Source organism: Poromitra crassiceps (assembly GCF_964638095.1).
Source record: "Poromitra crassiceps genome assembly, chromosome: 27".
NCBI lineage: Eukaryota > Metazoa > Chordata > Actinopteri > Beryciformes > Melamphaidae > Poromitra > Poromitra crassiceps.
The window spans coordinates 3,511,251-3,655,429 of NC_139650.1; the positions used below are offsets into that span (position 1 = coordinate 3,511,251).

The window sequence follows — 144,179 nt, forward strand, 5'->3', positions numbered from 1 at the left end:
GGCCTTGAAATCCTTGGACGTTTGTGAATTTGAGAAAAATCAAGGCGTTGAACGTTTTTGAAAATAGACATTAATAGACATGGTTCATTCAAAGTACTTGGATGTATATATTTTGTGCAAGAATAGAAATTGAAGTTATTTGATTATTATTACTTTTTTATTTAACTTAACGTATCGTGTTACGTGTAGCCTACCACACTGCACGGTTGAGAAGTGTTCACACATTCAAGCCTCTCTCTCTCTTCTTAATTGTGAGCTTCTGTAAAGCCTGCTCATTCTCATTATAACAGTTCTCTTCTCCTTGATCCGTGTCTCAATGCCATGCTGGGTCCTTGAATGTGATGTTGATGAAGGTGTGGGAACCCTGTAGGCGTTCGAAGTTTTCCGGCTGCATACCATCCTGGACGTACAGTGCAAGTACCCGTGTGCATATGTCATCGTAACACTAAAACACTTCCAGTGTAGCTCGATTAAAACAAGTATACATCCCCAGTGTCAGGCAGGGTGAAGAATAATTGGCAATCATAATCAAACTGTCAAGACACGTGTCTAATGAGGGGCTCACGCCACAAACGTGCGAGTTCTTCTCCCCTGGGCGCTGATCCCTCACGTTATCCCAGCATTGTCTCTCTGCTAAGTGGCCAGGGGGAAAGGAACAGATGGGAGCGCGCTAACGAGTTGAAAAATACTCAGCGCCGTTCTCATTATCAACACTTTGCTACAGGGGAAGACTAAAAACAGCAGCCCTGTTGTGAATGAGTTGCGACGCAGAGGACCTAGCTACTGCCGCTCTCTGACCCATTTCTGTTGGAAGACTATCCCACTACTCTGTGTATCTAGGCTAAGGCTATCATAATTATTTCCATCAAAGGCATGTAGTCTACGCAAACAGGCAATGGATATTTTAAACTTTGTGCTTTATTATTACAAACACATTATTACTGTGCGATACATACAATGCTTTATACAGACTCGTGTAAATAGTGCGCTTTGCTATTGGTAAACTGTAGACCACATTAGTATTGACGTTATTTTTACATTCAGAAGTTCTTTCAGTGATTGAACCATCATTTTGTAATCATTCCCTGTGATATAATGCTTATTATGATACGCTTAATGCAGTCGTTTTCATGCTTTCTTCAACAGCATACGAAGGGAAAAGGGTCCTCTGTAGGAATTAAACCGTACATATTGCTCATGCTTTGTGAGAGGACACAACAACTTACGACTGTTTTCTTCTGACGCTCGCCACCGGGACACGCATTGGATGACATTATGACCACTTGTGAAACATGACAAAATGATAAACCACCAGTGCAAACATGCTGCTTGGGAAAGCTAAATGAATCTGGATAAGAAAGAATGCTATCGTAGCGAGGAGCTAGCCTAACGTCATGCACAGATCAATACTACTGTATTGTAGCAAGGTCAAATCAATAGAAGATCCATTGTCTCAAGTACTGTTTCACAAAAATAATCATGCATTTGTGATGAATGAGATTACTGTAAAGACCCAGGCCCACAGAGTCTTTCAACATTATGACAAAGCCTATGCAGATCATCAGTCATTCAGAAAAATATGCAATTCGTGACGACATTTCGAAAAGAAAAGAAAAGGTCACTCTCACAAGTAATACTATTGCTTACTTATTTCAGTTAAAGTTGCCCTCAATTCTATGTGATTTTACTTTATTTATCGCAGCACAGTAATCAATTCATATTTTTGCAAGTCAGATTACCTAATAGTAAGCTCATATGAATAAAAGACTACTACAATTCATGGTATCCCACATGGGTTATTGGCTGAATATGTTGCCAAATGAACCGGTGATGAGACCAATCATTATTGCTACAGTCTCTATAGCTCCCATGAGCTGCTGTCTGCCCACCAGTGTTGGGCAAGTTACTTTAAAAATGTAATATACTACATATTACTAGTTACTTTCATTTGAAAGTAATAAGTTACTTTACAATATTACTTTCTGTGTAGAGTAACTCGTTACTTATTACACTACTTTTGCATTACTTTTACCAAAACAACAGCAGCAGCAGAATGACATCGCTGCCCCAGAACCATCCCGAATTTTTTTTTCCAACCGCCTTGAAGTCAGTGTAAACAATCCAAAATTCTAAATTTTATTCTTTTCCTTTGTTATTGTCATCTGTAGTGGTTATTTGCATAAAAACACACAATTTGATTAGGAAATTATTGTATGTTTTTTTAAATATGTGCTTTGATTTAATCAAATGTAACTCAATTTGTAACTTGAGTTACTTGACAAAGTAACTGGTATAATATTACTGAAATCCTATAAGTAATAAGTTATATTACTGAGTTACTGCTAAAAGTAATATATTACATGTAATAAGTTACTTTTGTAATGAGTTACCCCCAACACTGCTGCCCACATAGTTCTCTGTTTCTTCTCTCTGCCGCTGTTGAAGCAGATCATTGGGGCTACTGTTGGAAGTTAGCAGTCGTGTTTGGTTTGGTTTGCTAGCACTATAATGAATTCATATCTAATTTTACAATGATTACATTAATAGGTACATCTTTAATTAAAATGCTATTTTAATATTCCAGCAATTGTATGGTTATTTTCTAAACAATTACTATTTGTGTGACATTTTTGCCCTTATAGTTTTTGCTATTGTGTATTATTTTTTACTTGATGTGAGAATAAAGCTATTCAGTATAAGTGATATTAGATTTTGTATTAAATACTGTATAGTATGATAATTCAGAGTTTTCAGACCTTCCCATGTAATCTGTGTGTGTGTGTGTATAGGACACATTGAGTTCTTGTAGCACTACTGTACTGTGAATGTGTGTATTTGGAATGTACTTACCAAGGCATGGGGTGAAGAGTGAAGCTCTGAGAGTGTGAGAGAGAGAGGGTCTGGAGAGCTGAAGGTGTGACGTGTGTGTGTCAGAGGGTCTGGAGAGCTGAAGGTGTGATGTGTGTGTGTCAGATGTCTTTTTTGGTGTCTTTATAGCAGCCGTGCTGAGTCGGGGACAGAGGGTCAAGTTTGATACAACTGGCTTGATTGTCACTTACACAAACATTCCCACAATTTGAAATAGCTTAAAGGGGCATTTCACCCATAGTACCTCCCAGACGTATTGTTACCTTTGGCGTAATTAATTCTCGCAGATACATTTTTGTTTTCGTATGCGGTCTTTAGGTTGTTCGATAATGATGCTGTTTCTACATGAATTATTTTCCTGACAGGATCATACTACTGTCACCTACATCATTTCATTTAGTGATTCATTCATTAAATGGCAAACTCAAACTTATTGACTCTTAATAACTCAAGTGGCGTGAGTTTCTTTAAGTGTTTATAGTTTTGCGCTAAGTGTGAGCTGAGATACGTAATAAGCGGCTATCATTTTTCAGTGAACTGCCCCTTTGAAAGTTTTTTCATAGTGTGATAATTGCATTACGATGGCTAGGCTGTGTTTCTACAAACTCGCTGGCGATTAACATCTGTGGCTTGGTGCGAACATACACTGTAGCTCTTAACTAACCATTGTGATACCATAACATGGCATGTTGCTATTGTAACCCAGAGAGTCTGACTGTAGAATTTGTGCTGATCAGACTTGTATTTGAAATCCCTAGAATAGATGGAGAGTTTATTTAAGTCTGCCTCGACTGATAAACTGGCAGAAATCTTATTTTGTCAAGCACTCCATTAGCTCGTATGCATAAGGAAAGATCGAGCTGAAGTAGCTGAGGATTTCAAACATTATTAGAAAATATCTATTGGCTTGCCACAGACATCTATGGCTCTGGGTTTAAATAATCTTTGCTAAAATATTCTGCCTAATTAAATCCTTGGCTTTAAGTTGCAACTGGGCTCAGGAAGACCCCCACCACCACCCCCACCTATGCTGAGGACCCAATGGGTCCAGCTATGATGATCAGCATGGCCAGCAGTGGAAGGGGCATGGCGGCCAGCGGCGGAGAGGAGCTGGGGCTGCACAGGTCGAACAGGCTCCCCTGGAAGCGGATCTTCCTGGAGTCTTCCCTCAGCGTCTCCCAGATGGAGCCCACCTCCTCCTGACAGTCGGACAGCGCTGTGAGGGCACACGTGTGGAAGGCCTCCCAGTGGCTGCATGTGGCAAAACAAGAGGATCAGCGGGTCAACACTGGCCCTCTGCCATTTCACAAGGCACTCCATCTACTCTGCAGACAGACACGCGCTGCCTGCTGCCCATTCATTTGCTCTCCAATAATCGATCACTGAGATGAGTATGGTGGCTTGAAGCAGTGTTGTAGTCGAGTTCGAGTCCTGGACACATTTTCAGGACCTGTGACTCGACTTGGACTTGAGCATCCATGCATTCGGACTCGGAGGTTGGAGACGAAGACTCGGACTTGTTAATTGATAAACTTGTTTTTTTTTGGTAATAGGCCCTAATAATTTGGCATAAGATATTGTTAGCTAAAGGGATAGTTCACTTTTTTTAAGTCTAGCCCTATTTGCTACTTACATTCGTTTTTGCCCAACTTCCCAGAGCTACTATGAGGAACAGCGTGGGTTGTGTTGAGAAAGAACTAGCAAATAGGGCTAGACTTGAAAAAAAAGTGAACTATCCCTTTAATACCGTGACATTATTCAATTTCGTGCAAGGGGCAGGCACAAGTGTTCCTCCACCTGCATGTGTGGATTCATGCCCAATTCAATAACTCTCTCGGACATGGACCCGGACTCCGGTAATGGGCACTCGACTTGGACTCCACTCGGACTCGTCCGTCTTTCATGACTCGGACCTGGACTCAGACTCACTCGAACACCGTGGACTCCAGACTCGACCCGGGCTCGAGACATACTGAATTAACTAGAACACTGGCTCCAACTGTGTCCAACTGAGCTTTAATTAGCTTGGTAACCGCATCAGAGGGTGATACAATATCAGAGATGATATACAGTGGGAGTGGACCAACATCATCTGATATTGTATCACCCGCAGACCAGATATGATATCAGAGATGATACTGGAGCTGGCCCATTTTCAACAGAAGGCCTATGTGTAATTTTGGTTTGACTTGACTATACTGTGCTGGGGTGGCAGTAACAATGACAAAAATGTCCTCCCAATTTCATTACTGCAGCAAGGTCATAAATTATTTAGCACAATGGCTCGGTGTTTCAGCGTCATTCATTCCTGTTTTCTCCCTCTGAGATTACGGCATCTGTTCTCTTCTCTCTCCAGTCTTCTGTCGTGAGATGCAGAGATGCAGACAGACACCACCACGCCTTCCCATAGCATTCCAGTCAACCATGCATTATTTCACGTGGACAGAATTAAGACCTGGATTTGATGCACGCAGCACTATAGATCAGTGGCATTGAGAACGAAGGGTACTATGCAGAACTGTGTTCCAACCGAACACTATCACAACTGATTTCGCTGTTTAGTTCTGTCCTCTCTGGTTGAAGTTGTGCTAATTAGTGAAATCAGATCCTGTAGTGTCGTGACTCTCAGCCCTAGGATGGTTGCCCATTACTGTTATAAGGACAATTGGGACGCTACGCACCAGTGGTTCTCAAAGTCAATCATGTCAAGAGGACCCCTGAACTGACACAAATTAGACCGCGGACCCCCATTTGATACGATTTTGTCCCTTGGTCCCCCATCTGTTAAGCTTTTTGCTTTTAGATGTTTCATCACAGAAAGTGTATGAAAACCATGAGCAAAATACTTCTACATTCTGTCATTGTGTTACTTATGGTGGATGGGATTATAGTGAAAATAAATTATCCCCGTTTTTGCTGGGGACCCCCTGGAACCCCCGCAAGGATCCCTGGGGGTCCCCAGACCCCACTCTGAGAACCACCGTATCACACTACAAACACTGATGATGTCCAGTGTGCACAAATGGATGGTGCGGCATGCCATTCACACACTCTCTCAAACTGATCCTAATAAATGCATTCTCATCACCTGCACACAGCCTCCACTCCCCTCTCACTGGTCACGTTCTCCTGATAGTTATCCATGCTCTCTCCCAGCTCCAGGACACAGTCGGAGAAGTCCTTATAAATGTTCTCACACTTCACATCTGTGGACTCTCCGGAGACGCCGAGGGACAGGAACACTGCAAAACACATACAGGTGACACACGGCTTATTTGACCAACCTACAGGCACCATGCGATGTCACACCCTTGTGGAACCACCAAGTCTCATACAGACAAATCAGTGGCATTGTCTCCCTCTGGTAAATGCCAGAACAAGGTTATCCAATGCCTTTGTTGCTTTTGGGAGTTCAAATTCAGAAACGGGTGCCATCGGCTCTCTAGAATCCTTCAGAGGATTTTGCAAGCGATTTGGTGTTTCTTTTCCTATCTGCCAAATATATCAGGGAACTGTCTCAATCGGTCTAGCTTTCGGCTTGCAGGATTTCTCCTGACAGGGCTTCCCCCACACTTACTGCTTATGATCATGGGAGGCTCATGCAAAATGCTCATGCAAACTGTGATCCAGCAATACATCTGACTTGGCTTGTGACCTTTTATTAAGCACCCAGCCTGTAGAGAAAAATAATGATTCTCTTACATTTTATTCCATGCCTCGCTGATTAGTATTTCAATGTTAAGTCCATGAACTCAGCAATAGCAAGTAGCCATTATCTTTTATGTGAAAGAAATGATTTTCAATTGCTGTAACCTGAACCACCTTTTTACGAATATCTGTCATTTTGGTAAGAGACAGCAATAGGAATTTAGACAGATGTAAGTGGAAGGTAGATGGCAGATGTGTCCGAGTGGTCACTGCAGATTGGAAGATATGGCAAGTATGCTGACATCTCATTCAGTTCCAATTTAAGTGCTAAAACACGTTAATATGACACTCTAGGTTTGTTTCAAAATGAGCAACAAAGAATCTTGATTGGTTTTCATTTTGAATGTTGCATGTCCCAAAAGCCTGTAGCCTATATACAGCAAGCATCACGCAAGCCTAATAATAGACACCCAATATCAAACGCCCAGGGAAAGGGTGTGCTACAATACTGGCCACGGCAGGTCTCATAACATGCAACATGATCAGATCAACTGACTCCCATCATACACAACAAGGGAAATAAATGAAAGATTGTATAATGGCAATGTTGAATAGGTGTGGGCTGCTCTATAAGCAGGGCAGATGTAGGCTACTTAGATTCCCTCTGAGTCTGACATCAAACCAAAGTGGACTACAGTAGTCCACATGAAAACATGGAGGTGCTGGAAATAGCCTACCTTACCTAAGGCAAACGCAAAAAATCTTCGTATCTTCGTCGACATATAAAATCCCATATCCCATTTCAAGCCAAGCGGAGGGCGCCTCGATCCATGCAGCCAGCCACCGGATCCGACCAAGGCAAGCCGTTCATTAACTGGTATTAGCTGCTTATCCTAAAGAGCTAATTAACAGGTCATTATTCATCTCTGCCAGTCCGCCAGTGATTAAGCAGCGATAAGCACTTAGCGTGTGTGCAGTCTTGCCTTTGATCCGGCCGGTTGCTGACGTCACGTTACCTGCCCCCCATTGCGCGCTGAGCTCATCCCCCCTTCAGCACCGGACAGCTCCGTGCACCTCCCTAATGAGCACGACGACAGTCCCACGACAGGCCTGCAGGCTGCGCTGTTCAAGGGTCACCTTATCGTACTACTGATATTGTTGATCTATTATTTATAGGTCGCGATTAATTTTGCGGTGACATTTGCAGGCAATAAGATCCGTCTACTCTACACTCCATTTGCTATGTGCTTTCAGTTTTTAAAGCGCTGTGATGCATTGACCTGTTCAGTAGGCTACTTTCCACGCCAGAAGAAGCAGATAAAAGAGCAGCTGTTAATCCTCCTTGATACCTACTTGGGAAGTGTGATGTGATTACAGCCACTCTTCCATTGAGTGTTGCATTTTGGTTTGCATGATGTAATAGCCTATTAAATATTAAAACGATTAAAACGTAGCCTATGAAACAAGTTGAAATGTGTAACAAAATAGACTGAATCCCAATTTAAAAAAATCTTTGCAAAATCTTTTGATGTTTTTCAAGGTTCTCCAAGTTCAAAAAATGTATCTCAGAACACCATGAGTATTTTTTCTTCTTATCATTTCCTTCAATGACCTCTGTTTCGAAGTTGTCGGTTTCTTGCAAATAAGTGGAATTATTTTTAATTGCAGTATTTATTATAGGCATATTTATCATTATTATTATTTTGCACCTGACTGCAGACTGTTTCAAAGCAGGAACTGCTGGACAATCAAAATGTGTGTCAAGCGCAGTTCAAGCGTCTACTCAATATCCTTCCCTGATGAGAGAATCATGATGCTGGCAAGAGAACAGCTAACTGGACAAAACGTCTGATTTGTTCAGCCTTTTATTCTGGTTGAAAAAACATTTGATCACAAATTATGGCATGCAATCTGACAGTATGGCCACAAGCCATAATTGATCCTGTTGCAGCATTTGAACAGAATACACGTTTAAGATGCTCCACTGAGCCTCTTATAACAGACAGGAGAACAAAACCGGTGCATCGTTAGTGTCCTGCAGAAACCTCTCCAACTTTCTCTTTGAATTTTCATTGTAATTGGCAGCTGCCATCACCCCCCATATATGTAGCAAATGTTCCATCATATTGAAACAAGTCTAAAACCTAGATAGAAAAAATATTGTTGAATGTAAAAAAAAAAAAAAGTAGCAGTGGAGAAAAACAAAAAATAATCCTATCTGCTTTTTGTTGATACAAGGTTTTTGCAGGACACTGCCAATGCAGTACTGATATGGCACAAAGGTGTTTCTATACCTGAGGGAAAGGAATTTGTTAGGATGGTTCATCTCATTTGAACACTAACACTGAAGTCATAATGCCCATTTCAGTCCATTTGACCCTATAAGGCAGATAACAAGGATCCAAATAAAATGGCAATGAACTTAAATGTAACCTTATGAGATCACAGCATGCATCAGGGCAAAGAGGTGGTGCCTCCAGCTCTCTCAGTGTCTCCCATGTCCACCCTGATTTTCACAGAGTTAACATGGTGTTTCCATTACCGAGTCTTCTCTTTTATTAAGTTTCACACAAAATCCCTTTACAAAGTGAACTCAAATTTAAGTTGTGTGTCAGTGTGCAGCAGGAGTGGTGTGTGTGTGTGTGTGTGTGTGTGTGTGTGTGTGTGTGTGTGTGTGTGTGTGTGTGTGTGTGTGTGTGTGTGTGTGTGTGTGTGTGTATGGCCTCGCTCTGACCGGCGCACTAGAGTCCTGGATGCTCCTGCAAGCCTTGGTGGTGCAGGCAGGCGAGAGTGCGGAGGTGAGAGTCTCGCTCAATACAAACATATTCAAGGCATCTCTTTGAGCTGGAAATTGGATTCCAGGATTGTTGAGCAGTTGTAAATGGGCGTCGGGTTACTGTGGCTAATGAGGAGATGAGCTTTGGAAGTCCGACAGACAGTATGATGATGGCCTGGTTATTGATCTGTTCCAGCTGCCCTCTTGGTTCGTTTCCGTGGAGATGTTTTAGGGGAGGCCTTGTCTGTAAGACAGGAAGTCATTATCAGCCATTTGTGTTGCCACTTTTGCAGAGAAAATGAAAGTACCATGAGCATTGCGTTTTATTTTGGTTGTTTTTCCCCCACTCTTGTTTTGGTTTATATTGTATGCTTTGATGAAATTGTTACTTAACTTAACTTTAATTTCTTAGGTAAGAGACCTCATATAAGCCCATTAGGGTTTCTTGTCTCTACTTACACAATCTTTTTATCTACTTATTTCCCGTTGTTGTTCTTGATTTTACAAATAAATAAAGTAAAACTAAACTAAAACCACCCAAACAAATAAAAATATGAAGAGAACGCAGTAATAATTACTGCTAGTTGCTGAAAAGGGTTCAGTCTATTGTGACACTTGGGGGTATTATAAATAAAACTTACTCATGACGTTGAGGGTTTCCTGAGGAATCCAGCTGATGTCCACATCACTCATCCCACCAGTGCCTTTCTCGATCTTCACCGAGAGCCTCTTCTTCTGCACAACACAATTCAAAAACAACACATCACATTTTCTCTATCGATAATCCATAATTCAGTCTCAATTTATCCATATTTAAAGGGCCGATATATATGCCTTGTTAACACAAGATACAGTATGTAATCCATCCCAACTCTTGTTGATTTTATGGAAACAAACAACCAGATTGGTGCCACTGTGTCAAGTGACAGCCTAAAGTAGGACTCAATCAATCTTATCAACCTTTCTTTGTATGATGTTGTTGGGAAAGTGCTATCTTTTAAATTGACCATGTCAGATAGCATCATGTAGACATTATGTGCTCGCTGCGTTCAAGAGTCAAACTTTTGTCAAACGTTTTTAATCATTTGCCAATCCTGGAATTGCTGTAGGACCCAAGATCACTACATGAAAGTCTGCTGCCCTATAGTGAGATAAAGCACCAGTGTGGTGGCTAGAGAAACTTTGAGGTGTTGTGTCTCTCTGTCCCGCTGCTCTATGTGGGGTGGGGTGGGGGGGGGGGGGGGGGGGGGGGGGGGGTTGATCTGATTGACCAATAGAGTCAGCTTCTGGTGGCAGCTAAATAAGTTAGGGAAATACAGTACATTTACATATACAAGAAAGAATCCAATTACCAATTACCAATTACTCACTGCTGTCTTCCAACTAGACATTTAAACTCATATTAGATCAGTACTTTTGAGGGAAATACAGCAAAGCGGATCAAACACAAACACATACCGTCCTCGTCTCCAGGACCTGGTAGACTCCAAAGAGCATCAGCGCCACCAGTCCAGTCAGGAAGATGTACAAGAACATTCTGTAGACAAAACAAAATCAATCCTCAAATCACTGAACAGAAATCAAGAATACTGGGTTCATGTGTATTTTTGCACATTATATTTCATGACCCTTACATGGCAGAATACAAACAAGTAGCATCTTTAGCTATGTTTATATATGTTTACATAATACAATACACAACATAGACTGTGGAGTAAATGCTTACGTCTCTCCATCCAGTCCCTCTTCTAGCTCGGTGATGGTGACCGTCTGGTTGTAAATGGCAGTCTGGAATGCATTGCCCTGGAGAACAATTATACACAACTAGTTAGCGACACATTTTTTTAAGTTTACTGAAGTGCTCCTTGAAAACCAATCAAATGACTGACTAAAGACGCATTTGACATTTTGACCACCAAAAATGCTTTGTTAAAATCATGGAAATTGTTCTTACCTCATTGTCAAGATAGTTGAGGAGGATGACAAGACCGAATGGACGACCAGCCATGGGCTGAGCTGGGATGAAGGAATACTCAAAGGTCGCCTGTTTCTGGGGCTGCACCACAATGTTCAGGGGCAACGCTGTGAACTGCACAACACAGCATGTTAGGCTACACCACAGTGTTCAGGGGCAATGCTGTGAACTGCACAACACAGCATGTTAGGCTACACCACAGTGTTCAGGGGCAATGCTGTGAACTGCACAACACAGCATGTTAGGCTGCACCACAGTGTTCAGGGGCAACGCTGTGAACTGCACAACACAGCATGTTAGGCTGCACCACAGTGTTCAGGGGCAATGCTGTGAACTGCACAACACAGCATGTTAGGCTACACCACAGTGTTCAGGGGCAACGCTGTGAACTGCATAACACAGCATGTTAGGCTACACCACAGTGTTCAGGGGCAATGCTGTGAACTGCACAACACAGCATGTTAGGCTACACCACAGTGTTCAGGGGCAATGCTGTGAACTGCACAACACAGCATGTTAGGCTGCACCACAGTGTTCAGGGGCAATGCGGTGAACTGCACAACACAGCATGTTAGGCTACACCACAGTGTTCAGGGGCAACGCTGTGAACTGCACAACACAGCATGTTAGGCTACACCACAGTGTTCAGGGGCAACGCTGTGAACTGCACAACACAGCATGTTAGGCTACACCACAGTGTTCAGGGGCAATGCTGTGAACTGCACAACACAGCATGTTAGGCTACACCAGTGTTCAGGGGAAAAGCTGTGAACTGCACAACACAGCATGTTAGGCTGCACCACAGTGTTCAGGGGAAAAGACAGCACGTTATTTCCAATGTTGTGGTCAAATGTGCGATACTATTGGGGGTACGGTGGTGCAGTGGTAAGCGCTGTCGCCTCACAGCTCGAAGGTCCTGGGTTCGATTCCCACCTGGGACGATGTGAACGCTGAAGGAATGCGTGCCCGTCCGCATGTCCTCGAGTGCCCACCGCCCGGGTGGGGTCGTCAAAAGGGCCTTTCTGTGTGGAGTTTGCATGTTCTCCGCGTGCCTCCCGGGGGTTTCCTTCATATAGGAACCCCCTTCACCAAAACATGCAATATCCTGGTTGCTAATGTGGTTCCTCCTCTGGGCGTTAAGGGCGCCTGTTCAGAGGGAGGGGAACTGGTTGGAATAGCGTGAACCTCCCACGTGCTATGTCCTACCGGTGAAGCTTCCTCTGTCAGGTGAAAAGAAGCGGCTGGCTAACTGCCCATGTCTCGGAGGAAGCATGGAGCCAGTTTCGGCTCTCCCCAGATCGGCAGAGGGTGGAGTAGCAACCAGGATAAATAAATTATGTTAGCACTAATGGGGGATAAAAATGGGATAAAAAATCGGGGGGGGGGGGAATATTAAATGTGCGATACTATAAAGTGCAAAAGTCACGCCCCCTTCTGGGTTAGACATGCGAACCAAGGGATTTTATCCACCATTCTTTTTTCGATAGACATTTCGTAGAATGTTATATGGTCTCTCCTGATTCTAAATCTAAATATATCTGAATCGCTTGGTTTGACCAAGTAAAACTATTTTCATAAGCATTCTAAGAAATGTCTATGGCGGATGAAATCCCTTGGTTCGTATACCTAACCCCATTTTTATATATTCATATATAAAAATGCAATATCTGTATAAACCTTGTTCACAAACGTTGTTGCACACCTACCGTACACTTTGACTGTACACTCCCTAATATATTCCTATTTAAAAATAGCCACTTTACTACATTGTATATAGCACAGTCACCACATTGTATATAGCAGTCACTGTAAAAAGAGTATTTTTACAAAGTATTTTTTACAAAGTATTCTTGCCTTGACTATGTGTAACCTTCTTTCTCCTTTTTTATTTTTCTCTATATGTGTGTACTTGTGTACTCTGTGTGTACTTGAGAGCAAAGCTAACCGGAGCCCAATTCCTTGTATGTGTTTGCATACTTGGCCAATAAAGCTGATTCTGATTCTGATTCTGAAGAGGATGTGACTGGCACTATACAGTAGAAGCCCTTGTTTTATTTTGTGCTTAATGGTGGCATATATTTGATCAACCCATATATCATGTTATTCAGTCTCAATATTTAGGTTACAGTTATGACATTGGACAAATATTTCCCATTCAAAATTGTTGTTCTTTTGCCTACAACGTGGATATTGGCCACCTTCAATGCTCCACAACAGGAGTTTTGGGTGTTGGGTGGACTGCCATTGATTATTATACTTCCATATAAATTCTGTTTTCTTTCTACTTTGAGAAGTGGAATACAGTAGTTTTTGTAGATCTCAAAAATTTAAAATTTAAAATTGAACCCCACGTCAAACTCAAAAGCGTGCACAAACGTTTTCAGAGACCGCTTACATTCTGAATGTAGAACTGGAAGTCCTGCGGGTAACGGAAGGAGGCCTCCAGTGATTGGACAGAGAAATCCTGACTCCCCTTGTTGGTAAAACCCACCAGGAACTTCACAATCTCATTGGCTGGAAACTCTGCATTGATGATGAAGACACATAATTCAAATTAATAAAGCATCGGTTCAACATCAGACACTGCATAAAACATAAGAGCATCTCAGGATGTCATATCCACTTTATGCTTTAATACGGTATTAGATTTAAAAAACGTGACTACATGTTTCTCTTTTCTCTCAATAGTTGTAGTGTGACTGTGTAGGTCAGGAGGTCAATGAATGACTGCAAAACCGACCTTCTCCAGTCACAAAGACGATGGTTGTGTCGGCATCAGGGTGAGAGGTTACATCAGCAGCTTCAGCATCTTCATCTAAGTCGCCGTCCGTTTCCTGAGGGTGAACGCAAAATGACATTGTAACCATCAGTCTGAATGCAAAATCTAAGCCAACAAGAAAGATTCAACTTGATTAATCCCTAAAAAGGGGAAATTGCATAATTATGTTCGAATGCAATTTGATTAAAGACACGTACCACATTTGGTATCTGATCTTCCTCTACGAGCACCTCATCCTCCTCTTCCTCTTCCTCCTCCTCATCAACTGCAGCATCTGGGCCGATGTCCTCAGCAGACTCCGAGTCGGCAGAAACGGAGCCTGGGTTGGAAAAGACCGACAGATTGTTAGGAACACTAATGGTGTTTGGAAGTTTCATTTTTCCCCAGGAAAAGGCTGGCTGCTGGATGTGGAGAGAGCCCCACACTGCATTCATTACTTATGCGAATGAGAAGCTGTGAAAAGTGTTGAAAAACTGTGGCAACGCTATAAAAATAACTTGCTGGCCTCTGCAGAATAGTATATCATCTGTTATGGAGTTGGAAGATCAAAACACTAGCCAGAAATGATCCTTCTGTGAATAGATATTGACGGCACAGGCGATACCAAGTAGTAAATGAAATGCTCTAAAACATGTTTGTTTATGGATCCTGGTAGTAGAGTTCAAATGCAATTTTAAATGAATCAATAAGCGAGTATTCCCAATTTCTTGTCTTCCTGGCAGCCAATTTGTGCTGAACAGCAGCAGATAGTCACGACCATTCTTCTCCTGAACTATCTGTGCCATAAATAAATGGAACCAACAATATGGACAATATTACTGATTTGAATAAATCCACTTCAAGCCAATCATTTATGAGCATCACTATTGGACAAACTTTTCTCTATGAAAGGTGGACACCAAACTACCCAGGGATACATGTTATGAATAATAACACTACTAAATTATGTGATATCTTTCTTTAACATAATGGTGTACATTTGGGTATTCCTGGCAAATGGAACATTTTCTATGCAATTTTATGCAAATCCAGCAGCACTTTTTGTAACCTTCAGTGAAGTGTCAGTGGCTTAAAGCAGGAGACTTTGCCCCATATGACCCAATTTGTTGCAGTTAGATATGACTTGGACGTCTTGAAGACAGAATTATAACAGAACTATATTATTGTAAACAACTAGACAATGTGTGGCAAAGAATATTCGAGTTTTCATTCCAACTAATACAGAGTAGCCTACAGGTAAACCTGCTGTTGGCCCTCGATCTGTGCTTTGACCCCCCTTAAGTTATACTTCGGTTATACTCATATAATAATACTCAATATAATGAATTCCCTAATTGTGCTAATTTCTAGTGAAGACAATGATAGTCTAATTACTACTGTTACTAGGGACGTCTGGAAGTCCTCGGACCCTCGTTTGTGACCCACTGGTGTCTAGGTGACGTGTCCCAGGAGCGGGGACCGCTTCACTGTGTGTGTTGTTGCATCCATAACGTTACTCAGTTTATAGTAGGCCATCTGTGAGGAAAACACATGTAAACTCCATAGAGAGCTGTTCAAATCTAGTTTTACACGGCATAACGTTACACGAGGTTAGACGATGTATAGCTTAATAATAGCTAGAAGACGACATTCATTTATTTAAGAGGAAACGTCATCATCTGATCTGTAAACGTTAACGTTATGGATACAGTAACTTTCAGACGCGTACAGTAAGTTTATAGCAGTGCATTCAGGGAGAATAGCGTTACTGGCTGAAAGAGTAATATGCCACGTCAATGTTAGGCTGATAACTTTTTGAAGTGTCGGACAAGTCGAGCTAAAGCATCAAGTTATACTTTGTCTCCTTCACACGCCTACACAGCAACAAATGACTTACCGATGGATATCAATCCACAGGGGAAGGCCAGCAGGAAAAGGACAAGCATTTTGGATCCGAAATGAAACATTTTGCAGGCTTCAAGGTTGCAGTTTGTAACACATCAGCACTCAGCAGTCCGGAGAAGAAGACAGCGGCGGGGGAAAAGGGGCGGGACGAGAGAGCGTAGACACGCCTAGACTGTACAGATGTGTGTTTTTTTTAAACAACTTTATTGCAGCAAGTATACATACAATAATGACAGCAAGTTTACAATGTGTAGGGCAGGCTATACAACTTCGTCACAATTTCACATTTATGATCAAACAAAGTCAAATGAATCAGACAGTAGCATTCCTACTCTGTGGTAGTCAATATTTATAATATAATTCACTGTGATCTTATTGTAGTAGGCTATGGCATCATCACCGTTAGCGCTAATATTTGTATAGTAGCCTATCTTCTTCGTAGGTAAAAATGGGCTAAGTGGGTGGTGTCTGTGTGTGTGTCTGATGACTATGTCATCAGTAGGACTTGTTCTTCGGTGCTTATTTATCCTTCCTTATTATTATATAAAAGTGAGCAAGTGGGCAATATCTGTCTGCTGTCTGTCTATCTGTCTGTTTAAATTTTTGTCCCACTGATGATGTCACAATGCCTATGACATCATCAGTGCCTATGTCATGACATCATCAGTGACCTCATAAGATGATTTTGGTCAATAATGATGTCACTGATGACATCACTGATTATGTCTATGTCTATGACATCATCAGTGATGTCAACGTGACATCATTATTGACCAAAATCATCTTATGACATCCCTGATGATCTCATAGGCACTGATGATGTCATAGGCATTGTGACATCATCAGTGACAGTGATGTCATCAGTGATGCAAAGATGTGCAATTGTGCGCTGCACATGCCAATAGAGCAGGCGATTGTGTGCTGCGCATGCCAATAGAGCAGGCGAGGCCACGCAGCAGCCGAGCTGCGAGGAGGGGGGGCAGCGGCTGAGCTGCGTGCGGGTTTCGGCCCACCCTAGAAAATGATATGTATATATATACATTTTATTTTTTCTGCCTCGAGCACATTGCAAATTGTGACATACTTTGGTTATGTACAGTGGAATACGCTTTTAGTGATCACGGTTATAGTACTGAGCGAAGCGGATAGAGACTGAGAACTGAGTCTACGGTTATAGTGATCAACCGCTTATATTGATCAAAAAGCTTGGTCCCGAATCATTCCTATACGCATGCTGTTTAAATAATCCATTACAGTGATCAATACTTCGCTTACAGTGATCATTTTCGGCCTTGTCCGACCTAAGAACAATGGATTTTTTTACTACAGTCATTTTATTGTTTTTTTTACTTACAAACTGCCAAAAATGAGCCCATGAGATACAGCAGTGATACTCGGTGCATGTCTGTCTGTATATGGAGAGATCGCGGCATCTCTGTCTGTGGAGAGATGGTGGCATCTCTGTCTATGTGAGACTGCTGTGTTTGAAACATCTGGAGACTGGAGTCCTAACTTACTGTATGGCTTTTTAAAGTCAATAACATTCCTTTACTTTATATGTACTCTATTCATGTAATACATTTTCAAATGTCAATTAGATGGCAATCTGCATGAGAAATAAAGAAAAGGAAAAAAATCAGTTATAATGATCAGCCGCTTAAAGTGATAAAGTTGATCCGTCCCAAGGTGATCACTATAAGAGGAGTGCACTGTACTTGTCTTTTTGATTGCTTGCTCTATTTTGTCACTGTACGGGTAACTAGACAATAATTATTATCATTTTGAATTCTGCTTATCTGCGCCTAGAATTCTTCCTTTTCCTTTTTGGATAGTGCAAGTCTCATTGTGTATGTATGTACCTTACTTTTGTCTTCTTTGAGACTAATTTAATTTATTGACATGGTATCAGTTGGATATCCTCGGTGTCTAATATGGGACCTTGACATTCGTTGGGATTGTTCCCCTTTTCAGTAATCACTGAATGTATCTACAGTAGGCTATATCACTGTTTGCTATTATATTTGCACTTGTTTTTTGTATGTTCACATTCTTTGGTATGTTTGTAAACCTATAACCCATGCTCTTTGGCGCCATCTTCTGGCCCCAAACACAACAGCTGGTATATTCCAGACTGATAATGTGTTGACCAGACCCTGATGAAGACCTAGCAGGTCGATACACGTTGGTGTGTTTATTCGCCTTGTGCTCGACTTTTACTTTAGTTTTATTCCATGGTAGTCTGCATCAAAACCTGGGGACTGACATCAAGCAAGACCTCCTGTTTGTTTAACACCATTACCTGCCCCACTAATGAGCACCTGTCGGCTGAACCATCAGATCCAGGCCAGTTGTTGTCTAGACTGTTATGTCTTTTATGGCAACAGACAGGAAGCAATATAAGCTATAGACGGTTTTCACCAGCTGCAACCCCACAGCACTTCCTTTTTCTCAGCTTCTTCTTCTGTGTTTTATGGCGGTTGGCATCCTTAAATGTTGCATTACCGCCACCTGAATTGTATCAGCTTCACAGTGCTAACTATTGACAGTGTCCACTTTCTCAGCTATTCGGGGAAAACACTGACATAGCCTACTTCTATTTCTATTTTTGCTATGTAAACGTTTAAATGTAAAGATAGGCCTATGCGTGCAATAACGTACTGATAGTCAGCTTACTCTGTAACATGTAGCTTTTATTAGCCTCTCAGGCTAGCTCCGGGACGCAATCTTTTTTTTCCCATGATGGCGAAGGCATGACCCGCCCCTCTCTGCCTCTAATTTGCTGACTGCACTCTGCTGCTCTCGGCTGCTTCCCAGGCGAGCCAGAAGTCATCTCAAACGAGCCTATACTTTCATTCAATGTCACGATGCTGCGGAGGGAAGTAGGCTACTTCATAGCTTAACTACGAAAATAGTGTCCGCTGTTTATCTCCCTTTCTGCTGCAGCATGTTGAAGAAATAAATGTTCAGTTTGAACAACACCCATTCTGGTCATTATAGAGCAAGATGATCGCTTCCACTACCAGGGCCCCCCAGAGGGATGGCAGTGCCCCTGGAGGGATCCAGCCCCTCTCCTCTCCCTCTCCCCTCCTCTCCCCCTGGTTCCCCCCCTCCTCTCCCCCTCTCTCCTCTCCCCCTCTCCTCTCCCCCTGGTTCCCCCCTCCTCTCCCCCTGGTTCCCCCTCTCTCCTCTCCCCCTCTCTCCCCTCTGGTTCCCCCTCTCTCCTCTCCTCCTCTGCTCTCCTCTCCTCTGGTTCCCCCTCTCTCCTCTCCCCTCCTCTGGTTCCCCCTCTCTCCTCTCCCCCTGGTTCCCCCCCTCCTCTCCCCCTCTCTCCTCTCCCCCCTCTGGTCTCTCCTCTCCCCCTGGTTCCCCCCTCCTCTCCCCCTCTCTCCCCTCTGGTCCCCCCTCTCTCCTCTCCTCTCCCCCTGGTTCCCCCCTCCTCTCCCCCTCTCTCCTCTCCCCCCTCTGGTCTCTCCTCTCCCCCTGGTTCCCCCCCTCCTCTTCCCCTCTCCCCCTGGTTCCCCCCCTCCTCTCCCCCTCTCTCCCCTCTGGTCCCCCCCCTCCTCTCCCCCTCTCTCCCCTCTGGTCCCCCCTCTCTCCTCTCCTCTCCCCCTGGTTCCCCCCCTCCTCTCCCCCTCTCCCCCTGGTTCCCCCCCTCCTCTCCCCCTCTCTCCCCTCTGGTCCCCCCTCTCTCCTCTCCCCTCCTCTCTCCTCTCCCCCCTCTCCCCCTGGTTCCCCCTCTCCTCTCCCCCCTCTGGTTCCCCCTCTCCCCCCTCTGCTCTCCTCTGGTTCCCCCCACCCACCCCCATCCGCGGTCGCCTTTTATACACGTCTCAAACAACGCAGGACAACGTGATTGGCTGGCTCAGATTTGAACAGATCTGAGCCAGCCAATCGCGTTATCCTGTGATGACGTAATGTCCTATGACCCATGACCGGATGGACCATATATGGACTTCCTCCCCCCCCTGGCTGCGCTATCATAGCTGCTGACTGTTACTGCACTATAAGTCAGATCCGTGACATGGACGTTACTCTGCAGAAACTACAGTAACAAAATCACGAATTGCTCTGTTTTTGGAGCTCTGCATGTCTGTGTTTGTCTAGTTAATGTGTTAACGTTAGCTAACGGCTAACATTCGCTAGTTAGCCAACCAACCAGCAGCTAACATTAGCTAGCTAGCTAGCTTACCGGAAGCGATATTTTTTTTGGATGACGGCGAAGGCATAACCCACCCCTGGCCCTCTCTGCCTCTGATTAGTGGCAGCGTTATAAACCATAGATATGACTATATTAAAAACATAAACACACTGGCGTCTTTCATGCAGGCTAGCAAGCGTAACTGCTGTATGTCTGAGTCTGACCCACTGAGTTTGACGGTCTGACCACAGACTGTAGAAAGAGATGTAATGCAGGATAGTCAAGCGAATGTGTTTGGATGGAAGTTTGACGCTAGGCCAATCAGAGGCAGAAAGGGGCGGGTTATGCCTTCGCCATCATCCGAAAAAAGAATATCGCCTCCGGGACAACAACGCTTCCTACCCAGCGTGTGCACGTCTTTCCGACAGGGGTGGTTGTTATGGCAACTATCAACAACAACAACAACTACTACTAACTACTACAAGACATAAAGACCGAAATAGGCTACCTTGTTAATGTGTCTGTCGGAGACACGGCCTAACGTTAACATTTAATAAGAGCCGAATATCAGCCTGCGCTCAGCTATGTATACAGGAAGTAAACCGGATATTCAGGTGGGTTGTGACGGTTGTTATTGTTGTCAAGTTAAAACTGTCTATAAGCTGATAGGCTTGTCAGTTGAATGAGTGTAAAAAAAAACTCAAGTTGCATCCTGTATGAGGCAAATACTATAATATCTATGCTTGTAACATCTTAACACCCTCATCATATCACATGTCAAATTCCACTTGTAGTTAGTTGCAAGCTTAACCTGATTTCCTCCTATGTGCATGTGCACAGTCACACCACTTTGTAAACAGGCAGCAAGCCTGCTGTGCAGGTTTTGTGTTCATTATTTGTGTAATAGATGGAGGACACTTGTGGCTGGTTCAGCAGAATGCATACTAGACTGAATCTAGCAAATATGTGAACCACTCCCTCACAAACAAACATTTGAAATGGTACCGAGTACAATGGGAAGAGAGATACATGAAAAGCCTTGTAAACCCTTAAAAAAAATAAGCACTGGAAATGGGCCACTTCCCAGATGAGATGAAGCACACTCCCAATACAAGGAGAGGACTGTTCTGGTGACCGTAGAGATGTCACATCCTACAGACCAAACATTGTTTTTTTAATGTATGGAAAGATCCATTTGTCTGATATGGTTCGTTGTCATTATTTTCACAACAAGATTTCTTAATGAATCAATTGTAAACGCTTTTAACTTGAAATGTTTGTCTTCACAAGGTGTCCCAATTAGGCCCCGTTAAGAAGGGCCTAATCATGCATCATGATACCCATCAGAAAAATGGTTATAGCGTTTTATTTTTTGGGGGGATATTATTGAACTCTCTTATTGGATTAAAAAAAATGTTGCAGTGAAAAGTTTTTCAAAAATTCCATGTATTTATGTTTTATGGAACGTCCTTTGTAGTGGTCATCAGTTCTCCTTTTGAAGAGACAGGGAATGTGTCGCGCCATCATGGCTACAACCCTGTCAGTGCTACAACCCAACAAATGTGACATCAGTGAAAAGCTCTACACTGCAATAGGTTTCAGCATGTTAGCATTTATGGTTCTTGAACGTCCCATACAGTGGACACAAATTAATTGCCAGGTCTCAGGAGCTTTAGCTTGTTCACTCAAGATGATAAAATATGGAAGTGGCTGATAGATTTACTTCACTCATCACCAGAAAAAAAATAAAAAATAATAATAATCTATTGAGTGGCTGGTCAAATTTAAATATTCACTAGCCATTTGACTGGTGGACAAAAAAGTTAGTTTTATACCCTGGTTACAAATGGTAAAAAACAGAATCACATTAGATAGGCTTAGTTGAGAAAACTTTAATGTTCTATTTTGTTGTGCAGCTTAAAAACGGTTACAGCAGAGCTCACTTATTTCAACATTCAGCACACAATCATATCACATGGTAAAAGTGGAATCAACTATTACTGAAATAATACAGTTTCTGTGGATTGTCTTAAAAATGAGTATCAGTGTACCCTACACTATAATACAGTATTAGTAAGCATTGACCTGGAGATCTCTTCATGATACACAAACATTACTCAGACTCATTATTCTCAGTATTCTCTTTACCGCATTCATGCTAAGAGGTTAAAGACTCCCTCCACTCAAAAATACTGTTTTTCTTCTTGTTCCTACAGTTGGATGTTTGAGCTTCACTGTGCAGAATGATATTTGTGCAGTTTGACACTAGAAGGCTTTTCACAATCGTCTGCTTAAAGTCGAAGTGAAAGTTTCTCTGTGCTCACTGAAAAGGCAGTTTAAAACAAGCATGATTTGTGACATCACAAATACTGGAGCCAATCCCTGTTCAGTATGCTGAGTAGTTGAACAAAAAAAAACAATATTTGCATATATACAGGTAGATTCTGGAATGATTAATGAGCAAGGAGGTGAAGTCATTTTAAGGATTTTAACAGGATAATTAAAAAAATAGTTGGAAAAACAGACACACAGTTTTAGTCAAAGTAGAGTATTTATATACATCTTAAAATATTATTTTAGGGGTCTTTAAGTCTTCAAAATATATTTTATATTACTGCAACAATGATAGAGAAAGTCATATTTAAGGTCTAAGGTGCAAACTATAGCATAACCATGGCATCACTAGAGCTCAACAGTCGCGTGACATCATGAATATTTCCCATTCATTTTTCTCATTCACGTTTTGAAAAATCCTTATCTAAACTGTTTTAAACCTGCAACAAAGCCAGCTGGTGATTCAAGATTCAAGATTTTTTATTGTCACTCCGTTGTACAAGTACGCACGTCAAGGTGCAGTAAGTAAATAGTGCAAAATCACAGCAAACAATCTCTTGTGATCCAGAGAATATGACCATAAAACATCATGTTTAACTAATAAAATGTGAAAATTGTAATAAAATGTAAATCAAACAAAACAATAATAATAAACCTGAAAATTACAATAAAATATAACTAATAAAATGTGAAAATTACAATCAAATGTAAATCATACAAAATAAAAAGCTGATAAAATAAAAATGAAAATTACAATAACATATAACTAATAAAATGTTAGAATTCCAATCAAATCTAAATCATACAAAATAAAATAAAAACTGAAAATGACTAACTATAATAAAATGTAAAAATTCAATTATAATGTAAATAATAAAAAATAAAAAAGCTGAAAATTCCAATAAAATGCAAAAATTCCAATAATTCCAGTAAATCATCCAAAATAAAATAAAAATTGAAAATTACTAACTAATAAAATGTGAAAAATCCATTAAAATGTAAATCATACAAAATAAAAAAGCTGAACATTCCAATAAAATATAACTAATAAAATGTGAAAATTCCAATAAAAATGTAAATCATACCAAATAAAAACGTGTCATCCTACATGATGAAACAAAAATGAAAATTCCAATAAAATATAACTAATAAAATGATAAAATTCCAATAAAATGTAAATCATACCAAATAAAAACGTGTAAAATTCCAATAAAATGTAAATCATACCAAATAAAAACGTGTAAAATTCCAATAAAATATCACAAATAAAATGTGAAAATTCCAATAAAAATGTAAATCATACAAAAGTGACCATTTCAATCAAATCTAAAGGATAAGGTGAAAATTCCAATCAAATGTAAATCATAAAAAAGTAGAATTTCCAATAAAATATGAATGACCATAGCAGACACACAGTTTTAGTCAAAGTAGAGTATTTATATACATCTTAAAATATTATTTTAGGGGTCTTTAAGACTTCAAAATATATTTTATATTACTGCAACAATGATAGAGAAAGTCATATTTAAGGTCTAAGGTGCAAACTATAGCATAACCATGGCATCACTAGAGCTCAACAGTCGCGTGACCATGAATATTTCCCATTCATTTTTCTCATTCACGTTTTGAAAAATCCTTATCTAAACTGTTTTAAACCTGCAACAAAGCCAGCTGGTGATTCAAGATTCAAGATTTTTTATTGTCACGCCATTGTACAAGTACGCACGTCAAGGTGCAGTAAGTAAATAGTGCAAAATCACAGAAAACAATCTCTTGTGATCCAGAGAATATGACCATAAAACATAATGTTTAACTAATAAAATGTGAAAATTGTAATAAAATGTAAAAAAAAAAAAAAAAAAAAAACCTGAAAATTACAATAAAATATAACTAATAAAATGTGAAAATTACAATCAAATGTAAATCATACAAAATAAAAAAGCTGATAAAATAAAAATGAAAATTACAATAACATATAACTAATAGAATGTTAGAATTCCAATAAAATCTAAATCATACAAAATAAAATAAAAACTGAAAATGACCAACTATAATAAAATGTAAAAATTCAATTATAATGTAAATAATAAAAAATAAAAAAGCTGAAAATTCCAATAAAATGCAAAAATTCCAAAAATTCCAGTAAATCATCCAAAATAAAATAAAAACTGAAAATTACTAACTAATAAAATGTGGAAAATCCATTAAAATGTAAATCATACAAAATAAAAAAGCTGAACAGTCCAATAAAATATAACTAATAAAATGTGAAAATTCCAATAAAAATGTAAATCATACCAAATAAAAACGTGTCATCATACATGATGAAACAAAAATGAAAATTCCAATAAAATATAACTAATAAAATGTTAAAATACTAATAAATGTAAATCATACCAAATAAAAACGTGTAAAATTCCAATAAAATATCACAAATAAAATGTGAAAATTCCAATAAAAATGTAAATCATACAAAAGTGACCATTTCAATCAAATCTAAAGCATAAGGTGAAAATTCCAATCAAATGTAAATCATAAAAAAGTAGAATTTCCAATAAAATATGAATGAATCAATACAAAAAATCTAATGAGTGAGGGTAACAAAATTGCATAGAATTCTTTCATATTATTTGCATTTCCATAAGACTGATGTTGGTCCTTTTATCACTCACAGCTATTTGAACTGGACCCAAATCTTATATTGACTCATCCAACGCTAAATGTCCATTTTCAATCTAGAATCTTCAATTTACATATGCCTCTACTTTGCCGAGAAGCTCTGATGCCATATCCACTGCTGGCCTTTCGTTCTCTGACCTGAACTGTCCATTGGGAATGTGGGGACGTGGGTGCAAGTTGGGATACTGAGTCTTTTTGGCATCTACTCCCAGTGATTTCAGATTTTCCACAACTTGAGGCAAATTGCTCAACTGAGGGTTGTAGCAGGAAACGCGTGCAGCAATGAGTGAGATGGAGCAGTTGGGGTGTTGTCCCTTTCTTCTGTACTCTGCAGCTATGAGAGACTTTTCCACTGCTTGATGAACTTTGAACAGACACCACTCGGTGCTCCCTCCACCGATGTCTTTGGAAGCTGCAGTGAGATCACAGCGAGCCTGACGACACCAGCGCTGGGCCTCCTCTCTGTCTGGCCTTGGCACATCATAATGTGTCCAAAAGTTATAATCATAGGAACGGTAGCCTCTAGAGAATCTCTCTCGACCACGTCTGTGGCGATTGGCCTCTTGATTCCACTGTTGATAGAAGTCTCTGAAATCGTAGTTTCCCCTTGGATTAGAAGAGTTAGCAGTTTTGCCTTTCACAAGCTCATCAATTCGTTTCTGCAAGTACTTGAATGCCTCCGTGGCAAGCTGTTGGCAGTCTGGGTTTTTGTCAGGGTGCCATTTAAGGTACAGGCGCCTGATGGCCTTTTGCCTCTCCTCCACAGGAAGAGTCCAGATCTCTGCCAAACATTTATCAATCTCCATTTTGGCTTCTTCAAGAGATGCTGGTGGGGGCCTTGTTGATGAGGAACTTGTAGAAGATGTTTGTGAAGTATGTGGCACGGCACCCACTAGTGGTTCCAATTCCATGCAAGATGCTTCAGCAGATGTGCTAGCCTTGTTTTCACGTTTCAGCTTCTTTTCTCGTTTAAACTGATATAGGTCAAGAGAACTGACTTCAATTGGTTCATCTTTCCCAATCTGTATTTTGTATTTGCATGAATATAGTCCAGAAGACCCAGGCAGCTGTTCAACAATAACTGCATAAATGTACTCCTCATTAGTAGAATAGCAGACATATTCCCCCTCTTCAAAATTATTGAGGATGTTCATATCTAGCGAGTCATGCCATTCGTCAGGGATAGGTGTCCCAGGGACTGGTGGATTGAGAAGGAAGTTCTTTGTTTCAGCACTGTCATGGATTCTATTCTTTGCCAGTGTTTTTTTAACTTCTTGTAGGCTGTCACACATAAGAAGTTGTCCAAGCACTGGAAGGTGATTTGAGGAAATTTTGTTTCCTAAAAGAGCATTAATCTCTTTTGTCAGGGTCATGTTGACTTCATTTATTACTTTAAGAGTGTTCTCGTCATAGTGTTTTAAATAGAAGATGCAACCTTGTTGCTCCTGTTTGACATATACCTCAGTTTCAGTAGCAGTATTGTGAAGTGGCTGCTGATCAAGCCAAATCTCTGTTTCAAGGCTCTTGCAGCAGATTATATGAATACTGCCAAACGTCTGCTGGCACATGTCAGCAGCATCTTCTTGTGTTACTTTGCCCTCTGACTGCTCTCTGATAAGACAGATAAGTCCGTGTCTAAAGGCTTTTGAAGAGAGATGTTTGTCAAACCATCCACTGAACTCACACTCAGATCCATACTCACAAAGCTGAAGGCGTGATTCCACCACATTCTCTCCAGTCGACTGAGACAGCATTTTTGGCCGATTAGTCTGAGGCAGCAATTGAAGCAGCCGTTGATGCTCATAGATATCATCGCCCAAATTGCATGCACTGAGTTTCTCAAGAAGCAGCAAGTTATTCTCCAAAGCTCCTTCTAATCTTCTTGTCTCAAACGCTGCATCATTGAAATAGAGTGTGTTTGATGGGTATAATCTACCGTCTGTTGAAGGCAGATACAAAGTCTTTCCAAATTCATTATGTGACTGGCATTCCTGAGTTTTGATTAATTGAAACAACTGCTCAACAGCACGTTTGACTGTTATCCGTTGGTTTGCGTTTAGTGTGTCTTTATCACAGGAGTCAGCATTAATTGCTGCAAGTACATTGCAATACTGCACTGCAACAGGCTCCTCCTTGACACCAATTTTCTTGAAGAAGTCTGCATACATGACATCCTTTCCAGGAATTTTGTACAAATAGGGCCTGAATTCCAGATCATGGGGGAGTCCAAGAGATGTGTCATCAGCCTTCACAAGTTTTGTGTCTTTTTCAACCAACACAACAGGGAGGTCGGTCAATGGATGGCTTTCAAATTTGATTGCTTGTAGGTAGGCATAAGAATGCCGAAAAACTTCAGCACGGGTTTTGATTGACTCATCCGTTTCACAAGGTGACTGACAGATGTTGCTCATATTTCTGGTTACACACTGTGGAGGTGGTTGTTCAAGAGCTCCGGCAGTTTTCATTATTTGCAGGTGCTTCGGTGATCGATACCCTGGTAAAGGTATTATTGGCATTGAGGTCCAAATCAGTTCTTGGTGCTTAGATTCGCTTTCAATTAAAGATCCTCTAATTGTAACAGCAACCGTCTCAATAGCAAATGGATGGTGATAGTTGCACAAGTCTTTTCGAATCTCCACAGGGAAAATGAACTTTATGTCAGCTATGCTCTCCAGCAATCTTTGCGATTTCTTTTTGTCGTCACTCTCTACTGCCAGGGCTGTTATCAACAGTTTGGATGATTTCTGTTTCAACTCTTTAAGTCCACAATTTCCTTTTGCCTCTGATTCTAATCGGTATGCAAAACCTATGATCTCCTCCTTTGACACAATGTGCTTCATTCCAAGTGCTTTGAGCAATTCTTTTGCTTGTATCAACGTGCTTGTGTGGTCACATAACTCATCCCAGAATCTCTGAGGCACAAATTTTTCTTGAGGCAACATTATCTTGTATACATCTACACTCTCATCAAAGTAGTATGATGCCATCTCTAACTTCCCTTGAGCACTGCAAATCAATTTTACAGCCTTCATTGAGGAGATGATCTTCTCCTTAGACTGGTGATAATTGCAAAGATGTTGTAATGACAGTAACATCTTGATGCAGTGAAGAAGCTGTCCCTCTGTGAGTTTGTGTAGGACAGGAAGAATGAATCGGAGGAAATACTCCAAATCAGCCAGGATTGTGATGTTCAAGTTGTCTGACAGACTCTGGTTCTCAAGACTGTATTTGAGAAAAATGCTGTTGCTGCCGTGCAGTGTGAACAAATCTGGAAATCTTGTCATTGAGCTTGCGCTCATGTTGAGGATAAATACCTCTCTGCTTCCATCAATCCTCACTCGCTCACCTTGTATTGTTTCAAATAATGGTAAGGATTTGAGCTTTCTCTGATACTCTGGCCTCTCTTTGGATGTGGCCACTCCAGACTGTAGAAAGCACTGAAGTTCTTTCATCTCATCATTGGAAAGTTTGCAAAACTCTGAGTGATCAATTTTGTAGACTTGGTCCAACACAGAACTTTTATCCCTTGTATTCAACAGTTCAGGGTGAAGAAGTGTGTGTAAACTTGACACTATCTCTCTGAAGAAGGATGTGTCAAGCTTCATACAACCAAGTTTAAAGAGAATGCTTGACATCTCTTCTGAGCTATAGAGGATCACATTTGGCATGTCCTTTATATTTTGGAGAAAGCGCTTGTTGTTTAACCTCGGGCACACAGGTAAGATACAACAGTCATAGAAGAGCTCCTTCACAGTACTTAATGTAGCACTTTGGTTATCACCTGTACTGGAGGCCGTTGCTGGTTTGAATTGACTTGTGAAGAACTTCCAAAGATCTTTCAGCCACTTTTGTATTGTCTCATTTGGAACATGAAGACCACTGTGTTGATCAACTTCACAGTGTTGAAGAAGATGTTGAAGTAAAGGTTTCAAATACTTGACTGCATTGGGAATCGTCAACTTGTTGACAAATTTGCCATCTTCTAGAACACCCATGTGTTCTGTGTTGGTCAGATAATTTGCAAAATCCTCCTCGTGGCCAAAGAACAGACTATCATATCTTGACATCAGCTTGGGATCATTTGAATTAAACACTCTCAAAAGTTTATCTTTTGTGAGAAGAAGTGGAAGCCCGTTGATTGAACTGGAATTGTCCTTGTTGACATCTTTCAAGCAGAAAGTCAAGAGCTTTGAACAACTTGGTTCATCTCTGATCAGAGTAACGGATATAGGTAAGGGTAAATCCATCTTAGCAGTTTGGGTTGAGTCATTGACTGGTTTTTCTCTCAGGAAATTCCGCACAGTCGAAGGACTGATAGATTTCACTTGAATTCCAGCACATTTGAAACTAGTCCAAATTTCAGCCATTTTTCCGGAAAAGGGAACTAATCTCATTCCAAGATCTTCCAGAATGGGATTCATATCTCTACATTTTGGGTCTGTCAAGTGAGGTGCATTAGTTGATTCTGTATCGCTGACATTACACAAGTCAAAGGACCACTCCTTAATTGACTGACTGGCAGTTTTCCGTGTTGTGCTCTTCAACACTGGAATCACCGGAAGGGCTCTGTCATTTATTGACCTGTATACCTCATGTATCATTTCATGCCAATCCTGATCAATATATCTGGATATGGGGAACATGGACAAGTAGGAGCTACTGAGACATGAATCAACATGCACAGAATGGACTTCCTTTTTTGCAGCATTACTGCAGATGTAATGAAGGAGGTCTGCATACAGTGGAGCTATGATGTTCTGTTTCAAATGTTCATTCCAATTAGTTTTCAGACTTGGACCATCTTCTTTCCAAAGGCTTCTCCTGGAGGAATCTACCTCAAAGTTTCCATTGACATGTATTGGAAGTCCAGTTTTCCCTGGCAAAGGGAGTGAGCAAAAGAGTCCTCCTTTGAACTCCTCCTCTCTGGGTGCCTTCCCACTCACATACACTGCTAGTGCTGCTTGGGGGAGCTTGTCTGATGGGTTATTTTCTCTTCCACCACTGCTCTTGTATGAGCCATACTGTTCTGCCATTATCCATTTACTTTGTCTTTTAGATGTTGAAATCTTCATTTCATAAATGGCCTTGTGTGGTATTATTGGTTTGTCAGACTGAAGTGCACTTTGTAGATGCTTTACAAAAGCAACTTTTTGATCACTGTTTCTCTTTGAGAGACTTTTTTCAACCATAAATATTGATTTGAGTTCACTTGAGTGTGCATCAATTTCATGGAATTCTATTTTGCGTATGTTTTTCAGGAACAGAATCAATCCTTCAGGGTCTTCAAGCAGGGCTGAGCACAATTCTTTCATGTCACAGTCAGTGACTCCCTGGTCTGATATTTTGGAGCTGTTTGCCATGGTACCCATCCTTAGAGGCAATCTGAACATGGTGCCCTCTTCAAGGGGGAATTCATCTGGAAGAAATGATTTGTACACATCATTGTACATCTCCTTAAAAACCTTAGCTAACTTATAGCCACAGCCAGCTGATGGTTTGCCTGAATAACTTTGTTCAATGTATTTTTGATTCGGGTCTGATATGCAGAGTATTTTATCTCCAGTCAAGATTGAAGGGCAGTCAGTCAGGTGGTAAACAGAGTTGAATCCAACTCCATATTTTCCTGTTTTCCCTGGAGAGTTGTGCTTTCCACCTTCTCCCAGCTGTTGAATGCCTGCCAGATCTGCATCCGAAAACACCTTGTTGTTGTACACACATAGGGCTGGACCCTGCAGCTGGTTCCATTTCTTCCCAAATGTTTTTTGTGTACCATGCTGTCGTTTGTCCCAAACAAAGTGAATTTCTGTCGCCTCTGCATCATCAGCATTTTGGATAAGCTCCTTAAGGATATCCTTCTTTGAGGGATAAGCCAAAATGATGTTTTTAATTCGGACTGTCAGTGGCTCTCGTTGTTCAAACTGAAAGGCAAATGGTGAGACGTTCTCAACTAAATGATTTTGCAGAGTTTGATGTCTGGTTGTCTTGATTCCAAAATAGCGAGCCATAACACGTGGGATATTCTCATGGCATAGGGTGACCCCTTTAGCGACTGGCATCCATGGACTGTCGTTGAAATACAGCTTGCTTGCATGTTGTATAACACCATGATCATTGGGTACAAGACAGTCACATGCTTTTTTCTCTTTGGCCTCATACAGGCCTCTGGATAAAACTGTGAGACAAATTGTGAGATCAGCCTTCGGAAGGGGGTTGTTTCCATAGAGAGTGTGCAATTTCTGGAGCACAGTTAGAAACTGATTGGTTGTGAATTTTCTTTCAACGCCCACACATTCCCAGAGCTTCTTGAGACTAGTGAAGGCAGGTGGAAGTACATGGAGATATGGTTTTGCCTCAAATTCCTCATTTTCTGCCACAAACTTCACATGTACAAAATCGTCACCGATAAGAACGAATGGGAATGAATTTGCCCTCTCTGAAATGAATGCGGAATCCCCTGAATCGTAGAGCCATTGATCCAGAAACCTGTAACATTCATTGGCTGTTTTTTGAAGCATGGTTTTGTCGCAGGACTGTGATTGGCTACACACTTCTTGCAGCTGCTGAAGCACTGTCTCGGGACTTGGACTTTCACAAACTCCCAGGATTTGTAGGACTGGATCAGCATTGTGTATTTTCAGATTGGAATGGTCAATCACAGGCTGTGTCATATACACAAGAAGGCAACATTTGTCACTAAAAACATCGGTGGGCCTCCAAAGTTTCACCATTCCATCTCCTTTTTTAATACCTGGGGAAGATGCTGGAATAAATGCAGTCTGCCTTAGTGATTCCCAACAGAGAGAGTCTTTATCGTGCAGGGGACTCCTCAGCAGTTCAAGGATGCACTTCAAATGTTTATATGCTGTCTCTTTGTCAGTGCACCAAATGCTGGTGATGTTGCCTGCTCTCTCTGTGATGTCTTCCAATGGTAGATGGTCATTCAGCATTCCAAGTTCCAGCAAACGACGAATCCTTTTGGGGGAACAAAAGTCATTTTGGCTCCCTCCAAGCAGGCGTCCCTCTTCCTGTTCAAATAGACAGGCAACTTTCCCTGATGGATTCACAAGTTTCTTGATGTACTGGAGCCGTCCACCCTGTGTGGGGATGCACTGATAGCTTAGCAGCAGATTGTCAATTTCACTGATATTGAGGTCAATAGCATGCAGCACAAGAGCATCTCTACTCTTAGGGTCCATGGTAGCCATGTTGCCAAATACTACTTCTTGGTAGAATTTCTCCCAGTTCCATGTTCTGCTCTGTAAAACCTCTTCCAAGCCAGCTTGTTTGAAGCTATTTCTCAGCCACATTGGAAGAGGAATAAAGTGGTTGGATGCTTTTGCATGTTGTTGACACACATGCATTGCAAGTGCACTGACATTTGTATCCTCTTCGATGCTTTGATGTAAGAATATGGCCTTGTTCATTGAGCACCAATGTTTGCCATCACTAAAGAGCTCTGGGGCATTGGAGTGCTGGGCAATGGCAGAGTAAAAAGCATCAACCAAAGGCTTGAATGTCTCACTCACTTTCTCCCGATCAGGCCAAAAGGTGTGGTAACAGTAACTTTCCAGTTGCTGGTTGTCAGACATATTCTTTAATACCAAGAGTACTGTGACATATGCTGTGGCTGCAGGATCCTGAAGAAGAGCTTTGTTCCAGTCATGTTTCACGCCACTCTCCCACAGAGCTTTTCGATTGCTCGTCACAGCGAAGGCTCCATTGACATTGACTGGGAGACCTGTGTGAATGGAAAGGGGAAGGAAGCAAAACGTCTGTCCAACAAGGTCTGTTTGTGCTGTGAGCCATTTCCCGCTGTCCGGATCATTTTGTAAAGGCACAGCAATCCCCCCAATGGGCAAAGAGAATTTGGCTTGCTTATTTTCTTCAAGGGCCATTTGTAAGGACTGTTGTGTCCCAAAGCAATTGTAGAGGAGCCAGGAATGGACATCGGACCCACCGCATTTTTGACTGGTTATTTTGACAATGCTGACTCTGGAGCAGTCAATGACGTCTTTGCATGTTTCACCAAGATTTATCAGTCTTTTTTCAGCTTGACGTTGCTTTACACAGGTTTCATCTGGAATCTTCATTGTACTTACAAGAGTTTTGGAGACAGTGAGGACATTTTCTATCTGGTCATCTCTTGGAGGAGTTGAAGCATCGTCTGTGATGGTTTGTAGAGATAGTGTATTGATGTTCTTCAGAAACAGCAGGTGAGTTTGGGCATTGTTAGTAAAGTGCTGTTGGAAGGTGATAATATTGTGTCTGTCATACACCTTTGTGCTGATTTCTGACTTGAGAGCCTCTTCTTGTGTTCGGAAAGGTAATTTGATCAAAGTGCCTGGATAGGGTTTAGGGGGACTTTGTCGGGTGAAGTTACAATTGAAAATGCGTTCATATGGTCCAAATTGACCGGGAAACCAATTAAAAGGTCGCTGTTGAGAGAGGTCCAACTTGATTCCAGGATTTGTTTTGGCTTTGATGTAATTCTTCAGGTGAGTTACATTTGGATCAAGTATGAGAAGACGGTCACCACTAAGGATGGAGGGGACATCTGTCACGTGATACACAGTGTTGAATCCAAGTCCAAACTTTCCAATTTTCTCCACCTTGTTTTCCTTTGAGGCAGATCCTACTCTGACAATATTTGCCCAATCATCCTCTGTGAACTGCTCATTATTGAAAGCCCAAAGGCAGGGTCCCTGACAAAGGGCCATGCCAGGGTCAATTAGACTTTCAGGAGGGTCTTTGTGCACTCTAAAATCCAGCAAGAATTTACAAGATTCTGCCCTGGCATCCTCAGCATTTTGAATGAGCTCTTTGAAGATGTCGTTTTCTTCATCATACTCCTTGAGAATGTTTTTAATCCTAATTGTTATTGGTTCCGATTGCCCACATTGTTCTATTCCCACTAACTCTGGACTGAGGATGCGGGTGCTGAGGAGTGGGACGTTCAGCCACTCAGCTGTTGCTTTTGGTATTTCATCATGGATGACTTGAATTTCTTTCTGATCATACTTAAGCTCCTCCAAACCTTTTTTGCTTATGTCACAGAAGACTGTTGTTGACAGTGGTTTAAGGCTACACTGTTGACTCTCTGTGAGGACCGGCACAGGGATATCATCTCTAACGGTCTTCTTCTCTCTCCAGATCCAGTTAAGAATCTCTATTGACACTTTCACCTCAGAGGAACTTGCAAATGGCTGTTGCCTTGTTTCAATGGTTTGCTTGATACAATGAAGTATGCCAATTATTTCTTCATCTGAAAGCAATGTCCTCAGTCCAAACTCCCTGAGCAACGTTTTGTATGGTAGAAATTCTTTTGGCACCTTCCCAATATAAGAGCTCAGATCTAGATTAGGTGGGTAGTCTAGAACGACAGCCTGAGGAGAGACAAACTGGTTGTGGTTCCACAGCCAACGTGTGTCCTTCTTCATCACTGTTGTGAATGTGGAAATATGATGTTGCATGTGGTTGTAAATGCTATGCAACTTTCTCTTGAAATCCACATTTGTATCAGCATCATCCATTGCCTGTGCCATTGATGTCAAGACTGACAAATTCTCTATCACTTTTTCAGGTGGGGGTAAGCGTCTGAGACCAAGTTTGCTGCCAACTCTCTCACTGATCTCTCGCGTCAGAGGCATTACATGTCCGACAATGTCCTCATAGTCAGAATGTCTTATTTCACGTGGGCAGAAGAAACACTTGCGCTGTTTGTTCTTATCTCGGGGTTTAACACATGGGATCCATTTCAGCATCAAGATGCTCTGAAGCTGTTGTTCTGAAAATTTGGACAGCAAATCATTGGCATCTAGCAGTCTTAACAGCACCTTAGATCTTTTGACAGCCTCCTTTTGAGAGCGAACATTCGATTCCTCAATCAGTTTGGCAGCGTGCAACAAATGGCTTGGTGACACATCCTTTTCTGTATTTAGCAATCCCAGACCTCCTAGGCTCTCCAGCATCCGTGACGTCTGAATGTATTTCAGTGGGGGAAAGAAATCTGCCTCAAAAAGGACTTTGAATGTTTCAATTCTCGGGTCAAAGAAGCTCGAGGTCTTTCTCAGCTCTCCATTCACTTCAATGAAATTCAAGTCCTGACATCTGCTTTTCAAGTTGTGACTTTGAGAGAAGAGGATATTACCATGCTGTAAAATCCAAGTCATGATTTTCTCAGTGTCCTTCTTGCTAAAATTACCCCTCTCAATACCATCAATTAGGAGATTGGCTGCTTGAGGTGTATCCAAGAGATCAATGTCGAGCAGATGTAACAGTCTGCGTTCAGCCTCAGTAGCACACTGTACAACTGAATCAGGCATGGGGAGTTCTGTTGGTATTGTTAGACCAGCACCTATCAGTACAGCCTGTTTTGACTGAGCAGCAACGCATGATCCTCCCATGGTTTGGAATAGAGGCAGCTTTGAGAGTACGTCTTTCTCACTGACTGAGAGAGAATCCAGACTAGAGAGATACTCTTTAAGTTCTTCTCTTTCTCTGTAAGAGGCAGTCTTGATTTCTCTGATGACTTGCTGAGAGTCTAGGTTCACAAACACTTTGACGACACTCCTTGGGGATGGGCACAGCACATACGAGTCCAGGTCTTCATGCTTAAGCCACTCGTCTCCTCTCACAACTGTGCCACCAACTTTTTTCACTAATTGAGCAATTTGATCTGGCAAGCTAGCCTGTTTGCTTTTCTGAAAAATGAGAGTTGAGTTCTGTTGAAGTCTTGCTAGTATTACAGGGTGATTGACATCCTCTAGGGGCTCGATGGGTATTAATGGCATGCCAATGAAATGACTTAACTCTCTGAAGTGACTGTTGAGAAATCTCCAGAATTCTTGGAGCCACTCTAAGGGTGGAAGCTGGCTGTTGCCAATCTCCCAGGTAACATGCATTAGGCTTGTCTGTTCCCAACCCATTGGCAAATACCTCTTTGCATATTTAGCCACCTGATCTGCATCAATGCTGAGGACCTTGAATAGATCTGGAAAATGGATATTTGGGGAAGGTGGGGGGGGGGGGGAGGGAGAGAAACATGGTATGAAAGCATGTGGTTGATAGATGTGTGAATGTGTGCAGCAGACAGTGTATTCCCCCAAAAATTGCACTTACTTTTTGTGGCCAGTTCTTTCAGGTGGGTTTTGCAGGGTGTACTGAGATGATCTGGAATGAAGAGGCCTTTGCAACCTGGTAGCAGAACTCTGCATAGAGAGAGGGTAGGTTGTTCATTCTTCAAGCTAATTTTTTGTGTGAAAATGTACTGTATATTAAATTGACCGTATATTACCTATGTAAGTAAAATGGATTTAAGTACATGTCACAATTCCTAGAAAGTAGTTAATATATTTTAGAATTTAGCAGCATAGCATTGTACACTGGCCACATATGTCGCAGACTTTCCATATTTGTATAATAATACAAATACAATACAATACCTAATGGTCAAAAGCCTACCTTGGAAATTCATTGCTATCAATCAAAGCAATGTCCTCCTCTTGATCTGTGAAAGATCTGAAGGTCCCATTGCTGAGTGGAAGCAGTTGAAGACCCTGGAGTTCTCTGTATTCTCGATCACTCAGAATGTACTCCAAAAGAGAGAGTTTGTCCTTTTCAGAAATGTTATGCAATCCGATTCTGCGGAGAACGTCCCTCAGGAAAGTTTGAGTCACACGTCTAAGGGTGTTGGGGGGTGGATAGGCCTCCTCTATAGCTCTTGCAATATGATCTGATAAAGTGACAAGGTTTTCTCCACAGGAAACCAAAGTCCTTTTGATGGCAGCCAATATATCAGGGCTTGTCAAACCATTACAGGGGAGCACAGCTTCTGATAGAGTGACAAACTTTTTTTCATCTGTGGCAAGAGAGAGGACAGCGACATCCTGTCCAAATAAGTGATGAATGACATCCAATGCAACTGCATGCCACCTGTCTTTGTGTTGCACCTGGGTGATATCTGGCCAAAGATCATACACAGTGGAGACGGGCAGTGCGGAGTCTTTGCATAGTTTGATAGCATCTTGAAGGATCCTGAGGTAAGCCTGTGGGAGGACCTCTTTTATCAGCAATTCATTCCACAAGGCACCCTCGTCATATTTCTGGTCTTCCTCTTGCCACTTGATGTGTCTCCTGTTGTCTGTGAGGCCAAAGTATGCATTGACATAAACTGGGAGTCCAGTCTTGTTGGATTCATTGTCTGGGAGGGGGAGAAAGCAGCTCAATCTACTGTCAGTGCAGGCTCTCTTCTCACCACATGGGAATGCCAAGGCGACTTGAGGGAGAAAGCACAACTTCTCTGCAAGTGAATCCAGTTTGGCTACGTTTCCCTCTTTCATGCAGCATGTTGTCACGAGCCACTTCTTGGTTTCTTTGCGATCTTTTGAGGAGATGGTAATGAATTTGAAGCTTGTTGCGCTCTCAATGGTTGACGCATCGCCTGACTCCAGAACATCTGTGGAGCATGTGCATGCCACTTCAAGTCTGACGTTGACAGAGTTGTCTTTGTTGATATGTATCAAGGACACAGAGGCCACATGCTTCAGAAACAGGAGGCTCAAGTCTGCGTCTGCAATGAAGCTGTCAAAAAGCTGAACAACTTTATCAGAGTCATACAAATTATCTGAAATGTCCGACGCCTCATTGCGCAAGGGAAATCTGAAAAGTGTCCCATCAAATTTTTGATCCTCCATGATGACTTTTGACCATGTCTGTTTGCTTACATGCGAAATTATATCTTGAAAGGGTTGGAATTGATCATGCAAGGTCATCAACGTTTCCTGGTCCTCTGTATCAGCCAAAGACCACTTACAGCCTCCTTCTCCTTTTCCAAATAGCTTCTCTTGGGGGTCTAGCACGCCAAGGTGCCCTGAACTGAATATTGATGGCACATCTGTGAAATAGATATTGTCCAGTTAATGGAACACTCAGACCTAAAAAGATTCAAATTAAACTGGCACTATTAGAAATGTGTGTATTAAGTGTGCACGATTTCACCTGTTATGTGGTAAACGGAGTTGAAGCCGATCCCAAACCTCCCAACTTTGTTTGGGTCATTGCGCTTGACACTCCTCCCTGTAGCCTGAATACCTTTCCAGTCATCATCGGTGAACATAGCGTTGTTGTAGGCATAGAGAGCAGGACCTTCAAACATAACACAATTAGTTCAAAATTATATGGTTCTTATGACATTAGCTTTATACAATGATTTATTTATCTTTTATTAAAGACCCTATGTGTAAGAATCATAATTTCTGATTCTTATTTAGTGGCAGTTGGAGTAACTGCAGTCAACTGTGCTGCACATTGCACGTTGCTAACCAGTCCATGCTTGAGTCCAAGGCAATGTTTGAGGCAAATTTGATGAAATTCCGTCAAGGCATTCCTGAGATATCTCGTTAACAAGCTTGAAAATGGCATTTGAGAGGTCACAATGACCTTGGCCTTTGACCTTTGACCACCAAAATCGAATCAGATCATCCTTGAGTCTAAGTCGATGTTTGAGGCAAATTTGTTTCCGTCAAGGCGTTCCTCAGATATCGCGTTAACGAACATCAGACGTACGGACGGACGGACGGACGTACGTACGTACGTACGGATGGACGGGCAACCCGGATCCATAATGCCTCTGGCCTGGCTATCGCCAGCGGAGGCATAAAAAATATTGGGAGCTACCAACAGTGTCCCGAGTCTTCCTGAAACTCATGAAGTAACTATTTTGACTCAGCACCTGGAAAAGAGCTGTGCCTGTGTATACTTTGATGTCGCAGCGCGTCATGGAAGCATCAAGCAGGAGCCTGGCCATTCACACCAGAAGCGCTCTGTTTTGCTCCGCGCTGGTCACAACTTGTACTGACTTCATGCCCGGCTGCACGCGGCCGCTCGCGGCTCGTGTCAAAAATAGACCAGACGCGTAAATTCTCGCTGCAGGACGCAAGACAGACGCAACACGACGCAGCCAGTGTGATCAGTCTCCCCTGTTAACAAGGATGCCGAAATGAATCTGCCTCCGCCGTTAGCTGTTGTATAGTAAAATGTTGTATGTATATTTGTATTTGTATTATTTTTAGGTTTTTGTACATTTTGCTATGTGGTGTTTATGCTTGCTACAGCACAAATCGCCCTCTTGGGACAAATAATAAACTTGAACTTGAACCATAGCCATAAAATTGGTGTTCTCTGAAAACCAAACATACCTTGGTATTTTCCCAGTTCACCAGTCCAAAGGCTCTCAGTCCCATAACCTCTCTCATCATGGATGAACATAATTTTTGTGGCTTCAGCATCATCTGCATTTTGAATCAGCTCCTGTTCAAACAATGAATTCATGAAATGATGAACCATTAGCAGACAAAGATAAAACTTAATTGCTCCTCATTCATTTGTACTAGTGCCTAAATGTGGGCTACACATTACTTGCCATTGGGTAACAGAATATTCAGTGCTCTAACATTTGGCATATGTCGCCTCCTGATCCGAGTGGATCCGATAAAAAGCTGTGCCTACTGCAGAGCCATTTGAGCCATTATCGAATTGCCTCTTGTACCTTTTACACCAGGGGTGCGGCAAACTTTTTAGGATGAGAGCTACTTACAAAAAAAAAACTAGTCGCGAGCTACTCCTTTTCCCCTTGTCTCCCCCAAGTACATATTTAGCACATTTTAACAGTATTATATTATTTATTTAAAGATCCCCTAAAGTCAAAAATCTGTTTTTCTTCTTGTTCCTTCAGTTGGATGTTTGAATGATGTCTGTGCAGAGTTTGACACTATAGCCTGTTTTCACAATCGTCTGCTGAAAGCGGAAATTTTCTCTGGGCTCACTGAAAAGGCCGTTTTCAACCAGCAAGATTAGTGACATCAAGAATACTGTCTGGAGCCAATCCATGTCCAGTATTCAGCAGTCAATCAAGCCCTTGCTTGTATGCCGTGATTGGCTAGTTATGTTCTGAACTTCTAGATAACCCTGATTGGTTGCTTTGGATTTTCTTTATGAGGCAGAATGAGGGGAAGTTTTTTATAGATTGTAACATGACAATTTAACTTTTTTGTGGGGGAAAACATCAGACACAAATTATGCTATTATAAAATTGTCGGACGGGCAGTGTCTGTCTGTCAGTGACGTTTTGTGTCACAAACGTGATGTGGCCACGGGCTGACATCGCGTTTGTGACGTCCGCTGGGCCGGAGTAGTATTAGTACAGTATTTAACATTTTATAATGTTAAATAAAGATACTGAGTTAGCTACCTGAGTGGGATTTAGTTTATGCATTTTTTTTTTTTTTTAATAATACATTTTGGATTTCTTCGGCGGTAGATCACGATCTACCTATTGGGCACCCCTGTTTTAGACAGAAGAAAAAGCCAGTAGTTTGTGAACATTAGTGGGGGGGTTTTATCGCCTAATCTAAAAGGGGTTTAAGTGTATTGTACCCACCTTCAAAATTTGTCCGCCATCCGGATATCTGCGTAGAACATCTTTCAGGTAGTCAATGAATGGTGGTGCCGTTGCCCCGAAAGACCTAGACAGAGCAGCAGGATTACAGTGTACTGTATTAGATTATACTAAATATTATAGTCCTTAGCAGACTATCGAGAACACAGATCTTCAAACGGATCTCAGATAGAACTAGAAGACCTCTGGCATCCACCAGTGCTGAACACATCTCATATGAACCTAGAAGACCTCAGGCATCCATTGATGCCGAACACATTTAACTATATAACTGGATAAAAATAAATAAACTTATAATTAACATATCAAAAACAGTTTGCATAATATTTGCTTTTAATTATAGATTATCACACAATCCTAAAATGAATTTACAGATAGAGGGTCAAATTATACAAGTAAAAACAGTGAAGCTTCTAGGACTTTGGCTTGACTGTACACCAGAGATGCTCACAAGTCATTTTTTGCAAGTCCAAGTAAAGTCTCAAGTCTTTGAGGGGCAAGTCCAAGTCAAGTCTCAAGTATTTGGTCACAAGTCCAAGTCAAGTCTCAAGTCTTTGAGGGGCAAGTTTAAGTCAAGTCTCAAGTCTTTGGTCACCAGTCCAAGTCAAGTCTCAAGTCTTTGAGGGGCAAGTCCAAGTCAAATCTCAAGTCTTTGGTCACAAGTCCAAGTCAAGTCTCAAGTCTTTGAGGGGCAAGTCCAAGTCAAGTCTCAAGTCTTTGGTCACAAGTCCAAGTCAAGTCTCAAGTCTTTGAGGGGCAAGTCCAAGTCAAGTCTCAAGTCTCTATGGATGAGCGTTCCATCATCAGCTGCATGCCATCTGGTCTGCATAGAACACTGCATAGCTAAAACTAAGGAATTCACTCCTCATCTATTAGAATACAGTAGCAGCAATGATTAGAGATGACATTAGTAGACATTTCCTTAACGTTAATGCACCAAAAAAATAAAAAATAAAATAAATAAAAATAAAAATTGTTCACACAAGTCCCAAACCTTCAAGTCCAAGTCAAGTCTCAAGTCTTTGAGGACGAGTCTCAAGTCAAGTCTCAAGTCACTGTGTGTGGCTCAAGTCCAACTCTCTCTTTCTGTATGTCGACTGAACTGGTGCTGCTGCCTGCGGTGTTATATAGAGCCAAAATCACGCCCACTTCCGGATTAGGCATACAAAGGGTTGCATTTTTTATTTTATTTTTTCGAGTGAAATGTTCTGGTCTCTCCTGATTCTAAATATAGGTGAATTGCTTGTTTTGACGAAGTAAAATCAATTCTATAAGCATTTTACGAAATGTCTATGGGAAAATAAATTTATGAAATCCCTTGGTTCGTATGCATAACCCGGAGGTGGGCGTGACTTTGGCTATCAATGGTATTTTGTGTTTCGTTACATCAAAATGCTTAATGACACTTTAATTTCACTATAAACGAAACTTAGGATGCACGAAGCACCCAGGCAAAGCAATAGAGTGTTTCCTGTGGTTTTAAACATGAAACGAAACTACCCTTGGCTACTGTGAAAATATCCATATAAATATTTTATAAATCTTGTCACCAACCTGTGATTTCTTGCACTTTTACGGTCGTTTTTACCTTGTTTGTATTTATTATTATTGCTGGTATCGATGTCTCTATACCTGTTTCTATGTTTTGCATACCTCTATACGTCGCTTTGGAGAAAGGCGTCTGCTAAATGAAATAAAGTAAAGTAAAGTAAAGGAAAGTAAAGTAAAGTAACTCTCATGTCCAAGTCCCCATCTCTGCTGTAGGCTACACTGTCTTGGTCTGATCACATCAACCAAAGAGTTACCAAGATGGGCAGAGCAGTTGCCATTACTACAAAGTGTGCACCGTTTCTTACATCATTATTGTTTCGCCAAATTGTTTGTTCATTAATCTGTGTCATCTGGATTATTGCTCGGTGGTGTGGTCATCTGCCTCTAGTGGTCTACTCAGAAAGTTACACGCAGCACAAAACAAGGCAGCTAAACTGGTCCTGGGCTGCTCCCTATAGGTCTAGCATAGCTATGCATGCACATCTCACAAGGCTTAGTGTTGAGCAAAGACTATCGGCCAACTTACTTAATATATTTTCATAGAATTATTCAAACTCAGACTCCTAAATTTCTTTACAACATAATTTCTAGTTCAAATATTCATACGCACTCCACCAGAGGTGGAGTGGTGGACAGATGACTTTACCTCGACCAAAATCCAACTAGGCTAGATGAAAAAAGCTGTCATATACAGTGCTACCGTGTCATGGGACTGTCTTCCAAGCAATATTCATTCAATCAAAGGCATGTTTTAAAAGGAAACTCAGATCCCACCTACACACACACACACACACACACACACACACACACACACACACACACACACACACACACACACACACACACACACACACACACACACACACACAGACACTCTCTCTCTCTCTCTCTCTCTCTCTCTCTCTCTCTCTCTCTCTCTCTCTCTCTCTCACACACACACACACACACACACACACACACACTAGGGGTGCTCCAAAAAATCAATTCTGAAAGGATCGCGATTTTTAATGCCACGATTCCTGGATCGATTCCAAACTCCCAAGAATCGATTCTTAAAATTGTAAAAAAAAAAAAAAAAAAAAATTTTTTTTTTTTTACAGTGCACCTGAACGCAACATGCAAGATACCGGCTGAATAAGTGTCCAAATGTTCATGTCATTTGTGTACTGTACTGCCACGGTGCCACCACCTCTTGTACTTAAGAACTCTGGTTAATGTATTCCCCCCAAAACCTATAAATCCTTCTCAAAGTCTACAGATCCCCCCCAGCCTATAAATCCATCTTATCTGAAGAACATAAGGGGGGAATTCCCCCCTAGTTTGCAAAATGAATTTAGGCCCTGACTGTAATACAGAAGTTGAATTTGAAGTTCAGCATTAATACATTTGTCATTTTTTGTCTTATATTTACCTTTGTGTGTTATTGCAATATAAAACTACATAATTGAGAATCGATTCTAGATTCTGGAATCGAGAATCGTTGGAATCGAGAATCGTTGGAATCGAGAATCGTTGGAATCGAGAATCGATTCTGGAATCGGATCGTGACCCCAGGAATCGGAATCGGATCGTGGCTTAGCCGGATCGGAGCACCCCTAACACACACACACACACACACACACACACACACACACACACACACACACACACACACACACACACACACACACACACACACACACACACACAGACACTCTCTCTCTCTCTCTCTCTCTCTCTCTCTCTCTCTCTCTCTCTCTCTCTCTCTCTCTCTCTCTCTCTCACACACACACACACACACACACACACACACTAGGGGTGCTCCAAAAAATCAATTCTGAAAGGATCGCGATTTTTAATGCCACGATTCCTGGATCGATTCCAAACTCCCAAGAATCGATTCTTAAAATTGTAAAAAAAAAAAAAAAAAAAAAATTTTTTTTTTTTTTACAGTGCACCTGAACGCAACATGCAAGATACCGGCTGAATAAGTGTCCAAATGTTCATGTCATTTGTGTACTGTACTGCCACGGTGCCACCACCTCTTGTACTTAAGAACTCTGGTTAATGTATTCCCCCCAAAACCTATAAATCCTTCTCAAAGTCTACAGATCCCCCCCAGCCTATAAATCCATCTTATCTGAAGAACATAAGGGGGGAATTCCCCCCTAGTTTGCAAAATGAATTTAGGCCCTGACTGTAATACAGAAGTTGAATTTGAAGTTCAGCATTAATACATTTGTCATTTTTTGTCTTATATTTACCTTTGTGTGTTATTGCAATATAAAACTACATAATTGAGAATCGATTCTAGATTCTGGAATCGAGAATCGTTGGAATCGAGAATCGTTGGAATCGAGAATCGTTGGAATCGAGAATCGTTGGAATCGAGAATCGATTCTGGAATCGGATCGTGACCCCAGGAATCGGAATCGGATCGTGGCTTAGCCGGATCGGAGCACCCCTAACACACACACACACACACACACACACACACACACACACACACACACACACACACACACACACACACACACACACACACACACACTATCCTGAGGTTTATCACATCTCTTTTCGCACGTTTTCTATTGTAGAGTACAAAGAAATGTGGTGATTATATTTGGGTCCATTGCCTATAGCTAGAGGGCAGCTGACCATGCTATATTGTTTTGTCTTGGTTTTAGAATTGCTTTTTATTCTTTTATTCTTTTTATTCTTATTTGTTAGTGTTTTATTTTATTTTATTTTATTTCTTGTCTGTCTTGTAATGCAGTGTTTCCCCTACACACTGATTGATAATTGGGATAATTGTACAGGCCTACATGAGGCAGGCCTACATTCACACACAATGATTACATGCTCAAATGGGTGCAGCTGAATGCGACTCACTCAGTTTTTCTGCGTGTCTTATTCATCTTTCTTAGGTAGGCTCCTGTAAGAGAAAACCAAAAATAAAATTGTTGTGACAAAAAGCTATAGATTGTACAAGCAAGTTTTCTTATTACCCACACCAAAATGATGAAATCATGTGTGACTGTGAACACTATAACACTCTGAGTCTGAGTCTGCCCAGCTGCACAGTCATGCCCAGCTTTGATCAATTAGGCCTACAGGTGATGTTCAAATTACTATCTGGAGCACTGGACATAGACTTTCAGTCCTATGCTAAAATGTCAATTTTTAGTGTAGCCTAACAACTGATCAACCATTTTTAAATAAGCATAAAGACATCATAGCCTACCTCTGTGGGTCCCGACCCAAAACACTGGCCTAGCCTCTGCCTAACTGTAATAATAACTAACTGTATTGATGTAGGCCCCTTGCCACAACCATGCTGGCCACAACCTTCAATAAAAAAGGAAATGTAAAAAAAAGTCTGAAAACAGCCGCACTCACACACGCACACACACGCTCAAAAATGCCCACTTGGAGACTTATTTAGTAGCATAATAGCCAACCTACTTAGGCTAGGGTAGTCTGGAAGTAGACTTTGAACTATCAACCAGTTTATCGACTTATAATGCCTGACTGGCTACTTTTCGAGTTTCCTAATAGACTGTAATAATTGTAGTGGTAAGCAGCCCCAAAGAATCCTTCACGAGTAGGCTAGGCTATACTGACAACTGCGATTCATATGGATACCAGGCTAATAATAATGATGATATAGCCTACCTCAATGATTGTCGATAGATTCATACTCCTTCTTGCTGCCAGTTTCTGTCTGTCGACTGAACTGGTGCTGCTGCCCGCGGTGTTATATCTGCATCCTAAGTTTCGTTTATAGTGAAATTAAAGTGTCATTAAACATTTTGATGAAACGAAACACAAAATGCCATAGATGGCCAAAGTCACGCGCACTTCCGGATTAGGCATACAAGGGTTGAATTTTTTATTTTATTTTTTTCGAATGAAATGTTCTGGTCTCTCCTGATTCTAAATGTAGGCGAATCGCTTGTTTTGATGAAGTAAAAGCAATTCTATAAGTATTTTACGATGTCTATGGAAAATAAATTGATGTTCGTACGCATAACCCGGAGGTGGGCGTCACTTTGGCTATCTATGGTATTTTGTGTTTCATTTCATCAAAATGCTTAATGACACTTTAATTTCACTATAAACGAAACTTAGGAATAGGATGCATGAAGCACCCAGGCAAAGCAATAGAGCGTTTCCTGTGGTTTTACACATGAAACAAAACTACCCTTGGCTACTGTGAAAATATCCATATAAATCTTTATCAAATCCTAACCTTTTATAGCCTTAGATTAGGCTATTCAATGTAGGCTACTGTAGCCTAGTGTTGTCATTTTCTAACTATGTAATCTGTCTACATGCATTTGAACACATTTTTACACAGTATCAGATGGGAAAAGTAGCCTACACACATTATTTACTTAAGTAGAAGTAGGCCTATTACAGTTAGGCTACTTGTACAAAAGAAATATTTCTACCGGCTGTTTCTGTGCAACGCTAATAGAAACTCACGTCATATTAATATAATTCAAAGACTATTAAACTTAAGATGTAGGCCTATAGGCCTACAGATATTTGTGTTAAGTTGTAGGGAGTAAAAGTAAAAAGTTGTTAGAAAAATAAATACTCAAGTAGCCTACAGATACCTGAAAATCCTACACAAATAGAGCAACGAAGTATTTGTACATAGTTACTTCCCATCACTGTAGGTTAAGTACAGTGCAGGAACCCTCCTTGGTTTTGTGCAGCCCGCTCTCGCAAAGAGACCCTGACTATTGAGTGCTTTGTGAGACAGACCCATGGGCCAAATAATATTTGCAAAAATACTGTAGTTTTTTGTGTGTGTCTGTATTACCAGATGGATGGGGCTTGCACACATAGGCTATTTGAGTCAATTTTATTATAGATTTGTGAGAGCAGCTGTGGTGAATGTCACCCATCTGGTTAATCCAGGGCTGGTAAACATTTATTAAAACAATGCTACGCTTTGTAAGAGTTTAGTTTCTCACGGTAGGCCTACATAAAGGAAGGTTATCAGTAGTGAGCAGTGTTGGGGGTAACTCATTACAAAAGTAACATATTACATGTAATATATTACTTTTAGCAGTAACTCAGTAATATAACTGACTACTTATAGGATTTCAGTAATATTATACTAGTTACTTTAAGTAACTCAAGTTACAAATTGAGTTTGATTAAATCAAAGCACATATTTAAAAAAGATACAATAATTTCCTAATCAAACTATGTTCTTATGCAAATAACCACTACAGATGACAATAACAAAGGAAAAGAATAACATTTAGAATTTTGGATTGTTTACACTGACTTCAAGGCGGTTGAAATTATTTTTCGGGATTGTTCCGGGGCACCGATGTCATTCTGCTGCTGCTGTTGTTTTGGTAAAAGTAATGCAAAAGTAGTGTAATAATAACGAGTTACTCTAAAAAGAAAGTCATATTATAAAGTAACTTATTACTTTCATATGAAAGTAACTAGTAATATGTAGTATATTACATTTTGAAAGTAACTTGCCCAACACTGGTAGTGAGAAGGAAGTGGAACACTCACTGCTGCACAGCTGAGGCTTGCCTCGCTGCCAGAGATAAGGCTTTCAGTTTTAAGTTGAACTTTCTGTGAAAACCAGTTTGAGTCTGTCCATCTTAAAGGGCCATTGTAGTTTAAGACTTGAATACCCCTGGATGGTATTGACCTTTTTCACAGCAACCATTTCGTGTCTAAAAGGCAGGAAGTAACACAGGTGCAAGCAAAACATTAATGCGGGTTTCCAAGTTCCAATCCATTTCGGTGTTCCAGTGCTGGGGCCTCCGTTAATGTTTTGGGTGCACCTGTGTTACTTCCTGCCTTTTAGACACAAAATGTCTGCTGTGAAAAAGGCTAATGACTGCTTTGGACAGGTCTGAAGGAGTGAAACCACAAGTGTATCCCCTCTAAATGAACTTAACCTCTAGGGGGCAGTACAAATGAGGCAAGTGAGTGAATAAGAAATCAACCATTGTCTGGAAATCTGCACCTCTCTGAAAAAACTCCTTTTAAGGAGCAGCGATGGACATGCCCCACCCTCTTTCCATGGTTAGTAAGGTCAGCGAAGGGAGAAGCCATATGAGGTAAAACATGAACTCAGAGAACTCTTTTCAGCGTGGCTTTAGTCAAATTAAACCTTCATGCAATTTGATAGAACGGGACCTGGTCAGGCTAACATGCTACATCTTATCAGGATGTGTGCTTTGTACACAGTGTGACATTACTTTCCTAGTCATTAATTCAAATGGTCTAATATAAGTATATGCATCAATAAATAGCAGAGAAATCACCCCTTGTCGTGTGTACTGAGCAAAAAACAAAACAACCAAAGTTGTGCATATAGGAAATCACCTTTATTTTGAAAACCAGAGTAAGCGAGGGAAAGAAACCCAATGGTGAAATTTTTAAAACCGTTTGCCAACCGGGCAACTCACCCCCTATTCCCTAACAAAATGGTACATGTACTTTTAAGTGTCCTGCACATTAAACCCTGATGATTGTCAGATTTGTTTTGCAATACTTCTGCATATTCTGTTCAAAGAAAACAACACTGTGGGGGTGTTGGCTCTTCCACTGAGTTCATATTCTTGGACTTGCTACCTTAATAACCAAACAGCACTGAACAAGTCAAAGCAGACATATGGAAAGCACTGTATTCTGCCTTATAAACGTTAAAACTAGGGCTCCACACATGGAATTGATGCCTAATGGAAACCCCTGGACAAACAAAGTCAATCGTAGCCAATATATTACACACGTCTTTGAAAATTAAACGTCTTTGAAAAAAAAAAAATCAAAGATATATCAGAGTTGTAAACAATAGCAGTTGGTTTTGTTAAATTCACTTTGCCTGGAATTGTAATTTCTATGCAAGTACCAAAACCTATGCTGAAACCAGACCCAAAAATCAATGGCTCAATAAAAAAATTCAGTTTTGTGATTTTTCATGATTGGTTATTTGTCACACAGCAGGGAGATAAAAGTGTGAATAAGCTGTTTGCCCTTACCGAGACTTTAGTGGAGACCATGACATTTGAATGTTGAACCCCATCCAGATGGCATGGGATGAGTAGGACCTATAATCACTCAGTTGCAGTTGGTGGCTTACAGAGGTCTGCATGTGTTCATGTGAGCAGATTGTTATGGCACTATGTGGTTAGCTAAAAATGTATTTTGTAATGTATGTCGGCAAAACCGCAAGAGATAAAAATAAGAATTTCTTCAGTTCTAATCTGCTAAGAGATGTGGGTCATATTAATGAGATGGCACCCCACAAAAATGAATTCACCCCAGGTTAGAGTTTCTGTGTGTCCCCAGATAACAGCAGTCCCATGGGACTTTTCAAATGGGTTAAACTTCAGGTAATATTTACAAGTACCTGACATTTTACAGTATACATGAAGGGTTTTGGTCACTACCTTTTCTTTCCCAGTGACACATCACATTGTGGGAGAAATTCTTATGTATTGGCACTTTATGATATGTAGTATATCTACTTAGCATTTCACATTTAAACAAGTGACAGTCACAAACTAAGTGGAATAGTAAAACAAGCTATTTTTGGGTCATTTGAAGCTCTATAGGTCGCTCTGTGGGTCCACAAAAAGTTCCCCACCCTTTGGAGGCCACGGTTTTCAAACCCTTGGAGGCTGAAATTTGACATGGAGGTCAAATATATATGTGTGTGTGTGTGTGTGTGTGTGTGTGTGTGTGTGTGTGTGTGTGTGTGTGTGTGTGTGTGTGTGTGTGTGTGTGTGTGTGTGTGTGTGTGTGTGTGTGTGTGTGTGTGTGTGCGTCTGTGTGTGTAGGTGTGTTTGTGTTTATGCCAATTGGCTAAAAGGGGGGCCGGTGGGGGGGATGCAGGGTGGCAGTGACAGAGTAGGGTGGGAAATTTGCATTATGTGGTCGCAGCTAATGCAAATTCATGCCTGTTTTAGGGAGTATAGGGGATATCTTAGCAACTTTCAGATCCCACTCTAACTCTATGTCCAGGTAGAGTTTTGCTGTTGTTGGTAAATTAACATAATTTACTATTTCAAAATATGCTTAAAAAACTCATGTGGCTGTCACATGTTCGCAGTTCGAATCCACCCCTGGGCAAGCCCTTAACATGGGTTGCTGCAAGTACCACCAACACAACGCCGTTACATTGGCACGCCCACAGGCAGGCGAGAGACAGACATGGCCATTATTTGTGGTGTCACTATGGTTTTAAATTGAGAGGTCAAGAGATTTCACCACTGAAAGGGCTTCCGGACCTTCTTCCTCCTCCTCCTCCGCGCTTTGCCACTCTCCGCCCATGTCTTGCTGGGCTCTGGATGATGAGCTCCTGACGGGGGTGCTGCAGCACCAGGTGGGTGATGGGGGGGCGGACCTGAGGGGAAGAAGCCCCCGTTGGCAGCCATGTCATTAGCAGGCCCTCCCTTGAAGATGCGGTTGAAGAAGTCCTGTAAGTCAGCAGGATTGCTTGGCCCTGTGGCGGGCTCCGAGGGCGTCCTGAAAATTAAAGAGCTCACAATCAGAGTGTCTTTATCTTATTTCTTCTGTAAATCACTTTGAGTTGCATTTCATGTAGCTAAAGGTGCTATTATATTATAATAATATTCCCCCTGATTTCCCCCCATTTTCTACCCAATTGTACTTGGCCAATTCCCCCTACTGCCCCGGTCATTACCCCCTCTGCTAGGGAGAGCCGTAGACACACGCTTCCTCCGATACATGTGCATTTGCCAGCCACTTCTTTTCACCTGACGGCGGGGAGCTTCACCGTCAGGACGTAGCACGTGGGAGGACCACGCTATTCCCACCAGTTCCCTTCTGCCCCGGAAAGGCGCTGCGACCAACCAGAGGGAGCGCTAGTGCAGCGACCAGGACACATGCCCTTAATCCGGCTTCCCGCCCGCAGACACGGCCAATTGTGCCAGTATGGAAGCACGACCAAGCCAGAGGTAACAGGGGGGCTCGAACCTGCGACCCTCATGTTGGTAGGCAGGGAATCTACCACTGTAATACCCGGATGCCCTTACGCTCATTTTGAAACACTTGTTTGATGCCTTCATCCTCAGGGGACTTACCTGTGTCGTGTGGAGTTGCTGTTGTTCTTGGAACCAAAGGAGATATGACCGGGCACACGGTGTGTGTCAGGAGAAATGCCTATTCTTTGACAACCTGCCCACTCTGAAACATGAGATCAGAACTGGTCTGTGCTTTGCAGAGAACAAATATTAACTTTTGGTCTGTCAGATCATCCTACGAATTTGTGTAGCATTCCTTCTTTGATGTCAACTAGGCTTTCCTTTAACTTGTCGATGCAGGCATCAAGTAGATATTCGGAATTAAATTCCATCTACGTTGCCAAAATCCACAACAAATTCTAGCTAGGAGCTGGGCAAATAACATCAGTTTTGTGTGTGTTTCATCTACACCCAGCTCAGGGAAGCGTGGGGCTTGATTGATGAGAGTGATCATTTGCCCAGGTTAAAGTTAGGGATGGGAATTTCTAGCAAGAACACTAGTTGAAAGTCCCTGGGCCAAAGTCGACTTTTAGTCTACATTTGCCAACCCCCCATTTATTTATTTTTTGCAAGTCACATTTTATGTGGTCTCCCCTGATTATAAGTATAATTGAATCGCTTGTTTTTTACCAAGTAAAACAATTTCTATGAGCATTTTACACAAGGTCTATGGAAAAATGAATGGCGGATGAAATCCCATGGACAGGGAGAGGGGGTGACTTTGGCACTGTTATTGTCAATAGGCAGCCAGACCTACGTTACCCGTTAGCATTAGCATAGCACCGAGATGGCTCAGTACAGTAGACAGAATATCAGCTTTTCTTCATGCAGTAACAACCCTTGAAACCTTTTCCTTATGGCTGAGTGTTGATGTAATCTAGACAGTTTAAGGCCATTTCTACTACATTTCTAGCGTTTCTAGAGCTACTGGGTGCTGCAGTGCTGTCAGCTGAGCCCGTTCTGCTCCAGTGCGCACTGCGCTCCTACGGCAACGTCACATTGACAAAAGCCATTCTTAAAGAGACAGGCGCACGAACCTGGGACCTCTGGCTCAGACCCCATACACTGTGCAACACTTAACCACTCGAGCTAAAGGGCCAGCCCGATAGCCCGAGTGGGAGTGAAGCCGCGCATCCTGAGCCCTTACAATAATAAAAAACGATTTTCGACTTTCAGTAATAAAAGTCGATCTTGATAATAAAAACGATTATTCGAATATTCTAAATTCGTTGCCCATCCCTAGTTAAAGTGTATCTCGATTTTCATTTTTATACAACATCCTAAACCATAAATTTTAATGAATAAAATCGATTTATCGCCCAGCCCTAAGCTGAGCTCAGGTGCCATATGACATTATTATTGTTTCTGTTGGGGGAGGAAAAATAGAACAAATAAGAAAAAGTTGTATGTAAGCTCACCTGTAATATCGTAAACCTTGCCGTCCGTAAAGGCAAAGTATTTAATTCGTAGACCCAACATGCTGGACTCTGCCCAGAGGTCCCCCTCCTCAGCACCATGGCAACGGTTACATTCTGCACAGAACCGAGCCTCCGCCGGCTCCCGGTCCATCTCAAACCGCCTAAAAAACACCAACAATATTCATAGTGAGCCAAGAAGACAAGGGGCACTTGTGACTGTGCTATTTTACTATGCATTTTTTTTTTTTACAAAATGTACAAGTAACTTGTATTGTTTATTGAACTGATCAGAGTCAGGAAATGTTTGACATTGCAGATGAGATGTTCGATGTGCGTGACATACTTGTGCTTGCCTTCACACTTGGTACACATCATGGTATTCATGGCTTCCTTCAGGTCATCCTGCAGTTTAGTGAGGAACTCATTTATGGACTTTGAGAGCTCACTTTCTGCCATGCGCTTCCTGTGCAGGGAAAGAGACCTGTTGCTGATGTGTTGCAACAGAGTAAGCCTTCAGCAAATCAAACTGGATACAAATTAATCTTCAAAGAAAAAATAATCTTAAATCAAATTAGACCTAGACCAGGGGTCAGCAACATAGGGCACAGGTGCCACCTCTGGCACATGAAATGTCAACAAAGGTTGACTTTTTGAAGTCATAAAACTATATGTAAACTAATATGCTATATGCAGGAGAGCATTGCATCTAGAGGCACAGAGAACATTGAGAGGGAGACATCAAGGATTTCTACCAGACTGAGAGCATAACTTGGCAACTGCCATGGAAAAAGCTGGATACTCACAACTCATACTCTCTCCTGGTCTCTGGATTACTGACAATATCCCAGGCAGCTCTCAGGACTTTGAAGGCCTCTCCAGCACGTGGGTGCTTATTCTTGTCTGGATGGACCTAAGGGAGAAAGGAGAGAAGAAAGACTGTATGAGTAAAGGAGAGACACTCAGGCTGTTCAGGTGGCAAATGGTCACGCCATGAATGAGATGTTTCATTGATACATCAGGATACATTTTTCGTTCTTTCTTTTTGCACACACCTGGACAGCCAGCTGCCTGTAGGCCTTCTTCAGCTCAGCTTCAGTGGCATGGACCTCTACGCCGAGCACTATGAAGGGGTCAAGCTCGTCCTCTGGTACCTGAGCCAATGCCAGCAGTCTTTCCAGCTCCTGGCCTGGCTGGCATCTCCACGCTCTGCCAGGTGACTCGGGGGTGGATGATGGTCCCTGGCTGTTGCTCCTGCAGCGTCTGACTCTCTCCAGAAGGACGACCACCCTCTTCCAGATCCTTGAATCCTGCAAAGCTGCCCAACATCGTTTTCCCCTCTCTCGCACGAGTAAACCCTTTGCCCACTGGGACCCGAGAATGACCAAAGCACAGAAGAGTCTGAAAGAAGATAAGACAACCATCTTTACCCACTTCACTGACTGAACACTCTTATCAACCAGGTCTCCTCCTGTGCACTTTGTCCATTCCAGAATCCGACTAGCATCTGCCTTCATCACAGGGATATCTGTGACTTTTGCAAGGAGATACTGCCCAAAGCTGTACAGTTTCAGCCCTCCAGTCTCCACACAAACTCCACAATTCATATGGGGCTGGATACCAGACTAATAATAATGATGATATAGGCTACCTCAATGGTTGTCGATAAGATTCATACTCCTTGCTGCCATTTTCTGTCTGTCGACTGAACTGGTTTTGCTGCCCGCTGTGTTATATAGAAAGCCAAAATTATGCCCACTTCCGGATTACGCATACGAACCAAGGGTTTCATTTTTGATTTTATTTTGATTATTTATTTAAATGTTCTGGTCCCTCCTGATTCTAAATATAGCTGAATCGCTTATTTGGACTTGGACAAAGTAAAACTCTTTTTATAAGGATTTTATTAAATGTCTATGGGAAAATGGGATGAAATCCCTTGGTTCGTATGCCTAAGCCGGAGGTGGGCGTGACTTTGGCTCTCTAGTGTCCTGCCCAACCCTGACCAGTTTGCGTTTCGTTTCATCAAAATTCTTACTGCTATGACACTTTTGACAATAAACAAAACTTGGGATGCAACAAGCACCCAGGCAAAGCAGAGCAGAGCATTTTCTGTGCTTTTACACATGAAATGAAACTAACCTTTAGGCTACTGTGAAAATATCCATAGTACATCTTTATCAAATCCTAAAATTATAGTAAGCATTAGATTAGGCTATTCATCTATTGTACAGTGTCGGTTTGAGGAGGGATGTGAGGGGATGTCATCCCCCTTTTTGAAATACAAAATGGTCAAAAACTACAGTATGAAACTACAGTATCCCCTTTTAACACGGCCATTCCTTTCATCACTTATTGTTATTGCATGTTTTGTTTTTGAATGGTTAATGGCATTGGCACAACAAAACCTGCAATAACTGCAAACCTGTATGACACCTTTTGGTTATTATAATTTATAAATGGGCTGGTGGGCAGGTCAAAAAGAAGAATCATAATTATTTTCTGTAGCCTAATTTAGCCTATAGAGACAGTCCGCATGTCTGGGAACGCCCACAAAATGTTAAACGGCTGGCACGCGAGTGGGGTAAAACCGCCGATATATCTCATGGGCTGACTCACCAAAAGACGGTGCTGCGGCTCTAAACTACAGGTTTGGGGGTTCTCGAGCAGAACACAAGACGTCTGCTCAGATGTGCGTTTACTGTAGTGGTTAAATCCCCGATCGTGTCTGCCTGGGCTGGGCTATCAGCTAAATTCTAAGTTTGCTGAATGGATAGAACGGGGGTTTTTACCCCACCCTGACCACGCCCCCAGCCAGGCTGAGCCAGCTAACCCAGCGTCTATTGTGGGCGTTCCTAGAGCCTGTATGGGCGTTCCCAGACATGCAGACTGTCTCTATAGCTACAGCTGTTTGAAGTGGGGCAAAGGAGAAACAGGGAATAAACAAGACTACTCGAAACCTATATGGCCGATACCTGAAAAACATTGACCAAAGTAGCACTAGGCAGACCTACTGCGTGGTGAAGCGTAAAACTCAACGACAAAACAGGAAAAGTAGCTATAGTGTCTGTGGCTGGGCATGACAATGTTTTGCTCAAGGCAAAAGAAGAGGGAGGTATTGAGGAAGTGAGTGAGTGAGTGAGTGATTGTGTGTGTGTGTGTGTGCGTGCGTGCGTGCGTGCGCGTGCGTGCGTGCGCGTGCACGTGCGCATGAGTGAATCAGTCCTAATGTGCTTTACAGTGTGTGGTTATGAAAAAAAACAAAAAAACCCAAAGACCAAGTACTATAAGAACATACAGGAATAGGAATCTTATAGAAACAATGTCGAAATTTGATATAAGACAGAAATGGTTTCAAGTAGGCTACTACTAATGTTTAACGACTGGGACACACCAGAAGCATCTGCGAAGCAGCGTGCGAAGCAGCGTGCGAAGCAGCGTGCGTGCACTTTGCACAACGTTTGACGCAGGCTGTCGCTGCTGCCCATTCACTTTGTATTGAATCGCGTAGCCAGGTATCCCAGCATGCATTGCAAGGCGATGAGCAGCGTGTTCAACTGAGACTTCCGGAGGCTGTCCCTGCTGACCGGGACAGTGAGTCCTGTGTTGGCAGGTAGAATCTCCAATGTGTGGCCCTTCGCTTACTTGATCTAAGTCAGTATGGCCCTCAGGAAAAAACTGTTGCCCACCCTTGCTCTCTAGTCTGTAGAAGTCCCTGAGGATTTTGGGCCTAGGAGGGTCGTGACCAAAGGCTAGTGCTATTTGGGGGGCCTCGTCATCGAAAAGTTTGGGAAGGAACCCCTGCTCTAAAGAGGTTGGCAGTCTCATTACACGTCACCTTGATGTTACTGTAGTCTCTGTGAATTCTAATGAAGAGTTGTGTGCTCATATAAAACGTTGTGGTTTTCTGCAGATGCACACATCCTGTATCGTGATGCCTTTAAACAAGCTATCCCGTGAAAACGGTTTCTAGTCTCGAAGAGCAACACAGCTGGAACAGTAATATTACAAAAGACTCTCCAGGTTTAATCTTTTTTTTTTATTCGTTTATCACAGGAGAAAGAGAGAGAGAGAGAGATAGAGAGAGAGAGAGAGAGAGAGAGAGAGAGAGAGAGAGAAATAGAGAGATACATTTGGATAAAGATTCATTGCCATGGCAGGCAGTTGTAATGGGACACATATGGGTAAGTCTTGAATAATGGTACAAAGCCATGTCTATTAAATGTGAGACACAACATGAAGATTCTAGTTATAAGAACTGATTTGATGTGAGATTGAAAAGAAATTTGACTGAATTTCACTGTATAAATATTATACATAATATATAATATTAGTATTCTTACGGCTTGAGCCAATTTGCTCTGTAATGTTGGAGAGAAGAAAGCGAACATGCTGAAGTGAAATGATTAAAAATCCACCATGTGTTGTATTTGTTTGTGCATCTCACAAAGCCACTGCAATCACTTTTTTAGTATTGTAAATGCTACGCACACACAGGCGCACGCACACACACACACACACACACACACACACACACACACACACACACACACACACACACACACACCTGCTTGTGATTTAACCAGGCAAGACCCCTAAAGTCATGTTTTAAGATATATAATATATAAAATACTCTACTTTGACTAATCATTTTTCTGATATGGTTTTTCCACAAAACCAGTTTAATTGTCTTGTTAAAATCCTTAAAATGACTTCCCCTCCTTGTCGCACATTACAAATTCCAATATCTGTTGTTCTGTCTGTTTTAAGTTTAACTGCTAATACTGGACAGGGATTGGCTCCAAGTATTTGCTAAATGACAGAAATCTATTCAAGCATATTACTCTGGATATTGGCAAACACAAGCAAAGGCATGTGAATTAACTGTTGCTGGGTGGGTGGGTTAGTTAGGTCGGCTGTAGCCCCGTTTGGCACTCTTTTCCGGGTAGTACGTGATCGTCTCCCCTACAAGAGTCCCGGGCCGTATCCATACATAGGCTTGCCTGCGACTCTCGCTCCCAAGCTGTCTAAATCAGCTGTACGCACGTATTTACAAGTGTCACAGAATCATTTCAAAGCCACCTACTACAGCAGAAGGGTTCATTACTTCTCAATGGAGGGGTTTGAAAGCTTTCAACCAGGGCCGCGCTGTGATGGCTCAGAGCTCTAACCCGGAAAAGTCAGCCCTCATTTCCCAGGCTCCACCTACACTTAGCTGCCCTAACTTGTGCCTGAACCTACTTGGTCCTTTTCTCCCTCATGTACAAATTTGATCTGTCTAGTCTCTTTAGAGAATTTACTTCTAGCCGTTCTTCCTCAACTGCAGCTGCCAAACATTTCAACACCTGGTTGTGACGCCAGGTGTATCGCCCCCTGGGAAAGACTAACCTTACACCCTGACAGTCTGTATATGCCTAAGTGTACATACACTAGAACACAACGGGCAGGCAGCATCCTCGCCCAACCACTGATTTAGGTTCTGGGGAGATGGCAGCACATCATAAGTAGCCCCTATAATAAATCTAATCCTGCTGGCCTCCATGCCCCACAACTCTCTCCACTTCAAATGTCTCTTCTCTACACTCTCCCAGTTCACCCACTGTCCTTGCTTTGCCTGTGACACTGCCTTAGTACCTACATCTTACTGCCTCCTCTTGCCTATGTACTTCTTCAACTACCATCTTCCTCTTTTCTACTACTGATGCCTTGTTCCACACAGGTTTCCCTACACACAACCCTAAGCCTCCACGCCCGTGCTGCACCTGGCCTATGATGTCCCTGTGTCTAAGGGTTGCCTGTGCTTGCTGCACTGCCTCTTTTGGGTTCCACTTCCTCCCTCTTTCAACTGTGGGCGCTACACTCCTAACCACCGGATCAAATCCTCTTTCAAAGATGCTGTTTAATGTAGCATTACGCAGGGCTATTATGAGCAATATAATATGCTAGCTTGCAGCTTGGATGTGGATTCTGTCAATATTGCAATTTTGAAGCTCAGAGAACACTAGAAAAATAGTGTGACATCTATTCTATGTAATATGCTCTTTCTTCTCTTTCTGTAGTCTGGAGGGTTCTCTGTGGATCGTCTGAGCTGTGGGTGCTACTAGCAGTCATCAGTGCAACGTTGCTCTTCTCCCTCTGCTGGAATGTTATCTTCTGTGTGTCAAAACTCTGCTCAGGTATAACATTACTTAGGTTTCAAAAACATAATGAAACATTCCAATTTTGTATCTGATGGGTGAATCTGTCATTTTGTTTCTGAAAAAGGGACAGAACGCTTACCAAGAGGCAGAGGAAGGTGAGTGTACATTCAAAGACGCGATGAAAAGACAAAACATTGAATTGTTTCGTGACTTCTTGAATGGGCTGCTTTTTTAAAGATTTATTTCCAAGTTGAACAGTGTATATAAAGTTGATTTCCTCTATGTATCAAATTTAAGTGTACGGGAGATGGAAGACAATCCCATTTATGGAAACGTGAACTACATACAAACAAGTAAGATGTGTGTGTGTGTGTGTGTGTGTGTGTGTGTGTGTGTGTGTGCGCGCACGTGCGTGCCTAAGGCATATTTCAAATGTATGTGTTGTTTATACATGTGTTTCTTTATCCATCTCATCTGTGCCTGTTCACAGTGTGATATTGTTCTTCACTGGCATCTCTTTCTTTACAGGAGTTGATCCTGTAGATCCACCAATCAGCTCTTCCTCTCACAGGCATCAGCAGAGCGTTCACTGTGACTCACAGGTAGCATCTTTATCCCCCTTTACATTCAAAGCATCGGCTGTAAAATACATAAACCAAGAGGAATACAACACAATAATACAGCCTGTTCATAAAAGTGTGTTTTGAGGAGTGATTGAGAAGATTATGCTGATTTAGCCATAGCCTACTTATAGCTACCATTCTATGAGTGCATACTAGGGGTGTCACGATACATTCAGTTCACAATACGATACGATACACGATATTGGGTTCACGATAACGATACGATACGATATTTTAACAATATTTTTTTGCGATCGATTTGTAAGTCGAGGGGGCATCCTCCACGCTAATTTGAGTAATTTCACCATTTTCATCCTCCGTGTCTGTAACGTCCCTCGTCTGTTCAAACAAAGCAATGAAAAGGAGAGCGAGCATGCAATCAGATGCAGATCAGTGCCACCATGTTCAGCTTCTTTTTCTCGCCATATGAGATTTAATCTCAACGATACATATTGTCATTTTGATATCGCGATATATCGTGGGACGATATATTGTGACATCCCTAGTGCATACAAACAATCATTTGTTAGGATTGTTTATGTTATACCATGCAGAAAGTGTCAAAACGGTGCCCATCCTTTTTTTTTGTTATACATTTATTTATACCAAGAAATATATAAGGATAGGATTGTGTATGATATTGCTAGCTTGCCATTAAAAAAGATGAACACCTAATAACACTAACACCATTTTTTTTTTTCCTAGTCCGAATCCAAACCCCAGGACTGCTACGCTAACCTGACCCTGAAGCCTCCCAAGCCTCGGTCCGGCCGCAGCTCTCCAAAGATCCACTACTCTGAAGTGGTTCTGCAGGCGCGGGAGCCGGAGCCGGAGGGGGACCGGGACCTGGCAGGCGACACCGACACCATGTCCAGCCTGTCTGATCTGTACGCCTCGGTGCAGACCCATCGCACCAAAACCCTGGACACTGCGCTCACTGGAGACGGATACGCAAACCACCTCTGAGAGCTGCACAGTTACTAAATGCTTCTGGCTTCTGCTCGTGTTTAGATACCATGTCATTATCTTTCTGCAACCACAGGATGGCAATGTTGGTCATTATATTGAAAGTGACTTCTACTATCCGAGTAGTGATGTTGTATGCTGCACTGTTTTCAATGCCTACTCACTGAGGCTGGTATATTTTTCAAATTTTAGTTAGATTCTTTAGCAACCTTTTGGACTTAGATTATTTCCTGTGCGCGAAACACAAAAATGCAACTGAAGTTACTGTAAGAGGAAAGAAGGGAGCTTTCTGATTTTTAATGACTTGTGTGTTATAGTTTGGTTCTGTACTAAATCACAGAGGATATGTGACAGGGAAAATTTTAATCACATGAGCCTTTATTTGGACAATCACTAGTTAATATATTCATACACATTTTCATTTAAGTTATACATAGTTATTGTACATACATAGACAGACGTCATATTCAGATAGCCTGTAGCGCACATTTGCAGCTCCTCTCAATTTCACACTGTACCCTGTCACCATGTCCTGTAGTACAGAGCCAGAATACCAGATAGGTTGTCTGCAGATTAGCCTTCAAATGTGCATCAAGACAGATGTCATCTGATGTGTGTCCCAGCCTATAAGTATATTTGACTTTCTCTTCATTGCATTCATTGTAAGCCTGTGTATCTCTAAGAGTGCATCTCTTGGCCAAGATCTGTGTTAAATACTTCATTTAAGACGGCTTCTGACTCCTGGCTCCATCTTTTTGATCACAAGTGGGTTTTCTTCAAGTGGTTTGCTGTTTACCTTTTGGATGTAAATTTCTATTCTATAACAACGATATGATTCAATTGTGCCATGACCACTGCAATGATATGCATGGCTTATAAAAAATAAGTGCCAACAGATCAATATCTGATATGTTGCTGAACATAATTCTGATATCTAATTATTGAGTCAGTGGTGTCATAAATGCAGTTGAATTTCAAATTATTTTCTAACTCTTTTGTTCCATGTAATCTTCCTCCAAGGTTCATTTGGTCACTCCCTTAATAACTCTGTTAATGTTTAAACGTGTCAAGTCAAGTCCAGTTCATTAATTTATATAGCCCGTCGAGCTTATCTCAAAGGACTGTACAGAGAATGCGCCCAACTACATCTAACTAATCAACAATCAATCACAACCACAAAATGATGAAAGACTAGGGTTTTCACCAGGGGTGGAAAGAGAACTGTTACTGTTACTTTGATGAGATTTTACTTAAGTAGAAGTAAAATTACTGGTTCAAAAGTATACTTGAGTAAAAGTAAAAATTACCTGATTTAAAATGTAGACTACTTATAGAGTAAAAGTTAATTAGTTACTTTTTTGTGATTAAGCGCCATATTCTCGTTGCTTTCTGACTGACCGTCGTGTTGCATTTGGTACGGCTGATGGCGGTTTGCTCTACTTCTACAGAGGTCTGATGATCACAGTGCTTCACACACACACACACACACACACACACACACACACACACACACACACACACACACAGCGTAGGCCCCCTCCCTCCATTGCGATGAGGTCATCTGGCGACTTCTATAGTTACTTTTTGAGCAGCAAATATTTACTGTCCTTGGAAAGAAGTTTTCAACTCAACACTGATAGTTAGCGAGGGTCCATAGATTGGACCGTTTTTGGTGCACAGTTCATAGAAAACTTGGGGAAACTTTGGATGTTTTTTACTCTGCACTCTCTGGCTATTTAAATTGTAACAAAGTACATTACTTCAAACAAAATGTGCTTGCGTCAAAGTAAAACAGATTAAAAAAACTACTAAAAAAATTACAAAAATACACAAAAAAGATACTCAATTACAGTAGCTAGAGTAAATGTAACTCACTCTCCACCTGCGGTTGTCACGATATTATTTCTAACTTCGATACTGATGCCCTGGAAAATATTGATACTCGATACCATTTTCGATGACAACATCACATCAAGAGGCATACAAATAAACAAGGATAGATGGACAGACAGACACTCGCTTTCTAGGGCTGATAAAACTAATTAAAAACTTTGCACTTACACAGCAGATTACTCCTGCTCTAGCCATCAGCCTATCACAACACAGCAGATTACCCCTGCTCTAGTCATCAGCCTATCACAACACAGCAGATTACCCCTGCTCTAGTCATCAGCCTATCACAACACAGCAGATTAGCTGTGCTCTAGTCATCAGCCTATCACAACACAGTACATTACCCCTGCTCTAGTCATCAGCCTATCACAACACAGCACATTACCCCTGCTGCTCTGCCCTGCTCTAGTCATCAGCCTATCACAACACAGCAGATTACCCCTGCTCTAGTCATCAGCCTATCACAACACAGCACATTACCCCTGCTCTAGTCATCAGCCTATCACAACACAGCAGATTACCCCTGCTCTAGTCATCAGCCTATCACAACACAGCAGATTACCCCTGCTCTAGTCATCAGCCTATCACAACACAGCAGATTACCCCTGCTCTAGTCATCAGCCTATCACAACACAGCACATTACCCCTGCTCTAGTCATCAGCCTATCACAACACAGCAGATTACCCCTGCTCTAGTCATCAGCCTATCACAACACAGCAGATTACCCCTGCTCTAGTCATCAGAACAATTTTAGCTTGTTGAAACAACAGATACCTATAGAGCTCAACAGTCACGTGACATCGTGATATCACCTTGGGTACGGGAATAGAATTTTACAATTAATTTTTCTCCATCACTTTTGGAAAAATCCTTATCTAAAGAGTTTTAAGCCTGGAAGCAAACCCCCCGGCCAGCTAGAGAATCGTGACCATGAAACATTTGATTCTGAGTTGAAAAAAACATTGAACAAAAAGTGCTGGGTACAAGAGTGTGTACATAATATCGTAAGAGTGAAGAAGCTACTCCTCCCATAATCCAGTCTGGCATTTCCGGCCAATCAGATTAGCGGAAGATTGAGCGACAGAGCATTTCAGCCAATGAGAGAATCACTCTGAGTGGCAGCGGCCCTCATGATGATTCTGCCTGGCCATAATTGTTTTCCATTGGTGATCGGTGATTGCAGTTTTAAGGTCCCATTCCCGATTTCCTGCTGCTGAGAGTACTGATATTACTTAAAGAGAACAGTTTATGATATAGTAAAATGTCCCCCTCTGCAACAGGCAGACCTGGTGAATGAGTGCCTCAATTTGCTCTGGTCCTTGGTACTGAGTTTAGAAAACGTCAAATTTGTAGAAATCTGAAAGAGTGTGTCTTAGGTAACCCGTACTCTCCCTGAAGCTGGGTAAAGAAGAGTGTGTCTTAGGTAACCCGTACTCTCCCTGAAGCTGGGTAAAGAAGAGTGTGTCTTAGGTAACCCGTACTCTCCCTGAAGCTGGGTAATGATTTCATAGTTCCACCTTAATATAGATAATTTATCACCTGGATTCCAAATCTGTTCCACTCTTTGGTAACCAGGGTCAATACAAGATGGAATGAAGTTGGTATTATCATTATCGACAATCGGTGCATAAAAGAGTGTCTTCTGGTGATAGAAAATGCCTTCTTTACGCAATTCTGTGTGATAAAAATGTCACTCACAATGAAGTTATCCATAATACCTAGGGGTGTCACGATACACTCAGTTCACGATACGATACGTATCACGATACTGGGTTCACGATAACGATACGATACGATACGATTTTAACAATATTTTTTTAAACTTGAATAATGACAATATATGACTGGAAAAGTAGTATTTTATTTGAAATGCACAAATACAAAACATGCTGTTGTGGGAAATTGTTATTACAATAACAACTAGAAAAAACATGAGATTGGAGATAAGGCTTATCTTGAAATAGAATGAGTTACACCGTCACTTAGATTTACTTTGAACTAAAAGGTTTCTCAGCAGTATAAATTCTCATTATGCATCTTCAGTTTTTCTTCAAACTCAAACAACAAGACTTTTCTTAATCTATTTTTTATGCATCTTCAGTTTTTCCTGTCAAGTAAACAGTTTTGCCAGAAACTCAATTGAATGGTTTCTCTCCTGTATAACTTCTCATGTGTCTCTTCAGAGACTTGTTCAACTGAACTACTTTCCACACATTGAACTTCAACAAACAAAGACGTTTCTTAGTCTTTTTTTTGCGATATGAGATTTCATCTCAACGATACATATCGTGACGTTTTACTATCGCGAAATTTCGTGGGACGATATATTGTGACACCCCTAATAATACCCGATAACGGTTGAACATGTTTTAAGAATGGTACACTTGACAATGAGAGCCAGCTACATTCCTGCAACTTAAAGCAGCTACGAGCAACTTTTTCGATTGTTATTAAACAGTATAATTACAATATTGATGCATCACATCTTACCTATAATAGTAGCTGAGACCAAAGCCGTGTGAATCGGAGATTGCTCCCTTAGGTGATTATTAAGTCTGTGTCTGTCTAAACTCGCGTCAACAGGGGGCTCTCTCTCTCTCTCTCTCCCCTTACCGCCGGACCGGCTAACCCGGAAGTGAAACGCGGAAGTGAAACCCGGAAGTGAAACGCAGATGCCTGCCTACCCCGTTCGCGCTGCCTAGCAACATAGCATAAACAATGTGAACGCCACGCATACTCTCGGGAACATCTCTCGTTATATTCCAACAGGTTTTTTGGAAGTTATTTTGTGGTTATGGCCGAAGTGGCTGCTGCAAACCGTTTCATTTCACTTCCTGATCTGCCCTGGCCACAGACAGACTAACACTGGCCGATTCACTCGGGGTTCAAGCGAGACTACTCTGCGTTGGTCTCGTCGACTATTAGAGGTAAGATGTGATGCATTGATATTAAATTTATACTGTTTAATAACAATCGAAAAAGTTGCTCGTAGCTGCTTTAAGGTCCAACCATATTGATTTAGCGTCTTGAGCCACCCATTCTTTTTCAGTTTCAGTTTTCACCCAAAGCCTAAACAAACTTAGACATGATCCTATGCAAATCTTTCAAAAAGCTACTTGGGATGGTATTAGGTATCGTTTGCATCGGATACAAAATTCTGTAGTGTATTACTGGGGAAAGTAATACAATTACAGTAACTAAGTTACTGCCCAACACTGGTTGTGATGTACATTTATTAAAGACGAATAAAATCGCAATCGAGATAATCCATCATTTGAAAAGTGACCCATCCTCATAAAATAAAACAATTATCATTGGCATGATGGTCAATTTCCAGAGGGAATATTTCTAAAATGATGTCGCTCATTACATGGGCCAGAAATAACTGTGAGAAAGAAATGATCCGTATTGTAATCTGATATGTTATTGATCCCTGAGTGGAAATGTTTTTTTCACCTGCCCCTCGATAGAGAGGTCAGAGGTCAAGACTCACCTGGAGCTGTTCCGTGTCTAGCTGAAGGACTTTTCAGCAGGGCAGATGCTTGTCAACAAGGGGCTTGAACCTTGGTCATGTCATGTCGACAGAGGCTTGAACCTGGGTCATGTCACATGGTTGAAGGTCAGCATCGTTCAACCAGAAGCCAGCTTTCCTGCAAACTGAAATATATCAAAATGTTGAAATTAATTGTTTCCTCTGATGACACCTTGTGTTGCTTGTTAATAGATTTTATACATCATGTCTTTGTCTTTTTTTTTTATCCTTATAGGCCAATCAATTTCAATCTAGTTACCAAATGTCACAAAGCACATGTAGATCGAACTACGAAGATGAGACAAGAATAATTACATTAAATAAATGATGAAGAATAACACTGTGAAATCCAATGTAAGAGAGAGCAGTTCTTGGAGTTACAGAGCTTCCTGAGCACGATTCCCCCCGCAGAGGAGCCAGAGATCATTAACACATTACTCTTATGACCTCTAATAAATGTTATCACATTTATTGTCATCAGATATGATTTATTAGAGGACAAATTTCCTCTCAACACGCGGCCACGTTCCTGCAGCAGATAAACAGAGATAGCTGCAATGCCATTAAATCCAATAATCTGATACGTCCTCGTGTTGGCCGCTCCCAACTCACAGAACTAAAATCAGATGAGAGAGCACTGAGCAGCAGGTCAAACATTTGAACCTGGGTCTTATGGAATATAATAATGAATGGCTCTGTTCCCAAGTATTTAAAAATAATTTCAAACGTGTCAGTGATATTCATGGGCATGCAATCTGGGAATCCATCAGTTAAATAAATAAATAAATAAATATTTTTGGAACATTTTCATGCAAATCGAAAATCTGTCTTGAGAGATGAATGGATATGGGACTAGTAGAGCCAATATAACAGATTTGATCCCCTGTAGGTTTTAAGAGTGCATCATCAGGGGTAAAACACCTTCTTGGTGTACTCGGCATACAGACTGGAATCTATTGCTAACCATTTTAAAGGAGCAGTGAAGGGATGGCTGATAACCTGCTGACAGTCAATCACTAATGAATGGTTTTTTTTGAAAGGTGTGTTACTTTATATTATTATATATGTTAATGCTTTCTGCCCATTGCTTTTTAAAACGAGGACCACAATGGTCAATGCAAATGTGTGTTCTTGATTTTATTCTGAGTTGAATTCCTCAATAATTTTATATGTGTATGGTTATGCCGTATAAGGGCCTTCAAACTTATGTCTATTTAAAGATATGGCAAATAAATCTGTATTTGTACTCTTCTAAAGATTAAATCTGACACTCCATTTTTAGTTGGGAAAGGATTGTGGGGGGAGGGTTCTAACATGTGTACATTATTGTATTACTTAGGCCTATTGATAACGCACCTTGTAGAATGATACCCGGCCTTGTAAGATAATGACAGACTCGGTGGTGGTGATGGATAAGACCCAGTTTGTTTACTGCATTTAACCCTATCTGTATGAGCCCTCTGGACCCCTCAGGCCATCTGGGGTCGGTCTGCTAACTAATTTATTATCCCAGACCAAGCATGCTGAGGCAGCATTTAGTTATTATGCCATACAGAGTCATAATTATACAAACTCCCAGGAGAACTCTCTTCTAAAACCAGGCTCAAAACTTTTTTATTGATCATTAATCTCTTTTTGTGCATTTTAATTCTTTATTTATATGCACTGTCTACTACTTCCAAATGTGATTTTATGTCTGTGACCTTTCTTTTATTTATGTACACCACTTTGAATTGCCGATTTGTATGAAATGTGCTATATAATTAAACATGCCTTGCCTTAATCACGGGCCGGATCGACCATATGGGCAACCTGGGCAGGTGCCCAGGGGCCCCTCAGCATGAAGGAGCCCTCCCATTTTTTTACTTTTTTTGTCAGGCTCATGTCAAGCTCCACAGAACTATGACACAAAGCTATAAGACCAATCAGAATGAAATAACAATGATTTCCAAGAAGGTTAAGTCTCATGATTGATTGTCATTGTTATGGCTGTGGGCAAGTGGTGTGAGCCATTAATTTTTCCATAGACATTTCATAAAATGCTTATGAAAATAGTTTTACTTGGTCAAACAAAACAATTCAGTTATAAAGCAAATGGAATGTTATATTGGGGGGGGGGGCGTCATCCCATGGAGCTTCAGTGGGTGCTAATCTTGCTTTGTTAATCTCAATTTGCTAAAGCCCCCCACTTTGGTGCCAGACAAGTGATTCTATTCAAGATTCCAGATTCATTTTAATAGACATAGTGAGTAATCAGATTACAAACGGGGAATGCAGTGCAGCAATCACATCAACAGCAGAAGATGGAGCAAAACACAAAACAATCTCAAATTATAATTTGCAAAGTAAAATATAATGTGGGGAGGGGGGTAAATATTCATATATATATTCATGTATATATTCATATATATATAATGCCTCAGCTTCATCGGGAGAAAGAGTTCACAATGTGACAGTACAACATTGTACTTTACTTTCAGCCTTGATCTGAAGTTTATTGGAGAGTGAGATAATTATATTGCCATCATTTCTTATTATAGACTCTTCGGCCTCGCATGGAGAGAACATATAATTGTGATATCGTTCACTTCACTTTGCGCTGTTGCGATTGTTTTATCATGATTCAACACAGAGGCCGTCAAAGGGCCATAATCAGAAGCTATCAGCTTGCTCTTGTGAATCAGATTCGACATTCGATGTGAAAGATTACAGTGTAGATTAGGCAGCAATAAATATGAGTATAAGAATACTCAATATTCCAATAATTTAGCAACTGACTGTAAACAGCAAGCTATTAAACCATAATGAAATAAAGAAAAGATAACGTCGTTCTCTGATCATTCTTTCATACTAGTCCACACAGTTAAAAGCCTGAAAAAACAGGCACTGTGACGTAGCAAGACTTCTTAGAGTGGGAGCATATCATTCTGAATCACTTTTATTATTCTGGCTCAATATTCACAATGTTAATGGATTAACGGTAACCTAGCTAGTAAAAGTGTGAAATACATTATGGAAATATAACTATTTTAGCAAAGTGTTACTGCAAAACGTTCCATTTTCAATGATCTCAAGTGAGATTTGCGGTTTTATTTAAAATTAAATCAATCAATGAGAATACATGGGTGAAATTGCTTACTGCGTCATTTATTAACCTAATAATTTATTTCACATGGTATCCACATTATTATTATTATTATATATTCCACAACAGATCTTCCCCGTTAAAAATACATTACATTCAGCATTAATGTAATACTGTGTTTTAAGGGATTTTTACTTGTCTATTTACCTTTTTACATATTAAAAAACACCAAATACTTGATGATGATGATACAAATAATACTTGTCTTCTGTTGTGTTTTTCTGTTTATGTCAATTTGAAAAAAGAAATGTGGCAAAAACAAACTATATATTGATTATTCAAGAGTGGAAAAGACCGATAAACCCTTTGAACTTAGCCCTTCCAGGTAGAGTGGCAGGTTTTAAAAAGAAAGGAACATTTGTGTGTAAGATATGGGGGAAAAGGATGGAGAAAAATAATTGATTGCACTATAATATAGTGACTATATTTTCTAGAGATTTTACTCAATATTATATATAACATACAGGAGGCTATTTTACAAGTCCTCTCCTGTTGTTATTTAACTCGTCTTCAAGCCCATATAGGGTAAGGTGGCAAGGTAAATATAATTTATGTGAAAACACACACACACACACACACACACACACACACACACACACACAAACGAACGAACACAAAACATTTTGCTATAGCATTGACAGACCAATCTGTAATTCAGCAAACAAAAGATTAGCCCACAACAAATACAAAGACATGGGGTGATAGTAAGAGTGGGGTGGGAGTAAAAGTTTCATATTTGCAACACTTGTAAACAGTGGCGTAAACAAGATCGACATTTTGAAATAGATAAAATAAGAATGAAGCAAAAAGCTGCATCAAAGACAATGGCACCAATGTTCACTGTCAACCCCAAACACTTTCAGTGTCTGCCTCAGTGTGTGAACTCAGATCTTGGTTGTGTCCTCAGAGTCGAGGTGTCCTTTCTCATCTGAGCTGATTGGAATACTGAGCGCCTTTATGCTGTGAAAGTCAGAGGGCACATCGAGGAAAAGCTCGTCGTCAAAGCAGTCCTCATCAGATGGAGAAGCCAGGAAGGGCAGTTTCAAAACAAAGCCTGTCAGAATCCCACCAAGACCCGATGCTGCGATGGTGGTGAAGATAGCTGCCACCTGGTACAGAGCTTGCTCCTGGGCGGTGCGGCCCAGCCCGGGCTTCAGCCCAGGGATGAGCTGCTGCAGCTCCAGCAGCTTTGGATCTCCCTCGGGTGGGGCACGATGCGAGAAGATCTGGTACATACTGGGCCCGTAGGTTTCCTCGGTGGCCAAGAGGATGGCGCAGATGCCTGCTACAGACGATATGAGGCCGGTGAGCCCGTGGAGATTGTGAATGCCACACTGGTCCTGGATCCTGAGGTGGTGGGCCAGAAATGGGGTCAGGTACCTGTATCCCAGGTAACAGGCAGTGCAGCCCATAACGCCCAGAGCATACGCAGCTGCAGGGGAGATCATCATGTCCACAGAAGCCCCGACGGTCACGCCTCCGGCCAGAGTGACGTTCTGGATGTCAGCCATGGTGATCTTGCCTCTCTTATTGAACACTGCTGAGAGCGCGAAGGCGGTCATCGTGGAGGAGCTCAGACCGATGAAAGTGTGTAGTATTGCTCTGTGCTGATCATCACCTTTAAAGGTCAGAGCGGAGTTGAATGAAGGCCAGAACACCCAGAGGAACAGGGTTCCCATGACAGAGAGGATGTCAGACTGATAACTGGTGATCTCTTTCGGGTGTCCCTCATTCAAACTTGGGCGGTATAGCACAAATGTCACCCCCAGGCCAAAGTAGCAGGCAAACAGGTGAATAAGAATGCTTCCACCTGCGTCATTGATCCTTATGTACTTCAGTACGGCCCATTCTGTCACGGCGAAGATAGGGACCTCCAGGAAAGCCAAGACCAGGAGCTGCACAGGACTGGCCTTCCCTAACACAGCTCCGAAAGAGATGAGCACCACAGCGCAGGCGAACTCTGCATTGAGCAGGTTGATGACGCCCAGGTGAATTTTACCGTCTGAGTAAAACTGGAAATAACCCTGGACTAGAATCGCCCACTGAGTCGCAAAGGTGGCAGTGAGAAAGTTGAAGACCATGCCGCCGAAGCCGTAGAGCCTTAGGAAGGCCAGCAGGCAGCCGAAGCCTATGAAGATCATCACCTGCACATCGGCAAAGTAGGGGTAGTCGCGATACATGGAGTTGTCCATGGGGTTGGTCTCGTTGTTTTGCATCTTGGCGTTGGCGTTGTCATCGTAGGTGACAAAGCCGGCGTAAAGAGCCAGGAGGATCACCTCTAACACGAGCACCAGCATGGGCAGGCGCACCCTCAAACTGGTAGACTTGTTCATGATGGTGGCGCGCGCGACTTGATGGCTCAGAGCAGCCTGGACCCACAGCAGCACCGAGACCTCTTTTTATACTGCGACTCTGTCAGATAACGGCGGACCTGCTCTGTCAGATAAGAGCCGCTACCAGCGTGTGGTAAAGAGCATAGGCCCACACTGTACAGTATACTGTAATAACAGTGCAGCACTCTCAATGAGGGTTGCACTTTGCTCCCTCAAATGTCGCAATTGCATTTTGATGAGCCAGCATTTGAGGATTTTATGCGTGAATTTCTAAAACTCAACATTTAGTTATATATAGAGCGTTTTCTAGTGAAAGCTATATCCATTAAAAAAAAATCACCCAATCAGATAGTGAAGATGCCCTTCAAGCTACCATAATTTCGTAAGTGTACAGGTGTCACTTGTTTTCAAAATTTAGAATTAAACTAAATTTAATTTAATTTAAATTTAAGAGTTTAATAGAGCATCAAACATTAAATATGTTGACTTAAATATGCTGTATAAATTGTATTAAGTAAAAGGATAACTCTAACGCCTCTTGTGTTGAAAAGCATAGCACTGTTCAACTAAATCAATAGGACTATATTTATGAAATAAACTGCAATAGAAGTGACAACATTCCAATAATAGGCTGAATCTCCAGCACACTTCTTATGAGTAAATAAACAAACAAACAAAACAAAACAAATAAATAAATAATAAATAAATCTCCACTTCACATAACAATAGAGTTGCACTACCATTGAATATTAATAGAGTTGAGAGTTGAAAAGGAGACATCTGCTGCCATCCTTTGGTCATACATGTCTAGACTGTAATGCATTCATGTCTGACTGCAATCCTGCACACGGTCATCTCACTCAACTAAACGCAGCAAATCAGTGAACCCGTCAACTCAACTTGAAAAACATATACTTCTCAGCACATCACTCCGACTCTCTACGACCTTCCTATCCCTACAGTCCCTTTTCCCCAGCCCCGCCCCCTTCCACGACCCCCACACCCCTCCCACATCCCCCTACCCACTCTCTCTAGCCACCCCTCGACCCCCGACCCTCGACGACAGGGGGGCCCGAACTTTTCTTTTAGGATGAGAGCTACTTACAAAAATTAAACTAGTCGTGTGAGCCACTCCTTTCCCCCTTGTCCCCCCAAGTACATATTTAGCACATTTTAACTGTATTCTATTCTATTTATTTAACATTATTTAATATTATCATGTAAAATACTGGAGATACTGAGTTAGCTATACATGAATGGAATTTAGTTTATGCATTAAAATAAAAAGAATACATTTTGATTTCTTTGGCAAGCTACTTATTGATGGCCCGAGGTCTACCTATTGGGCACCCCTGCTCTACGACCTTCCTATCCCTAGCTATCTACGTCGTACGGACCACCTGAAAACATAATACCTCTGGCCAGGGCTATCGCCGGGCGGAGGCATACAATTATGTGTAATATTTTGAGACTATTTACTGGGATTACAAGAACTTTTACCAAGCACTGTCACACCCATAACTATTGTAAAGTTAAGTTAAGTTATAAGTTGTTATCCTTTATTTATCCCCAATGGGGAAATTCATCCTCTGCATTTGACCCATCCTCTACTAGGAACCTTCCTAGAACTAGGAGCAGTGGGCAGCCGCAGTGCATCGCCCGGGGACCAACTCCAGTTATTTTGCCATTGCCTTGGTCAGGAGCTCTGACAGGAGTATTAACCCTAACATACATGTCTTTGATGGTGGGAGGAAACCGGAGCACCCGGAGGAACCCCACACAAACACGGGGGGAATATGCAAACTCCCCACAGAAAAGACCTGGGACGGACCGGGGTTCGAACCCTTCTTGCTGTGAGGCAACAGTGCTAACCACCACCTTATTTCAAAAGAAACACATATTGGCCTCCTATATGTATTGGCTCTCCCAGGTTTCCACAGTGATGCTGAATATTAACTTTTGACTTGCATATGATAGGAAAACTTGAACAAATAGATGTCAGATATCTAATTTATCTCACATTAAATAAGAGGTGTTTGTACTTCTGTGAACCATCTTTTTTGTTTTATTTTAATCTATACAATATTTTTGTACAGTAAAAAAAAATGTAAAAACCAAACAAAAAGTCACAATCTTGCTTCTAAGTTACAACATTTGGAAATTAGAATAATTTTGCTGTTTCAAACATTACAAGCTGTGACAAATCTTTGTCTTACACCCAACACAGCAAAGACAGCTAATGAAGATCCTTTCCATAAGCAGCAAACCTATCCTCCTGCACAGCCCTGCCCTAGAGGAGCTAGAAGCAGCACATACCTAGGCAGTGTGTTGTGTAGACAGCATCGGGTGACATACCTAGGCAGTGTGTTGTGTAGACAGCATCGGGTGACATACCTAGGCAGTGTGTTGTGTGGAAACCACCGGGGGGACATACCTAGGCAGTGTGTTGTGTCGACAACACCGGGTTACATACCTAGGCAGTGTATTGTGTGGACACCACCGGGGGACATACCTAGGCAGTGTATTGTGTGGACACCACTGGGGGACATACCTAGGCAGTGTGTTGTGTGGAAACCACAGGGGGGACATACCTAGGCAGTGTGTTGTGTAGAAACCACAGGGGGGACATACCTAGGCAGTGAGTTGTGTGGAAACCACAGGGGGGACATACCTAGGCAGTGTACTGTGTGTACACCACAGGGGGACATACCTAGGCAGTGTGTTGTGTGGACACCACAGGGGGACATACCTAGGCAGTGTGTTGTGTGGACACCACTGGGGGACATACCTAGGCAGTGTGTTGTGTGGACACCACTGGGGGACATACCTAGGCAGTGTGTTGTGTGGACACCACAGGGGGACATACCTAGGCAGTGTGTTGTGTGGACACCACTGGGGGACATACCTAGGCAGTGTGTTGTGTGGACACCACTGGGGGACATACCTAGGCAGTGTGTTGTGTGGACACCACTGGGGGGACAGATGCGGCACCGACATAAAAGCAGGATCAATAAAGCTATGGGTGGTGTTTAACAACATGCTTAGAAAGATCCAAGCTCAAAACACATCCCAAATCAATTAACACCAAAATACACATCTAACTCTAGGGCCATATGATTTCCACAATGCAGAAAACACGAACGGATGGTAATAAAAATAGAATCAACTGTAAAACATGGAATATTGCTGAATTTTCAAATTTGGCAGATTGTTTAAAAAAGTAAAATTCAAAAATAGGCCAAATTATTGTAGTAACATGTTTCGTAAATTGTCAAATAGGCCTAGAGAGATAATTACATTTTCGACTGGGGTGTTTTGAGAGGGTGGACGGTCTTGCGGGGGACCTTTACATCACCTCACAAATTGGTTGTGACTTCGAGAAACAGATGATCAAGTCATCACAAAAAAACAACAACCCTAACCCCTAAATTCAAATTCAAATGGAAAAAAATGAATTTGGGAAAAAAATAAAACAGAATTCATATGGCCCTATAACTCCAACGTGAAGACATGAAAGAGACATGGAGAACAACAAAACACACCAGTCTGGAAACATTCACCATCACCTGCCTCAGGAGAATACTAAACATCTGGTGGAGACAAAGTAAGCAATGTGGACCTGTGGAAATGAACAAGACAGGATCCCACTGACGTGACGTACAAATTCAAAGAACGTGGCACAAACATCACCCGACAAGCCCTGAAATGGAACCCCCAAGGAACGAGGAAAAGAGGTGGCCCCAGCTGGAGAAGAGATGTCCAGGCAGAAATGTCTGCGGGCTCAACTTGGGAAATCTCGAAAGAAAGGCCCGCCAACAACCGCCGAGTGAGGTGGGTGGAGGACATTTTGTCAATGGCCTCTGCTGCATAGAGGAGCAAAGGCCTTGAAGTTCACATATTACAGACTATAGAGTAGCACAGGCATGACATCTTTTTATAGTCGGAAGGCGGAAGCCCCGGACTTCCTGGATCAGTAGAGCTGCAACGGTTAATCGATTAGTAGTCGATCGACAGAAAATTAATCGACAACTATTTTGATTATCGATTAATCGTTATGAGTACAATTTTAAGAGAAAAAGTCTAAATTCTCTAATTCCACCTTCTTAAATGTGAATATTTTCTGGTTTCTTTACTCCTGTATGACAGTAAACTGATATTATCTTTGAGTTGTGGACAAAACAAGACATTTGAGAGCATCATCTTGAGCTTTGGGAAACACTGATCATCATTTGCTACCATTTTCTGACATTTTGTAGATCAAACAACTAATCGATTAATCGAGAAAATAATCCACAGATTAATCGATTATGAAAATAATCGTTAGTTGCAGCCCTACTCAACAGAACAATCAGATTTGCAATAGGACACCATTTCCCATTCATTTTGAGAAACTGAAGACATGGTGTGAATACCTGTCTTCTGATTGGTTAATGCGTCATCGACTTTAATTGAAGGCCGTTTTTATATCATTTGGAAACATGTCCCAAAATGTCACGGTTTGGTGAGATCCATATGAAGCGGTTATCTCTTTTCACAAGGTGCGTATATTACGAAATACAATGAGTCCGTTATCAGTCATCTCTAATTGTGCTGTTTCAGTGTTACAGAGGCCTGCACTGGTAATATCTTCAGAGGGAGCAGGTCATCCGTAGTGGCAATGTATGGAAACAGCATATCAGTGAAAGCATGTGTGAAGGTGTGTATGTGGGTGTTAGTGTCAGGATCAGAGAATGATAGTTCTCCTCTGTTCCAGTCCAGATGAACTCTGACCCTCTGGAGCTTCTTCTTCACTGGGAGAACAGGGTAATCTGTTTCATAGTCTGGCGTGCGAGCTGTGTATTCACCATTAGTTAAGTCTATTCCCCACATATCAGGAAACGGGTTCCTGGGTGCAGACACACCCATGAACCAGCTGTCTCCAACCTCAACACTCCAGCTGTGAGTTCCTGAATCAAACCCCTCAGAGCCCAGGACAAAATTGTCATTTGCACACCTCTCTGGGTTATGAGGAAGCAGCTGCCATTCTCCCCATCCCATACTGGTCAGATCTTCAGACAGAATGAGATGTGGACCGGCAGTGTTTGGGTCCAGAATCACAGGAGTGTAGGAGACCATCTCCGTCATCTTGGCCCAGACTGTGAAGCTCAGGTTGCCCAGGTGTTTGGCCTGGTCTATCAGAGCTCCTGAGAACAGCTGTGGATCAGCTGGCAGGGGGAGCTGGACTCTTTCCACTGTAGCCTTGTAGTTCTGCAGGAAAGAGGCGTTTTCCGCTCTCAGCTCCTTCTCTATGGTTTTGACTGTGTCTGAAAGAGCTGCGATCTCTCTGCTCAGACCCTCAATTTTCTTCTTCATCTTCTGACTCTTCTGCTCCCCTTCCTCCCTCAGTGCAGTGATCCTGGCTTCCTCTTCATCTTGTAGAAAGTGGTGAAGCTTCTTAAACTCCTCCTTAATCAGCCTCTCTGTGTCTTGGACCTGGACCTTGATGTGTTCTACTATTCGATCACAGCTTTCTTTATCTTCAATAAACCACTCCAGTTTCTCCTTTAAGGGCTTCAGTGATTTCTGGAGTTCCTCCTTGGGATCACGTGCAGCTTCATCGATGGGTCTGAATCTGTGGTCGGCGTGTGCTTCTGAATGCAGACAGACGAGACACACTGGCTGCTGATGGTCCAGACAGAAGAGCTTGAGTTTCTCAGAGTGCAGACTGCAGAGAGGCTCTGACTCTGCCGAAGCTCTCTGCTCTCTCTCCAATAAGAAAGCCTCACACAGGTTCTTCAACACCAAGTTACGAAGAGGTGCTCTCTGTGAAGATATAGCCTTACAAACTGGACACTCACGCATTTGTTTCGTTCTCCACCATTGCTGCAGACAGGCTTTACAGAAGCTGTGGCTGCATAACAGGATGACAGGATCTTTGAAGATGTCATGGCAGACAGGACAGGAGAGATTCTTCTCTGCTGTGGAAGCCATTATCTCTCTGAGTGAACCTAAAAAAAAGACACGAGGTCAAACAGTCAGTCCCCTCAAAACAATTCAGTGATCATCACCATGGCTACCAACAATGAATCGCACATAGGTTACGCAAAAAACACGCCCTGTGCCCGCCTACGCAGCAGTCAAGCGCCGGGATTGGCCAGGAGCAAGTCTTTTGTCTTCTTTTGACAGCTGGAATCTCCCACACCACAAATCGCTGGGCATGCAGCCCAGCGATTTCATAAACCAACTGAATTGCTCTTGATAGGGGACATTGAAATTAATTATTAGTGTATTAATGGCAACGAAAACGTAACACAAGCTTTTAACACACAATCGATTTTTAAACATTTATTTCAAAACATCATTGTAAAATTCAGGCCTTTAGCCAAAGCTTCAATAACAGAGCTCAGCTGACAGTTTAACCTGCAAATGAAAACTATAAAAAATATCAAATTAAAAATACTAGACCAAATCAGCGGGGATGTTTACATTTACTTCCGGGTACCCCTGAGGTCCACACATTATAATGGCGGTGGACGGCACAAACTGACGTGTTGAAGACAAAAACAGACAAAGAAGACAAAAATGGTTCGTCCATGTTGTGTTGTTGTTTAATATCATTCATAACAACACTTTCACTAACGTTAGTGGAGACCAGACTAGCTAATTTACCTGTTGGACCAGACCAGAGTAGACAAGCTAAATTAAATTAACGTGGCGTCAGTAGCTCTGTCTGTAACGTTAACGAGTCTGCAAAAAAACAGCGAGTTTGACAGACAAACAAACGTTATTAGCTAGCTAACACTACATAAAACAAACACAGAAGAAAGGCTAGATACGTCGGACAAGCATGTTTACCAACCGTTTAACCATTTAAATTGAAAGTTGTCGGCCGAAAACAGCGAGAGGGTTTGACAGCATTTATTTGACAACACGCACATTTAAACCCAAACCTGCCGCCTTCCCCAAGTGGTACCCGGAAGTAAATTTGTTTACATGGTGACGTCACGGTGATTTGGTCTATTAACGGCAACGAAAACGTAACACAAGCTTTTAACACACAATCGATTTTTAAACATTTATTTCAAAACATCATTGTAAAATGCAGGCCTTTAGCCAAAGCTTCAATAACAGAGCTCAGCTGACAGTTTAACCTGCAAATGAAAACTATAAAAAATATAAAATTAAAAATACAATAGGCTAGCACATAGGCTATTGCCCTATGTGCTAGCCTATTGCCCCCCCCCCCCTCCCCCAGTCCAGCCATTTGTTCCAGGCCAGTGAAGTCCCAACAATCTACAAAAACATGCAATAATATAACATCATAGATAAAAAGTTGAATCATACACAATAAATAAAACCAAAGGTAAAGGGCTAGCCTTCCCAATGGCCAGCAGCGGGCACAGGGCGTGTTTTTTGCGTAACCTATGTGCGATTCGAAATCACGCCTCGCTCACGCAGCACTGTCCCTTCAAATGCCACTTCCTCCTGTGTTTCCAGTTTTAAATACCTTGGTATAATCCTAGAGTTAGTGAGAGGGAGGAAACAGCAGAACTCTATGGGCCACATCTTCCTAGTCCTTACATAACGTTACTGTAATTACCAATATAACGAGGGTTAGTTTTTTTTTCGTTCATTTTCATGGGCTAGCAGTTATTAGCAGTAGACTAATAGCTGATAAATTCCAAGTGCATTTCCAAATGGTCCGAGACGACGTTTAACGTCGTTAATTACCGCTATTGAATCACAAACATTCATGGTTATATAACGTATTTTTGTCAATTAAATGTATAACAAACCTTGGAGTGCTCGTTTTGTTCAGAAAACTCGGTCCTCGTTGTTTTTCTCCATGGTATGACGTCGAATCTTCTTCTTCTTGTGTTTTATGGCGGTTGGCGCACCCACGGTGCATTACCGCCACCAACTGAACTGGAGTGTAATCCCCATTTTCACTAATGAGAAGCCAGCAGCCATTCACCAACCACTCATGTTCTGTGAGACTGGCGCCCCCTACTGACACTGCATGTGAACCATCTCTGGCACATACCCACCACTAAAATGAAATATCTCCTGCCTCTGTTAAGATGATAGTTAAGTGTACAGCAACCCAGAATAACAGTGATTTAAACAAGTTTATTTATTTTTCTTTCTTTTACCCAATCTGTAAATAAGACAATATTAATTAAAAAAAAAGGTTCGATAGGTTTTGGATAAAATATCGAGTAAGAAAGATGCAAGAGCACATAACGATTCTGTAAAATCTGCAAGAAGAAAATATATTTGAACATCACAACTGTAGGTACAAAGCTAGATAACAATATAGAACTTTAATCCTGCATGTAAAGCTGAATGTTTCATGTTCTGTGGTGTTGACTAGTCCTGCACCTACACATTTACTTTAGTCTGTTACACAACCAGAAGTATAAAAACCACAGTTTGAATAACAAGTAAAATATTTCAGATCCAAGTTTTGAATGTAACGGAAAACAACAAACTAGGGAGAACAATCGAGTTTGACAATCTGCTGGTGAACACGGTTTTGTGACAACTGTTGAGATCCTCACGTGCTTATGCATTTAGCTGCAGCCGGTCTTACAATGTGCCACAAGCAATCATACTTCATTTTGGCTATTTCAATTTGGACATCTTAACCCCACATACCATTTAACCCAAGTGGGAAATGCTCTCCTCATGGAACGCATCTGTCAATCTGATCTGCATTCGAGACAGAGGCTCATCCCAAAAAACAAATAAGCTTAACCGTGAAGATGGCACACATATGCAGAATAATGATATCGAACAATTCCATTCAACCATCCATAACTAGGTGTAACATCAGGGCTAAAAAAACAAACAAACAGCAAAACTCTCAGAACGTCTACCCTCTAGAAAGCTTTTTTAAGTATTACGAAAGGTCTGTTTAAAGGGACCAAAATGTCCCGTAGTGTCCCCTTTTTATGTCCATTCCAATCGTGGGATCGAAGTGAGGCTAAGGAAGTCCATATTGTTGAGATGTTGTTGCCAGAATCTGCGTGACATTTCGTTGGCATGTCTTAAAGCCGCAGGTGAGGAACTGGCATGGTGACGTCACGGAAGAATCGATGTACAAGGGCGTTTTTGGCAGATAGCCTCTTGTCTGGGTCATAAGTCAACATTTGCTGCAAGGAAAATAAATGATAAAACAGAAATGTCATTATTCATACAGTATGTCCATGGACTTTTAAAAGAATAGGTTCACTTTTTAGCTCATTTCCTTCATTACATCTCTATTTTACATCATCCAGAGCACATGTCTTCTTGTGGAAGTAGGTTTTAATTCATTAAAGGACAAACTTCCAAATAGATCTGATTTAAGTGAGAGATTGTAAACAACAGTAAGCAGTGGCTTTGTATTCAAACTTTGACTGTTTTCACCTATAACTAGGGCCGGGCAATTAACCGCAAATGTATCAAAACCGACGTTTAGAACCAACTGAATCTTGCTCACGTCAATTAATTCAATTAATACTTTCCCCAATGCGTGCGTTCATGAACTGTCCCCTTAAAAAATACTATCTCGTGTTCCGCATGTGCGCCCTCCACCCTGTCCAGCTTTATTTCCCCCCCACCGCATTTACAGCAAGTCCAGTCAAGAGTGATGATTTGTTAAGGTTAGGGTAAAATATCAAAATATCAGGTAAGCGAATCAGAGGCAGAGTAGGGTGGGACTTGGCGCAAATGCGGGGGAAAAAACAAATACTGCCCCGGTCCAACTAACGTTAGTCCGCGTTCACTCAAATTGAAGTTGTCAGCATGGATGACACGAGCGAAAACAACGAGCCAACAAATAAACCCGAGCAGCTAATACCTAAAAAGAATGCAGTGAATTATGACGGCAGTGTTAAAAATATAGCATATAAAATAAATAATCGTTCATTACGCGCCATCGAGGTAAAACTTTGAAATAAGTGATATTGATTTGAAGTTATATCGCCCAGCCCTAGCTATAACTTCCTGCAAGTCCTATGCAAATCCAGATAACAAAACACTGAATCACAAAATATAATGTAAAAATAACATGTTCTCACCCCAAGCAGTTCCCTCCCATCCTCATCGAGAAGAGGCACGACTTTGGATAAGTCCTGCCGGGCCCACCTGGGGAAGGACGGCTTGTAGTCGGGCATGGAGGTGACGCCCGGCCACGCGGCCTCGTCGGGGGTCCCCAAGGTGCGGAAGATTCGGAATAGCTGATCTATCTCCGAGTCGCCGGGGAACAAGGCCCTCCTGGTGATCTGGACAACAGGGGACAGGGAGATATACTATTGGTGAGTTGTCTTTCTCAATACAGTATGCACACAATACAGTGGCTTCTTTTATTCACAGAAAAAAGTGCATTACCATCTCAGCAAAGATGCAGCCCAGGCTCCAGATGTCCACAGCTGTGGAGTAGTATTTGCAGCCCAGGAGAATTTCTGGTGCTCGGTACCAAAGTGTTACCACCTGAAAAACATGATCAAAGAAGTGCGTACTGTAGGTAAGAAACCCCAGTGTCTGAAGCATCTGGAAAAACAATCAAAACAGAATATCTACAAAACTACTTTTTTTTTTTTTACTATATCTATTATGGAAATAACATTCTTGAAAAACTTGCAAATTGAGGTTTTTAACTCCACCCTCTCTGCCGTTCTAGGGAGAGTTGTAGACTAGCACATGCTTCCTCCGATAGATGTGCTGTCGCCAGCCGCTCCCCCCCCCCCCCCCCCCCCCCCCCCCCCCGACAGCGAGGAGTTTCACTGGCAGAATGTAGCGCTCGGGAGGATCACATTATTCCCCCCCAGGGCTTGAAATTAACTTTTCTGATCAGCCGCCATATGGCTCCTAGATTTTAAAGTTACCAGCAAAAGAAAATCAGAATTTCCACTAGCCACTTTTTTTTCTTGAAATAAACCAGATTATTAGTGCCACTGGGTTAATTTAAGTATCAGTAAAAAAATAAATGTAAATATATAAATTACAATATTTCACTGATATTCATAAATTGCGTTGATTTCAAATTCTGTTCAAATAAAAGGAGATCAAAATAATAGACTTGCCTATTTGTGCCGTGAGACTAATCTAACAGCTATAATAAGTAACAATAAGTAACAGTAATTTTCTTTTATCTTATTTGACTGTATTCATCTTACCAGGGACATGCACAGATACATGTAGACCCCAGGCAGGTGGTGCCCTATTTTCACAGATTTTTTTCTCTTTTTTAAAAGTGTAAATTGGAAGGAAAGGAGGACATCACGTGTGGTCACCCGGGCACGTGTAAAACCACGCCCGCATGATGTGACCGGAAGAAGCACCGCGGCGCTCTGCAAGCTAGCAAAACCTTCACCTAAAAACGTATTTATCAGAATCTGAATACTTGTATTGCTCCCCGAGGGGACATTCAGTCATATAAACATCAAACATTATAAGATGCATAGGAATGTACCATAAACAATAAAATAGAAGTTACTGAGGCCTATGTACAGTAAAGTGTCACAAAATATGTGCCTTCTCCAACAGTCATTCTCAAGTACCCTGGCGTAGCTGTTGCTAAAACATCAGTTAGATCTGAACTAGAAAGTATTTCTTCATTGAAAGAGTAAAGAACGGCACTGAAGGCTTTTCTGGGTGGAAAAGATGTTTTCGCTCTTCTCCCAAATGACAGATCGTTAATCTGACTGATTGAAGTTAGTCTGTGATAGACAGATGGTTCATCCAATCACCCGCCAAGTATTTTTTTGTGCCTGCTCTTTTCCAAACTGTTTCCAAGGAGGTGTCCCCATGGTTCTGTGTAAAAGAACATCTGGTACGTCAGGTAATAATGATGAGCAGGGCAGCCGTGCACCTTACCTCGTGAGTGTACGTGCGGACAGGCACCCCAAAGGCTCTGGCCAGGCCAAAGTCAGCCAGCTTGATCTCACCCTGGGCATTGATGAGGAGGTTCTGGGGCTTCAGGTCTCGATGGAGCACCCTGTGAGAGTGGCAGAAGGCCAGACCCTGCAGCAGCTGGAAGAGGTAACTCTGCAAACATAAGTGGGTAAGAAACACACACAGAGAGAGGTATAAAGTTAAACTTCTCAGAGTCTCAAAATTCAACTTGATTTCCAAAAATACATATAGGCCTATATCACACAATGTGTTCAAGAGACCAAAAACAAATCTGTTTTGCAATGTGGGCCATGTTTACCTTAACCAGAGGCAGAGAGATACCAGTGACAGAGGAGGAGTCCATGAACTTCTTTAGGTCCTGATGGAGGAACTCAAAAACAAGGTAGAGCTTGTTCTCAGTGTGGATGACATCACGCAGTCTGAAAGATTTCAGAGGCAGATTAGATTAGCCAAATGTTACAGAACCTTCAAACAAACACAATTTAAGCGGCAACATGAAGTACTTAATTAAGGACTTACTTGACAATATTTGGGTGACTGAGTTCTTTGAGGAGTGAAATCTCTCGGATGGCAGTGCTGGGTACACCCTCTGTTTCACTGAATGAAAGACAGGACGTAGTAAATTGGCAGCATATTTTAATCAAAGTTCATTATCTAATCCAGGTTATCTAGGCTATCTTAGAATCATTTTCCAAATTCAAGCTGTTTCATTTTATTCTCATCTAAGATTAGGTTTATTTCAGCAAGTTATAAATGAAATGTTCCCAGCCCCAAATGTCACTGTTTCTGTGATGCACAGTTGGAGCTAACCCAGTGGTTCCTGTATGAAACCCATGAGCAAAATAGTCATACATTGTCATTGTGTTACTTATGGATGGAATTATAGTGAAAATAAAATGATCCCTCTTTTTGCTGGGGACCCCCCGGACCCCACTTTACTAACCTAAATGACGTAATGTAATGTCACCTTAACTTATTTGCAAAAAATCATCACTCCTTGGGGGAGAAGATCATTACCTTAACTAACGTTAACTTCACCTCCGTTTAGGGTTGCCCCCTAACTGATATCTGAACGAGTCCGTGGCGGAACCCCAAACAGCTTCATTGAACAACATAAACAACGTTAACTCATTAACGTTAGCTTTAGCCCCACATCGTAACCAGCTGATGATAATCAACAACAACAACACTTACGTGTCTAGCCTGATTTTCTTGAGGGCAACGGTTTCTCCCGTCACTTTGTTCTTCGCTTTGTACACCACTCCATACGTCCCCTCCCCGATCTTTTCTACTTTCTGAAACGAGTCCATCTGATCAAACTAACGTTACCGCGTTTGTAAATTAGGTAAGCCGAGTAACCGACTCTTTTAGCCTTTAGTCCTTTGTGTGTTGCAAGTTAACAAAGCCAGCTCGGCAGCTATGAGCACAACGTTAACCGGTAGAGACATATAATTAGCCGCTCTTCTTTGCGAACGCAAAAGCGAACTAAGTACGCTACAACTTGTAGAAAATGTTTCCCCTGAGCCCCGACAAGCACCGGTTAACGCGAAGGAAAGGCACCTGGACGGGCTCATCTGCTACGGCTACAACGATAAAATAATAAATATCTGATTCGCGCGGCTTCCTTCTGCAAAGAACACAGAACTCAGCGTTTCCCGCGTTACCCTAGGCGCGTTCGTTTTTCGTTTCATAATACACCGACTTTCCTAGGCGGGTGGTTCTACATAGTATTTCTTGTCGCTTCCACTAAAATCATCCCATTTATCACATCAGCAATCATTTTACAAGGGGTGACGCTGTTTACTGACTAAAATGTTTAGTAAAAAACTGTCGGCCCGTCTCGAACTATATGTTTTTAATTTTGGAGGCACATGTATCGGGATAGAAACAGGCATTCTTCAAGTAGCCTACACTGAAGTGTCACATGACGTCACATGAGTGTCTTCTTCTTTGGTGTTTTAATGGTTCTTCTTCTTTTGATGTCTTATTGCGGTTGGCAAACAGCTTCTGGTTTCTTACCGCCACCTTCCGAATTTTAGCAATTTCACAGTGTGCATGGTGTTTTAATGGTGGTTGGTAAACCAACTTAAAGGTGCATTACCGCCACCAACTGGACTTGAGGTGGAACAGGAGATTATGAAACAATATTTTATTAGCCAATCTAAATCACTGAGATAAAAGAAACATGTCGATGATCGACATCCATTTAGAAAAATATATAATAGCCTACAGATGACAAGACGTCTAGTCGCATGCGAATTACGTCGATGGAATCACCAACAACAGATTTTTTTCCAAAGCAATGTGGTCATTGTAGGCACTACAGTTCGGTGTAGGTACACCGGTCCAAAAGACCAAGTGCACATAATAGGATTAGCCTAATTAAGCATATGACTCCATGATATGATGATGCTCCTCTTGTGATGAGAGAGGAGGGCATCAGTGATGTATAGGAGGATAGAGAATCCCCCCATAGGGAATTCTTCAGGAGTCATGATGTTGGTGGTGGTAGGGCTGGAGGTGGGGCGAAACAACTGCTTCAGCGATGAAGATCGCAGCAACTGCGGGTGACAGCCATAGGAGAGTAACACAGTAAAACACAGGGCCTCTAATATGCTGAAAGGCTTAGGTGGTTGGAGGGAATTGGGAAATGAATTACTTGAGAGAGAGCGATAGACTGAAACATTGCTTATTTATACATTGGCATGTATGACATCACCGATGACATCACAGCAGCAAGTATGACATCACCAATGACATCACAGAGCATGGGGGTGATATAACCTGAACTGGGTGTTAGCTGCAGATAGGGCCCTATCTCTCCCCTGGCCTTAAAATAGCGTTTAACGCCAGGCGCAGCGCTATTAGTGGGCGTGGTCAGGCGCAGTCCCTATTTTCCCCTCGGCGCTAAACCCGGCATTAACCACGCCTTTTAACTCATTGAGTGCCAATGACGACAATCGTCGTCAATTCGATTACTAACGTAGAGTGCCAATGACGACGATTGTCGTCAATTGCGTTTTTTGACGGTGGGACGTGGATCAATGCCTAATACATCTCCTGTAAAATTTTGGGGCATGTTGAATGTGTATAACCTATTTTACCGACCCATTAGGTGGCGACAGTGCTCTCCAGATTAGAGAAAGTTGAGTAAAAACAGCAGAAAAAGCCGTGATGAAACCATTCTCATGAGAATGGTTTGGCTTTTCGCTGTCGCGCTGGGAGCCGGCGCACAACGGTGGGGGGCTCCGAAAATAGACTCTGGGTGCAGCACACTTTGAAACGCGCAGCAGAAAGCCCAGAATCGGATGCAGCTTCATCCCAGCTCACAACCGAAACCCCAGAAACGAGCGAGCCCGATCCAGACTCCCCCGACGAGCGGCCGCCATCCAAACGTGGATCCGCAAGCAGCAGAGACTCGCCTGACAAGCAGCAGAGCGAGCAGGGCCACCAGAGACACACCCACGGAGGAGGAGTTTGCAGTAGAGGGGGGTGGGGGTGCTGTTATATTGAAGGAAATTACTGTTCAGATGTTTCAGGTCAGAAAATATTAGCTTCAGAGTCAGTGATTTGCTTGAAATGCTTCATTTCACAAAAGGCTCAATATCTCAGCTTCTAGATGGAAACGCCTGTTTTTGCTGTTTTTGACCTATCTTCTCCGGCTGATAACTAAAGAACGGAAAATGATATCAATAAACTTTTTTTTGCTGCTGATACAATAGAGTCTCATCGTTCTTTGTGCGTGTTCTGTGTTTACATAGTAATATCACACAATATTCTGTGGGCCTCGAGAAATCACTGAAAACGCTCTGAAACTCTGGCACTGGGAGCGTCCGTTCTCCAAGAGTGGCTGGCACTCAATGAGTTAAGTGTAGAATTATTCATTGGTGAACTGCAGTTACGCAATGACATTCTTCCTTTCCAAGCTCCGATCCACTCGATCCAGTCTGGGTTGCGGCTGCATGCTGTCATCTCTTCATGCCAATTTGGATATCTCATCACAGATCATAGCCTGAATAAAACGATTCAACCTACAGCCAGGCAAATACAGATCTGTTCAGCAGGGCTGATGGTCTCCCTAGCCTACAATATAGAACGTTAACTATCGGTGACATTCCTGATACCTGAGAGACAGCAAAATTTGTCTGTCATGCAATAAAACGAAAGTAGCCTGTTTTGAAATTGTAAGGAGTATAAAGTACAGATATTTGTGTTAAATTGTAGGGAGTAAAAGTAAAAAGTTGCCAGAAGAATAAATAATCAGTAAAGTACAGATACCTGAAAATCCTACTCAAGTAAAGTATTTGTAGTACTTAGTTACTTCCCATCTCTGCAAACAGCAGTATTAGCAGTGTAATTTTTATACTTTCTACATTGTTGAATTAATTTGAATATGTTGGCCTCTAAACCTGTACCAAGAGGGGAGTCACACTAGCTTCATGTGTTTTTTGGAACTACTTAATATGGGCATGTCCGTTCAGGAAGTGCCCTAAGTACTTAATATGGGCATATCCGTTCAGGAAGTGCCCTAAGTACTTAATATGGGCATATCCGTTCAGGAAGTGCCCTAAGTACGCCCTATGTTGCATAAGGACATTCTATCTTCATGAAATACTGTTTGGTCAGTCTCTTATCTTCCACCTCTTTTCCAGTGAAAGAGAGGAAGAATGTGAGGAGTGGCAACAGTTAGACAGATCTTTTGAGATGGTCACAGTTTGCTCTGTAATGCCTCTGTACATGATATAAACAAGTTATTACCAAACCATGATAATTGACTGAAAATGGTCATCCATCTGCCCTATCTACACTATGCTGCAATTAGATGGTTACATGACACTGATCAAACCATCTTATCTATATATCAAATTGAGTATGTGGGCGATATTTATTTTTTATTGTTTGTATGTTTCAATTCTGTGTCCGGCCACAGCTACGCCGTTTCAAGTGCGATTGGGCTGAAACTTTCAGGGGGCACCACCATTGCGGTTGACCTGACAGAGCCGGATTCTTTAATTAAGCCATTAATTAGCTAATGATGTGATGTCATCAGTGATGATGTCAAAAGTGATGTTATAAGGGCGCGCGCGCACACGCACACGCACACACACACACACACACACACACACACACACACACAGGAGGCATTGTGACGTGATCAGTGGTCATCAGTGTGATGCTATATAAGTGATGGGAGTATAATGCTGCATTCGTTTATGGTAGGAGCTGGCAAGTGGCAAGTGAGAAACGCGTCATCTCCGACCTACGTGCGTTCGAGCTTCAGGCTTCATCTCGCAAAACCATGGATGCTAATAGCCGTTAGCTGTCTAAGCTAACAGCTAATAACAACATTAACGTTTAGTTGTACTGTATGAGTTTAACCAACTATTGTATTGGTATGCTGATTGGTCTGAAAGCTTACTATTATTGAAAAGAAAAGAAAAATGTGTCAAAAATGTGTTTTAAATTCTTACAATCGTGGGCGCCATGTTGAAATGACGTCAAATGACGCAGTGGGAGCTACTGGGGGTTGAGAAATCATACCCAAGTTTGCGGGTAGGAACTCTGAGTTATAGTGGCGTTTTATTTGATTTTTGCTAGTAGCAACTGGCAACTTGCCACATCCCACTTATAAACCAACGCAGCATAAGCAGGTACAATCAGGAGGAACCAGATGGAGACGATGGCTTCCGCTCCTGGGCTGTGCAGGTGACCTGACGGAGCCGGATTTCTTAATTAGGTGATTGCCCTAATTACGATGTCATAGAGGCGAGGCAGCAACACGCAGTGGCCATCAGTGATGTCATAAGAGCAAGTGAGCTACGGGCGAGGCCGCAAAGCAGCCGAGCCTAGGCATCGTGTGCACGTAGCGTGCGAGATGCCTAGTTTCTTACATTCTCATCATCTCTTCACAGTTTGTCATTCTGTATTTCAAATTATTTCCAAGTGAAATACAACTAGAAATCTAGCACGCTGTGCCATGGGTGGACCTTTTTTTATTGTCTCACATGCCACGTCATCTACATCAGTAAGTTGACAATTGACAATTGTGGGTCATGACATGACATCATCAGTGGTTATGACATTATCCTTAATGTTGTTCAGGATGATGATGCCCACTAGCTGTTTAGAGCATAGCCCTCCTGGTCATACCACGCCCTCAGTCGAAAGGCCTCAGGTATGTCTGGGTTGACCATGGCTGTTGAGCTGAACAAAGCAGAGAGAGATCAGACAGCGAAACTCAGCAGGGAACTTGCTTGAGTGACATCACTGATGACATCACAATTGCTGGAGTGACATCACTGATGACATCCAAGAAGCATACTTCCAGGACAGCACATCTTCAAAACAAGTATAACACAAGTTAATGGACTCCTTGGACATTCACAATTCTAAGACAAACAATTTCAGCTATTGTCACGTGCACAGTTCAATTAGTACTAACCATCTCAAATCCCACATATCAGCAGACTCACCATGTCTTTTTTGACGTAGGCTATACAATTTGAATGTGGACTGCTTTGTTTGGTCACAATTTGGCATAGCTCGCTCACTGTGGTAAAGATATAGGCCTATTGTTTTAGGAAGGCTAGGATAGGATAGATAGGAGGCTAGCAAAGTCAGTGTCTCCTTTCGAAGCATTTCTTAAGACACTTGTATAGAAAAGTCATTGTTTCTCTTGTTTGTAATCTTGTGTTGTCTTTTTACCACGTGTGCAGCAAGCGCATGTTAAAGAGAAGGCTTTTTGGGGTCATTCATTCATTCATTCATTCAGTCAGGAACAGATAATGGATAGGATGTCATCAGTGATGATGTCATCAGTGATATCATCAAGTGATGATGTCATCAATTGAATGAGTTAAAATTGTAGCATTCTTCAGTTGCTCTGAATCTGCCTTTGTTACGCCATTGCTGAAGCAGGTCCTATGGCATGAGATGCAGGGCTCCCCATGCAATGCTTGAAGGCTGAGATGGCTTGAAACAGTGTCAGATGTTTCTTTGCTTCACTTCTCTTGATTACTGTGACAGTTTGATAATATATGCAGAAATGTATTGGAATTGGAAAATAATTGATAATCTTATCACTATGTTGGTTAATGATGATAATGAAAATAATTCCCTCCTCCAGTTTCCCACCTGCAACAGACGGCTCTTTGATAAGAGCTAACCAGTCATTACATGACAGACTGGCAGACATGCTCAGTACCAACACCACCACCTTACCAGATAAAAGATTCAAAGCTCTAAATGTTGTTTTGAAGAATTTTGAAGCACAACGCGGCCTAAAAACGTGATCTATTCTTAAAGTTATGTTAGGCAGTAATTTAAGATTCATCATAGTTAACCAGACAAATGTCATGAAGGGCATCTTCTATTGTCATTGCATGATATCTAGTATGATGATGTCAGAACCTCACACATTGACTAATCAAGTTGCTGGTGAAATCTGTTAGAGTAGTTTCATCTTAGAGGCCTGAGTCAACTCAGGAATAACCTCCTGACAGTTTACGCTAAAGTGGTAGATAAGATCAGAATATTTTTCATGTGTTCTCTGTTGACATCAATAAAGGCTATATATGCGTAATGCACATATCTTATAGTATCTTGTAATTTTGCCATTTATGTTGAAAGAATGCTCAGATCTCCATTTACTGTGGCACATCTAATTATGAGAAAACCCTTGAAACAACTGCAACCTGCCCTTCTGTCTGCCTCATGAACAAGGTCCCACCAGCAAAATAAAACACATATATAGAGTAGTAATTTCTTATTGTCTTTGGTTCAGAGCAGCTTCTATTTGATCCTGGGAATTGGTTGTGTTTTAAGCACGCACACGCTTGTGTGTGCCATGAAGCTGGCTAGTTACGGTAAGTTGGAGACTGCAGGTGCTGCTGCTGGTAAGTGATGTATATGGGTCACGTTTGAGGTTAGTCTGTTGAGTTTACACTCTAGTCTAGTGGTTGCACGTGTAGACTGCAGACCTGCAGCACTGCAGGATGTCATACTGTATGTATATGTTATTCTACCACCCGGCAGGATAGATGAGACAACAGAAACTGTGTAAGGAGTATGCAGTGTTTATGTTAGAACAGGTCTTTAAAAAAACATAAGAATCATTGATCATTAACAACAAATGTATTCATCAGTTTAGTTTGGTTTGGTTTATTTCGGATCAAGAATGCATAAAAAACCATTACAAATTTACAAATAATACAGTACAAAAAAAAAAAAGTACACAATATGTAAATCGAAAGTAAAAATGATCCAAGGATAGCCCAGTAAAGCAGCTTAAAGTTACAAACTAGAAGCCTGCTTATTTCCACTGGGGTCCTTCAAATATCAAAACCTTAGTATTACACAATTGTACTTTATAAAAGAAAAACAGAAAAAAGAACTGTCTATCGATGACACATAAAATATATGATAGCCTATATACAAATGAAATCTCAGCGAAGGTGTTGCAATTACTCTCTAGTCAACATCTCATTTTATAGATGAGTCTTGAGAGCACGTTTAAAGACATTCACAGTGTATATGCCTTGCACTGAATCAGGTAAATTTTTCCAAAAGTTGATAGCAGTGTTACAAAATGATGTTTGGGTTTGGCTTCCTGCAATAGGTTTCTGAATTGAATATTTGGCAGATCTGGTATTATAGGAATGAATTTCACTTGTTCTTACAACACCCTCCTTGAGATAACCAGGGCTAAGGCCGTTCAAAATGCGATATACGTGACACAATTTAAGTTGCTTCACCCTTAAATCAATCGGTAACCAACCAAGTTTACTAAATACAAAACATAGTAGGAACACTCTACTGAGAGCTGACAGCCATCATCCCAGGCGACTCATCAACAACATTCCCACTGGCCAGTTTCTCAGACTGAAGAGAAACTGCAGCACAGACCAAGAATTCATGGACAAAACAGTTGAGATGAGGAAACGCTTCCTGGACAGGGGCTACGCGGAGACAGTTATCGAGGCAGCCTATCAAAGGGCAGTGCGCACCCCGAGAGCCCGCCTCCTTGAGAAATCCAGGCGCTCTGGCTCTTCCGCACCACGCCTCTGTTTCTCCACGGAGTTCTCTCCAATCGGCGGAGAGATCAAACACACCATCAACAAACACTGGCACGTTCTACAGAGCGACCCTGCACTCAAGTCACTGTGTTTAGAGCCTCCGTTAATCTCTTTCAGGAGATCTCGGTCAATAAGAGACAGACTGGTTCACAGTACCATGACACCCCCCCCTAAGCCTACGTGGTTACCCGCCCCTCCCTCTGGTTTTTACAGATGTGGTCACTGTACACACTGTTCCAACTCCGCCGACACCAAACAATTTTCTCACCCACGGACTGGTAAAAAGTATAAAATCAACTCATTCATAAACTGCAGCACCACACATGTGGTTTATATTCTGAAGTGTCCGTGCGGGATGGTCTATGTCGGACAGACCAAACGGGCATTAAAAGCCCGTATTGCTGAACACAAGGCTGCAATCCGCAACCACAACATGGATTATGCAATAGCGAGACATTATGCTCAGGCCCAGCATGGCTCTGCTGCCACACTGAAATTCTGGGGTATTGAACATGTGTCTCCCTCACAGAGAGGAGGCGACACTGTCAACAAACTGTTAAGAAGAGAAGCATTTTGGATTCACAGCCTAAATACTGTTGAACCAAATGGTCTAAACGAGGAACTAAGCCTCTCTTGTTATTTATAACCTGTACCTTTCCATTGGGAGAAACTGTTATTTGTGCCTATGTATTTCTATTCTATTTCTATTCTATGGCTTATATTATATTGTTATTTATAAATGTGGCTGGCCATTATAGCCTACTTCACTGTGCTGTTTGAGTGCTATTGGCTCACTGGGTTTGGGCACCTCCCATCCTTAGCAGCCAATGACGGACTGCGATGTGTATTGGGGAGGCTTTTTAAAGCAAGTTGTTTTGCTTGTCACCCTGTTTGACTCTGATGAAGACGCAGCAGGCGTCGAAACGTTAGTCATTGAATAAAGCAATTTTCCAGTGAATCGTGTGCTCCAGGATCCTCTTTGGTTTGTCCATTGAACTTTTGTCATGTTCAAATAAATACAAAATATGTATAAATTAGTATAGCTGGTAAAATAAATACGACAGGGTTTTTTTCTTCTAAACATGATGACGTGGAACAGAGTATAGCTGCACAAATACAAGTGAAATAACTGATAAATAGTAACAGACTTTTACGACTCAATGTGAGCCGAACATAGAAACTTCATGTCAAAAAGTAAATCAAAGCTTCAACACAATAAAGCATTAGTTTAGCACTCATAGAGCAACATTCATAACAATATGTTCCTCTGTTGGACACAAGGGAACACGAATGTAAAGGAGTGCACAGTGTATGTGAGACAATGCTCTTTTTCTCCTGAGATGAATAAGGTCACATTGGGTAGGATCTGTGTTAGAGGGGTGAGCAGGTCAATTCCTCTGTCGTTTGGAGGCCAGGTAAGTCTCGATGTAGTTGAAGAACAGTTCCAGCTCGCCCATGGCCTTATAAAGTCCTTTACTCTCCATCTGGACAAACACAACACACAGTTTATTAACATCATCTGTGACAAGACAAGCAGGCACACTGTAGTAGCCTACAAACACAATCTCCTTTGTAATGATGAATTGGCACATATTATAGTGGAGCTACAGTAGGCTATGATACTTGTGTTTGAGATTGTTTTAGATAATGCTGTGAGTTGGGCTTGAACCCTCCACTGTGTGACCTGCTGACACTCACCTGAGTGTAGGTAGATTTGAAGTCATTGATTTCAAAGGGCTTCTGGCAGGCGAAGTCATTTTTCTATATGGAGGAAAAAAATAGATAATAGGTTACTAGTGAAATACAGAGAGGTTACTAGTGAAATACAGAGAGGTTACTATACAGAGAGGTTACTAGTGAAATACAGATAGGTTTAGTGAAATACAGAGAGGTTACCTGGCATCACAACTACACTAGCACATTATGAGGAGCTGCGTGCGCCTTTCCCTTTTTGCAGAACCACCAGTTATGTGCCATTACGCACTCACTGCATTTTAGGAATCACTTGCGCAATGCCATGTCCTGTCCGCACTTTCTCTTCCCCTTTTGGTCGCACATCTAAATAATGACCGTCTTCCGTCGCTCTTCTTCTCATCTCAACCCAACGATCAAATGAACTATTTAGAGATCTAATCATGCAGGGACTCCGCTATGGTTACGCGCTGCGTCGGCGGTGCTGCATGCGCTCCAGAGTGCGCGCTGCGCACAAGTTGTGTGAAGCAATTGAGCTGAGCGAGACAGACACCGGCAAATCAACGCACCGCACCAGAGTAGCAGTAAATAGGTCAAAATGCCAGGATACTCTACTCACACATCTGATGACATCAGCCTTGAGCTCGTCGAAGATCTGCTGTATGGACTCCATGTGAGGCTTGAAGCTCTTGTTGTCGTCCGTCACTCCAGCCATGGCCGTCGGTAAAACCGTCCTCAGGTAGAAGTCAAGTATGCTGTTTATAGCATGGCAGCCGTATGAGCTCTATGAAGGAGAACATAGTTAGTTAGCCTATGTGATGTCCGTATGCGTTTGGTTGGTCTGCATGAATCGATGCTCCTGATGCATGCATCTTCGCACGCATCGCTGAGAGTTGAGATGGGCTTAGTGGGATACTTGGTAACGCTTTAGAATACAGCCCGCAAATAAGCATGTAGTTAGAGTATAACAACGGGGTTTAGGGCTGTAGTTATAGTCTAACTACGGGGTTTAAGGAGTGTAGTTATAGTATATAACAACGGGGTTTAAGGAGTGTAGTTATGGTATAACAACAGGGTTTAAGGAGTGTAGTTAGAGTATAACAACGGGGTTTAAGGAGTCTAGTTAGAGTATAACAACGGGGTTTAAGGAGTCTACACGTAATTAGCCTATAAGTACAAACATTTGTCCCCTGCTTCATAATACAGCCCGCGACCCCGTAGTTAGACTATAAGTACAGATCTTGTTACCCTCTAGTTAAAGTATTTTTTCACTCCTTAAACCCCGTTGTTATACTCTAACTACACTCCTTAAACCCCGTTGTTATACTCTAACTACACTCCTTAAACCCGTTGTTATACTCTAACTACACTCCTTAAACCCCGTTGTTATACCATAACTACACTCCTTAAACCCCGTTGTTATACTCTAACTACACTCCTTAAACCCCGTTGTTATACTCTAACTACACTCCTTAAACCCCGTTGTTATACTCTAACTACACTCCTTAAACCCGTTGTTATACTCTAACTACACTCCTTAAACCCCGTTGTTATACCATAACTACACTCCTTAAACCCCGTTGTTATACTCTAACTACACTCCTTAAACCCCGTTGTTATACCATAACTACACTCCTTAAACCCCGTTGTTATACCATAACTACACTCCTTAAACCCCGTTGTTATACTATAACTACACTCCTTAAACCCCGTAGTTAGACTATAAGTACAGATCTTATAATTCACTCCTTAAACCCCGTAGTTAGACTATAACTACAGCCCTAAACCCCGTTGTTATACTCTAACTACATGCTTATTTGCGGGCTGTATTCTAAAGCGTTACCGGATACTTACTTTGATGTAAGCCTCCACGGTCTCGTCTAGCAGCGCTGTCTCCACGTCATCTTTGGCTTCCTGTGGAGAGGCGAAAACAAAGCTTAATGTAACGTTAAGACGGGGTGAGCAGCCTCAGTGACAGACAGGACTGCAGCAGCACCTGGACACCGCCACAGGGGCGGTGCAGTGTTGGTTTATTTACGTTTGTGTCGTGTAGTATGAGGAAGAAGTTTGTTACTTACGTAGTAATTGGAGAAGTCCTCTCGCAGCTTCCTGAGCCGGACGGGGAAGTCCTCCACGAAGCGGCAGCACTGGCTACTGCACACAGGTGTGGACACAACGTAAAATAAACAAAGCAGCGTGAGGAGGGAGAGGAGCAGAGAGAGGGGCGTCATGCTGGAGTCTGTGGTCCTGACTGGCTGGCTGTGGAGAGGAGAGATGGATCTCTGAGCTGGAGTGAAAAATGCTGCTGATCTTCTTCTGACCTCTGGTGAAAAATCTTCTTGGCAAGACTTAGCCGAGGATACTAGTCTGGTCTCATCGGAGACCATATTTATATCCAACACATGGGGAAGGTTTGGGGGAGGGAAGTTGTACATGTACATGCCACTTGAGTGACATGTACATTACACAGTCCCCGCCCATAAGTTGAGTTGGCACTACTGTGAATCAAAATAGAAGTAAGATTTCATGGTAATGAGTAAGTGTCTCTGCTAGAAAATAATCATGTAGGAAGCCTCTTAATGGTTATGCATTTTCCCCCTTTTATCCACAATAATAATAACAATGTAGCCTAATAAAAACAAAAATGTAATAACAATACAAAGAATAATATAGTTGGATTACCCAGTTATAGTTACACTAAACTGGGCAGTGGCAAAGCAAATAAATAACAATTTGGATCAGGGTGTGATGCAGACCCTGGTCAGAGTGTGGGGAGCAGGGCCTCTGTGCATAGATCATTCTCAGGCTGTACCTATATGATGATGATGATGGTGATGATGATGATGATGATGATCATTATCACTACTACTACTACAACCACCGCTGCTACTAGGCTACTACTACTACTGGGGGATAATGCCATAATGCCTAGATGTATCCTATACCCAATAAACTAGCACAAAAGGGTCACAATATAAATCGATAAGTTGTCGTTTCCATACAAACATTAGCATTTTAAATTGCACAATGTAAATTACATTATATGATGTCATACATATATTGTGAATAACAAAAACAGCTGTGATGTATTTTTCCTCCTCTTTCCTTTGCTGTGAGTTAGTGACCAGTCTGTCTCTGTGCTCTTTCCTTTGCTGTGAGTTAGTGACCAGTCTGTCTCTGTGGTCTTTACTGTGAGTTAGTGACCAGTCTGTCTCTGTGCTCTTTCCTTTGCTGTGAGTTAGTGACCAGTCTGTCTCTGTGCTCTTTCCTTTGCTGTGAGTTAGTGACCAGTCTGTCTCTGTGGTCTTTACTGTGAGTTAGTGACCAGTCTGTCTCTGTGCTCTTTCCTTTGCTGTGAGTTAGTGACCAGTCTGTCTCTGTGCTCTTTCCTTTACTGTGAGTTAGTGACCAGTCTGTCTCTGTGCTCTTTCCTTTGCTGTGAGTTAGTGACCAGTCTGTCTCTGTGCTCTTTCCTTTACTGTGAGTTCAATCATGAGAGACTCGTAATATAATTTTAACAAACTTTATTGAATCAGAATAGACAGTTTGAGTATGGCGTATGACTCCATGATGTGACGCTCCTCTTGCTTATGAGAGAGGGGCGTCAGTGCTGTATGAGATAGGACATCCCCCCTAAGGGGATTTGTTTCCAACAGGAGTCATGACATTGGTGGTGATCTGGGGAGGTGGTGGGATGAAGCTTTTTGCTCTGGAGATGCTGGATGAATGCGTGATGCTGACACAAGGTGAGTGATGACTGCACAAGTGTGATTTAAGCTGTGGTGATGGGGCTTTATATAGTACCAGGAGAAGGGCATTTATGATGTCATAACTGATGTCATTTATGATGTCATAACTGATGTCATTTGGGAGAAGGGCATTTATGATGTCATAACTGATGTCATTTATGATGTCATTTATGATGTCATTTGGGTTATGACAGCATGGGGTGCTCTATTAATGCCTTATTTGGTCTTCCATGATTGAACTACAGTCTGCGACTACACTTCAATCATGAGAGACTCGTAATATAATTTTAACAAACTTTATTGAATCAGAATAGACAGTTTGAGTATGGCGTATGACTCCATGATGTGACGCTCCTCTTGCTTATGAGAGAGGGGCGTCAGTGCTGTATGAGATAGGACATCCCCCAAAGGAATTTAAAGTTATTTCAGGAACTGGGAGAGTGAAAACGGGGGTCATGGAGCTCGCCTGGGGTATGCTTTAGTCAGGTCGTGGGCTGACGGGGGGAGAATTTTTTTAAGGCAAAGCGGGGTTGCAAGGGCGTGGATGTGGATAGCCCGGGCATGGGCGCATTGATGAGGAAAAGGAGAGTTTGATCACCACCAACGAAGTGCTTGTTGCCTCTTTAGTCATGGAAGGAGGGATCTTTGGGCTGATAATATGGTGTCTTGCTCTGGTCGAATGAAAGATGCATAGGCGGATGAGGACCAGCGCCCCAGTTGTTGAAGGGAGGCGGAGGACGCCCCCTGCATGGCTGCTGATGTGGCTGCTCCGATCCTGAAGGAGTGACTGGAATAGTTCTCTGCAGGGATGTTGCATTTCTGGAGTGTGGTCTTGAAGTGAAGGATGAACCAGGATCCTGTCATGTGATGATGGGGAGAGATGAGGAAAAGGGGGCCAAGGGCTGATTGAGGTTTATGCAAATGCCGGAATGATGGGTTATGCAGATTGTCGGACATTGGCTGACTTGTCAGGACGTGGGCTGACTGAAGTTTAAGCAGGATGCAGGGATAATGGGTTGAGCAAGTTGTCAGGATGTGGACTGACTTCTCGGGACGTGGGCTGACAGGTTTAAGCAGAATGCAGAGATAATGGGTTGAGCAAATTGTCAGGACGGGGGCTGACTTGTCAGGACATGGGCTGACTGATGTTTAAGCAGAATGCAGGGATGATGGGTTGTGCAAATTGTCAGGACGTGGGCTGACTGAGGTTAAGCAATGGCGAGGACACTTATGGGGTTATATGCAAATTGCCCGGGCATGGGCACCAAACGGGGATTGGGAGAGAAGACCGCCACCAACGAAATGCATTAATACTTCCTACCAATCATGGAAGGAGGCATCTTTGGGCTGATGATATAGCAGCTTGCTCTGGATGGATGTAGGACGCATGGCTGATGAGGACAGCAGCCCAGTTGTTGAAGGGAGGACCCCCCCCGGGAGGGGACCACCCCCCCCAAAAGAAAAAGGTCAGCGATGACCTGCATTTTTTAAGGTCAGTAATGACCAAGGTCGCAACAACCTGCATGAGCATAGCCAGCAATGGCTTAAAGATGCAATATTTAACCTTTAGCATTATATTATTATGGCATGAAAATGTCTAAAAATGAGTAGACATAATGTTATATTCTTTAGTTGTGCACTTACTTTATCCCAAATTGTATGAGGCAAAGATAGGCTTGATATTTTTCTCATAGTTTTCCTATCTATCCGTTCTATTCCTAATAGATGCACGTTCTGATTTGTGCATTTTGACATTTGGAATATTAAAGGTGGGCTGACCATTGTTAATAAGTACGTTTTCCCCTTGGATTTGACTTTAAGTTGCGTGTCTACAGTATGTCTATTATGGGCCTTTTTCATTTGTTTTGACAGTCGTGTACTGTCACTTCGGGAGAGTTGCACCCGCACCCTCGGCTGAGCTGTTGTACGGTGGACTTAGTTCAGTTGAGGCAGAGACTGGCTGTGGAGACACGCGGTTTTCGTGCCATGACCTTTTTGATTAGTTTTGACGTCCAGCGGGAGGGGGAGCAGTGAATGTGCTGCATCTGTAGAAAGTTTTAAGTCGTCGGCAGACGAGACGATTTCGTCGTAGAAAAATGAGATTCCGTTCCAATTTTCTAAGAGGTGTGCCCAGGGGGTATACTTTTGCTGAAGCCACTGTGCTGTGCCCGGCTATATGCTTTGCTGGAGCCACTGTGCTGTGACCAGGGAGGAGCTCTGCTGAAGCCACTGTGCTGTGACCGGGGATATGCTTTGCTGAAGCCACTGTGCTGTGACCAGGGAGGAGCTCTGCTGAAACCACTGTGCTGTGACCAGGGATATGCTTTGCTGAAGCCACTGTGCTGTGACCGGGGAGGAGCTCTGCTGAAGCCACTGAGCTGTGCCCAGGGATATGCTCTGCTGAGCCACTGCTGTGACCGGGATACAGTGTTGCCAGATGGCAAATGTTGAATTATCGTACCAGAGGGTCAAAATTATCGTTTTTGGAGTGAAATTATCGTACGCCCCCTCCCCAGCGTGCGTGCCTTCGGCGCGCCTATGTCGGGGGGCTTCGCTAATCACAGGCTACTTTTTGGACTTGGCATGATTTTTCAACACTGTGGTCTCAGCCTGCGTTGCAACAACAACAAAACACCCTGCACGTATTAGCTGCAAATATGTTTGTTTGAAGAGATGATTGTATAAACAGATAGAGTGATAGACGTAGGATTCGTCTAAGTGTCACGAAATGATGAGATTCTCGTACGTTTGGGGGATTTGGGGATTATTGATCGTACATCGTACAGAGGTCAAAATTATCGTACAGGTACGATAATTATCGTACGTCTGGCAACGCTGCCGGGATATGCTCTGCTGTAGCCACTGTGCTGTGACCAGGGATGTGCTCTGCTGAATCTACTGCGCCGTGACCGGGGAATGAGCTCTGCTGACCTGACGAGTTATGCATAACGGAAAGCCGGGTGATGCTGCACTGCACATTAAAGCCGTGGTGGACTGGGAGGAGCACCTTTTGTTTATGATCGAGACTGAAGCTTCGTATGCATTTGCAATACCAGAGTAAATCTCGTAGAGGAAGATCGATTCCCTACTGGGAGAAAGTAGGGAACTCATGGTGCCTCTTTTCTGCAACCATTCACCTCTAGAACTTAATTCAAGCATATGCTGAAGCCAGAACCACCCGCAAGCATTTTTCGGTTGAAAAGACGTTTAAATTTGAAAGTGAAAGTTTTTTCACCCGCTATTTGCAGACGTTTATTGAACTTCAGATTTAGACCATATTTCACCAGGATCTTAAATTAAAATATCAGCGCGCACACGGGATTCGAACCCCACTTTCCCACATTCAAGCCAGTCCGCTCTAGCGCTGAGCTATACATTTTCTTATATTTTGAAGGACGGCAACAGCAGAACTGATGATTATCGCCATTTTGCCTGAAGCATGCGACGGGAGACAATAGTGTCGCATCTTGCATTTGCAATGCGCATCTTTGGCAACGCTAGACCAGCCACGCGCATGCGCAGTATAGCATGGAAGGCCGGTGGCTAGCCAGGTAGCTAGCGCGCTACTCAGCATGGCCGGAAAAGTTTACAAGGGTTTATACTTTATCTAAATGACTGGGATTGGATCGATGGATTGGATGCGTAAGAGAGGAACCATGCTATGAAAAAGAAAAGGTTGACTGGAAACTGGGACTAGAGGCATGTTGTTAAAACCCGAATGGACACGGGAGAGGGAAGCGGCCGTATGCCGTATGCCGTATGCTAAGGGATTGGCACCCGGCCTGAAATGAGTGCAGCAGCAATGCCGCAACGTTGACTGAAACCAGGGACTAAATGCATGTTTGATAATACCCGACCGGACGCGGGAGAGGGAAGCGGCCGTATGCAACAGGGCAGAGTTGCTCGGGGATTGGCACCCGGCCTGCAATGAGTGCGGCCGCCGGAAGAGATGCCGGCTGAAAAGGAGGGATACGACCTGAAACCTGGGCAGCAGGGGTTGTATCATTTTTTAGTGGTCTGTACAGACCATTGGTCAGTACCACTAGGGGGTGCTAAAGCGAATGGTCCGGACCAGTTGGTGTGGTCCGTCACTGTCCCACGGACCACTAGTGTGGTCGGTCAGGTGGTCAGTGTGGTCTGTCACGTGGTCCGTCAGTGTTCCTTCTCATTTTAATGCATGGTCAGTCAGCACAGACGCTCTGATCATGGTCCGGACCACTTAGTGTGTGGTCGGTCAGGTGGTCAGTGTGGTCTGTCACGTGGTCCGTCAGTGTTCCTTCTCATTTTAATGCATGGTCAGTCAGCACAGACGCTCTGACCATGGTCCGGACCACTGGTGTGTGGTCGGTCAGATGGTCAGTGTGGTCTGTCATGTGGTCCGTCAGTGTTCCTTCTCATTTTAATGCATGGTCAGTCAGCACAGACGCTCTGACCATGGTCCGGACCACTTAGTGTGTGGTCGGTCAGGTGGTCAGTGTGGTCTGTCACGTGGTCCGTCAGTGTTCCTTCTCATTTTAATGCATGGTCAGTCAGCACAGACGCTCTGACCATGGTCCGGACCACTGGTGTGTGGTCGGTCAGGTGGTCAGTGTGGTCTGTCACGTGGTCCATCAGTGTTCCTTCTCATTTTAATGCATGGTCAGTCAGCACAGACGCTCTGACCATGGTCCGGACCATTTAGTGTGTGGTCGGTCAGGTGGTCAGTGTGGTCTGTCACGTGGTCCGTCAGTGTTCCTTCTCCTCTTAATGCATCGCAGTCAGCGTACAGACGCTCTGACCATGGTCCGGACCATCAGTGTGTGGTCAGTCAGCTGGTCAGTGTGGTCTGTCACGTGGTCCGTCAGCGTTCCTTCTCGTCACAATGCATCAGTCAGCGTACAGATGCTCTGACCATGGTCCGGACCACCAGTGTGTGGTCTGTCACGTAGGCTACGTGATCCGTCAGTGTTCCTTCTCGTCACAATGCATCAGTCAGCGTACAGACGCTCTGACCATGGTCCCGACCACCAGTGTGTGGTCAGTCACGTAGGCTACGTGGTCTGTCAGTGTTCCTTCTCCTCTTAATGCATCAGTCAGCGTACAGACGCTCTGACCACGGTCCGGCCGTGGTCGGCCAGCTGGGCTGTGGTCTGTAGCCTACGTGGTCCGTGTTCCTTCTCGTCTTAATGCATGTCAATGACCATCATTGTTGGGCAGTTTACGTTACTAAGTAACGTTACTAAATTAATAATATCAATATAATAATAATAATGTTGTAATACTATATATAATAATTGTCTAAATAAACAGACATAAGTTTGACTGGTATACGACGTGCGTCCATCTTTATTTGTGACATGGAGTAACTGGGCGTCGCACAGTGATACGTCATCAACAATGGCCGATGGCCTCAATGTAAACATACACTGGATATTACAGTAACCGAGCGTTTTGGGTTCTTTATTGTTTATGGCCGCTTGTTGTTGGGAGCGGCTGCCACTCATTTACTTGGTCAGGGGCGAGAGAGATATTGAACCAACTGTCCACTTCCTCTTCCGGATTTCACAATAAGAGTCCACAATAACATACAGAACAGTCTGTTACAATAATAATAATAATAATAATAATAATAATTAATAAAAATAGTGAATCATCAAATATAATTATATAGATTTGATCGATATAGCCTATTGGAGAATGGGCTCCTCAATATAGGCTGGGTTTCTCATTGGCCCATGCTACACCCTTCCACCAATTTTCATAAAATCAGTAAAACGCGAAACCATAGCATGCTTTACACAGTCGGTAAGAATATTTCAGTGGTAGGCTTCCATCATCTGCCATCATTGTCTATCAGTGTTAGAGGATTTCCCCCGACCATGCTGACCCATTGACCATGCGTGGAGACACCGCCTGAATGGCTCTGGCAAAGACAACATGTTGAAAGGCATGTGAATATAATGTTTATCTGCAAGGCAGGATTTAGATTTAGAGATTTGTTTTTAGATTTCAATCAAGCTTCACAACAGGGTATGTGTGACATGGGCAGACCATCATCTGTGACAGCCTGTCGCTGTCCATCGACGGTGGTGTTGAAATGTTCATCAATCAATGCATATCCTTGCTGTCCTTGGCTGAAACATCTGAAGCGTCACTGTCCGCTTTCTTAGACATCGCCTAAGCCTACTGTATCACTTGGCTCAAATTGTTTATGGATATGACATACCTTTCTAGACATGAGGAGTCTTTGGTTTTTTTTGCCGAAGGTGAGTAGAGCGGGCGGGGGCGGTGGGGAGGAGTGGGGTGGGCCTATCAGACAATTCATAAACGCCTCTGCAATCCTCAATTCTTAATGGATTTCTTATGTTTAAATGGCCCTGTAATCTATGGATTGAGGCAGTAAATTTGGCATGTCAACCATGCTTCTATCACTTAGATCAAAGTCCAGAACTGAAATGCAAGTGTCGGGTCTTACAGTCTATGCCCACTGGTTTACCATAAAGAAAAGTGCCACAGCAAGCTGAGAGAGAAGGTGTAGCCTATACCCGATCGGACTGTTGACTGACTGCAGGTCTAATCTCTGGCTTGTTGCAATAGGAAACTTCTTAATTTAGATTATCTTCCAAGTTATTTAATTTCACGTTCTTGGATGGAAAGAGACATTTAGGCCCGCCAGTGTCTTTCTTTAGGCTTAATTAAACGGGAATAGTAACCTATATGACAAACTCAGTTCTCAAAGTTTGTGATGAGTTCATTCACTACAATAAAATACATTTGTTGGATGATTGGATGATAGCTTTTGTTTTTTGTGTTTTATTGATTAATGTTAATGGGTCTGCAACCCCGAACCGAATTAATTAAATAAGGAGCAGTGTGCAGCTCAAGCGCAGACCACAGTGAATACTTAGATAATTATTTTGAAATCTAAAAATGATTTAAAATTAAGATTTCGTTTGCTATAAATTATGCAATAATATGTGATATAGGCCTATTTAAGAAATGATATAGGCTACATCTGTCTTTTTACAATAGGCTACATTTTGACTGGGTAAATATTCTATAAGGCCGGAATTCTGCATGTTGCCATTGGCCGACCAGAAAAATTCTTCTAGCGGAATGCCTGGCATTTTATTTAAATTTGTCTATTGCATTGAGTTTGAATGAAAGCTTTTATTTTGAAAAAATGTTTGACTGTATAAGAAACAATATGTTAATTGGGATTTATTATAGCCACTAATTTGCATATGTCTGTTGGAACTTATAACCACCGGTACGAATGGTGTGAACGAATAATCATCCTGTGTCAGCGCTTTGAGCCTTGGAAAGGCGCTATATAAATCCAATGATTATTATTATTATTATAACAACACTGATTCAACCTGGAACAAAATTCATGCATCATTCGGAATCCAAATCACTTTTATTGCCACAATATGCAAGATTTGTGTCCGTATGCAGCGTGTAGGTCATGTCAACATTCAGAGACACAGTAGGAAAGACAAACAACATTGCAAGTGGAGTCCAAGATATACACAAGTGGAGGAGTGTTTATTAGGCATAAATTCAGAGTTAAATGGGCTGGTAATTTTTATGAATTTACAGTGAGTTAAATCAGCATTAAAATAAGTATGAGTTACAGTCTAAGCAGTGCACAATGTAGTTGGCAAGAGCAATCCAGTTCTGGTAAGACGAGCACCCACAATACCTGGGTGTGTGGGAACTTTTTAGAGTGACATGAGTGTTTTACATGAAAACCTGTGGGAAGCGACTGCATGTCAGAGGAAAAGCGGACACTTTAAAAAGCCTGAAATGGTTAAAATGGACCTGGGAATATTCTGTGATATAGATGTTTTTTTAAAACCTCAATGGAAGACAATCTGCTTGTTGGTTAGAAAGGGGGGGGGGAAGGGGGAGGAAAAGGAAGAAAAATTGGGAGGACACAGGTTCGAATCCAGCTGTGGACTTACTTGAATTTTGTCCAATGTCATTCAGTTATTGCCTTGGTGCTCTGAAATGATGTCAATGTGCTGAAACTCAAATCTAATTAAACTATAATGTGATTTTGATCAACTTTTAATGCACCATCACATTAGGCTACTTGTGTAAAATGGAAGAGACAGGTTTACAATCCCACCTCAAGCATGTTAGTAAATATGCAATGCATGGTTTTAAAATTGGGTCTTTATTATTGTAATAGGGAAAGAAAGTATGCACTTTAAATATTTTGTTTTTTTAGGCTCAAAAGCGGGTAATGCCCTAAAGACAAGTTGAAAGTAATGATTGAATGAGTGATAACTGATTTGAGCACTTTATTGGTCATTCAGTCAAGTATAAAACGTATTGGCTATAATGTATTATGTAGTAGATTTAAATATCATGGTATTATCAAAGACACGAAGAGAGAATACATTTCAAATAAATTAATCATTTACAAAAACAAAATGATTAGACAATGTGCAATCTAAATCAAATAAAGAACACAGTGGACAATGAATAATAATAAACAGCAATCAAAAGAAGAAAAGAGACAGAGAGGGTCCTTTGAATGAGAGTTCACTTGTCTGACCCCAGAGTGTCCAATCACAGCTAGAGAGCAGGAGCTGACACAACCAAATGGCAGCATCAAAAAGGGTCAGTGTGAGCGTAACTTTGTGTAGATCAGTGTTGAGTGTGTGTGGTGTGTGTAACTTTGTGTAGATCAGTGTCGAGTGTGTGTGGTGTGCAAAAAGCTGGCATCTGTATGCTGCCGTCATGCTGGCCTCAGCAGCTCCTGGGTCCAGGTCTTGATGATGGTGGGTTGTGTTGGAGGCGAGCAGGCTCTGCAGACACCACACTGACACTTCACCACTGTAGGGAAAACACAAACATGGGACACATCAGACTGATAGATACACGTTGTAGATGATAGATGAAAAGAGACATAGTTAACATGGATTAAACAGGATGAATCACATTTTTTATGTAGATCCTGGACCTGTTTTAATGCCAGGTGTACAGGACAATGACTTAACTTGATCAAAGGACATAGCCTGATCAAAATAACACCAATATTTCTAAGATTAGACCATACAGTTAAACACTGAGCAACCTTGGAAATGATTTTGTCTGAAGCAATAGTAATGACTTGAGTCTTGTCTGTGTGAGGTTGTATAAAATGTTTTTAACACAATCTGGACAGGAGACACAATCAGGTACTCACTGTCAAGAGTCGTGCATGCTGGTCCACGCTCGCTGTAGCAGGTGGGATGTGTGCCCGTGTAGACAGGATGTGGTTGTGCTGGTGGATGACGAGCAGGAGCTCCTTCAGATACTCCAATGCCTGGGACACACTGTCTGAGTGTAGGCGCTCACCTTGAGAAAGATACACAGAGGGAAAAATAAGTCCCAGTGAAATTAAATATGACTATTTCACCTTGTTGGCCAAGGAGGCATGAGTGGGTGAAGGTGAGGTCATACCTGAAGCCCTGCTTGGAGTAGAGGGTCACCTTGCTCCATCTTGCTGGGATACTTCAGTAATCCCTGAGCTGTGCAGATACCTGGCTGTGGCAGTCTGAAACACACAATGCACATACGGTAACTTAACTGGACTCGCATACATGTACCATCACATACTGTACCTGATGTTACAGTGTATTGTGTTAGGGTCATGTTGTTAACTTGAACATGGATAAGCCATATAATCTTACCTTATGAAGGTCATGCCATCTCTCTTTTTTTGGGCAAGGAGCAGGTATGTTTCCCTCACTGGATGGCCATACCAGACGCCCCAGTAGAGAGCCACTCAGTGTCACCTGCCATAGCCTTGTTGTTTCGTAATGACATCTGAAATAATGTACAGTAGACTAAATTATACTTACAGCAATAAACAAACATACATTAGATACTAAAAACATACAAACAGAAACACAGGCATAGACAGGCATTTACTGTTTATATCAGTACCTGCTGTTACTTTTATCTGTGTATGAGTTTCTCATTATGCAGATGACTGATAACAAGGTTTACTATTTCTTATTTAGCTGTTAACGTTAACGTGAACTTGGGTTCAGATAGCGAAAACACAGCCACAGCTAACGCTAGTTAGCTTCTCGTTACGTTATGCTGTGATATTTACGTCAAAGACCGCGATCAAAAATATGCGCAAATATCAACGACGTGGACGTGAAATATGTGTATTAAAACATGAAAAGGGTCGGCAGTTGCTTACCTGTAACGTTGTGTAGGGATAATAATAAGAGCTAATGGCTAGCTATCCGTTAGCCAAACAAACCACACACTGGGGTACTTCCGTGGTGAAGAAGAAGAGGGCGGTGACCTCTCGGCGGTCGGATTCGCTGGGATTGGCTGAATGAAAGATTGGATTCGCCTTCTGATTGGATGGCTTTGTGAAAGATTCACTTGGTCATTTGATAGGCTTCTGAATTATTAGGCTCGCCATGTGGTTGGTTCTTGAAAGATTGGGCTCGGCATGTGGTTGGCTTTAGAAAGATTGACTTCGCCCTGTGATTCGTCGACTTGTGGTCCGGACCATGGTCAGAGCGTCTGTACGCTGACTGATGCATTGTGACGAGAAGGAACGCTGATCGGACCACGTGACAGACCACACTGACCAGCTGACTGACCACACACTGATGGTCCGGACCATGGTCAGAGCGTCTGTACGCTGACTGCGATGCATTAAGAGGAGAAGGAACACTGACGGACCACGTAGCCTGCCTACGTGACAGACCACACACTGGTGGTCCGGACCATGGTCAGAGTGTCTGTACGCTGACTGCGATGCATTAAGAGGAGAAGGAACACTAACGGACCACGTGACAGACCACACTGACCACCTGACCGACCACACACTAAATGGTCCGGACCATGGTCAGAGCGTCTGTGCTGACTGACCATGCATTAAAATGAGAAGGAACACTGACGGACCACGTGACAGACCACCTGACCGACCACACACCAGTGGTCCGGACCATGGTCAGAGCGTCGGTGCTGACTGACCATGCATTAAAATGAGAAGGAACACTGACGGACCACGTGACAGACCACACTGACCACCTGACCGACCACACACTAAGTGGTCCGGACCATTGTCAGAGCGTCTGTGCTGACTGACCATGCATTAAAATGAGAAGGAACACTGACGGACCACGTGACAGACCACACTGACCACCTGACCGACCACACACCAGTGGTCCGGACCATGGTCAGAGCGTCTGTGCTGACTGACCATGCATTAAAATGAGAAGGAACACTGACAGACCACGTGACAGACCACACTGACCACCTGACCGACCACACACTAAGTGGTCCGGACCATGGTCAGAGCGTCTGTGCTGACTGACCATGCATTAAAATGAGAAGGAACACTGACGGACCACGTGACAGACCACACTGACCACCTGACCGACCACACTAGTGGTCCGTGGTACAGTGACGGACCACACCAACTGGTCCGGACCATTCGCTTTAGCACCCCCTAGTGGTACTGACCAATGGTCTGTACAGACCACTAAAAAATGATACAACCCCCTCTCAACCTGGGGCAGGGCTGTTTGGGCTGCTGCCGTGGGGAGCGTGGGGCTCGCGAGCTGGAGCCTTGGCGCGTCCGCCGAGGAGCCGGCAGTCGTGGTGCGCTTCGCTGGGCCTTTCTTGGAGGTGGACTTCTGGGCTCCATGATGTGACGCTCCTCTTGCTTATGAGAGAGGGGCGTCAGTGCCGTATGAGATAGGACATCCCCCCTAAGGGGATTTGTTTCCAACAGGAGTCATGACATTGGTGGTGATCTGGGGAGGTGGTGGGATGAAGCTTTTTGCTCTGGAGATGCTGGATGAATGCGTGATGCTGACACAAGGTGAGTGATGACTGCACAAGTGTGATTTAAGCTGTGGTGATGGGGGCTTTATATAGTACCAGGAGAAGGGCATTTATGATGTCATAACTGATGTCATTTATGATGTCATAACTGATGTCATTTGGGAGAAGGGCATTTATGATGTCATAACTGATGTCATTTATGATGTCATTTATGATGTCATAACTGATGTCATTTGGGACGTCATGGAGAAGGTGACGTCGGAGATGGAGACGTCATTTAGTGACGTCATTTGGGCTGAGGGTTATGACAGCATGGGGTGCTCTATTAATGCCTTATTTGGTCTTCCATGATTGAACTACAGTCTGCGACTACACTTCAATCATGAGAGACTCATAATATAATTTTAACAAACTTTATTGAATCAGAATAGACAGTTTGAGTATGGCGTATGACTCCATGATGTGACGCTCCTCTTGCTTATGAGAGAGGGGCGTCAGTGCCGTATGAGATAGGACATCCCCCAAAGGAATTTAAAGTTATTTCAGGAACTGGGAGAGTGAAAACGGGGGTCATGGAGCTCGCCTGGGGTATGCTTTAGTCAGGTCGTGGGCTGACGGGGGGAGAATTTAGGCATGTCGGGAGATGAGGGGCTGACCGGGGTTTTTAAAGGCAAAGCGGGGTTGCAAGGGCGTGGATGTGGATAGCCCGGGCATGGGCGCATTGATGAGGAAAAGGAGAGTTTGATCACCACCAGCGAAGTGCTTGTTGCCTCTTTAGTCATGGAAGGAGGGATCTTTGGGCTGATAATATGGTGTCTTGCTCTGGTCGAATGAAAGATGCATAGGCGGATGAGGACCAGCGCCCCAGTTGTTGAAGGGAGGCGGAGGACGCCCCCTGCATGGCTGCTGATGTGGCTGCTCCGATCCTGAAGGAGTGACTGGAATAGTTCTCTGCAGGGATGTTGCATTTCTGGAGTGTGGTCTTGAAGTGAAGGATGAACCAGGATCCTGTCATGTGATGATGGGGAGAGATGAGGAAAAGGGGGCCAAGGGCTGATTGAGGTTTATGCAAATGCCGGAATGATGGGTTATGCAGATTGTCGGGACATTGGCTGACTTGTCAGGACGTGGGCTGACTGAAGTTTAAGCAGGATGCAGGGATAATGGGTTGAGCAAGTTGTCAGGATGTGGACTGACTTCTCGGGACGTGGGCTGACAGGTTTAAGCAGAATGCAGAGATAATGGGTTGAGCAAATTGTCAGGACGGGGGCTGACTTGTCGGGACATGGGCTGACTGATGTTTAAGCAGAATGCAGGGATGATGGGTTGTGCAAATTGTCAGGACGTGGGCTGACTGAGGTTAAGCAATGGCAAGGACACTTATGGGGTTATAGGCAAATTGCCCGGGCATGGGCACCAAACGGGGATTGGGAGAGAAGACCGCCACCAACGAAATGCATTAATACTTCCTACCAATCATGGAAGGAGGCATCTTTGGGCTGATGATATAGCAGCTTGCTCTGGATGGATGTAGGACGCATGGCTGATGAGGACAGCAGCCCAGTTGTTGAAGGGAGGACCCCCCCCGGGAGGGGACCACCCCATAAGTGTCCTCGCCATTGCTTAACCTCAGTCAGCCCACGTCCTGACAATTTGCACAACCCATCATCCCTGCATTCTGCTTAAACATCAGTCAGCCCATGTCCTGACAAGTCAGCCCCCGTCCTGACAATTTGCTCAACCCATTATCTCTGCATTCTGCTTAAACCTGTCAGCCCACGTCCCGAGAAGTCAGTCCACATCCTGACAACTTGCTCAACCCATTATCCCTGCATCCTGCTTAAACTTCAGTCAGCCCACGTCCTGACAAGTCAGCCAATGTCCGACAATCTGCATAACCCATCATTCCGGCATTTGCATAAACCTCAATCAGCCCTTGGCCCCCTTTTCCTCATCTCTCCCCATCATCACATGACAGGATCCTGGTTCATCCTTCACTTCAAGACCACACTCCAGAAATGCAACATCCCTGCAGAGAACTATTCCAGTCACTCCTTCAGGATCGGAGCAGCCACATCAGCAGCCATGCAGGGGGCGTCCTCCGCCTCCCTTCAACAACTGGGGCGCTGGTCCTCATCCGCCTATGCATCTTTCATTCGACCAGAGCAAGACACCATATTATCAGCCCAAAGATCCCTCCTTCCATGACTAAAGAGGCAACAAGCACTTCGTTGGTGGTGATCAAACTCTCCTTTTCCTCATCAATGCGCCCATGCCCGGGCTATCCACATCCACGCCCTTGCAACCCCGCTTTGCCTTAAAAAAATTCTCCCCCCGTCAGCCCACGACCTGACTAAAGCATACCCCAGGCGAGCTCCATGACCCCCGTTTTCACTCTCCCAGTTCCTGAAATAACTTTAAATTCCTTTGGGGGATGTCCTATCTCATACAGCACTGACGCCCCTCTCTCATAAGCAAGAGGAGCGTCACATCATGGAGTCATACGCCATACTCAAACTGTCTATTCTGATTCAATAAAGTTTGTTAAAATTATATTACGAGTCTCTCATGATTGAAGTGTAGTCGCAGACTGTAGTTCAATCATGGAAGACCAAATAAGGCATTAATAGAGCACCCCATGCTGTCATAACCCAAATGACATCATAAATGACATCATAAATGACATCAGTTATGACATCATAAATGCCCTTCTCCCAAATGACATCAGTTATGACATCATAAATGACATCAGTTATGACATCATAAATGCCCTTCTCCTGGTACTATATAAAGCCCCATCACCACAGCTTAAATCACACTTGTGCAGTCATCACTCACCTTGTGTCAGCATCACGCATTCATCCAGCATCTCCAGAGCAAAAAGCTTCATCCCACCACCTCCCCAGATCACCACCAATGTCATGACTCCTGTTGGAAACAAATCCCCTTAGGGGGGATGTCCTATCTCATACAGCACTGACGCCCCTCTCTCATAAGCAAGAGGAGCGTCACATCATGGAGTCATACGCCATAGTGACCAGTCTGTCTCTGTGCTCTTTCCTTTACTGTGAGTTAGTGACCAGTCTGTCTCTGTGCTCTTTCCTTTACTGTGAGTTAGTGACCAGTCTGTCTCTGTGGTCTTTATTTTGCTGTGAGTTAGTGACCAGTCTGTCTCTGTGGTCTTTCCTTTGCTGTGAGTTAGTGACCAGTCTGTCTCTGTGGTCTTTATTTTGCTGTGAGTTAGTGACCAGTCTGTCTCTGTGCTCTTTCCTTTGCTGTGAGTTAGTGACCAGTCTGTCTCTGTGGTCTTTATTTTGCTGTGAGTTAGTGACCAGTCTGTCTCTGTGCTCTTTCCTTTACTGTGAGTTAGTGACCAGTCTGTCTCTGTGGTCTTTATTTTGCTGTGAGTTAGTGACCAGTCTGTCTCTGTGGTCTTTATTTTGCTGTGAGTTAGTGACCAGTCTGTCTCTGTGCTCTTTCCTTTGCTGTGAGTTAGTGACCAGTCTGTCTCTGTGCTCTTTCCTTTGCTGTGACTTAGTGACTACTGAGTCAGCAGTTTCTCTGCGTGTGTGTGTGTGTGTGTGTGTGTGTGTGTGTGTGTGTCTTTGTGTGTGTGTGTGTGTGTGTGTGTGTGTGTGTGTGTGTGTGTGTGTGTGTGTGTGTGTGTGTGTGTGTGTGTGTGTGTGATTTATGCATCCAGGTGAACACTGACAGTACAGTTGCATCTTTTGCATCCAGAACGTACGCTGTAATTTAGGATCACTGATATTTGAATTATTTTCTCCTACTTTCTGCATAGAGGTGCTCGAGACAAATAAGGGCAACATCTCATCACATGCTATACTCACAGAATAATGATACATTTCTGAGGTGTTTCTTCACAACAAACCATTATTAAGATGTTAGACCCTGTTTGATGGCACTCATTTTTCACGTTCATTGAATGGCAGCTGTGTTTCTTTTGAAGCGTGAATAGTTATAGCGTTTAGAGGGTATGAGAATCAGTGGGTGTACAATTCTTCTACTTTTGTTCACAGTGTGTATATGTTTTTCTGACGTGCTAATATAAGGCTACTGAAAATTGATTCGACGTCATACGTGCTAGTGTTTCTGAAACTAATGATTTGACGTCATAGTCTATCAGAGTTAGAGCCACTGACTCATGTCAACATGGTATTTTAGGAATCTGGAGATGTCTGATAGTAGGTGTTTTTGGACCGCAGGAGCCAACCTTTTCATAGTTCTAGGAGGAACTCTCCCCATTTTGTTATGTTTCGCAGGAACTAGGTCCTACTTCAGGGTACTTTCCCAGCACAAGAGGAACCTTTTTAGTGGTCCAGACCAGGCCCGGCGCCACGAGGGGGCCTCAGGGGGCTTAGCCCCCTCAGTTCAATTTCCGGCCCCCTCACTTGAAAAAAAAAAAAACATTTTTTTTTTTTTTTTTTTTTTTTAAGAACAGTTCATCTATAAAGGCCAGTTAGGCAATGTTTGTACCTGACATGTTTAGGCTGCTGTTTCTGCAGTCTTCATCAAATTTGATCAGTTTAAGTTGATGTAGGCTACCCCCTGTAAACATAGCTCTGTTGTTTCAGAATTGGCAGGGAAGCGCTATTTGCTGTGCTTTGGTTGTCACAAGGTGTCAGAGATGTAGCTATTTATTCAATTTGAACCTATGAACCCTTGAACCTCTATTAATGCCTTAATCTGCTGCTGTGAAATAAATGTTTTATTTGATTTTGAATAGTAGTCTTTCTTGTGTTATTGCGCTTTTCAGAGGTTATTATGGTTAAAAAGTCCAGAAATAGGCATAGCGGGTATATAACCTATGTTTTACGATATAAAAATATCATATAAAAAAAAAAAAATCGAAAAAAAACCTTTTTAGTGGTCCAGACGTAAGTGTACGTTGATTTAACTAACGTTAGCTAGCTAATTGTTAGCCAAAATAGTATAATCCCCCGTGAACACTCACTTGATGTGAAGCTCAAGCTACTAGTAGCGGTTAGCATGCTAACCACCGTCCGGCTTATTAACTACTTCACTTCAGCATTCCTAATGGTTCCTATGGCGGTGCGAATGCAAACAGAAAAAGATCCCTTGAAGAGCTATCTTCACACATGAACTCCGGATCAGGTGAGGGTTGCTCCCCACTGAGCCTGCCCCAGATGATACGTGAAGTGTACCCTTTCACACATGAGCTCTAGTTGTCGGGGGACCTCCCCGCAGCGAGCGGTTCCTCTCAGCGAGTCCCCAGAACTGTTTGGTCCGAAAGCGCCTATTGAGAGCGAAAAGTGAGCATCTTATCAGCCAGTTGGATGATCATCACCGTGCACATTATAGTCTAACTCAGGGGTGGGCAACTATTTTTCATGGGGGGCCACATGAGAAACCCAGATTGTTGCCGGGGGCCGAACAAATATTGTCATGCCATAACCCATGGATGGGCAACTTTGATGATAGAGAGGGCCACAAAAAAATGTCCTCGCTACCAGTTTTTGCTGAGGGCCGAACGGCGCCAGCGCGAAAAATGTTGGGCATTTGAAGCCAGGTTTAGAGGAATAACTAATTTTAAATTAAAGGAACACTCCGCCCATTTTCAACCAGCTTTGTATCATTAGAACATCAGTAGTATATCAGAAAACTGTAAACTGTTTTGAAGTCTGTCATTTAATTTGACAGTTATTGCATGTTAAAGTAACTCAAATTAATAACTCATTAACTCAAATCAACTCTCAATAACTGTCAAACTATTCATCATTCATCTAGTTTGACAGTTATTGAGAGTTGATTTGAGTTAATGAGTTATTAATTTGAGTTAGTGTGGACCGGTGATGTCACCGGTCCACACTTTAACACTCAATAACTGTCAAATTAAATGACAGACTTCAAAACAGTTTACAGTTTTCTGATATACTACTGATGTTCTAATGATACAAAGCTGGTTGAAAATGGGCAGTGTTCCTTTAACAGTTGTGATGTCATTATTCAGTCTTAACCACCAATATGTGATCCTTTTCTCATTCACTCCTATGTCACCACCTGCTCTCCCTGCAGGGCTTGAAATTAACTTTTTTCACCACCTGCCAATATGGCTGCTAGATTTTAAAGTTACCAGCCAATTCGAATTTCCACTAGCCAAAATGTTTTTCTTGAAATAAACCAGAATATGAGTGGGTTAATTTAAGCATAGTAAGCATCAGTAAGTGGCCCGGGATTCTCAAAGCCTGTGTTGAGGGTCACACAAGAACAAAAATGCACTCTTGAAGCTAAATACCAACAAGTTAATTATTTAAATTTCTACTTCAATGTAGAACAGTCATTTCTTACACATGAGATTACTTTTAGCCTTTTAGTCATAAATATTATTGAAAGATATTCCATATTCCAGACTGAAATGCTATAACAGAAGAGTATTGGCCAGAATGACATGAACATTTGGACACTTATTCAGCGGGTATCTTGCATGTTGCGTTCAGGTGCACTGTAATTTTTTTTCTTTTTTTTGCAATTCCATCGCGGGCCACACAGGGGGCCCGCGGGCCGTATTTCGCCCATGTATGGTCTAACTTAACCCACAGGTATTCCTTTAAATGCTCATGCTGATCACACCATCATTACTACCAGGACTATCAGGACTATCAGCACCTTGGAAACGGGGCCAGCTGATTCAGTTCAATCTTATTTTCCGAGTGACGGTTATTTGATCCTAAAGGATGTGGTGTGGTGAAGGTGTCTCTTTGTTCTCTCTAGTCTTCTCACTTTAACCCTCCTATGTTGTAGTTGTTCATGGTATCATTATTACTGCCATTACTGTCCATCTCTCTTTCTCTTTCTCTCTCTCTGTGTGTGTGTGTGTGTGTGTGTGTGTGTGTGTGTGTCTTTGTGTGTGTGTGTGTGTGTGTGTGTGTGTGTGTGTGTGTGTGTGTGTGTGTGTGTGTGTGTGTGTGTGTGTGTGTGTGATTTATGCATCCAGGTGAACACTGACAGTACAGTTGCATCTTTTGCATCCAGAACGTACGCTGTAATTTAGGATCACTGATATTTGAATTATTTTCTCCTACTTTCTGCATAGAGGTGCTCGAAAACAAATAAGGGCAACATCTCATCACATGCTATACTCACAGAATAATGATACATTTCTGAGGTGTTTCTTCACAACAAACCATTATTAAGATGTTAGACCCTGTTTGATGGCACTCATTTTTCACGTTCATTGAATGGCAGCTGTGTTTCTTTTGAAGCGTGAATAGTTATAGCGTTTAGAGGGTATGATAATCAGTGGGTGTACAATTCTTCTACTTTTGTTAACAGTGTGTATATGTTTTTCTGACGTGCTAATATTAGGCTACTGAAAATTGATTCGACGTCATACGTGCTAGTGTTTCTGAAACTAATGATTTGACGTCATAGTTTATCAGAGTTAGAGAGCGCACTGACTCATGTCAACATGGTATTTTAGGAATCTGGAGATGTCTGATAGTAGGTGTTTTTGGACCGCAGGAGCCAAGAACCTTTTCATAGTTCTAGGAGGAACTCTCCCTGTTTTGTTATGTTTCGCACCGCAGGAACTAGGTCCTACTTCAGGGTACTTTCCCAGCACAAGAGGAACCTTTTTAGTGGTCCAGACGTAAGTGTACGTTGATTTAACTAACGTTAGCTAGCTAATTGTTAGCCAAAATAGTATAATCCCCCGTGAACACTCACTTGATGTGAAGCTCAAGCTACTAGCGGTTAGCATGCTAACCACCGTCCGGCTTATTGACTACTTCACTTCAGCATTCCTAATGGTTCCTATGGCGGTGCGAATGCAAACAGAAAAAGATCCCTTGAAGAGCTATTTTCACACATGAACTCCGGATCAGGTGAGGTTTGCTCCCCACTGAGCCTGCCCCAGATGTACGTGAAGTGTACCCTTTCACACATGAGCTCTAGTTGTCGGGGAACCTCCCCGCAGCGAGCGGTTCCTCTCAGCGAGTCCCCAGAACTGTTTGGTCCGAAAGCGCCTATTGAGAGCGAAAAGTGAGCATCTTATCAGCCAGTTGGATGATCATCACCGTGCACATTATAGTCTAACTCAGGGGTGGGCAACTATTTTTCATGGGGGGCCACATGAGAAACCCAGATTGTTGCCGGGGGCCGAACAAATATTGTCATGCCATAACCCATGGATGGGCAACTTTGATGATAGAGAGGGCCACAAAAAAATGTCCTCGCTACCAGTTTTTGCTGAGGGCTGAACGGCGCCAGCGCGAAAAATGTTGGGCATTTGAAGCCAGGTTTAGAGGAATAACTCATTTTAAATTAAAGGAACACTCCGCCCATTTTCAACCAGCTTTGTATCATTAGAACATCAGTAGTATATCAGAAAACTGTAAACTGTTTTGAAGTCTGTCATTTAATTTGACAGTTATTGCATGTTAAAGTAACTCAAATTAATAACTCATTAACTCAAATCAACTCTCAATAACTGTCAAACTATTCATCATTCATCTAGTTTGACAGTTATTGAGAGTTGATTTGAGTTAATGAGTTATTAATTTGAGTTAGTGTGGACCGGTGATGTCACCGGTCCACACTTTAACACTCAATAACTGTCAAATTAAATGACAGACTTCAAAACAGTTTACAGTTTTCTGATATACTACTGATGTTCTAATGATACAAAGCTGGTTGAAAATGGGCAGTGTTCCTTTAACAGTTGTGATGTCATTATTCAGTCTTAACCACCAATATGTGATCCTTTTCTCATTCACTCCTATGTCACCACCTGCTCTCCCTGCAGGGCTTGAAATTAACTTTTTTCACCACCTGCCAATATGGCTGCTAGATTTTAAAGTTACCAGCCAATTCGAATTTCCACTAGCCAAAATGTTTTTCTTGAAATAAACCAGAATATGAGTGGGTTAATTTAAGCATAGTAAGCATCAGTAAGTGGCCCGGGATTCTCAAAGCCTGTGTTGAGGGTCACACAAGAACAAAAATGCACTCTTGAAGCTAAATACCAACAAGTTAATTATTTAAATTTCTACTTCAATGTAGAACAGTCATTTCTTACACATGAGATTACTTTTAGCCTTTTAGTCATAAATATTATTGAAAGATATTCCATATTCCAGACTGAAATGCTATAACAGAAGAGTATTGGCCAGAATGACATGAACATTTGGACACTTATTCAGCGGGTATCTTGCATGTTGCGTTCAGGTGCACTGTAATTTTTTTTCTTTTTTTTGCAATTCCATCGCGGGCCACACAGGGGGCCCGCGGGCCGTATTTCGCCCATGTATGGTCTAACTTAACCCACAGGTATTCCTTTAAATGCTCATGCTGATCACACCATCATTACTACCAGGACTATCAGGACTATCAGCACCTTGGAAACGGGGCCAGCTGATTCAGTTCAATCTTATTTTCCGAGTGACGGTTATTTGATCCTAAAGGATGTGGTGTGGTGAAGGTGTCTCTTTGTTCTCTCTAGTCTTCTCACTTTAACCCTCCTATGTTGTAGTTGTTCATGGTATCATTATTACTGCCATTACTGTCCATCTCTCTTTCTCTTTCTCTCTCTCTCTGTGTGTGTGTGTGTGTGTGTGTGTGTGTGTGTGTGTGTGTGTCTTTGTGTGTGTGTGTGTGCGTGTGTGTGTGTGTGTGTGTGTGTGTGTGTGTGTGTGTGTGTGTGTGTGTGTGTGTGTGTGTGTGTGTGTGTGTGTGTGTGTGTGTGTGTGATTTATGCATCCAGGTGAACACTGACAGTACAGTTGCATCTTTTGCATCCAGAACGTACGCTGTAATTTAGGATCACTGATATTTGAATTATTTTCTCCTACTTTCTGCATAGAGGTGCTCGAAAACAAATAAGGGCAACATCTCATCACATGCTATACTCACAGAATAATGATACATTTCTGAGGTGTTTCTTCACAACAAACCATTATTAAGATGTTAGACCCTGTTTGATGGCACTCATTTTTCACGTTCATTGAATGGCAGCTGTGTTTCTTTTGAAGCGTGAATAGTTATAGCGTTTAGAGGGTATGATAATCAGTGGGTGTACAATTCTTCTACTTTTGTTAACAGTGTGTATATGTTTTTCTGACGTGCTAATATTAGGCTACTGAAAATTGATTCGACGTCATACGTGCTAGTGTTTCTGAAACTAATGATTTGACGTCATAGTCTATCAGAGTTAGAGAGCACTGACTCATGTCAACATGGTATTTTAGGAATCTGGAGATGTCTGATAGTAGGTGTTTTTGGACCGCAGGAGCCAAGAACCTTTTCATAGTTCTAGGAGGAACTCTCCCTGTTTTGTTATGTTTCGCACCGCAGGAACTAGGTCCTACTTCAGGGTACTTTCCCAGCACAAGAGGAACCTTTTTAGTGGTCCAGACGTAAGTGTACGTTGATTTAACTAACGTTAGCTAGCTAATTGTTAGCCAAAATAGTATAATCCCCCGTGAACACTCACTTGATGTGAAGCTCAAGCTACTAGCGGTTAGCATGCTAACCACCGTCCGGCTTATTGACTACTTCACTTCAGCATTCCTAATGGTTCCTATGGCGGTGCGAATGCAAACAGAAAAAGATCCCTTGAAGAGCTATTTTCACACATGAACTCCGGATCAGGTGAGGTTTGCTCCCCACTGAGCCTGCCCCAGATGTACGTGAAGTGTACCCTTTCACACATGAGCTCTAGTTGTCGGGGAACCTCCCCGCAGCGAGCGGTTCCTCTCAGCGAGTCCCCAGAACTGTTTGGTCCGAAAGCGCCTATTGAGAGCGAAAAGTGAGCATCTTATCAGCCAGTTGGATGATCATCACCGTGCACATTATAGTCTAACTCAGGGGTGGGCAACTATTTTTCATGGGGGGCCACATGAGAAACCCAGATTGTTGCCGGGGGCCGAACAAATATTGTCATGCCATAACCCATGGATGGGCAACTTTGATGATAGAGAGGGCCACAAAAAAATGTCCTCGCTACCAGTTTTTGCTGAGGGCTGAACGGCGCCAGCGCGAAAAATGTTGGGCATTTGAAGCCAGGTTTAGAGGAATAACTCATTTTAAATTAAAGGAACACTCCGCCCATTTTCAACCAGCTTTGTATCATTAGAACATCAGTAGTATATCAGAAAACTGTAAACTGTTTTGAAGTCTGTCATTTAATTTGACAGTTATTGCATGTTAAAGTAACTCAAATTAATAACTCATTAACTCAAATCAACTCTCAATAACTGTCAAACTATTCATCATTCATCTAGTTTGACAGTTATTGAGAGTTGATTTGAGTTAATGAGTTATTAATTTGAGTTAGTGTGGACCGGTGATGTCACCGGTCCACACTTTAACACTCAATAACTGTCAAATTAAATGACAGACTTCAAAACAGTTTACAGTTTTCTGATATACTACTGATGTTCTAATGATACAAAGCTGGTTGAAAATGGGCAGTGTTCCTTTAACAGTTGTGATGTCATTATTCAGTCTTAACCACCAATATGTGATCCTTTTCTCATTCACTCCTATGTCACCACCTGCTCTCCCTGCAGGGCTTGAAATTAACTTTTTTCACCACCTGCCAATATGGCTGCTAGATTTTAAAGTTACCAGCCAATTCGAATTTCCACTAGCCAAAATGTTTTTCTTGAAATAAACCAGAATATGAGTGGGTTAATTTAAGCATAGTAAGCATCAGTAAGTGGCCCGGGATTCTCAAAGCCTGTGTTGAGGGTCACACAAGAACAAAAATGCACTCTTGAAGCTAAATACCAACAAGTTAATTATTTAAATTTCTACTTCAATGTAGAACAGTCATTTCTTACACATGAGATTACTTTTAGCCTTTTAGTCATAAATATTATTGAAAGATATTCCATATTCCAGACTGAAATGCTATAACAGAAGAGTATTGGCCAGAATGACATGAACATTTGGACACTTATTCAGCGGGTATCTTGCATGTTGCGTTCAGGTGCACTGTAATTTTTTTTCTTTTTTTTGCAATTCCATCGCGGGCCACACAGGGGGCCCGCGGGCCGTATTTCGCCCATGTATGGTCTAACTTAACCCACAGGTATTCCTTTAAATGCTCATGCTGATCACACCATCATTACTACCAGGACTATCAGGACTATCAGCACCTTGGAAACGGGGCCAGCTGATTCAGTTCAATCTTATTTTCCGAGTGACGGTTATTTGATCCTAAAGGATGTGGTGTGGTGAAGGTGTCTCTTTGTTCCCTCTAGTCTTCTCACTTTAACCCTCCTATGTTGTAGTTGTTCATGGTATCATTATTACTGCCATTACTGTCCATCTCTCTTTCTCTTTCTCTCTCTCTCTGTGTGTGTGTGTGTGTGTGTGTGTGTGTGTGTGTGTCTTGTGTGTGTGTGTGTGTGTGTGTGTGTGTGTGTGTGTGTGTGTGTGTGTGTGTGTGTGTGTGTGTGTGTGTGTGTGTGTGCGTGCGTGCGTGTGTGTATGTGTGTATGTATATACATATTTAGTCTATATTTAGTCATATTCAGTCCCCAAATCCAGGCTGAAGCTCAGAGGTGACCGGGCCTTCGCAGTGGCGGCCCCGAAACTTTGGAACGACCTGCCTTTGCACGTCAGGGAAGCCCCCACTCTGCTAGTGTTTAAAGCACGCCTCAAAACTCATTTTTATTCATTGGCCTTTTCAGCCTGAGTGTGTTAATCATTTTGTGTGACACTTTGTTTTTTGTTTTTGTACTGTATGATTGTGGTAGGCCTATGCTATTCGTTTTTGGCTTGTACAGCACTTTGTTTTCAACCTTGTTGTTTTTAAACGTGCTTTATAAATAAAGTGGATTGGATTGGATTGGATATGGGTAGTATGGCTGTGCGGGGTAACCTTTAGTTTGTGTATATAAAAAAAAAAAATCTTCTAATATACGTTTTAGTTTAGATACTTAAGTCACTTTATGCACATTTTTGCACTTTCAGTATTTTAGCATAATACTGTATTAGATATGTATATTTCTTATTGCTGTAGTAGATTTAGCAACTCTAGTACGTAGTACTCTTATCAACCTTTTCTGGTATTATTGTGCCTTAGCTACATGTTTTTTTTTTTTATATATATTTTCCCCCCGATTTTTTTTCTCTCTCTCTCTCTCTCTCTCTCTCTCTCTCTCTCTCTCTCTCTCTCAACCCAACCGCTCATGGCAGATGTAGTCTAGTGGTTGCACGTGTAGACTGCAGACCTGCAGCACTGCAGGATGTCATATGTATATGTTATTCTACCACCCGGCAGGATAGATGAGACAACAGAAACTGTGTAAGGAGTATGCAGTGTTCTGTGTTTATGTTAGAACAGGTCTTTAAAAAAACATAAGAATCATTGATCATTAACAACAAATGTATTCATCAGTTTAGTTTGGTTTGGTTTATTTTGGATCAAGAATGCATAAAAAACCATTACAAATTTACAAATAATACAGTACAAAAAAAAAAAAGTACACAATATGTAAATCGAAAGTAAAAATGATCCAAGGATAGCCCAGTAAAGCAGCTTAAAGTTACAAACTAGAAGCCTGCTTATTTCCACTGGGGTCCTTCAAATATCAAAACCTTAGTATTACACAATTGTACTTTATAAAAGAAAAACAGAAAAAAGAACTGTCTATCGATGACACATAAAATATATGATAGCCTATATACAAATGAAATCTCAGCGAAGGTGTTGCAATTACTCTCTAGTCAACATCTCATTTTATAGATGAGTCTTGAGAGCACGTTTAAAGACATTCACAGTGTATATGCCTTGCACTGAATCAGGTAAATTTTTCCAAAAGTTGATAGCAGTGTTACAAAATGATGTTTGGGTTTGGCTTCCTGCAATAGGTTTCTGAATTGAATATTTGGCAGATCTGGTATTATAGGAATGAATTTCACTTGTTCTTACAACACCCTCCTTGAGATAACCAGGGCTAAGGCCGTTCAAAATGCGATATATGTGCAGGGCCGCTGGAAGTCATTTTAGGCAGGGGGTGCTGGGAGGAAGGGACTCTCGGTGGGGCCCGCAAGGGCCCCGCCGAAAAAAAATTTGACGTTTTTTTTTTACATTTTTTTGCCATATTTAGAGGAATATCTCATTATAAATTAACATTAGGATACTGTTGTGATGTAATTATTCAGTATTTTCTCCTTTTCTCACTCATTCAGAGCAAAGAGGGAGATATATAGCATGATGATAATGCTCTATATCTCCCTATTTGCTCTGAATACACCAGTTAACATGACACAGACTTAACATGATAGAAATATTATCAGCAAACTTAATGACTAGACTAATTATTCTGATCTGAATGGCATATATCAATAAACATTGACTCCTCTCTTTGCTGTATAGTGGGAGGTGCATTTTTGAGTAGGCTATTAAAATAGCATGTCAAGTTCACATTTCTTTATTGCCAGATTAAACAATTCGTATTGGTTGTTGGTTGGTTCAACACAACATGTGCGTGCATGTGCGCTTCTTCTTCTCTAGCCTACAAGCATGTAACGTCCTTGATTGTTATTGTTGATAATTCTATTTAAATAGGCTACATTTTCATTTCCCGAAACATTCTTAAACAAGAAAGGAACATAGTGCACTGCAAAATATTTTTAATTACATTTGTAAAAAAAAAAAAAAAAAAAAAAAAAAAAAAAAAAAAATTTGGGGGGGGGAAAAATCTAGGGGGTGCTGCAGCACCTGCAGCACCCCTACTTCCCGCGGCGCTGTATATGTGACACAATTTAAGTTGCTTCACCCTTAAATCAATCGGTAACCAACCAAGTTTACTAAATACAAAACATAGTAGGAACACTCTACTGAGAGCTGACAGCCATCATCCCAGGCGACTCATCAACAACATTCCCACTGGCCAGTTTCTCAGACTGAAGAGAAACTGCAGCACAGACCAAGAATTCATGGACAAAACAGTTGAGATGAGGAAACGCTTCCTGGACAGGGGCTACGCGGAGACAGTTATCGAGGCAGCCTATCAAAGGGCAGTGCGCACCCCGAGAGCCCGCCTCCTTGAGAAATCCAGGCGCTCTGGCTCTTCCGCACCACGCCTCTGTTTCTCCACGGAGTTCTCTCCAATCGGCGGAGAGATCAAACACACCATCAACAAACACTGGCACGTTCTACAGAGCGACCCTGCACTCAAGTCACTGTGTTTAGAGCCTCCGTTAATCTCTTTCAGGAGATCTCGGTCAATAAGAGACAGACTGGTTCACAGTACCATGACACCCCCCCCTAAGCCTACGTGGTTACCCGCCCCTCCCTCTGGTTTTTACAGATGTGGTCACTGTACCACTGTTCCAACTCCGCCGACACCAAACAATTTTCTCACCCACGGACTGGTAAAAAGTATAAAATCAACTCATTCATAAACTGCAGCACCACACATGTGGTTTATATTCTGAAGTGTCCGTGCGGGATGGTCTATGTCGGACAGACCAAACGGGCATTAAAAGCCCGTATTGCTGAACACAAGGCTGCAATCCGCAACCACAACATGGATTATGCAATAGCGAGACATTATGCTCAGGCCCAGCATGGCTCTGCTGCCACACTGAAATTCTGGGGTATTGAACATGTGTCTCCCTCACAGAGAGGAGGCGACACTGTCAACAAACTGTTAAGAGAAGCATTTTGGATTCACAGCCTAAATACTGTTGAACCAAATGGTCTAAACGAGGAACTAAGCCTCTCTTGTTATTTATAACCTGTACCTTTCCATTGGGAGAAACTGTTATTTGTGCCTATTGTAGCGAATCAGCAGTACACACATAGTGGTGAGCAATGGTAGTGTCTCCACTACAGATAGGAACTGTGTGGGGGAGTGTTATGTTGGGGAGCACTATGCTGTGGGACCACTTCCGGACGGAGACTGAGCATGTGCAGTCAGTCTCCGCGCACTGCCGAGGGGGAAGCTGCTATCTATGAGCATGACAACAGCGGAGAGTTGTGAATATGAATAACTGTGAATAAAGAACCTGTACCAGCAAGAAGCCTCTGCCTCATGAAATATCAGGAACGCTACATTGGCGTCAGAAGTTTAAAACGGTGAATTACCTCCAGAATCGGCAAAAATGGTTAACAAGTTCCTGAAGAGAGAGAAGCAAAGACTCAAGCGGGAGGCGGGAAGAGAAAGAGCCGGGGCGGACTACCAAGCACCCGAGGAGAAAGAAGACGGGGTAGACGCGGCCGCTACCACAGAGATCCAGGCGGGGATAGCAGCAGCAAGCCTGGGGTTTGTGATGATAAAATCCGAACTAAACGGCGATATCCCCGTAGCCACGGAAGCTACCCCGCGGCTCAAAGAGGCTAGCAGACGGGCTAACGAGGCGGCGGAGAGAGCGGAAGAGCCGAGGCCGGTGAGAGTGAAGATCGAGCGGGTTGACAACACCGCTGTAGCAATGGAGGCTGTGCCACGGCCCGGTGAAGCTAGCCGGAGAACCGGAGACAAAGACGAGACACGGGTCGAGGAGACGAAGGACGGCGGGCGGCGAGGAAGAAAGGAAATCACCCCGCCAAAATTCAACGGTAAAGGCGAATGGGAGCCATATTGCACAATGTTCAACGTAGCAGCGGAAATGAATGGCTGGTCGAGGGGAGAGAGAGCCAGTCATCTGGTAATGTCACTCGAGGGTGAAGCTATAACATGTGTAGCAGCAATGGCAGACACCAAAGACTTAGACGTGGTAATGGCGGCCCTGAGGAGGCGTTTCGGACGATGCAAAGAAGAAGGCATTATGGTCGCAGAACTGTGTAACAGGCGTAGACGACCAGGGGAGTCGCTGCGGGCGCTAGCCACAGACATTGAGATCCTCAGCCGGCGTGTATACAGCCGGCTGCCGCCAGAAGCACTGGACGAGCTAGCCCGAAACTACTTCGTCCAGGCTATCGCGCCGCGAGGGCTACGAGAGCAAGTAATGCTGCAACGGCCAAAGACATTAGAAATAGCGCTAGAGCTGGCGTTTGAAAGAGAGACAGTAGAGGGCTGGACCATGAACAGCGAAGAGGGGAGAGCTGTCCCCGTAGTGAGAATGGCAGCGGAAAGCCCGATACAAGAAGAGCCAGCGTGGAAGACGGCTTTGGCAGAACAAGGCAACATGGTGAAAGAACTGTCCGAGTCAGTACAACAACTCAAAGAACAACTGCTCCGCAGAGCGACCCTGCAGCCCAACCCCGCTCGACAGCCCACCCAGCGGAACAACAGCTGGGCTAGAGGGAGCATGATCTGCTGGGGATGTGGGCGTCCCGGTCATCGGGAAGCAGACTGCCGCCGGAGAACGTGGAACCAGGGAAACGGTACGGGGCCCGTCCAGATGGGGCGAGACGGGTCTACGATGCCACAGTCCCCGTAGCCACAGCGTCGCAGGAGGGAGCCCACCGACAGCAACAGAGAGGTGGGGCTCCGCCGTGCCCCGAAGTAGACGACATCGCCGGAGCTGTCAACATGCAGAGCGGGCCGCGCGCGATGAACCGATGCCATGTTCCAGCCTACCTACAAGGGAGATACTGCGCCGCCCTGGTGGACACGGGGTGTACGGCGACGCTGGTGAACGTCAACATGATGCCCGAGGGGATGCGCCTGGAGCAGCCAGCAGCACAGCTGCTAAGAACAGTGTCCGGTGAGTTAATGCCAATGAGGGGGAGGGGACACGTAATGATAACAGTGGGGGGACAGACAGTGGACTTTCCGGTGTGGGTGGTAGAAATGGCGGGGCCTTGCATCCTGGGGGAAGACTACTTAACGATGAACAAATGCACAGTAGACCTAGGAAGAAGCACATTGACATTTGCAGAAGGAACGGTAGTCCAAATGAGCCAACCGCCCACCGTTCCAAGGGAACGGCCTAACGTTAACAACATCACCGTGTACCGCGTCACCGTAGAGCATGAACCCCACCTAGCAGACCCAACCCCCCCCCAAAACCACGCCCCTAGCCCACCTCCAAACACTTGCCCTCAGCCAATGCAACAGGCAGAGGGAGAGACAGAGAGGTTAGAAATGCTCAGGACACTACACCAACGTCAGAGCGAGGGGTTAGAACCACAACAGAGCGACGAACTGTGGAGAGTACTAGAAGAGTACAAAGACATTTTCGCGATGACGGACGATGAACTAGGCTGCACTCACCTGGTAGAACACCAAATAGACACTGAAGGGGCGCAGCCCATCAGATCATATCCCCGTCGAATTCCAGCAGCAAGAAGAGATATAGCGAACGAAGCTGTAGAAAACATGCTGAGGGCAGGGATCATCGAGCCGTCAGAGAGCCCATGGGCATCGGGAGTAGTGTTGGTAAAAAAGAAAAATAGCGCAAAGATGCGATTTTGCGTAGACTATAGAGGGCTGAACAAAGTGACAAAAAAAGACGCGTACCCGATGCCCGTCATCGAGGAGCTACTAGACATAGTGGGGGAGTCAGCCTGGTTCTCCTCCCTAGACCTCCGCAGTGGGTACTGGCAGGTGCCCCTCTGCGACGATGCCAAGCCAAAGACCGCCTTCCGCACCGAGAGAGGACTGTGGCAGTTTCGAGTACTCAGTTTCGGGCTGTGTAACGCACCCGCAACGTTCGAGCGGTTAATGGAGAAACTGCTGGGGGACATTCCCCAAACAGAATGCGTCGTATACTTAGATGACATCTTGACACACGGGGGCTCGTTTCAGGCAGCGGTGGGAGCATTACGAAAAGTCCTACAGAAAATAGCAGCGGCGGGTCTAAAGCTACACCCAGATAAGTGCCACTTCCTGAAGAAGAGGGTAGAGTTCTTGGGACATGGCATCGGCGAGGGGGGCATCCGCACTCTAGAGGAAAAAACACGGGCAGTCTCAGAATGGCCCACCCCCAGAGACAAAAGTGAACTCGAGAGCTTCGTAGGGTTAGCATCCTACTACAGGAAGTTTGTAAAAGGATTTTCTGACATCGCAGAGCCACTGTTCCGGCTTAAAGAAAAGAACACAGACTTCGACTGGACAGCAAAATGCCACCTAGCGTTCGAAACCCTCAAGAAAGCGCTGACCAAGACCCCCGTGCTTAGAGCACCAGACCCCGCACTGCCGTTCCTATTAGACACTGATGCCAGCAATGGAGGTATGGGGGCCGTGCTGTCCCAGGCAGGGCCGGAGGGGGAGCAGGTGGTGGGGTATTTCAGTAAGACGTTTGATAAGACAGAAAGAAACTACTGCGTCACACGCCGGGAGCTCCTAGCAGTCGTAGAAGCACTGAGACACTTTAGATACTACCTCCTGGGACAGCCTCAGTTCACCATACGGACCGACCACTCAGCGCTGCAGTGGTTGTGGTCCTTCCGGGAGCCGGAGGGACAGGTGTGCCGCTGGTTAGAGAGAATGGCGGACTATAACTTCACCATAGAGCACAGAGCAGGGAGACACCACGTAAATGCGGATGCCCTGTCACGACGACCCTGCGCGGAAAGGGGGTGTGTGTACTGTGAGAAGAGAGAGGGGAGAGAGAGGGAGCTCCAAGAAGACGCTAGAATCTGCCCTAACCACACGGGAGATGGGCCAGTGTGCAAGACACTGCGGATGGCAGAAGCAGCAGATTGGAAGGGCCACCAGGAAAACGACAGGGAGCTGTCACCAGTGCTGCAGTGGGTAGAAGCGGGCCAGAAGCCGCAATGGGAGGAGGTGGCGGGGGCCACCGACACAACCAAAGGGCTGTGGGCAGGGTTTGACACCCTGAGATTGAACAGTGGAGTGCTGATGAAGTGCTGGAAAGAGCCAGCAACGGGAGAAAACAAGTGGCGAAAAGTAGTGCCAACGACACTGAGAGATGAGGTGTGCAGGAGTTGCCATGGGACAGTAGGGGCGGGCCACTTTGGGGTGAGCAAAACCCTCCGTCGCATCAGACAAGGCTTTTATTGGGGGAGGATGAGGAGAGACGTACAGGACTTCTGTCGGCGCTGCGACCTCTGCGCGGCGTACAAAGGGCCATTAGACCAGTCTCGCGCCCCGCTCCAACAGCTAGCAGCAGGAGCCCCCATGGAGAGGGTAGGGGTAGACGTGATGGGGCCGTTTCCACGCTCAGAGAGTGGAAATCGATACGTCCTAGTAGCTATGGACTACTTTACAAAATGGCCAGAGGCATACGCGCTGCCCGACCAGGAGGCGGGGACGGTGGTCGACGCACTAGTCACAGGCATGTTCAGTAGGTTCGGAGCACCAGAGACCCTACACAGTGACCAAGGAAGAAACTTCGAGTCACGAGTGTTCGCCACCATGTGCGAGAAACTGAACATTAGAAAGACACGGACCACAGCATTGCACCCCCAGAGCGATGGCCTAGTAGAAAGATTCAATAGGACACTGAAAAAGCAGTTGGCCATCCTCACGGAGGAGCACCAGAGGGACTGGGACACGCACCTGCCTCTCATCCTCATGGCCTACAGATCCGCAACACACGAGTCCACCTCCTGCACACCCGCCCTGCTCATGTTAGGTCGAGAACTGCGGACACCAGCAGAAATGGCGTTCGGCAAGCCACCGGATGCACCGGATGCTCCCCCGGGGAGAGAGTATGCCAGGAGGCTACAAGATCGATTAGAGTCCGCTCACAACTTCGCTCGGACCCAGCTAGAGAAAGCGGGCATGAGACAAAAAAGGAACTATGATGTGAGGGCAAAGGGGAACCATTTCCAGGGGGGAGAGTTGGTATGGGTGTACACACCCCGGAGAAAAAAAGGGCGTAGCCCTAAACTGGACTGTCACTGGACAGGCCCATGCAGGGTGATGGAGAGAATGGGGGAGGTGGTGTACCGGGTGCAGATGCCACTTGGTGGCAAGAAGGTACTCCACAGGGACAGGTTGGCCCCATACCGGGGGGGGGTGCACCCTTCCCCCAGATCTCGGCCGCCCAGCGGTTTCACTTAGACAGAGTGAAAGAAGGAATCGGTTTCCACAGAGAGGGGCGTCCGGCCATGACCGGGCGGGCCCCACTCAGAGACTTGAAGCACCAGAGACACTGCAGGTGGGGTCAGGCCCACCGGCAGGTTCACAGAGACTAACACGGCCACGGAGAGAGCCAAGGGCTCCAGGACATTTGAGCAACTTCGAGTTGTACTAAAAAAATAATAAAAAAATAATAAAAAAAAAATAAAAAAAAAATAAATAAGGAGGAGATGGTGGTTGGAAGTGTTATAATGAAAAGTGGATGATGTGTATGGCATGAGATATTGTGGGGAGGAGATGTGGGAAAAGCCTGAGATGGAAATATAAGATGTGGTTAAAAAACAAAGAACTGTTAAAAAGAAAAAAAAGATGCTGGGAGTGTTGGTACAGGGGAGGTGTGATGTGGTGTCAACGTGGGCGTTGACCTTATTGTTGGGCGGGGAGTATGTAGCGAATCAGCAGTACACACATAGTGGTGAGCAATGGTAGTGTCTCCACTACAGATAGGAACTGTGTGGGGGAGTGTTATGTTGGGGAGCACTATGCTGTGGGACCACTTCCGGACGGAGACTGAGCATGTGCAGTCAGTCTCCGCGCACTGCCGAGGGGGAAGCTGCTATCTATGAGCATGACAACAGCGGAGAGTTGTGAATATGAATAACTGTGAATAAAGAACCTGTACCAGCAAGAAGCCTCTGCCTCATGAAATATCAGGAACGCTACACTATGTATTTCTATTCTATGGCTTATATTATATTTAAGCAATATATCACGAGAGCAAGTGTGTTGTGGTGAATATATCCTGCTGATAAACTGTTATCCCACGAGGCCGCAGGCCGAGTGGGATAACAGTTTATCAGCAGGATATATTCCACAACACACGCTGCTCGAGTGCTATATTGCTTTTATAAAACGGTTTCCAAGTATGATAATATAATAATAATAATAATACTATAAGTCCGACTCCGACTGGCATGTCATTCTGATAGAGTCAGTTGAAACACTACTGTAAGGCGGGACCGCAAGAACATGCGGGTGATTTGATTGGATCGTTCTGGAGACTGAAGTTGACATTGGCCAATCCTGGCGCTTTCTGAGTAGCTGAGATTTTTCTGGAAACCCCGACAGGCAGCTCGAGCCGCAGCGCTGCATTCTCAGCGCTTGTTGAGAAGCTGAATGCTCTCTGCAAAGCTGACACCAACTAACGTTACGGGGTTAAATGCGGAGTTAAATGCGGGGTTAACAGCCTTTCTTTTGCAAAGAAGACATTAGCCCGCATCTATTCTTGTACAAAACATCATTTTCTGCGAAGTATTAGTAAAGTTATAAGCGAAGATCGATTCACAAGGATCTGACAGCTGTCTCCGCTATTTGTTTTTTTTTGGCTTTTAGTAAGAGAGTTGCCATGGCAACCAATAACCGAGTCCAATAACCCATGGCTATGGGTTATTGGACTCGGTTATTGGATTTATACAATGGCTGTGAACCAATCAGATTGCTTGATTTGAGAGAGCCGTTTTATAATGTTATTTATAAATGTGGCTGGCCATAATAGCCTACTTCACTGTGCTGTTTGAGTGCTATTGGCTCACTGGGTTTGGGCACCTCCCATCCTTAGCAGCCAATGACGGACTGCGATGTGTATTGGGGAGGCTTTTTAAAGCAAGTTGTTTTGCTTGTCACCCTGTTTGACTCTGATGAAGACGCAGCAGGCGTCGAAACGTTAGTCATTGAATAAAGCAATTTTCCAGTGAATCGTGTGCTCCAGGATCCTCTTTGGTTTGTCCATTGAACTTTTGTCATGTTCAAATAAATACAAAATATGTATAAATTAGTATAGCTGGTAAAATAAATACGACAGGTTTTTTTTCTTCTAAACATGATGACGTGGAACAGAGTATAGCTGCACAAATACAAGTGAAATAACTGATAAATAGTAACAGACTTTTACGACTCAATGTGAGCAGAACATAGAAACTTCATGTCAAAAAGTAAATCAAAGCTTCAACACAATAAAGCATTAGTTTAGCACTCAGAGCAACATTCATAACAATATGTTCCTCTGTTGGACACAAGGGAACACGAATGTAAAGGAGTGCACAGTGTATGTGAGACAATGCTCTTTTTCTCCTGAGATGAATAAGGTCACATTGGGTAGGATCTGTGTTAGAGGGGTGAGCAGGTCAATTCCTCTGTCGTTTGGAGGCCAGGTAAGTCTCGATGTAGTTGAAGAACAGTTCCAGCTCGCCCATGGCCTTATAAAGTCCTTTACTCTCCATCTGGACAAACACAACACAGTTTATTAACATCATCTGTGACAAGACAAGCAGGCACACTGTAGTAGCCTACAAACACAATCTCCTTTGTAATGATGAATTGGCACATATTATAGTGGAGCTACAGTAGGCTATGATACTTGTGTTTGAGATTGTTTTAGATAATGCTGTGAGTTGGGCTTGAACCCTCCACTGTGTGACCTGCTGACACTCACCTGAGTGTAGGTAGATTTGAAGTCATTGATTTCAAAGGGCTTCTGGCAGGCGAAGTCATTTTTCTATATGGAGGAAAAAAATAGATAATAGGTTACTAGTGAAATACAGAGAGGTTACTAGTGAAATACAGAGAGGTTACTAGTGAAATACAGATAGGTTTAGTGAAATACAGAGGTTACCTGGCATCACAACTACTAGCACATTATGAGGAGCTGCGTGCGCCTTTCCCTTTTTGCAGAACCACCAGTTATGTGCCATTACGCACTCACTGCATTTTAGGAATCACTTGCGCAATGCCATGTCCTGTCCGCACATTCTCTTCCCCTTTTGGTCGCACATCTAAATAATGACCGTCTTCCGTCGCTCTTCTTCTCATCTCAACCCAACGATCAAATGAACTATTTAGAGATCTAATCATGCAGGGACTCCGCTATTTGGTTACGCGCTGCGTCGGCGGTGCTGCATGCGCTCCAGAGTGCGCGCTGCGCACAAGTTGTGTGAAGCAATTGAGCTGAGCGAGACAGACACTGGCAAATCAACGCACCGCACCAGAGTAGCTGTAAATAGGTCAAAATGCCAGGATACTCTACTCACACATCTGATGACATCAGCCTTGAGCTCGTCGAAGATCTGCTGTATGTGTGACGCCCGTGGTGGGCTTGTAGGCGTGCACTCAATTTAAAAACCGACAACGCCACCTAGGTTTGAAGAGCCTAGGACTCTTTTAAATAACACAAAAAGGGATCTAAAACCAGGTTCGTTTCATCGGGTGGAGAGCAGTTAAAACCAGTGGTGTATCAAAAAAGGTGAACAAGGACACAGTGCAAGGAATAACAGTTTTTAATGGCTAAAATATAAAATGCAACAACAGTGATCACCTAAGTCTAAAAATAAAAGACAGGGGGTTAAAACTGCAGCAGCTAAAATGTCTTCGTTAAAATACAGCAACTCAAATGGTCCAGGCAGCTAAAACTCTGGGCCAAGCCCATAAAGTGCTCGTGCTGGATGACTGGGGGAATCCGGAGTCCACCGTGCAGGGGGGGCCTCCTCTCCTCTTCGGTCAGACCTACAGACACAAACTGTAGGGGAGTCAACCGTCCTTTGCTTACATCCTGCTTATTACACGTCTACACCACAAGCACATGGAACACCGAGAAGGTCAAAGACTTACGCGGAAGGGAGAGGTTACACTCTCCCTCTGCTGGCCGCTAGCGAGCGGTGCTCCAAGGCTGGGTTTGGGTTGAGTTTCGGTCCGGCCCACTGCTCCTTCTGGTCTGTTGCTGCTGGGCTGCTGCTAGGTCTGCTGCTTCAGGTCTGCTGCTTAGGTGTGCTGCTGCGGTCTGCTACTGCTTCTGGTCTGCTGCTGCTGCCACTGCTGCTAGGTCTGCTGCTGCGGTCTGCTACTGCTTCTGGTCTGCTGCTGCTGCCACTGCGGTCTGCCACTGCTTCTGGTCTGCCACTGCTTCTGCGTCCCACTGTCAGTCACTGCATGTTCCTCCGCAGGGAAACGGCACATCGGCGAGCCCGGGAAGCCTCACCCCGCCTGTGGGTCTCAGCAACCTAGGTGTGGGACAACGTTTGGGCATCCCCCCCTCTCTCCCATCCCCCGTCAGTCATCTACGGTGCGCCCATAGGTACGCAGGGAGAGAGAGGGGTCCAAGCCGCAACGGCTCAGTTGCCCACACCTTACCTTGCCCACAGGCAGGGCCGTCGGCTGCTCCCCTCTCCGCCGCTTCCCCTCAGTGTGTGTCTGTCCACTCAGTGTCTGTGTCTGTCCACTCAGTGTCTGTGTCTGTCCACTCAGTGTCTGTGTTCTTTCTTTCTTTCCGTGTGTGTTTCGTATCGACAGTTTGTGTAGTCGCAGACTGTAGTTCAATCATGGAAGACCAAATAAGGCATTAATAGAGCACCCCATGCTGTCATAACCCTCAGCCCAAATGACGTCACTAAATGACGTCTCCATCTCCGACGTCACCTTCTCCATGACGTCCCAAATGACATCAGTTATGACATCATAAATGACATCATAAATGACATCAGTTATGACATCATAAATGCCCTTCTCCCAAATGACATCAGTTATGACATCATAAATGACATCAGTTATGACATCATAAATGCCCTTCTCCTGGTACTATATAAAGCCCCCATCACCACAGCTTAAATCACACTTGTGCAGTCATCACTCACCTTGTGTCAGCATCACGCATTCATCCAGCATCTCCAGAGCAAAAAGCTTCATCCCACCACCTCCCCAGATCACCACCAATGTCATGACTCCTGTTGGAAACAAATCCCCTTAGGGGGGATGTCCTATCTCATACGGCACTGACGCCCCTCTCTCATAAGCAAGAGGAGCGTCACATCATGGGGATGTCCTATCTCATACGGCACTGACGCCCCTCTCTCATAAGCAAGAGGAGCGTCACATCATGGACTCAAACTGTCTATTCTGATTCAATAAAGTTTGTTAAAATTATATTACGAGTCTCTCATGATTGAAATATACTTCCCCCAAACAGGTTAAGTCCATCCTCTGGTGCTGTTCAATTGGTCGGCTCAGCTCCATCTATTTTCTAATAGGCCCCCCGCACTGCCTGTCTTTCTTGTGCTCCATCCAGCACAGATTGGTGCCAATAGACAACAGGTGTGCAGTGGTGATCAAGCTTGAGACAATTAACACAAAACCACGTCTAGAAAATAAAAGCATGCAGCAATTCAAAAGGAAACACAACAACCCAAAAAATAATTAAACACTGCAAAAGAAAGAATAAAGAAATACAAAAACATTGTCTCACCGCCCGGCTCACATATGGACTCCATGTGAGGCTTGAAGCTCTTGTTGTCGTCCGTCACTCCAGCCATGGCCGTCGGTAAAACCGTCCTCAGGTAGAAGTCAAGTATGCTGTTTATAGCATGGCAGCCGTATGAGCTCTATGAAGGAGAACATAGTTAGTTAGCCTATGTGATGTTCGTATGCGTTTGGTTGGTCTGCATGAATCGATGCTCCTGATGCATGCATCTTCGCACGCATCGCTGAGAGTTGAGATGGGCTTAGTGGGCTACTTACTTTGATGTAAGCCTCCACGGTCTCGTCTAGCAGCGCTGTCTCCACGTCATCTTTGGCTTCCTGTGGAGAGGCGAAAACAAAGCTTAATGTAACGTTAAGACGGGGTGAGCAGCCTCAGTGACAGACAGGAGAGGTGGAGAGGCTGCCTGCAGCACCTGGACACCGCCACAGGGGCGGTGCAGTGTTGGATTATTTACGTTTCTGGAAGAACGAGACTAGCAAGCAGCGTAGCGTTAACAAGAGAAGAGGTTACTGAACAATACCAAGACAATGGTGACTACTGCCATACTGGGATGATATAGGAATGCATTTACAAGGCTATATCACATCATCATATCAGTTTGTTACTTACGTAGTAATTGGAAAAGTCCTCTCGCAGCTTCCTGAGCTGGACGGGGAAGCCCTCCACGAAGCTGCAGCACTGGCTACTACATACAGGTGTGCACACAACGTTTACTAAACACAGCAGAGTGAAGAAGAAAAGCAGCATGGAGATAGGCGTCATGCTGGAGTCTGTGGAGAGGAGAGATGGAACTCTGAGCTGGAGTGAAAAATGCTGCTGATGAGACCTGGTCTTCTTCCGAGGATACAGTCTGGTCTCATCTCATCTGAGATCATATTTATATACAAGTAGACATTGGGGGGAAGAAATTGGGGGAGGGCAGTGTGAGCATCTGTCCAGCCAGTTGGATGATCATCACCGTGCAGATTATAGTCACAGGCTTGTGTGCGAATGCAAACAGAAAAAAATCCCCTGAAGGTTCCCTAGTTGTCGGGGAACCTCCCCGCAGGGAGCAGTTCGTTAACGCTTTAGAATACAGCCCGCAAATAAGCATGTAGTTATAGTATAACAACGGGGTACCAGGAGTGTAGTTATAGTATAACTACGGTATAAGGAGTGAATTAATACTTTAACTAGAGGGTAACAAGATCTGTATTTATAACTACGGGTACCAGGAGTGTAGTTATAGTATAACTATGGGGTTTAAGGAGTAGTTATGGTATAACTACGGGGTTTAAGGAGTGTAGTTATAGTATAACTACGGGGTTTAAGGAGTGTAGTTATAGTATAAATGTAACGGCGTTGTGTAGGTGGTACTTGCAGCAACCCATGTTAAGGGCTTGTCCAGGGGTGGATTCGAACTGCCGACCCTCGGCTTGGGAGTCCAGCATGTTAACCGCAACACCAAGAGAGCTAGCTCCCTTGGCGGAGCTGGTTAACATGCCTTTATACCTGGGGAGTGAGTTTAACCAATCCACTCGCTACCACTCGGGACTCACGAGGAATCCGCGCTGATTCAACTCGGTTACACTCACCCCCTTAAACTCACTCCACACCCACTGGACATCCGGGTTCACGGCATCAATGTAACGGCGTTGTGTAGGTGGTACTTGCAGCAACCCATGTTAAGGGCTTGTCCAGGGGTGGATTCGAACTGCCGACCCTCGGCTTGGGAGTCCAGCATGTTAACCGCAACACCAAGAGAGCTAGCTCCCTTGGCGGAGCTGGTTAACATGCCTTTATACCTGGGGAGTGAGTTTAACCAATCCACTCGCTACCACTCGGGAGTCACGAGGAATCCGCGCTGATTCAACTCGGTTACACTCACCCCCTTAAACTCACTCCACACCCACTGGACATCCGGGTCACGGCACCAATGTAACGGCGTTGTGTAGGTGGTACTTGCAGCAACCCATGTTAAGGGCTTGTCCAGGGGTGGATTCGAACTGGGGTTACGGGGTTTAAGGAGTGTAGTTATAGTCTAACTACGGGGTTTAAGGAGTGTAGTTATAGTATAACAACGGGGTTTAAGGAGTGTAGTTATAGTATAACTACGGGGTTTAAGGAGTGTAGTTATAACAACGGGGTTTAAGGAGTGTAGTTATAGTATAACAACAGGGTTTAAGGAGTGTAGTTATAGTATAACAACAGGGTTTAAGGAGTGTAGTTATAGTATAACTACGGGGTTTAAGGAGTGAAAAAATACTTTAACTAGAGGGTAACAAGATCTGTAGGCCTACTTATAGTCTAACTACGGGGTCGCGGCTGTATGAAGCAGGGGACCAATTTTGTACTTATAGGCTAATTACGGGGTACCACACTGTACTTACAGGGTAACTACGGGTTTAATCGTGCATTCCTTTATAACTGGGAACTGGTAATCTTACCGGTTCAAAGTTCATGAGCTGGGACGTGACGTCACTAGAGCTGGTATTTCCCATTCCAAACTCGTAGGAGCCTCAGCAGCCCCGACCTCAAAAATCCAAGATGGCTGATCCGCGCAACAACAGTAGTTATAATCGTATAAATGCTATTTAGCACTTCTGTCTTGTTTGTGTCTCGTTAAATCAGCTGTAGGCACACAGCACGGCCTACTTTTATCTGTGTGGACATGAGGCTGCAGTGTTTGTATGCGCAAAATGCCACGAAATGCCTTTGTAACTGACCGCTTATCTCCTATTGTGGCTTGAGTTTCTTTCTTTTTTGTAATTTATATGTTCCCCCTTTTATGAGGAATTATTATAGTTATTGGTGCCATTTATTGACTTTGAACAGCTCAACTGTATTTACCTGTGTGGATCCCACAAGTTGGCAGACATTACTGGTCATCTGCCCATGTATATAATGTCATGTGACTAGGAAACCCTGTTTTCTAAGCCCAATATCACCACCTGTCTCAGGTAGCCTCATTAGGGTGCTAGAAGCAAACATGTAAGCAGAGCTTGAGAAACTCCCTACATACTGCAAGGAAGAAGAGATAAACCACTTGTAAATCCATGGAGGTATGTAGCAAATTACCTTTAGGAGCTGTGTATTAGTTTTTTGTTTTAATTTAAGTTGATGGTGACGTTTCTCTCGCCTCATTTGTTCGGCAGCATGCCAAATTGTGTCCGAGATGCATCGATAAATCCTCGGGTTAACAGCCTTGGTGAGCGGATTGAGGTACGCTGAATATTGTGTTGAGCTGCCAGAATATAAACCTGTTTCCCACAAGTGTACTTTATCTATTTGCACTTTGGATGGATAAGTATTTTTAGAGTTAATTTGTTTAATAAATTCTGTATTTTAAGTTATTTTTAGCTTAATAAATGGTGTGTTTTTGATATTTTATCTTTGTTAGTAAATTGTATTATTCTGATTCAAGGTGGAAACTGTATATTTGTATTTTTGTATGTTTTATAGTTTTCACGGTGTCTACCACACGGTGCCTGATACGATCACCAATAAACCACTGTGGAGCATCAGTCGAGACTCCCTGCCTCCTGTTTACCCCAATCCAAGTGCTGTTATAGTGAAAACTCAGCCTAGGAGAGTGTCTTCATCGTCATCCCTATCAACGAAGCCAACCTACCTACACTCAAATGTCAGGCAAGAACTGAATATCATGCCCCACAGATGCAATGAGAGACGCAACAAAGGATCACAAAGAGAGCCACGCACATGCAATTTATGGTTTTAAATGTTTTCTTTTGTTTCAGCGCTTTGATCCTTTAAGTTTCATGCCAATTGCTAAAATGAAAGTTTAAAGTGACTATTGGCGACAAGATCCTATGGTATGGTCGGTGGTGAAATTTATCAAATGTTAATGTTTTATAAATGTTGAATCCTTGGACCTGTCTTTAATGAAAGGTGTTAAGGGTGAAACGGTTGAGCTTTGGAAGTACTTCTGCTTGTGACATTTATATCGTGCCTGGTTTGTGCTAAAACTTTGGGTCTAAATGTGTTTTGTCAGTGCCTGGATATAGTAGTATCGTTATCGTATTAAGGTTAACGTATTGAGGTTAAGGTCACTACTAGATGTTCGTTTATTCCAGACATACTACACATCATACTCAAAGGTCAAAGTCGAATAGTCAAACCAGCCAACAAAACATGTCACTCCATGCAGAAGGAAAAGACAACCCCCTTAACACACAACAGGACAGGTCAAGGCCACATCCAACAACATCAATAGAGAAGGCCAGAGAGATGCAGGATCAGATGGCCAAAAGGCACAAAGTAGCATTCCATAAGGCTTATGACTCCTGGAAACAGGCAGCAAGAGAAAGCAGAACAAAGTTGAGAGCCTACTGCTCTCCAGACGATCTTGGTCAAATCAAACATGACATTCACACGACACATGACATAGTACACCTTCGTTATGAGTCCATTTTACGGAACCAGGCCGGCACTCTGGATATTGGTACAATTGCTGTAAAAATGGAGGCCTGTACAGCCCTGACCGAGGAGGTGGTAGCCCTTGTGACTAAACGAATGGAAATTATCAACAAGGGCTTCAATGATCAAGTTGAGGAAAGAGAGGCTGAGGAAGTAGAAGAGCCCCCTAGTGTTAAGGCGGAGACTGGCATCGCTCAGTCCATGCCAAGTCTGGTATGTGAAGCAGTAGGACCTCCAGAGTCTGAGGTTGATCAAGAGTTAGGCTGCAATCCAGTCAAGGTTGTGAAGCTGGGGGCTGTAGGTGAGCCAGGAAGGGTCTCGTCGGTCGTCTGTTTTCAACCCTTACCTGTGGTGACAGAGGCTGCAGATTTCAGTTTGGTTGAGTTTGTAGTTGGACACGAGGAGTGTGGTCCACCTAAACTAGTAGATGAACAGGCTCTAGAGCTTCAGCTAGAGACTCGTCATTCTGACAGTTTTAAGGTAAGAGGAAAGTCTAGCACCACATCAGACAAGGTAAAGCATCAGCAGTCTGAACCTGCAGTGGGGGCTGTGGAGCTCAACCTAGAGAAAGAGCAGAAAGCAGGGAAGTGTGTTTTCGACCCAGGTGTTCTAGGGTTAGTCTCCAGGTCTGACGCGGTGGTTTGTGCAGCAGTGAGTGTGTTTCCTCAGGAAGGAACAGAACTAGAAGTTGACCATTCTGCTCCGGAGACAGAAAGCACTAGACTGCCCAACAAGGCCTTGGAGAACCTGTACTGTTTCCTTCCATGTAAGAAACTGTTGAGACAAGAAGTGCTGGACTGCATCTGGCTTATTGGAGTCAGTAAACTGACTCACAATCTGTGGAGGTCTTCTGATTTCAGAAAGGTGAATAGAGTGGCAGAGGGAAAGGCTTTCTCCATCCCTCACCTAGTGGACTGCCAAGGAGAGTGTTGTCGTTGAGGTTTCTGAGAATTAGTTGTCTATTTTCTTCACAGTAGCCTACTGTTGTTCGTTACTGCTACAGCTAAATTGATGTCAGGAGTATCAAGTTTCCCCCATTGTATTTTAAGCGGTCAGACGTGTGGAAATCCCATATGTTTAAATAATTCACTGAAGTTGTTCATAATGGGATTTGGGGGGAGTGTAACTGACCGCTTATCTCCTATTGTGGCTTGAGTTTCTTTCTTTTTTGTAATTTATATGTTCCCCCTTTTATGAGGAATTATTATAGTTATTGGTGCCATTTATTGACTTTGAACAGCTCAACTGTATTTACCTGTGTGGATCCCACAAGATGGCAGACATTACTGGTCATCTGCCCATGTATATAATGTCATGTGACTAGGAAACCCTGTTTTCTAAGCCCAATATCACCACCTGTCTCAGGTAGCCTCATTAGGGTGCTAGAAGCAAACATGTAAGCAGAGCTTGAGAAACTCCCTACATACTGCAAGGAAGAAGAGATAAACCACTTGTAAATCCATGGAGGTATGTAGCAAATTACCTTTAGGAGCTGTGTATTAGTTTTTTGTTTTCATTTAAGTTGATGGTGACGTTTCTCTCGCCTCATTTGTTCGGCAGCATGCCAAATTGTGTCCGAGATGCATCGATAAATCCTCGGGTTAACAGCCTTGGTGAGCGGATTGAGGTACGCTGAATTTTGTGTTGAGCTGCCAGAATATAAACCTGTTTCCCACAAGTGTACTTTATCTACTTGCACTTTGGATGGATAAGTATTTTTAGAGTTAATTTGTTTAATAAATTCTGTATTTTAAGTTATTTTTAGCTTAATAAATGGTGTGTTTTTGATATTTTATCTTTGTTAGTAAATTGTATTATTCTGATTCAAGGTGGAAACTGTATATTTGTATTTTTGTATGTTTTATAGTTTTCACGGTGTCTACCACACGGTGCCTGATACGATCACCAATAAACCACTGTGGAGCATCAGTCGAGACTCCCTGCCTCCTGTTTACCCCAATCCAAGTGCTGTTACAGCCTTGTTATCAACTGTTATTGCTAACAATGGCTAGCCTGGCTAGCGAGTGGATCTGACCAGTGAACAGTGAACTTCCCAGCTCAACTTTTCTGCAAATGGAATGCTAACAAAACGGATGTGACATAATTTAGCCTCCACATCCCAGTTATTTTGCGATAAAGGAACGCACGATAAGGAGTGTAGTTATAGTATAACTACGGGGTTTAAGGAGTGTAGTTATAGTCTAACTACGGGGTTTAAGGAGTGAACAAATACTTTAACTAGAGGGTAACAAGATCTGTAGGCTACTTATAGTCTAACTACGGGGTTGCGGGCTGCAGGCTGCAGGGGACCAATTTTGTACTTATAGGGCTAATGGTACCACACTGTACTTACAGGGTAACTGGGGGTTTAAGGAGTGTAGTTATAGTATAACTACAGGGTTTAAGGAGTGTAGTTATACTATAACTGTAAAGGAGTGCACAGTGTACAGTATGAGAGACAATGGTCTCTTTCTCCTTGGCATGTCGGCTCAGTGCATCGGTTGTAAAATGAATAAAATTAAATAAAAGTAAGCGAAAACAATAAAATCAGATCAGATCAATAAAGTGCAATGTGCTAAGTGCTATTCCGAGTAGCAAGTCCGCACATTAAGACCCGGATAAGAGATATAAAAAAAAGAATAAAATAGAGTAATAAAAACAACAAAATACTTCAAACAATAATATAAAGTGCACTGGTGCTACTCATTTATTTAGGAATTGTACCGCCTCTGGGAAGAAGCTGTTTACCAGCCTACTTGTACGGACCTTGTGCTTTGTTGTTCTGTCAGAGCAGTGCTCTCAGCGGTAGCGTCTACCTGAAGGTAGCTGGGTGATGAGACCGTTGCCAGGGTGGCTGGGGTCCCTGATTATTTTCAGGGCCCTGTCACGGCACCTTTTAATATAGATGCCTTTTACTGAAGGCAGATCAGCACCAATGATCCTCTGAGCTGTTCTCACTACTCTGTCAATAAGAGTACGGTCATCTATGGAACAGCTTCCATACCAAGCCGTTATGTTCCCTGTGAGGAGGCTCTCAACGGTGGATCTGTAAAAATTGATCAGTGTCTTGATGGATACACCAGCTTTCTTTAGGCATCTCAGAAAGTAGGATAGACTCAACGATCAAATGAACTATTGAGAGATCTAATTAGATGCAGGGACGCCGCTATTTCTTATTGGTTACGCGCTGTGTCAGCGGTGCTGCATGCGCTCCAGAGTGCGCGCTGCGCACAAGTTGTGTGAAGCTTGAGCTGAGCTACACTCCTTAAACCCTGTAGTTATACTATAACTACACTCCTTAAACCCCGTAGTTATACTATAACTACACTCCTTAAACCCCATAGTTATACTATAACTACACCCCTTAAACCCCGTAGTTACCCTGTAAGTACAGTGTGGTACCCCGTAATTAGCCTATAAGTACAAAATTGGTCCCCTGCTTCATAATACAGCCTGCGACCCCGTAGTTAGACTATAAGTACAGATCTTGTTACCCTCTAGTTAAAGTATTTTTTCACTCCTTAAACCCTGTAGTTAGACTATAACTACACTCCTTAAACCCCGTAGTTATACTATAACTACACTCCATAAACCCCATAGTTATACTATAACTACACTCCTTAAACCCCGTAGTTATACTATAACTACACTCCTGGTACCCCGTTGTTATACTATAACTACATGCTTATTTGCCGGCTGTATTCTAAAGCGTTACCAGCAGTTCCTCTCAGCGAGTCCCCAGAACTGTTTGGTCCGAAAGCGCCTATTGAGAGAGAAAAGTGAGCATCTTATCAGCCAGTTGGATGATCATCACCGTGCACATTATAGTCTAACTTAACCCACAGGTATTCCTTTAAATGCTCATGCTGATCACACCATCATTACTACCAGGAACTATAACGCCCCTCTCCGTCTCGCACCCACACACTCCTCCGCTTATCTGACTTTAGGATGTGGTGTGGTGAAGCCAGGTGTCTCTTTGTTCTCTCTAGTCTTCTCACTTTCACCCTCCTATGTTGAGGGTGTGCGTGTGTGTGTGTGTGTGTGTGTGTGTGTATGTGTGTATGTATATACATATTTAGTCGTATGGGTAGTATGGCTGTGCGGGGTAACCTTTAGTTTGTGTATATAAAAAAAAAAAAAAAAAAAAAAATCTTCTAATATACGTTTTAGTTTAGATACTTAAGTCACTTTT

The 144,179-nt window shown here is 43.0% G+C and overlaps 8 protein-coding genes, 1 long non-coding RNA gene and 2 pseudogenes across 13 annotated transcripts; 1 reads left to right on the top strand and 10 right to left on the bottom strand.

Annotated features, from left to right (window-relative positions):
* Positions 1-3,893: 3,893 nt before the first annotated feature.
* Positions 3,894-7,310, bottom strand: LOC310799372 (neuritin pseudogene; annotated as a pseudogene). Its single transcript has 3 exons — positions 7,259-7,310; positions 5,957-6,110; positions 3,894-4,119 (listed from the first exon to the last, which is right to left on the bottom strand). The product of its transcript is annotated as a neuritin pseudogene (transcript).
* A 1,053-nt stretch (positions 7,311-8,363) lies between these two features.
* On the bottom strand, positions 8,364-16,056 carry LOC310799230 (translocon-associated protein subunit alpha-like). Its single transcript, XM_083661804.1, has 9 exons — positions 15,923-16,056; positions 14,244-14,365; positions 14,008-14,101; positions 13,663-13,790; positions 11,247-11,381; positions 11,019-11,095; positions 10,751-10,829; positions 9,934-10,027; positions 8,364-9,536 (listed from the first exon to the last, which is right to left on the bottom strand). Exons 1-9 carry the CDS (start codon positions 15,990-15,992, stop codon positions 9,472-9,474), a joined length of 864 nt encoding a protein of 287 aa, XP_083517930.1. The 5' UTR covers positions 15,993-16,056; the 3' UTR covers positions 8,364-9,471.
* Positions 16,057-25,146: 9,090 nt separating this feature from the next.
* sacs2 (sacsin molecular chaperone 2) lies at positions 25,147-47,772 on the bottom strand (the record flags this gene model as incomplete). The annotated part of the gene is made up of 7 exons (XM_083661962.1): positions 25,147-36,071; positions 36,200-36,288; positions 36,542-37,973; positions 38,078-38,224; positions 39,277-39,388; positions 40,518-40,602; positions 47,738-47,772. The coding sequence occupies 7 exons, from the start codon at positions 47,770-47,772 to the stop codon at positions 25,147-25,149; spliced, it is 12,825 nt and encodes a 4,274-aa protein (XP_083518088.1).
* Positions 47,773-49,931: 2,159 nt separating this feature from the next.
* On the bottom strand, positions 49,932-54,122 carry LOC310799374 (dnaJ homolog subfamily C member 14-like; the record flags this gene model as incomplete). Its single annotated transcript, XM_083661963.1, has 6 exons — positions 49,932-50,582; positions 51,161-51,263; positions 52,519-52,679; positions 52,862-52,981; positions 53,322-53,428; positions 53,571-54,122. The coding sequence occupies 6 exons, from the start codon at positions 54,120-54,122 to the stop codon at positions 50,321-50,323; spliced, it is 1,305 nt and encodes a 434-aa protein (XP_083518089.1). The 3' UTR covers positions 49,932-50,320.
* A 2,407-nt stretch (positions 54,123-56,529) lies between these two features.
* Positions 56,530-60,947, top strand: LOC310799126 (signaling threshold-regulating transmembrane adapter 1-like). 2 transcript variants are annotated; one of them, XM_083661690.1, is made up of 6 exons: positions 56,530-56,699; positions 58,575-58,691; positions 58,780-58,810; positions 58,953-59,008; positions 59,184-59,257; positions 59,984-60,947. In XM_083661690.1, the coding sequence occupies exons 1-6, from the start codon at positions 56,669-56,671 to the stop codon at positions 60,242-60,244; spliced, it is 570 nt and encodes a 189-aa protein (XP_083517816.1). In that variant the 5' UTR covers positions 56,530-56,668; the 3' UTR covers positions 60,245-60,947. The 2 variants fall into 2 exon arrangements, with proteins under 2 accessions (XP_083517816.1, XP_083517817.1); XM_083661691.1 differs by having other exon boundaries at positions 58,786-58,810.
* Positions 60,948-69,543: 8,596 nt separating this feature from the next.
* Positions 69,544-71,148, bottom strand: LOC310799150 (ammonium transporter Rh type B pseudogene; annotated as a pseudogene). The gene has a single exon. The product of its transcript is annotated as an ammonium transporter Rh type B pseudogene (transcript).
* A 4,581-nt stretch (positions 71,149-75,729) lies between these two features.
* On the bottom strand, positions 75,730-78,971 carry LOC310799375 (nuclear factor 7, brain-like; the record flags this gene model as incomplete). The annotated part of the gene is made up of 2 exons (XM_083661964.1): positions 78,924-78,971; positions 75,730-77,135 (listed from the first exon to the last, which is right to left on the bottom strand). The coding sequence occupies exon 2, from the start codon at positions 77,116-77,118 to the stop codon at positions 75,730-75,732; it is 1,389 nt and encodes a 462-aa protein (XP_083518090.1). The 5' UTR covers positions 77,119-77,135; positions 78,924-78,971.
* A 314-nt stretch (positions 78,972-79,285) lies between these two features.
* LOC310799120 (cyclin-dependent kinase 2) lies at positions 79,286-84,672 on the bottom strand. Of its 2 annotated transcripts, none has more exons than XM_083661683.1 (7): positions 84,223-84,672; positions 83,548-83,625; positions 83,327-83,447; positions 82,990-83,145; positions 81,502-81,603; positions 81,192-81,395; positions 79,286-80,282 (listed from the first exon to the last, which is right to left on the bottom strand). In XM_083661683.1, the coding sequence occupies exons 1-7, from the start codon at positions 84,336-84,338 to the stop codon at positions 80,178-80,180; spliced, it is 882 nt and encodes a 293-aa protein (XP_083517809.1). In that variant the 5' UTR covers positions 84,339-84,672; the 3' UTR covers positions 79,286-80,177. The 2 variants fall into 2 exon arrangements, with proteins under 2 accessions (XP_083517809.1, XP_083517808.1); XM_083661682.1 differs by having other exon boundaries at positions 82,990-83,160.
* Positions 84,673-93,490: 8,818 nt separating this feature from the next.
* LOC310799376 (interleukin-10-like) lies at positions 93,491-96,025 on the bottom strand (the record flags this gene model as incomplete). The annotated part of the gene is made up of 5 exons (XM_083661965.1): positions 93,491-93,586; positions 93,801-93,863; positions 94,414-94,578; positions 95,649-95,708; positions 95,873-96,025. 5 exons carry the CDS (start codon positions 96,023-96,025, stop codon positions 93,491-93,493), a joined length of 537 nt encoding a protein of 178 aa, XP_083518091.1.
* Positions 96,026-105,983: 9,958 nt separating this feature from the next.
* Positions 105,984-107,814, bottom strand: LOC310799162. Its single transcript, XR_014553804.1, has 5 exons — positions 107,730-107,814; positions 107,209-107,344; positions 106,979-107,072; positions 106,722-106,873; positions 105,984-106,369 (listed from the first exon to the last, which is right to left on the bottom strand). It is a non-coding gene; the product is annotated as an uncharacterized lncRNA (long non-coding RNA).
* Positions 107,815-132,446: 24,632 nt separating this feature from the next.
* Positions 132,447-136,330, bottom strand: LOC310799377 (interleukin-10-like; the record flags this gene model as incomplete). The annotated part of the gene is made up of 6 exons (XM_083661966.1): positions 132,447-132,542; positions 132,755-132,817; positions 133,305-133,312; positions 135,554-135,689; positions 135,826-135,885; positions 136,178-136,330. The coding sequence occupies 6 exons, from the start codon at positions 136,328-136,330 to the stop codon at positions 132,447-132,449; spliced, it is 516 nt and encodes a 171-aa protein (XP_083518092.1).
* Positions 136,331-144,179: the final 7,849 nt, after the last annotated feature.

What these genes read in the sequence shown, in the direction of transcription:
- LOC310799230 (XM_083661804.1), bottom strand. Translation starts at nt 15,992, where the DNA reads ATGTTTCATTTCGGATCCAAAATGCTTGTCCTTTTCCTGCTGGCCTTC. An exon ending in AAGATCAGATACCAAATGTG is followed by an intron (nt 14,102 to 14,243) that starts GTACGTGTCTTT and finishes GTTCACCCTCAG; the next exon opens with GAAACGGACGGCGACTTAGA. An exon ending in CGTCTTTGTGACTGGAGAAG is followed by an intron (nt 13,791 to 14,007) that starts GTCGGTTTTGCA and finishes TCATCAATGCAG; the next exon opens with AGTTTCCAGCCAATGAGATT.
- LOC310799126 (XM_083661690.1), top strand. Translation starts at nt 56,669, where the DNA reads ATGGCAGGCAGTTGTAATGGGACACATATGG. An exon ending in TGTGTCAAAACTCTGCTCAG is followed by an intron (nt 58,692 to 58,779) that starts GTATAACATTAC and finishes TTTCTGAAAAAG; the next exon opens with GGACAGAACGCTTACCAAGA. An exon ending in TTACCAAGAGGCAGAGGAAG is followed by an intron (nt 58,811 to 58,952) that starts GTGAGTGTACAT and finishes ATCAAATTTAAG; the next exon opens with TGTACGGGAGATGGAAGACA.
- LOC310799120 (XM_083661682.1), bottom strand. Translation starts at nt 84,338, where the DNA reads ATGGACTCGTTTCAGAAAGTAGAAAAGATCGGGGAGGGGACGTATGGA. An exon ending in AAGAAAATCAGGCTAGACAC is followed by an intron (nt 83,626 to 84,222) that starts GTAAGTGTTGTT and finishes TCTTTCATTCAG; the next exon opens with TGAAACAGAGGGTGTACCCA. An exon ending in AGTCACCCAAATATTGTCAA is followed by an intron (nt 83,448 to 83,547) that starts GTAAGTCCTTAA and finishes GAAATCTTTCAG; the next exon opens with ACTGCGTGATGTCATCCACA.